Source organism: Sus scrofa, chromosome 14 (genome assembly GCF_054392235.1).
Source record: "Sus scrofa isolate SSC_HxYL_T2T_F1_AM1 chromosome 14, Sscrofa_HxYL_maternal_Yorkshire_Landrace_v2.0, whole genome shotgun sequence".
Taxonomy (NCBI): Eukaryota; Metazoa; Chordata; class Mammalia; order Artiodactyla; family Suidae; genus Sus; species Sus scrofa.
The window spans coordinates 112,182,501-112,289,562 of NC_139396.1; the positions used below are offsets into that span (position 1 = coordinate 112,182,501).

Genomic DNA, 107,062 nt, shown 5'->3' on the forward strand with positions numbered 1-107,062 from the left:
TTGCTCACCTGCTATTTTACTTTCACTTGTTTCTATAAACAGTGAGGATTAAAAGCTAGGGAGGGGAGAGGAAAGAAGTCCCCAAGAGCTTTTCACAGCACTTTTCTCCTAGAACTTCAGGACACGAGGAGGTAAGAAATTTATAAATGAATATTAATTACCATTGGTCACAGCTCATCAGCACCATCGTGGATCTGTTATATAGATGTCAATTAACAAGAAATCTGCCCCAATAGCGACCATCCTGAATTCCAAGCTGATTTTAAAAGGACCCTTCTCAAAGGACACCCCACCCTCTGGCCAGGCTCATAAAAGACCCACTGCTCGCGCTTCCCTTTCCACAGCCTCCAAAGCTCGTATTAAGCCAGAACAGAGTTTGGCCCCAAATGTGCATTCAGATCATTTTCCAAATGTGCGCCATTTACTTGACAGTCCACAATGGCTTCTTAGGAAAATAAACGAGCAAGTTCCCATTAGCCTATGAATGCTGTACCTGCCATGGGCTTTGGTCTCAGAATCACTGCATCTTGGGCATTAGGAGCTGGCAAGTCACAGTGCCCAGGCATCATCCCTCAGAAGGATCTCTGTCCCAAAGAAGCAAGATCATTTGGGCTCTTTAAAATTCTATCGACTAAAGGGAGTCCCTTCTACTTATTACTCTGTTCCCCGGTGCCGCATCCTTTGCCACCAGATCTCTACTCCCTGGCGAAGTCTTCCCCCTCCGCTGTCCTGACCAAACTGCTTTCATCCTCAAAACCCTCGTTACAAATATTTCTCTCCAGCTCATTGGAAAGTTCCAAGGGACAGCCTCAAATCAGTCTTATTTCCATTATTTTGTGGGAAACCAAATTTTCTCTTTTGAAACAAAGCACTTGACTGGTGAGGATGAAATGCAGTCTCAGAAGCTCTCCAATCACAATCAGCCTCACAAACATACCTGCTTGTTCCAAATCATTTCACAAAGTGTACCTATAACATCTTTAAGTGAAATACCACGTGTCAAACTTAATCCTAAACAAAGGCTGACAGTTCATCAAATTAATAAGAACAAAGATTGACATCCTAATAGAAAAAAGGAAAACATGAAAGAGGGCTTTTTACTTCAAAACAAATTGAGTGGTTACTCATGTTATGAAAATGTTAAGCCTTGTAATAATTAAACAAAACATTTTTGCAAAAAAAAAGATGCATAATTATACCCAGTATAGATAAGAGTGTAGTGAATTAGCATTTGCAGGAGCAGGAATTGGTGCAGCCTTATTAGAGGGTAATTTGACAATATCCATCAAAACTTTAAGTGCACACACAGGCATGGAATCTAACAATGTACTTACAAAGTGTGCCAAAATAGAATACTGTTCCTGGTAACATGATAACAGAAAAAAAAAATTGGAAACAACCACAGTGCCCAACTGCAGGCACTCTTAGCACAACTTAAAATGGAATACCACACAGCTGTTTAAAAGAAGCCAGTAAATCTACATACACTGACATGGAAAAATTGCCAGAATCTTTTATTATGAAGTGAAAAAAGCAAAGCCCTGAATGATGGGGGCAGTATGATCACAGCACAAATAAGGCAAAACATATAGAGGAAAAAACTACATAAATGAGGGTAAATGCAGGTAAAACTGTGTTTTTCTTGAGGGAACCACAAGAAACCACAACAGAGAATATCTTCAGAAAAAGAGATAGTGAAGGAGGATCTCACTTTTCAACGTATAAGTTTCTGTTCTATTTAAATTTCCTAAGCTGGTAGATGTAGTACTATTAAACTTAATATCAGCAAAATCGTCTGAGAAGTGAGATTATGAACTATGCTTTGCTTTCTCCTGTATGCCTCCCTAGATTAATAAAAAATAAACATAAAAATTGAAAAACTGAAAGACAATGACAAGATATCAAATTCCGAAGGTCTGTCCTCAGCCTTTCCACCTGCAGCAGATCAGCTTCTCCCCGCTGACACTAAATTAAAATAAACATCCCTTTCTGCAAAACTGGCTTAGAAACGTATCTGCAAAGGAGTAGAAAAGTTCTTAAACACTCATCTCTTTTCTTCTGGTCACAGCAATAGATTCAGTGTCAATGTGGGAGATGTGCCCCAGGTGCAGAAAGGAGAGGTGAGCCAACTTATAGGAGCTGGGGGCAGCAAGCAGCTTGGGGTGCTGGGGCTGTGAGAGGCTGGCCAGGACTCTCCTCAAGCGACTTCTGCAACCCATCCTGAAGACAAGGCTTTTCCCTTCAGTCACCTAGGCAGCCCACCACCTGCTAAATGCCTAAACCTCAGCCTTCCCACTTTAACCAAAAGGGTGATCTGCCTGCGGGCATCAATCAGTCCAAACCTGAGGTTCAGAGATGCAGAAAAAGTGTGCCACTGCACGAGCAAAAGATGTCCCTCCAGTCTTAGGGTACGATATCAGGGGATAGACCTATCAGACCTTTATGTAAAGCCCATTGGAAGGGGTCTTTGGAGGTAAAAGGAGGTGAAATGCAACCAAGTTTGTGGCCTTCTCTTCTCAGAAACGCTGATCGAGCTTTCATGGCTGAAACACTGGTCCTCATTAGCCTCCTTTAGAAAATCCTATTGGACTTTTAAAAGCTTCCATGGGAAAAACAAGACAAACTTTCTGAAATCCCTGTGCACACTGGCCAGCTGCGGCCAGCTACGGTTCAAGGTGACTGGGGCAAGCAGAAGGAGCATGCTCTGATATCTCAGGGCCCCCAGCAACTCACAACTTTTTATTCTGCCCCATACCTTCCTGAATTTCTCCAAAATTTCACTTACCCCACCCCAAATAAATCAAAGGAGTATGCAGCCAAAGCCAGGTCCTGGTATTGCTCCCAGTTATGTAAATCCTAATAGCATATGGCTGAGACTACTGGCCTGAGGAAGGCGCTGTTAAAGGGTCAGAATGTGTGGCTCTGCACTTATCTGATGCATAGTAATCTCCTCCTTGTGTGAAAGGCCCACCCCTGGGGATCCTCCAAGACCAGAGATCCAAGCTGTCCCCTTCTCACCAACCTATCCCCCCCACCCCCCAACAAGCCAGTACAGAGACCATACCAAGGATCCTGAAGCGAAATTTTTTCAAAGAGCTGGAGACCCTTAAAGACCCAAACCCTGCCCATGGGTTGCCCCCGGAAGGGGGAAGTGGTTAGCAATTGGGGTCAGAAACCCAGTAAGTCACAGAGGAGGAGCCATGCCAGGGCAGTTCTGGCAGTGGCGGGCATGGTCATCCAGCTCCTGAGGGCCATATGGGCCTGGAACAGACCTTGAGGACCTGGAGTAAGATTGTCTTGGGCAGGAATTGAGAGCAAGCTTGGCCTTGGGTCCTTCCTGCTCATGTCCAGCCCAGGACCATGCCGGCCACCGAGTTTACCTCCGATTATCAGGTTGTTTGCAAAACACCATGAAAGATTGATGTGGCCCCCCAGGCAGGGGAGCCCCGATTAAAGGCGTGACACCAGCATCTGTGCTGGGAGGACCCACTGGTCCCTGCAGCACTCAGAGCCCCTGGGGCGGTGGACTGGCCCAGGCAGGGAGGGAGGTGGGAGGCAGGTGGCAAGGGGAGGGAAGGCTGGAGCAGGATGTGGGGAGGGGGCCAAGGGCACTCCTACCCACCACCCCGAAGCATAGCCCCCCTCAGAGCAGGGACCCAACCAAACACCAGCCCCAACTGCGGCTTTGGTGCTTTCTGGCCGGCGCCAGCTTTTGGAGCAGCTCGTGACTCCGCGCTTACTCACCCTCTAGCTGTGGCGGACAGTGGAAATAAAACATCGCGGTCGGCCGGATGGGCTGGACTGCCAGGACTCCGGAGAGTAACCACGGGATAACAAGATGCGCGTAGATCTGGCCTCGCTGCAAAGTAAACAGCGACAGACCCTAGGTCTCCCTTTGCCTTCGCCCTAGTCTAGCCCCAGAGCGCCCCGGGGCACTCCCTTCCTGGAAAACCCCCTCCCAACACCCTCAGCCCACTGTGGAGGCTGGGGGGGGGGGGTGTTAGGTGATAGTACTGTTCCTAGCCGGGCCCGGTGGGACAGCCCTTCGGTGGGGTCCACCACCTGGACAGAAGTCCCCCCACCTCGGCTTCAACACCAAAACCACTCAGTCTGGTTCCCGGCTCTCAGAGGTCCCTGCTGCAATCCCTGCACCCAGGCCACCGCAGCCAAGTCCGCCAAGCACTCCAGGCTATCTGCACGAAAGGCAGCCCTGGCCAGGCAGGCAGCGAGCCCCAAGGCCAGCCTCCAGCGGCGGCTGGGTGTGTGAGTCCGGAGCCCGAGCGTACCTCGGTGGGCGCCGGGCGGCAGGCGAGGAAGGCCGGAGCGTGACCGCCTCTGGTCCGCTCGCCCGGCTCGGCTGGAAGCGGGAGGGGCTCCGCGCGGCTGGCGCCCGCAGGACTAAAAAAGTGACTCGGGAAGTGGCCAGATGTCTTGCTGTCTGTCTACAGCGCGCGCCGCGGCTCAGCACTCGCCTTTATAATCTCACGCATAATTGGCCTTAATCTGATTATTTCCAGCGCTGTCTACAGCGAGTAACTTGGATAGGTCTATTGGGCCTTACAAATAGCCCACGTGGTGTAAGAAAAAAAAAATCCGTCATTTTTCAGCAAACATCAGGAATGTTTTTCCTCTTTTCTTTTAAAAGAGGGTTGAAACAACCACTACTACCGCCACCCTCCCAAAAGCATTATTTTCTGAACACTTTACCCTACCTGCACTCTGAGCCCCCTCTGATTCAAACCTTCTTCCTCCCGGAGAGCTCGGCTTTGGACTCCCCTTGTCAGAGGCCTGGCGACTCCCGGGCTGCGAATTGACAAAACGCTGCTAATTGTCGCTGCCGGATGGGTTTTGGGGGGACTCTGCACACGGCTTCCCTTTCCAAGCAACCGTACAAAAGGAAAGTTTGATTTTGTTCTCAGCAAGGGGTCCCTGAATTTATGTTCGCTTCTCCATGCAAATGATATGCGGTGGGACCCTTCGCAATTACTTTTAAAATGCATCCGAGGCAGACACTCAGCGGAGAGAGACCGCCCTTCCCTCTGCCTGGGTGAAAATTAAACTCTAAAGTACCGGACTGAAATTTTCAAGTCAGGGGCGCGGGATTGGATCAAATCACATAAACTGCAAAAAAAGCAAGTCTAATGGCGCATAATTGGTTCTGTAATAGCATTACACCAGGATAATAGCCCGTTACGGCCCCCTGCACTATTAAGTGCTTCCCTGGCGGAAAGCCTTTATGATATTAAAGGGGGAATATAATGATATTTTGGTTATTAAATGCGTGTAATTAATTTATGCACCACTGAAAATAAAGTTGGTATTATGACCCACTCAAGATGCATCAGAAGATGCAAGTCAGACAACTGTTGATAAGTTCTGGTGTCTGTGTTCCGTCTAGACTCTGATTTTATTTTGGGACGATGGCTTCTTGGACAGACTACATAAATTGAATAGTTTATAAACATTTTAATGCTTCGTTCGGGAGCCCTGGCGAGGTGGTGGGCCGGGTCCCTGCACTGACTGGGATCCAGCCTTGATCTTAAAGACACAGTGAGTTGGAAACAATAGGCCTGGCGGGCCCACACGTGGACAACCGCCCCGGTCCAGGGGCATCGAGCTGGAGGGCAGATGGCCCGGGCGGATACCCCTCCGAAAACCACCACGAAGAAGTTGCACCACCGCTACGGCAGAGGCAAGTCGGGGCCCGGTGCATTTTAGCGGCCCCTCCGGGGCTCAGCCCGCCCAGGCGCGTAAAGTCGACCCGGTCACGCGGAAGAAACCACTGGAAACGCCGACTGGGTTCAGAGCGGAGAGAGCCTACAGCGCCAGCTCCGCCAGGGCCACTGACTCCGCAAGTCCAGGCGACCCGCCAGCGGGGAGTAAGCCTGCAAGTCTGGGAGGCTGCAAGAAAGCAGGCAGGGCCGGCGGGGCAGCTTTTAGCGCCGTTTTCACTTTATCCAGAGGTCTGGAGCCCTGAGAACCGACCCTATTTCAGCCTAGGCCAGGAAGCTCGGTTTGTTCTGTGTGTGTGTGTGTGTATGTGTGTGTGTGCGTGCGTGTGTCTCCTCCTCAGAGCACCCCTGCTCTGGGGAGCCCTTTTCGAGGGCCCGAGTCTCCCCTTGCGCGTCTGGGGCTGTCAAAACTCCCCCAAACTCCCACCTGCCCTAGGCAGCAGATCCCCGCCTGCGCGCTCTGCGCGCTCCAGACCTAAATGCCTGTGAGGCGAGGTGTGGAAGACATCCAGTCGGGCTCCGCCAAGACGCTCCAAGGAGCACCCCTCAGCACCAGGCACCCAGCACTGCGTTGGCCCCAGAAACCAACGAGGTCCAAGCCCCAGTCTCGGCTCCCTATTCCTTACATCCGCCGAAGCTGTTTCCTGTCTAAGCCCAGAGATGTTAGGTGGGCTTGGATAGTCTTGTCCTGGGTCTGTGGGCAGCGCACTCCCCAGCCCAGACTCGCCGGTCGGTCAGAACCCTGGACAGAGGCACCGGTTCCTCCAGGGCTGCAGAGGCAAAAGAAGCCAGTTAAAAGGCCCTGCGCTGCGCTCCCCACCGGTTTCCGATGTTGAGGAACCGAGCTCAATCCTCTCTCGGCCCAAGCCTGCGAAAGTTACTTGGGGACGCGCGCTCAGTACTCGAAGCAGGGGATGGAACTCTTAACTCCGCAGCCCCAACCGCGGTTCTTGTCCAGGGGCTTCAGCCGAGAAGCGCCCTGCGGCCGGTCGCCTCCTGTTCCCGGCCTTCCCAGCGTCCCCGACTCGAGGCTGGCTGTCTCCCTGGTGGGACACTTAGCCGGCTCCCGCAAAACATACGCACCTCGCGCGGGGCTGGGAGCCAGCTCGGACCCTCCGCCTCGTCTCGCCCAAAGTCCCTTCCTGGGAGCCGCGAGGCCAGGCTGGTTCCTGTTGGCAAACAGTGAATAAACAACCAACTAAGCAATCGTAGGAAGGAAAGGCTACAGCAAACTTTGATGACGCGGGCCCCTTTTTTTCCTCCGATTGTCTCCGACACCAGGGTCGGAAAGAGGTGACTAAGATGCATTCGCTACCGTCCCCCCGACCCCACTAAAAAAAGGCGTTAGTAACGAAAAGGTTATTTCTCCTTATTTCTTGTACGGTAAAATGTATTTTCCAATTAACCAAATTCACCGATCTGTCCCGCTTGGACAGTGATAATTTACAACCTAAAAGTGTACTTTCTTTATCTAAAGACCAAGGTGACTGCTTTTAATTTTCTCTAACCTCTTTACACTTGATGTTCACCAGACTCATAATGTTAATTGGCTTCATATACGGATCATCAGTTTAATGAAGAAATAAATCCTGTGTTGCTTTATGTTTTAACAGTGATTGCTTTAATGAGGAATGTGACGTGTTCCAAAATCAAAGCTGCAGGAAACATTAAAGGGGGCTTCCATGAGGACAGAAATGCTTATTTAAAGTTAAAACCATGGGTCATACTTCAACAGATTCTCACACCGCATGCCCTCCCCACCCCCACCTGGGTTGCTTCCAGCCTCTGAAAGGAGACAATTCTGTGGTTGGTCCTCAAAGCTCCATTTCTCCGTATTTAATACACAGCAGCCACAGTCTCCATTCCCTCTAAGAATCATTTTCTGGTTACTAAACAGGCATGCTACTTTACCTCCTGTCCAGCAGAGCAGAGAGAAGCCCGGAACAGAGTGGGGAGTTCAACTTTCAAGGTTGTTTACTTTTTAAAAAACACAATCAAGTGGGAAGAGAGGAACACACACCCTAAGATTTGGGTGCCAGGGTTGCAGAGCGTCTCCCCAGGGCAGTGCATCCCTAACACTGAAAATCAAAGACTCTGCTCTTAAAGACAGACCGCTCTGGCTTGGGCCGGCGGGCTCCTGCTGAACCAGGCTCTGGCCCCTGAGCTTATCTGCAGGGAATGTACTGGACTCCGTCTGGGTGATGGGAGCTTTCCATCTCTGTATCAATTAATAGGAGAGTAAGTCCGCTTTCTCTAATGGGTGTTTGATTTTTCTAATTTTAAGCTTGTTCTATGAAGGGAGAACTGCCATCTCAAAAACAGTGAGAGCAGCAATAAAATGCTGGAAATTGGAGCAGATATACCTGGAAACCTAAATTGTCTTTCAGTGGAATAATGAGTTATTTTAAATTGATTCCTGAAAAGAATCCCCAATCCTTAGAAAATGTAGGGAGATGGGGCTCCAGGTCAGTGTCTCAAACACCACACACGGTATTTATTTCTTGCCATTTGCTCTGTTTTAGGAAAACGGAGAAATATTTGGATACTCCACTGTTAACATCTTTTGAGCCCAAATGAATGAACATGTGTTGAATATGTGCTCAGAAGTGATTTTTTTCCTACCTCCTTTTACAACTTTCTTTAGCAGAAACATTTTCAGTAAGCACAATTTTAAAACCATAACAATGGGGTAAAGTAGATAAAACACTTCAATTTTCAGGAGAAAAAAAAATCACACTGAATTCCTAATTATGTGTTTTGAAAGGGTCAAGGTGATTTTTAGCATTGCTTTGTAATTAAATTTTTTCAAACCTCGCTGGTGTAATCCCCAGTAGCCATAGAGCTCTCCCAGGACAGAAGTTGCAACATATGCATGCTCAGTGTGGACCCCACACATCCTCTATTTGTCAGAAACCCTATTGTCATTTTGCAGTTTGGAAAATTACCAAGAAAGTTTGGATTAGCTAAACACAATGGAATAAGTGGGAAAAAAGAGCAGCTTAATTGAAATTCCAGATGAACAAAGGGCTATGAACAGGGGAAAAAAAAAAAAAAAAACATGTATATGAGGGATAGATATGTATTTTATTATCTTCGAAATTTCCTATCTTCATTAGTTTTACTGTTATACAGAAGTAATAACAGCTACTTAAATACAAGCCAACTTCTGATAACTTTACCTGCTGTGGCACAGGGCAAAATATATTCCCATGTGGTTCCTGGGGAATCTCATATCTGGCGCTAGTCTGCCTAATCCTCCCAAGGTAAGAAAGCATTGCACCTGAGGCAGGCCCTCTGCCTGGAGTCTGTGCATACTGGTCTTCACTCAAGCAGGCTCCAGCCCTCATGAGCAAAGTGAGCTTGAGCAGGTCACATACTCTTTCAAAACCCCTCATGACTTTCTCTGTGAAGGGGGAATTTAAAAAAAAAAATGCTTATATTAAGTGCTGGTTGGAGGAATAAAAAACAGTGTTAGAGGGTTTAGGGCAGTGAAGATATTCTGTATGATACTACAGTGGTGGATACTTTTGTTAAAACCCATAGAATACACAACTCCAAGAATGAACCCTCTGGATGATTATGATGTGTCAGTGTAGATTCATTGATTATAACATCTGATGGGGGATGTTGATACTGGGGAGGCTGTGCATGGAAAACTATGCTAAAAAATAAAGTATTTTTTTTTTAATTAAGAGGTGCTGAAAAAACAATGCCTGGCATGTGACAACCACTCATTAGCTACAACTATTCTACTGTCTTTGTTATTATGACTTGCCTCTACTATGGCCCACCAGGGGGCCACATTCCTGGAGAGATGCTACCCTGAGCTGCTTGGGTAGTTACAGATGGCACCTGCTTCCTCTGGATGTCTCCAACCTGAGCCCACTTGGGACCAAAGCAACATCACCATGGGGAGAGGTCCTCTGCAGCTCATCCTCCTACCCATCTGCCAGTCTGCCATGATTGTTTCCTTACATTTCCCCTTCTTCATGCTTTCTTACTTGGTTTGTTGAGTTTTACTCAGCATACACATATTTGACTAGAAAACCTAAACCAAAGGCCCAGCTTCACCAAAGGGTTTTTTGGGGGGATTTTTGGCTTTAAAGGCCACACCCATGGCATATGCAAGTTCCAAGGCTAGGGGTCATATCAGAGCTACAGCTGCCGCCCTACACCACAGCCACACCAATGCAGGATCCAAGTGTCGTCTGCAACCTACACCACAGCTCATGGCCATGTCAGCTCCCTGACCCACTGAACGAGCCCAGGGATAGAAACCACATTCTCATGGATAATAGTTGGACTCATTTCCACTGTGCCACAACGGGAACTCCTATCAGAGGTATTTGATTTGGCCAACAGAAATTTTTTGGAAATGCATATTAAGTGCTTTTAGACTGGGCATGTCATCCCTTCTTGGCCACAGGCCCCACTATTTCACACTACTTTCCTCCAGGTCACCTCTCAGATCCGTGTGATCCACATGGTTCCAGCAAGCATCCGAGTTTCCTACCCCTGACATTAATTCTGTGTGAATCTATCATAATTTCCAGACAGATAACACCTTCTTTATCAAATGTTGGGTTATAACGGTAAGGGTGTATTAAGGGAAACTAAGCCCATCGCCTCTGGAGTTTCAGTGTCTAGTTCAATCCACTTCAATAACTATTTATCTAGCACCCACTCATTACTGGGTGCAAGAGACACAGACCTGATTTTTTTGCCTCAGGAGCCAGCCCCTGGAGATTCTGGCTATGGAAGAGTTGGGATAACCAGGAGATGGGAAACTGGCACCATCCAGTACCACACCAAAAGGCACTGGATTCCCTGAGTCTTCCCTGCTTTGCCCTGTAGAGCTTTCTGGAAGGGCAGATCTCAGAATACAGCCCACTCCCAGCTGGAGGAGGAGCTCCCATACTCATGCCATCCTTATGCAGCTTCAGAATGAGAAGCACCCTCCCTCCCCACAGCCCATGGACCCAGCCTCCTCTCAGTCCCCAGTGTTCAGACCATCACACCAGAGTCCAAGGGTCTTTGCAGGCTCAGCAGCAGCCCTGAGCCTTCTGCTTCCCAATTCCAGCTGTAGCGAAAATCTCAAGGGGCTGGACCACAATCTGGAATACATCTTACCAGTGCACCTCCAGGATTCAGTTTCTAAGATCCCAACATCCAAGACTACGCTGATGGATCTCCTGGAGTCACTGATTTGGAGTAAAATCATTTTAGAAACATTTAGTTGGTAACTCTAGCCAGCTATTACTAAAGACATAATCATGAGTTGCTAATAAGAAAATTAAATCAATTTAAAGAAATCTCAAATAGGATCCAGCCAAAAATAGAAGAAAGAGCTGTCTTCACATTAAATTATCTCACCAATAAACCTCTGGGATAAATAACTTAAGGGAAGCTCTTTGGATTAAAACACTTCTCTGTGGGGTTCCCTGATAGCCTAGCTATTTAAGGATCTGGCATTGCTACTGCTGTGGCTTAGGGCACTGGTGTGGTGCAGGCTCAATTCCTGGCCCATGAACTCCTGCATGTTGCAGGCACAGCCAAAAACAAAACAAAACAAAAAACAAAAAACAAAAAACAGTTCTCTGTAAGAATGAAATAAGAGAGTTGCAGAATATTAAGAGGAGGAGGGAGATAAAAATTGGAGAAGCTGGTTAATGACAGAAGCAGGACTGGAATCTATCTCCTAGCCCTAAGCCCAGTGCTCTTAGCTGCACCCTCTTTAATAAGGCATGTTCCTCCTGAAATAAAATGCACAGTCCATTGCCCATGCTAAGTGCTCGATAAATGTGCAGAATTTAATTGAAATGACTATTAAAGAAATGTTTGCTACTTATTAGCAAATGATTAGTAAGGACAATGAAAGTCTTCTAATTTCTGATAGGCTTGAGTTATGTAAACACCTACAGTGGGAGGGAAGTACGTTTTCAATCAGGCAGACTTGGGATCAACTTTGGCTTCTTAAGACCCCCTTTCCTTGTCTGCAAAGTAGGACTGACAACACCTGCCTTTCAGTATCTGGCCGGCCATCAGCACATTGGAACATCAGTATCTTCCTCTCTTCCTCTCTGTCTGTCTCTTTCTTTCTTTCTTTCTTTCTTTCTTTCTTTCTTTCTTTCTTTCTTTCCTTCCTTCCTTCCTTCCTTCCTTTCTTTCTTTCTTTCTTTCTTTCTTTCTTTCTTTCTTTCTTTCTTTCTTTCTTTCTTTCTTTGTCTCTCTCTCTCTCTGTCTCTCTCTCTCTGTCTCTCTCTCTCTGTCTCTCTCTCTCTCTCTCTCACACACACACACACACACACACACACACACACACACAGTAGGTGCTTCATAACTGACTTCTCCATGACATCTTTGCAAACCTGGATTTCTAGGAATGTCCCCTTTCTCTTCTGATCATGCCATTCCTGTCCATGGTTATCCCCCATGGCTAAGGGTGCTACCCCCATCCACCATGCCCAGTCCACAGCACTGCTCATACAGTCTGGTTCTCCCTTTGTGACTTGGTTGGCTATGGCCTTGCCCAGCATGGATAGGCCATGTGTGTGCATAGCAAGACTGCTCAACACACTCCAGTGGTAGGGTCCTCACTGACTCCCTTCCCTCCTGCTGGCCTCAGCCTCACTCAACAGCAGGCTCTCAGAGCACATTTAAATCCAAACATAAATATCTATTGAAGGTAATTGACTGATGTCTGAGCAAGGCTGATGCAGGTAACTCCCACCCCTCAGCCCTGTCGCCCATCAGTGAAGGACAAGGCTCAGCTTGACATATTGATGCACACTGGGGCACTCACCATTTGTCTGTCTATCCACACACTTCTTCATTCATTTTGCAAATAGCTGTGGAGCACCGGTTTTGTGACAGGTGCATTCAAGGGATGCACATGTAAATAAGACCAAGGGAGGGAGGAGGTTGGTTTATCAGGAAAACCTCTCATGACCATTGCAGCAGCACTTGCCAAAGCCCAAGCTCCAGTGACAAGCTGCAACCCTGGAGAGGACCCCCGATGCCCAAGGCTATCCCCTCAACCCCCCAGCCTCGTGGCCCAGAGTCCTAGCCAGAGAGACTGAGTCCAGCTTCTGCAGGAGGGCAATGAAGCAGGGGTGGACAAGAGAGGTGAAGGTCCACCCCGTAGCTCAAAAATTCCTCTTCCCCTTCATCCCTCCTTCCTCCAACAGATGCTCACTGAGAACGATGTTTGTGCCAGCCTTATGCCGCAGGCAAGAGAAAAGAGATGTCTTTTACTGTGCTTAAAACCTTTTAATATAGTATATTTGTGTGATTTTTTAAACTAATATTATCTCCCCAAGTAGACAAAATGACGTGAAGGTAGAGAACAGGTCAGCATGGTTCATCATGATATTCTCAGCCCCTGAGCTCAATGCCTGGCATGCACCAGACATGCAATAAAGAACACATGAGAATAAGACAAGTGCTATGGGCTCCAGTTCAAGAGGCCATGGACATGAACGGAGCGTATGGCAGTCAGTCCCTCTCACTTCAGTGCTGGCCTGTGTCCTTCGATGTTCTCTGGGACAAGTCAGGGCATAAATAAGTACATGAATCAAGGGCTGATCAATCATCTGCTTTCCCCTGTATCTTAATATTGCTGAGGGCTTTCGAATAGTCACAGTCACCTCCAAGACGGTCATGAGCGAAGTGGACACACTGCCCAGGCTTCCAGGAAAGCAATGGATGAAAGCACATCTGGGCTGTTTTGCCCAATTCTACTCACAAACCATTCTGGCGCCTTCTCTCTCCCCACTCTGCAGCCCACAGTAGAAGACTGCACATGCTGTTTCATAGCCAAATCCCCGGTGCTACTTTCCAGCTCCCGAGTTCTCTTAGCTTTTGAACATCATCTTCCCATCTGCAACAGAGAAACGATTCCCATCTCAGAAGTACTTTATGAGATGGTAAAAGGCTCTGTAGATGTGGTGGTGGTTAGCATGTGTGAGCTCCCTTTCATAAAACTAAAGAGGGCGGGGGAGGGTCACAGCCCTTCCACTTTCACATTCTCTGTCTCTCTCTGTCTCTCTGTCTCTCTCTGTGTGCCTCTGCTTCTCTCTCTCTTCCTTCCCCATTTCCCTCTCCTCCAATGCCCCCTCTGAAGTTCAGCCTCTCACTGGTGATACCTGTGGGTTAAGAACCCGACTAGGATCCATGAGGACACGGGTTCGATCCCTGGCCTCGCTCAGTGGGTTAAGGATCCAGCATTGCCGTGAGCTAAGGCATAGTTCGCAGACACAGCTCAACTCTGGTATTGCCGTGGCTGTAGCGTAAGCCAGCAGCTGCAGCTCCAATTCGATCTCTAGCCTGGGAACTTCCATATGCCACTGGTGCAGCCCTAAAAAGAAAAAAGAAAAAACTCTGCCCTACATGAGGGATGCCCATCTCCTTCCTTCTCAACTGTTGCTCTCCCAAGTATGTCTGTGTTGGCTCTAACCTCTCACTACCTTCACCCCTTTAACCAAGAAATAGTGTTTGGATGCGGGGGAGGGAGGAGTGAAGACTGGGGTGGGGGGAAGGAGACCTTTGTTTCTTGCTTTATGAGGGTGTGGCCTCCTGGCTATTGCAGTGGAAGTTTTTTTTGTTTGACCAAGATCGATATTGGCTTTGTTTTATGGTGTTTGAAACCTGAAAATACTTGTACGGAGCACACCTGACCACGGTCCCTACTCTGCCCCTTTATAACACTGGTCCCTTAGCACAATGATGATCTCTATCTGATTTCTGAAAGCATCTGAACTTACAGTCTCTGGATAGATTTTTTTAAATTGATGGGTTTATGGCTGACTTTCCTTTTCTCCTGCTCCCCAGAAAATGTTGTCTACAGGAAAAATAAATCAATCAATGAATGAAATGTTAAGATGTTTTTTAAAAGCACATTAAGACGATGAAATTAAAAACATCCACAAACTCACAACCTAAGAGAACTGTGATTCACATTTCATTATCTAGCTTAACTGATATTTTATGTGAATTTAATTTGTGCATACTCTTTAAATTAAAAAAAAATGGGATCTAGCACTACCTGGTTTAGTAGTTTCTTACTCACTTAACAATATATTGTGAATGTCTTTCTGTGTCATTAAATATTCTTCCATAGTATTCTTAGCAGTTCAACTCATAGTAAGGGTATATGTCCAGTTGCCATAATGGAGACCTATAACAGTGGCTCAAACAAGACCATTCATTTCCCTCGTATGCGGACGTCCAGTCTGGCCTGTTGGCTTTGCTCCATGAGGTGGCAGAGCTCTCTTTAATCTGCTTTCTCCGCCATCCCCAGAAGTAGTCCTTGTCCACACAGCCCCAGAGGACTCCTCTCTCTCCATGTCTGCCACCAGGGAGGATAGAGAAGGGGGTAACACACCTTTCATCAGAGGGCACAGTCCTCCCAGTGTCTGGAGCTGCACATGTTGCCTCTGTTCTCATCCCCTCGGCCAGGACTGTGGCTACACCCAGCTGTTAGGGAGACACCTATGTACCCAGATAAACATCACAGGTCTCTTACCATGGGAGAAAGGAGAGTGGATCTTGGGGGACAACTGTCAGTATCTGCCATGGTGTTATTTCACCTGGGGGACAGTTGTGTACACCCATTGTCATTCTCTTAAAACAACTTTTCAGTAGACAAACTGCTTGATCCAACAATAAGCATGTTGAAAAGTCCTGAGAGTCATTTGTGCTTCTTCCCAATTCTGGGCAAGCCCATTCCCACGTAAATATTTTGCTTTGTGGCTTCCCTTCCACCTTGAGCACCTTGCAGCTCTCCATCCTTCAACAAGGGGACCAGCCTGCCTGGGTAGTGGGCATCAGTGAGCCTAACCCCGAACTGAAAACCCAGTCCCACAGGCGGCACTCCCTAGTTGCCGGTGGTAACCCTCTAGCTGCTGGTAGCAACGTTGGAGACAGACAGGGTCTCAGGGACAGCAAGAAAGTCAGATACTGCTGGTGACCCGTTGAGGCTGAAGGTCTGAATGGAAGCTACTGACCATCCCCTCGCAAGCTGACCTTTGGGAGGCTAGTTGAGGACAAAGATCACAATCGGGAAACACAAATTAGGAGTTCCTGTTGTGGCTCAGAGGGTTAAGGACCTGACATTGTCTCTGGGAGGATACAGGTTCAATCCCTGGCCTCAATCAGTGGGTTAAGGATCTGGCATTGCCTCAAGCTGAGGCACAGGTCGCAGATGCAGCTCAGATCTGGTGTTGCTGTGGCTGTAGCATAGACCGCAACTGTGGCTCCAATTCAACCCTAGCCCAGGAATTTCCATATGTTATGGGTGTGGCCATAAAAAGAAAAAAAAAAAGGAAACCTAAAGTAAAAGGACACTGGGGTGGGGGCTGGAAGGCTGCAGATGCAGGTCCTGGGACAGGAGTGAGGTCAGGGCTTTCTTTCCCAGGCTGAAGAGGAAGATATTCACAAGGTCAAAGACCAGGGAAGTCAAGACGCTGGGACACTGGCTGATTTCTCCCTGAGGCAGGGCACCTGGCAGTGGCCCTCGGGACTTCCAAAGTCACTCAGCTTCTCCACCACCAGCTTACAACCTACAGAGTGACCGCACTTCCTGGGTCACAGGTCAGTATGGTAAACGCCATGAAAATGTAAGTTCAGGTGAAAAGGAGAGCAGGGCTAAGTGGGGGAAGGAAGGAAGGGAAAACACTAGGCCACCCCATCTTGGGGAGCCGAAAAGTGGACGGGGGAGGGCTCTCTGTGTCCCCACTTCTCCCAGCCCAGTTTCCTTAGACGGGGCCGACTAAGTGTTACCAACAAACTAGGCAACTTCTGCTGTTATCCTGATGTCCCATGAAGCACCCCAACCCAGAGTCGCCCCCATGGATTAAAGCCAGAGCCAACAATTGCCACCAGGTGGCACCAAACTGCAAAGACAGCAGCTCCTCCTCCAGAAGAATTGCTGTACAGACAGCTTCGCGTCCAGGACTGGAGCCCCCACTGATTTATCTGGGTGTTGCCTGCTCCCACCAAGGCCCTGGCCCAGAGTGGGGGCTCAGAAGTTGTGCAAATATCTCCTGCTTGCAGGATGGGTGGAGGAGTTGAGGCCCCCAGCAGGGCTAGGCACATTTTCTTTTTCAAGTGGGCACTACTGAGGAAGTTGTGGGTGCACTCCGGGCCTCTCAAGTAGCTCCAACACAAGGACAGGCCTCCTCAGGAGTTCCTGTTGTGGCTCAGCAGTAACAAACTCTACTAGTATCCATGAGGACGTGGGTTCAATCCCTGATCTCGCTCAGTGGGTCAGGGATCCGCTGTTGCCATGAGCTGTGGTGTAGATCACAGATCCAGCTCAGATGCCGCCTTGCTGTGGCTGTGGCATAGGCTGGCGGCCACAGCTCCAATTCAATCCCTAACCTGGGAACGAGCTTCCATGTGCCACGCATGCGGCCCTAAAAAGCAAAAAAAAAAAAAAAAAAAAAAAAAAAAAGAGAGAGAGAGAGAATAGGAAGAAAAGAAAACAAAAGGCCTTCCCAGGTGCCTCTGCCTCTGACTCCATCTAGGTCCACAGCCTGGTGAGAGGGTCTTTATTATACAAATTGATGGTCTACCTCTATGTCCCCCAGGGTGAAGGGCAAGAGGTCACTGGGGTGTCCTAATGCTGCATCTCCTCTGGGGAGATCAGAGCCACCCCAGCCTGGCCAGCTGTCTTCCCACCCTAGTTCTGGCTCTTCTCTCCATCCGGGAAGCCTTCAAGGCTCTGATCCTCACATCATCCATTCCCAGCTCAAAGTCATCTCTTTAAGAGAAGACCTCCTATCCTCCGCACTTCCCCCAACTCTCTGCTCTTCCCCTGCTTTCATTTCCTTTTCAGCTGTCGACACTTTTCACATGTTCTGTTGGTCCATCTCCCTACTGGGGTGCAAGCTCAGTGGTGCATCCCTGTGTCTAGAATGGTACTTGACACACAGTATTCCACTGACTGAACAAACCCCAGCTCCTCCCCTGGCTGAACCTGCTACCGGCAGCCCCTGGTCCCCTGGGCCACCACAGCCAGGACTCCCACCACCAGGGCTCATTCACTACCCCTGAGAAGTGCACCTTCACATGACAAAGGCGCCTTCTCCTTAATTACCCTGCTGAGGCTAAGTCCTGCCATCCTGGCTCTGCACCCCCACCATGGCAAACCTTATTCCCTTACAAAGTCCACGGTAAAAAAAATCCAATATATTTTGTTTTAATTATTGCTGTTTAATGAGCCATAAGGAAACTACAGTGAGGGTGCAGGAAAGGAGACCATTTAGGGGAGGTGCCAGTGCAGAAGCTGCTGGTGAGTGAGAAGCTCGCCTGCTGTGGGGGCTTCATTTACTCTCACCCGCTGCCTCCCTGAGCCCAGAAGCCCATCACCTACTCACCCCTGTCTGCCTTTGGCTCGAGCCCACCACCCTGGCAGGATGCGTGCCCTCACAGAGAACAGTCAGTGACCCAGGGACCAGGGGAATAATGGAAGCTCCCACAGGCTGAGTGCCTAGATTGCTCCCCCAGACTCAAGGAGGCAGCAACTTTTTTTTAGGTCTTCTGTCTTTTTAGAGCCGTACCCATGGCATATGGAGGTTCCCAGGCTAGGGGTCTAATCGGAGCTACAGCTGCCAGCCTATGCCAGAGGCACACCAATGCCAGATCTGATCTGCGTCTGTAAGCTACACCACAACTCATGGCAACGCTAGATCCTTTACCCACTGAGTGAGGCCAGGGATCGAACCCACAACCTCATGGTTCCTAGTCAGATTTGTTTTTGCTGTGCCACGATGGGAACTCCAGAGGCAGCAACTTTTTAAATCATCTCAGACAGTCTGATAAACCACACTTAAAAAGGCATCTTTTTTTTTTCCATTTGTATGGGATTAAACAGTTTACATGTATTGCCTATACCATATTTTATTTCTTTGGGGTGTTTTTTTTTTTTTTTTTTTGAGGGAGGTTGAGGGCCTTCTTCTTTCATGCTTATTTTTTTGTTGGAGACTTCCTCATTCTTGCTGTTGGGTGCACGATTTCTATTTGTAAGAGCTCTAGATGCAATCATATTTTACTCTTCTGATGGATAAGCAATGAGGCCCTATTTTATACACAGAGAGCTATATCCAATCACTTGGGAGAGAACATGATGGAAGGAAACAACATAAGGCAAAGAATGTATATATGTGTGTGACTGTGTCCCTTTGCTGCACAGTAGAAATTAATAAAGCATTGTAAATCAACTATAATTCTTTTTAAATGTTAAAAAGACTTACTCTTCTGTTTGTCACCTGTGTTGCACATGTTTTTCTTGGTTTATATGTGACAGTGGCTGTGTGTCCACTGAGGGTGATCCCAACTGCTTTGGGCTTTCTCCTTGGTGAACTAGGGGTTGTCCCCCAACAGCTCTCGTGACAAGTCAGTGGGAGGCAGAGTCCTCCTTCGTCACTCAGGCACTGGTTCGCTGGCTGCCCAGGAAGGGACACCCCTCCTCCCCAGCCCCCAGGAGGACACAATCTTGCCATGTCACCCCCATCACTTCCCCTCCATCCTGTAGGCTCGCATCCCTGCTTTTCCAGCACTCACTATATTCTAGTCCTACATTTAGGGTCCTGGATCCTTTGAATCCTTTTGTCTGCTTAGGAAGGGACTGGAAAAGGAAGACCTAGCCCTGGGGCACCAGTGGCAGAATTCAGGGGAAAGGAACTATCCGGAAAAACCACACAGAGGAGACTCAGATCCCCCTGCATGACAATTTCTCTTATGTGTGTTCATAGAAAAGCTTCTAAACTCATGACCAGTCTCTGAGCGGGAAGAGAGCGCCTTTCAAGCATCTGCCATCCTTCAAAGGAGTGTTTGATGATGGAATCTGGGGAGGCTGTGTCAGCTGCAGAGAAGGTGGGGGGGACCTTGGAAACGGCCAAGAGCTCAGGTGATGCTCTGCTCTGTAGAGCCACATCAAATCACTCACCAACTGCCCCTGACCATCGAGAGCTGGAGCGCGGGGAGAAAGGGGCAGATACACACTTGCATGGGATTTCCTGGCTCAGCCTGACCCAGGTCCTGGACACACAATAACTTGGTGGGGAGCAGAGGCACAAGGGGGGCTTGTCTGGCCCCTAATTACAGCCAGGAGATTATCTGAAGAATGTGGATATTGCCTGTGCTTTCATCTATTCAGTCAACAAAGCCGTTGCCAGTCTAGAGGGGCCAAGACAGTCAGAGGCGTCCTGCTGTGGGGGCACCTCCACAGTGAAGCGGCAGCAGGATCTGCAAAGCTAAATCATTGATACCCATCTCGCTCTGCAGACAGCCAGTGCTCCCATAGACTCGTGCCTGTGCAGTTGGGTTTTTACTGCAAAATGATAAGCTTCTGTCCAGGGTGGGGGATCAGGGACACTGATGGTTCAGAGTTGGGGGACCCATGGGCCACAGTCTCTGAATGCCAAGCCGCTCTGCAGACTCCAACCCCACAGAAGGTAAGAATGGAAGGTAAAACCACAGATCTGCGGAGGGACTGTGCTAGAGCAGGATGAGACACTGCCTGTACAACCCCAACTCCATCACGATGGGCTGATGGAAAAACAGTCAGGACTGGAACCAGGTCTTCAAGCTCTGAAGTTGTGCCATGGATGGAGCCTGAGAAGCTTCTTGCTGGGCCAACAGGCAGGACCCTGCAGGGGGTGGTGGGGAGTGATTAGGAGAGAGGGGAGGGCTGAGCAAGGACTCTGAATGCAGCTTCTGCTCCATCAGCACCAGTGGCCAGCACCCTCAAGCTCTGGGCCTGCTCACTTGGCACTTTGTATTCTCAGTGCACAAAGGGCTGGAACTTGAGCGCTTTCATCTCTGATGTCTCCCCTGCCTGTCAGAGGGGCCCAGCACACCCCGCACATATCAACAGAGCCCTTCACCACTCAAGCTGAGTGTGAGAAGCTGTCCTCCCCATTGGGCAGGGCTGGGTAGTCTTCCAGGGGGCTCCTTGCCCCTGTTGTTGGTGTAGACGACAAGCAGGGAGCCCCTGTTCCTTTTCCTGTCCACTTCCAGTCTATCTTGCCACAGCCGTCCTTCTGTGACCCACCCATGTTCTTCGTGGTCAGGACCAGAACTCCTGGCCAAGGCCTTTCTCTAGACCAAGACAACACTTGGGAAAGACATCTAAGTGCCAGGGTCCAAACAAGTAGGAATCAAACAGATGGTCCTGTAGCCACATCACCTGGGTCCAAATTCTGGCTCTTATTAGCTGAGGTTTGTTTTTTGTTTGTTTGTTTGTTTTGGGTTTTTTTTTAATAGTTAGCATTTACTGGGAACTTTCTGTATGCCAGTTATTTGATATTTTATGTGCATTATCTGAAACCAGTCTTCACAATAGTCTCATGAAGTAGGTGCTATATTTATACCCATTTCACATATAAAGGATCTGAGATTTACAAAGATGTGTAAATCTTTGTAAATCTCAGTGATAAGTACATTGCTTTAATATGTACCAGTTTCCCTTAAGACAAACCAAATGAGCAAGCCATGGTTTTCTGCCTAAACAGACCCAAGCCAGTGCATGTTTTTAATAGAAAGACAATACCCAATAAACACTTTATCTTTGCATATTAGCCGTGGAAGATACATTAGATTCCATGCAGCTCCACCTGCCAGACACCAAATTAAGAAAACAGAGATCAGCATCCCTGAGCACCATCATCAACTTGAGTTACTGCAGCACCAAAGAGCCCTGCCGCACTGAATGGTCTTCTGTGCCTCAGTTTCCCTGTCTGTACAATGGCGGTAAGAATGGTATAAACCTCATAGGCTTGCTGAGAACATTAAATTCCTATGATTTGCTATGGATGAGCTATTTTTTTCAGCCCAAGGCAACTTTCCCATAGGCTGGGCATTCCCAGCCTTTACCGTGCTGAGGGGATGCCCAAGTGCCCCTTAATGTTCAAACCCAATCCAGCGCAACACAGTTTGGGGCTTCCTGATTTCATTCATTCATTTCCTACCTTCACGATGTGAAACAACAGATCCAGGGCCTACTATCGACTTTATATTTTTATACAAATCACTTCACATTGGTAAACCCAAATTTATTTTAAGGGAACATTTCGAAGCACTATCATAACCCCAGTATCCTTTTGCTCCAGACTGAAAATAAATACAGAATACAAACGATACTCCAACAGCAATGAGCATATATAGCACTTGGTTTCCTAATATCATTCCCCTTTAAAACAGAAGCTAGGCTTGCAAATGCTATGTAATTTTGAAAGTGTATGAGAATAAAAAGTAAAAAAAATAAATAAAATCATTAAAATTTTAAATTCAGAGGTTCTCGCAGCAAAGTGGAAATGAATCCAACTAGTATTCAAGACGATTCAGGTTTGATCCCTGGCCTTACTCAGTGGATCAGGGATCTGGGGTTGCCGTGAGCTGTGGTGTAGGTTGCAGACACGGCTTGGATCTTGCATTGCTTTGGCCGTGGTGTAGGCTGGCAGCTGTAGCTCCGATTTGACCCCTAGCCTGGAAACTTCCATATGTCATGGGTTTGGCCTTAAAAAAGCAAAAAACAAAACAAACGAACAAACAAAAAAGAGGTCAAGGGAACACAATTCCTCAGAGAAATGGCTGATTCAGCTGGGGCAGGGAAATTACGCTGTGAGCCTGCACCATTGCACCATTGTGCGTTGCCAGGAGGTAAGGAGGTAGTCAAAAAGGCTACAAGTAGATTTTATCCTACTGAACAAAAGAAAATTCCATGAGTCTATCCTGCTGTAAATAAAAAAATAAGCAGAGACAGCTCTTCCTTCCAGTAAATGCCAATAATAAAGGTGGATAGAATGATGGAGTCAGAAAATCCTCTGGCACTCACCAGAGTAATCATGGATTCAGGCAAGTCTCATCAATGATGCCTAAAAGCAGTGGCAAAAGTTTAATGGGGAACAGGATAGCCACATCATCTGAAAAGCAGCTCCTCACAAATTGTGTACTGAGCTCAAAGAGTTACATAGAGGGGAGGAGCCTGGGGGAACTCACCTTCCCCAGGTGGTCAAGGTCAGTCTGACCAATAAGGGGACATGGCTGCTAAGGCCATGCCCTAAGGGAACACTGTACCACCTTTGCTAATGATGCTTCACCAAATCCTCATTGTGAACCAACACCCCAACGGACCTAAACCAAGAGAGAACTTGGAATGTCCCAAATTGTGAAGGTCAATTTGGAAAGGCCAAAGAAAGGTAGGATACTCCCACTTAAAGGAGACTAAAAGGATGGATGACCAAAGGCGGTGTGTGGTCTTGGGCAGGGTGGTAGGAGCTACAAAGGACAGAGTGGGACAGCTGATAAAATCTGACTGTGTACTTTGTGTAAGACCATGGCATTGCATCAATGTTAAATTTCTTGCCTTTGATAACTATACGGGTATCTAAGAGATTGTCCTTGTTCTTAGGAAAAGCCCACTGAAATATTTAGGGGTAAAGGGCATGTCCACAACTTACTCTCAAATGGTCAGGAGCAAAAATGTGTTAGTGTGCGTGTGCGGGTGCGTGTGTGTGCACATGCACACAAGTAAGTGGGGCAAAAAAGTGTAAACAGTTGGCGAATCTGGGTCAAGGGAGTTCTCTGCCATTCTCGAAACTTTTCTACAAATTTGAAATTATTTCAAAAAAGAAACATTTTAAAACTAAGGGTATTGGTGTGCTGACCTAGATCCTCTGCTTTCGGCATCATCATAAAGAGAGAAAGGATAAGGTGGCCAACAGCCAGCCTGCAGCTCAGCAACTGTGTGTGGTGCCGAGGGTCCCTGAGCGTGACCTCACCTCCTGGGAATCAGAGCCAGAGCAGCCTTGGTTTCAGGTTGGGGAGGACTGGACAAGACTCCTCTGAGACAGAGTACAAACAGCAGCAGCAGCAGTGCCCAGTCCAGAGCAGGCGCTCAGCAACGCTGCTTCCCTGAAGTCCCAGCCCCTCCAGCCCAAAGGGTTGAAGCCCTTCCTTCTTACATCTGGGTGACACCAAGTAACTGCCAGCCGGGGGAGGTCAGGACAGGTGCCGGGCTGAGAGGAACCTTCCTCACTCCGACTCCAGGGTGATCCCAGGACCTGAGGGACTTCCATCTGGGAACATGGCAAGCCTGTCATGCGCTGAGCCCACATTCCCAACAGAGGAGGAGAAAAGAAAGCTCCACAAAGCGCCAGGACCAAATTCGACCCAGATGCTGAGAAACACCAGGCCAGCCAGGGAACTGGCCTCCCCCTTTTTGATGAAGGGAAAGGACTCTGACCTGGGAATCCTTCCAGGAAACTGATGCAGAATGAAAAAGGAGAGAAAAACTTCATGCTCAGAAATGTCCACCAGTATTACAACAAGAGAAAATGGGAAACTGATGTTAAATTATGATAAATTAATAAGAACATGATAAACCTCACAGCCTTATTGGTTTGATTAATTAATTATATCTGCATGTGACCATGTTATGTCACTGAAAGAATTCTTTTTTTTTTTTTTTTTTTTTTGGTCTTTTTGCTATTTCTTTGGGCCGCTCCTGCGGCATATGGAGGTTCCCAGGCTAGGGGTCGAATCGGACCTGTAACCACCGGCCTACGCCAGAGCCACAGCAACGCGGGATCCGAGCCGCGTCTGCAACCTACACCACAGCTCAGGGCAACGCCGGATCATTAACCCACTGAGCAAGGGCAGGGACCGAACCCGCAACCTCATGGTTCCTAGTCGGATTCGTTAACCACTGCGCCACGACGGGAACTCCTGAAAGAATTCTTAACACGGAAAAGTGAATGAAGGAAGACACCAAATGAAAAAATATATATAATATATTCTATTATTAAAAGTATTCCGAAGAAAAAAAGGCTGGAAGGAAATACATCTAGAAGTCAATTCCTGTTGCTCATGAATAGTATATGATTATGGATATTTTATTAGTTCCTTGCTTTATATAATATCCAGATTTCCTCCAGTGAGCATGTTGTATCCCCTAGTTATCTTAAAAAATAAAAGTCCAGCTCCTTCCTTGTTATTCCAGGCCTTCTAGGATTACCTCCAACCACACACTATGCATGTCCCAGCAGACTGGACTCCCTGGTCTCGCTCCTGGGACATCCTTCCTTCTCTGCCTACCAACGTCCATGCATTTCTCAGGGCAGTCCAGAGAGCGGTACTTTTCTGCAGATGCTGCCTGGCCCAGAGCGGGTGCCCAATGTGTGGCTGAGAGATGAGTGAGTGCAATGCCACCTTCAATATCAGCTTTCCTTGGAATTCCTGTCTCTTGGGCATGGGTTCATCCTATTTCTCAATAGTTCATTGAGAGCCTGTCACCTCCAGGATTGGGTCTCTTTGCAAATAGAAACATTACCTTCTTAACCCTTAGAGAATGGATTAATGGGCATACAGTTGGCGCTCAATAAACATGACCAAATGAAAGAGAAAGGGAGGACTGAGAATAAGGGGAAGGGAGAATAAGGGGAGGAAGCTGCATTTGGAGACCTGATGAATTCACTCCAGAAACACAGAGCCCTTGCCCACAAGGCCCCCTGCTGAGGACATCCACTTGGTTTCCCTCAGAAGGAAGTCCCTGTGGCCAGAGGTCTAGTATCCATGAGGATGTGGGTTCAATCCCTGGCCTCGCTCCATGGGTTAAGCAAACTGTGATGTAGGTTGCAGATGTGGCTTGGATCTGGTGCTGCCCTGGCTGTGACATAGGGCTGCAGCTGCAGCTCCGATTCGACCCCCAGCCAGGGAACCCATATGTCACGGGTATGACCCTAAATAAACAAAATAAAAATAAAAATCCATTTGGGAAATTTGCAGGCTTTACTTCTCAAAATATTTTTTCTTTTCTTTCTCTCCTTCCAGGACTCCCATTAAGCATACATTGATGCACATTTCTCTTTGGCTTTATGCATTTTCCTTCACTTCATTTTTGTTGTTGCTGTTATTTTTTGGGTAGCATAAATATCCATTCATCCGCAAATTGGCTGAATCTTTTTTCTTCCAGCTCAAATCTACTGCTGAGCCTGTCTAGTGAATTTTTCATTTGTTATTATACTTTTAGCCCCTGCGATTTGGGGCTGGAGGGGGTGAGAAATGCTGGCAGCACATCCCTCCCAGTTACTATATCCCTTGACTGGGAATTAAAGGAAGGAGCCCAGTTTTCTTGGCTAAACCTACCTGGGTTACAGAATCTGTCACCACACTGAGATAGGGAGAAAGCAGGAAGGAATACACTGTGGTTCAAGAACCACAGCCTTTGGCTGTTCTTACAAGACTCAGTAGATCCTTTTGACTGCCTGTTCATCAACAGTAGGCCCTTAGGACTATTTCCAGAAACATTACATTTTCTGGGGGAGGGAAGGGGGTGTTTGACCTCTGGTATTTTGTCCGGTTATAGCTGTTTTCCGCGTTGCACATCTGGCCCTTCACACTGCCATTCTGGAAGCAGGAGTCTAAAAGATGTTTTAATGTTGGAAAACGTAACTGTGAACTTTACAACACTAAGAGAGATATTTAAAGGAGAGATCGCACAATTAAATCAATAGATGCAGAAAACGCATTTAATAAAATTCAGCACTGGATTTGCGGCTGGAAAGAGCATTTCCTTAACTTGATAAAGACCATCTGCCAGAAACAACAGCAACTGCATATTTAATGGCAAAATTTTACAAGTTTATCTTCAACGTCAGGAATAAAGCAAGGAGGTGAAGCGTTGACATTTATATTTACTATCATATTGGAGACATATAAAGTGTTAAGTATTGGAATGGAAGAAATTCAACTGTTATTATTTGCAGCTGACATGATTGTTACAAATAGGACAATTTATAGACTTACCACAATTAATGAAAGAATTCAGCAAGGTTGCTAAATACAAGACCAATATGTAAAACCCAACGATACTCTTATCAACTAGGAAATGTGATTTTTAAAATGTCACTTATGGGAGTGCCTGTTGTGGCTCAGCAGTTAAGAACCTGACTAGTATCCATGAGGACGTGGGTTCAATCCCTGGCCTCGCTCAGTGGGTTAAGGATCTGGTCTTGCCATGAGCTGTGGTATAGATTGCAGACGGGGCTCAGATCCCTCAGATCCTGTGGCTGTGGTGTAGGCCAGCAGCTGTAGCTCCAATTCCACTCCTAGCCTGGAAACTTCCGTATGTCACAGATACGGCCCTAAAAAAGCAAAAAAAAAAAAAAAAAAAAACTCCAAAAGGCAGTGGTTTAAGCAAGTCAGGAGTTTATTTTGCTCTCAAGTAATAGGTGAAAGGAAAGCGCTCAAGACTGGCATCCTCAGGACATGACTTCTGCCCACTTCACGTCACCGCTTAAGCTCCCACATGCATCTCAGCCAGCATAAGGGGAGAAGAGGGGACGCCCGATCCCTTATTTATGGGTCCCATCTGAACATTCTCTTCACAGCCCATTGCCTGGTCACATGGCTACAATGAACTATAAGGTAGGCTGGGAAGCAGGGTTTGAGCTGAGCAACCACATGTCCAGGTAAAAATCAAGACTTATCAGTAAAGGAGAAGGGAAAACGACATTATAGCAGCAGCCTCTGCCACATGTGCCTGTAAAGGCAAGGAAAATAGCCTGGAAGAATACATGCCAAATATAGCACTTATCTCCTGAATAGGAACAAGAGTAGTGGGGAGGCAGAGTATTGCTTAAAACGTCTTAAACAGTGATAGTGCATTCATGTATTAACTAAAGAATTATAAAAATTTCACAGAAGTTTAAAATCTTTTACTATAGCTTATTACCAATATAGCATGTTAAATATATTAAATCTACATTGTACAAAGCTTTTAAAATTCCAAAAGTTAATTTTCTCTAAATGAATAAGTTACTCTATTAAAACCATCACACCAGAGCATCTGCCTCTGAGTCTGTCCACCCAGAGGCATGATGACAATGGTCACAGATACCAACAGGCAAGCCAGTGACTACCCAAGGCCATAGCCTTGCTGGTGGCAGAGCTAAGACACGGCCTGGAGTGAGGACCACCTTGCCGTGACGGCATCCTTTTTTTTTTTTTTTTTGCCTCATAACATTTGATGGCATCTTCTGCCTGATGAGAAGGCTACAACTTCCCTCGCTCAGTACAGTTTAGATTTCTGACAACAGAGCTATGATGCCCAAGTGCTTCACACTCGTGAACTGCATCAGTACCTCAACTCAAGAACAAGAGGGATGCAATTTTCCCATAGGCTAATTACTGATCACAAAACAAAAGCAAAAAACTTGGAGTTCCTGTTGTGACTCAGTAGTAACAAACCTGACTAGTATCCATGAGGACATGGGTTCGATCCCTGGCCTCACTCAGTGGGTTAAGGATCTGGTGCTGCTGTGAGCTGCGGTGTAGGTCACAGACCCAGCTCAGATGCTACCTTGCTGTGGCTGTGGTGCAGGCCAGCAGCTGCAGCTCTGATTCATCCCCTAGCCTGGGAACTTCCATATGATGTGGGTGCAGCCCTAAAAACAAAAACACAAAAAAACTTCCCAGGAACAAAAGTCATGAGTTTTGACTCCCTTCTGAGCCAAGCTGTCAAGTTTAGGATGTACTGATGACCTGTTTAGAAGTCTCTTCTATTATTTCTAGATAATGACAGCAGGATGAAGAAAACAATAGAAATCTTCCTCCTCTAATAATGAATTGTTCTAAAAACTGAATAAAATGAACAAGCCAGAATCCAAAAAAAAAAAAAAAGGTAGAAAATCCCAGTAAGAATTATGACTGATTATGACATCTCCTGTCAAAGGGGAGGGATTCACAGCCCAAGCTATTGAACAAAATCTCAGAATAGAAAAGTAAAACCCAAGTCCTCCAACCACAAGCTGCCCAGCAGCAGCTCTCCCCGACCCCTTCTCTCTGGATGGCAGGGAAGAGCATACAGGAGACCTGGACCCAGCTGCCCACTCTCAGCTGAGTAAGATACGAAGAAATGGCATGGGAGGAAGGCAAGCATGATACAGAAAAACCTGGGAAACAGCACGCCTGAGGAAACAAATCCAAGAAACAAACTGCACTGTGATAGCTCTAGAAGACATTTAAGGAATCCAAAGAATTTAAGAAATCCAATGAATTTAAGAAAACAAGGCTTCAGAGCTGACATGATAAAATAACAATGAGAAGGAAAGGAAAACAAGGCTAAGAAAACAAACTGTGGACCAAGACAACACCAGCACCAAACTCTAAACATGTTAACAACAGCCAGAAACAGAACAGGTGCAGCTGAAAACCAAACCTCTAAAACAGGAGAGTCAATGGTGAATGCAAAGGGGAAAGAGAGATGAAAACGACTGGACAGAAGGAAAACAATGATGCCTGATTCTAAGTTACTAGAATCCTGAGAAAGGCAGGTAATGAGTAACATTTAGTATGTTCAAGGTTCCCTCCCAGCATGTAAGCAGAGCGGTCTGGAAGGTGGAGGGTAGAATGAGGGGATGACAGTAGATCCTGGTGTGGTCTGGAGTGATGTTTGTGAGCATGTGCCTGTGTTGGTAGTTTTATTTATACTTACTTTTGGTTCTGCTTGGGTTTTTTGTTTTTTTTTTTTTAATAAGACAATACATTTCATTTTCCTAAAACAAACAGTCACCCAAGGGGGTGGGAGGTGTGAGGAGAAGTACCCTTTGTTTAAAGCCACTGAGGAAACTATAACTTTCTGCAAAGACATGTCTCACCATTTATTACCAAGCTATTCCATGCTTTACCAATATAAATACCTGTCAATTTACGAGCACCTTAAACGGAAGGTCGTTTAAAGGCAACTAATATGATTCAAAAGGTAACAAATCTGGTCTCTTCTTGAGTGATCAATGATCAATTTAAACATTTAAAAGCTAGGTACTAAAAACAGAGCTGTAATCACATACTGATGAACTGACTTACTAGACAGGTCTAACTGAATATAAGACATGTTTTTAGCACCAAAAAGAATTCTTGGGAGTTCCCACTGTGGCACCACAGGTTGAGCAACTGATGTTGCCGTGGCTACAACGTATGTCGCAGCTGCAGCTCAGATTTGATCCGTGGCCTGGGAACTTCCAAATGCCATGGATGCAGGCAAAAATTAAAAGGAGGAATTCTTGAGGAGTTCTGCTCTATAAACTTCTAAATGAGTAATAATGTGTTCCCTGAAGCAACTTCTGGGTAAAAGAATAAATATATATTCCAAGGATTAATGGTTAGGTCCCTGTTATAACATAATTCATTTTGGGGAAAAAAAAAAAACCCAGGTATTTTTTTAAAACATAAGTTTCAGAGAAGAATTTCTTCGTCCTTAAGGTTTAAAGTATGAGGTAGTTATCATTCAAAGTAAACATCAAATGCAGTCCACTTTCATTGACAAAACATATGATTATTAATTGTTAGATTAATAACCAGAAATCTCTGCTAGAAAAAGTCAACTAAAAGCTCAGGAAGTCATGCTGATCAGCAATATTCTGGCTTGAGTTTCCAAATTCCCTCCCCACCAGAAGTTCTATGAAAAGTGCACAGATTTCTCAACAGTTCTCGAAAGACACAAGACTGTGATGCCGATAACCTGGGTTCGAACTCCTGCAGTATCTCCCGAGTGCCGGCCTGGCCGTCGACTTGGGCCTGAAAGGCAATGAAGTTCCTCATTTCTACCAGGAGCTCATCGTGTTCCGTGCTGGAGGGCAGCGGGGCAGAGGCCTCTGGAACGTGCCCACTCTCACTTTCTAAGCGCGCTGGCAAAATCAGGTGGTTTCTTGCTCTCATTTTTGCCAACAGTGAGGAGGAAGTGAGGGCCCCGGATGAAAGTTCTGCATCTTCCACTTTTCCACTAAAATGCTCAGAAACACTGTCTTTTCCATCCTTTTTCAGAATGCCGTCCTGGAGACAGATGATCAGCACATTAATATATTCAACATCCAGTTCATGCTTCCACTTACTTCCCCAAAGGCTCTGAGGGGCCATAAAATAACACACACACCCAGGGTGGTGAGGCTGTCGGGGAAAGACTGGGACACCGTCTAACGCAAAGGGAAAGGGAGACCCAGGAGTCTAAATCCACTCAATCTTACAAAACATTTCCTAAAAAACAAAAAACTACACTATTTGCTTCATCACCACCCTGAGTGGTGACTGCAGGGAGGGAGGGCTGGGCTTCCAGAAGGCTCGGCTCTGTGGGCCTTTCCTGTTCTTCCTCCCCAATTTCCCCTGATCTGGGCACAGTGGGATAGGGAACAGAATCAGAGCTGTACTTTTATTCCTTCACTTTCAAATCTCTTTCCTCCTTTACACCTCGTATGAATTTCCTTAGAACAACTCAAACCTAGCTTTTCTTCACATCACTACTGGTAAAATAATATAACATGGGAGTCAAAAAGGTTCTCTATTCCTAAATGTGTTCATATTAATCTAAAATAGGAATCTGAACCTGGGGGTTTTCAAATTTCATAAGTAACATGACCCTTACGTAGAGAAAACTAAAGAAGAGTATGACATCACAAGAGGAGGGTGAAGCACTCCAGGCGTCTGGGGCGGGGCAGGGCGGGGGGAGAGACTGGCATGATGCTCTGGCAGCTAGTAAGTTACAAACAACATTCAAGGTGGTTTTCTAGACCTTTATTGGAGCCAGTACTACACCTCCAGATGGGGCAGGCTATACAGGCATCTACTCACACATCAGCCATCCTTGTATTAATTTTCGGAGGACAAAACAGAGATTCCACTATAGATCTTGGGATTAAGACTTTGTCTCTTCTAGGAAGTTAGCCGGCTCTTTTATACATATATATGTGTATGTACGTATGTATTTATTTTAGGGCTGCACCTACAGCATATTTGGCCCCAGGTCAGGGGTCAAATCAGAGCTGCAGCCGCTGGCCTACGCCACAGCCACAGCAAGGTAGGATCCGAGCCACGTCTGTGACCTACACCACAGCTCACGGCAAAGCCAGATCCTTAACCCACTGGATGAGGCCAGGGATAGAACCCGCATCCTCATGGTTACTACTCAGGTTTGTTACCACTGAGCTACAACAGGAACTCCTGGCCAGCCCTTTTACATTCACATGAAAGTGCTTCATAAATGAGAACATAAAATACAAACATCAGACGCCATTATGCATGTGATTTTCTTCACATGCAGAATCAGGGGAAATTTTCACAGCAATTCAATCAAGCAAGTTTCACGAATGAAAAATAGTCTCTCATGTTACCTGGCTTTTCTCCTTTGGAGATGCTGAAGAAGGATGCTGCACAGCGAAGTTGGAGTTCCTTTTCTGACCAAATCTACTCCTAAACAAGGAAAAGAGTCACAGGAGGTAAAATGTTACTTTGTGACTTAGAGATGAGGATGTCCTTCCAACAATTAAACTGTTTCAGGAGAAATTTCCTCCTGCATGGTTATTCCTTCATGGCCATGACGCTTCTGCTCTATGCCCTTAGATTCCTAAACTCTACTCTCCTGGGAAATTACCACTGCATCTCGAGTAAGAACCACTCAATATCCTTGTTCAACTTACAAAGTACCCTTGAAATCTAGGAAAACTAAAAGAGCACACTGGGAGTTTCCGTCGTGGCACAGTAGAAACGAATCTGACTAGGAACTATGTGGTTGCTTGTTCGATCCCTGGCCTCACTCAGCGGGTTAAGGATCCGGCACTGCCATGAGTTATGGTGTAGGCTGCAGACATGGCTCAGATCTGGCATTGTTATGGCTGCAGTGTAGGCTGGTAGCTATAGCTTCGATTAGACCCCGAGCCCGTGGACCTCCATACACCATGGGTGCAGCCCTAAAAAGCAAAATAAAATAAATAAAAGACCACATTGGTTAGCATTGTGACTACTGACTGTTGAAACCTGGCTAATCATCTTACTAAAGTTTAATCATTATTCTGTATCTCTTACTATTTTTTATGGCAGCACCTCCTAAGTTCTCCTTTCCTTGAAAAATCAACTTTGGAAAGGAGGAAATGAAAGCCAAGAAGAAGGTAAGATGAAAAATGCACTGCCCCAAACCACGAACCTTTGGCTGACCCAAACCCTGAGTGATTTCTACTTCTGCAGAGAAACAGGAGGAGGTACCCGGCCTGCCCTGATTTACCCCCGGCCTAGCTGGCTTGGCCTCCTCACAAGCAGGGTGGGGTGGCAGCCTCTTACTTTCTTCCTGCTGGGGCACCAGCAAGCCCCCTGTGACCGGTCCAGGTGGGAACACCAGACGCCGCTCCCAGACACCGCTGCCTCGAGAGTCTCAGTGCTTTAAGGGCATCCTGGGCCACGCGGTTGGCCTCCGCCTCCACCAGCATGTAGTCTGGACTGGCTCCGTCCATGATGGCATCATGCTTCATGACGCTGTGCACGCCCACTGGCAAGAAGAGGGGAAACCGGGGGTGTGTTATTTCAGCTCATACACAATCACCTGTTCTCAGCACAGGCTAGCGGGCTTTGGGTGGAGAAAAAAATCATGAACATTTTTGGCAGCTATTCACCCATGACCAACAGGACCCAGGAACTTTACAAATGCTGCTGCTCTTCATCTGCGTCTCTACCAATGAGGGAGGGACTATCAACTGTCCCCGCTTTGTATGATCACAGCATAATGCTTTAAATACCACACTTCAGCATAACCTCTTCCCTGCTTTCTGGAAATTTTAAAACCTATTAATGTATTTATTGAGGGGAGAAAACATAAAAATATAAACCAAAATTGCAGAATTTCTAAAAAGTAACAATCACAAAAACAACACACATGAGAACTCTGTGCAGAGCCTTAAATACTTACACCAACGAAAATGAAAAAATAATTCAGAGCCTTAATTACTTCTAGCAATAAAATTCAGAGCCTTAACTACTTCTATCAATAAAAATGAAAGAATAAAAATAAATGAACTAAATTCCTAGTCAAACAGTTTTACAAAAATTAAGACCAAAAAATTCACCAAAAACAAAAGCAGTAAGGAAAATGTAATGAAGATTAAAGCATAAATTAAGGAGGTAGAGAAAAACCATGGATCTAACTAATAAATCAAAATCCTGGTTTACTAAAAAATCATAAACTAGACAATCTACTAGCTAAACCTACTCAAGAAAAAAGGGAGAAATTCGCAAAATTAGAAATGACAAGGGGGAAATTATCATGAAACAGAAGCCGATTTAAAAAAAAATTATTCTAAGAGTATTTTCTACGCCACCATGCAAATAAACTTGAAAACTAGACAAAATAAATAATTGCTTAGGAAAACAGACCAGGAACTACAGAAAAAGTAGAGAAAGTTGACAATGAGCTACCATACGAGAAAGCATCAGGCTCAGATAGTTTCTTTCTGAGATGCCATGTCTCGGCCTGCCCACCTGCACCCATTCAGTGATCTCTGGTAACTCAAGTGCGTCACATCAGGACACAATGACTGGCGAGGCCTGGGCCAGGTGACGGTCCCAGGTATGACTAAGCCCGTCCTCCAGGGTCCCGAGCAAATGTTGAGTCTGCTTTCCTAATTTTTCTCCCTTGATATTGGCTGCCAGCCATTCTACTTCCACAGTGCCTGTCTTGGCCAAGCCCCTGCCTTTCTCCTCCACAATCTGTCACTTTACACTCCTGTGGCTGGAAAAATCAGATAAATATAGCATGCAGAGAAATTTTCTACAATGCTCAGGTAGTGCAAATCTGTTTTAAGCACTACATCCCTCCTGTGTGTGCCTAGAAGTCAAGGACTACTGTTCTCCCGAGGTTCAAACTCTTCTAGGTCTCCAGGAAACAGAAGCGAATGTGATTTTCAAAAATGTCAACACATTTCAAATCTGAGTTTTAGAGGGAAAAATATTTCCAGGGGAGTACCCACTCCGCACTGTCACGAAAGGCTACTACTGCTAGAGATAGCCCCTCATTTTCTATTTCTAGCGCATCTGCAGTAACTCAGCAGGAGGAATACCTGACTTTTTGAAAAGCTTTTCCAGAACGTAGTCGTCATTGCTGCGTTCCTTGACCTCGCTCTCATTTTCATTGTCTTGCCTCTGGTACTGCCTCTTCTTCACTAGGTGTGGAATTCGGGTTCCCTCAAACTTGGCGTCTCTGCGGTGCTTGGAGTTCTTAGGCTTTTGCTTTGGCCTCAGGTGTTTCTCCAGGGTCTCTTCTTCCGTCACACGGTGTTTTGTTTTTGACTTGTGTTTCTGAAAACTAGTGTCCGTTTGTCCATTCTCCCAAAGGGGTTCTGTTTGAACCTGGCAGCTTTCTCTTTTATCAGAAAGACCCTCCTCTTCTTCGATGCTGTCCTCACCAGGAGTCCTGCACATTTTGCCGACTCCTGTAGAGTCTGAACACTCCCCATTTCCTCGAATCCCTGAGGACTCCTGTAGTCTGGACTCCGCATCTGTCTCTCCTCCAAGTCTGTCACTGCTGGTTAGACTACGAGGTGTCTGAGGGGCATCTTTCAAAGGATCCTCTTGATTAGAAGTTGCTGCATTTATTTCAGCTCCCATAGCTATAGATTTCTCTTCAGATGGCGTGGCATCATTTGCAGATGCGTTCAAATCAGGGAGCTTTTTGCCCATTGCAACGTTCTGGTCTGTTCCAAGGACGGGGTGAAATTTTCTTTTTAAATGGCGTTTGGGTGTCTGAACATCTGACCCAGTCCCTGTGAAGAGGGAAAATCATGCTAATGTTACATTGCATATTTCTTATGTAATTCTTTAAGTTAAATTATTTTATGGAATACCTGCAAAAATAGCACTTGTTTCAGTGCTCTGGGATGTATCAGGACTGGTCAGAGTAAACAGCTCATAAAGATCATTGGACTTGAAAAATCGCCTTTGTTTTGGATCTTTTAGCACTCTATTTGTCAAAAACTGCTTGAAGATTTGTCTATAAAGATAAAAATTAAACTGGTATGAGACAATGGTTTAGCTCTACCTCAAAATCCCAAACATACTGTAATTATTTACTATTAGGGTAGAAAAATAATTAGGTTTAAAGATTTTTAATTTTTTATAATGATTTTTATTTTTTCCATTTAGCTGGTTTACAATGTTCTGTACAGCAAGGTGACCCAGTTACACATAAAAACAGAGAATAAGCCATCTGAGCTTATTTTAATGAGAAAACAAAACAAAAATTTAAAAAAAACCCTACACATATCTCTGAAGTCACAGCAACTACTGCTGTTAAGTTGGAAAGACTTCATAAAAGCAGTATTTCTAAAAAAATTCTCTACTCCAAACCCTGATGACGTGCTTGGTATGCTTCCACAGCTTGCGGCCAGGAGAGCAGGCCCCAGTCAAGAAGCGGCAGCTGCGGGTACTGACCGGTGGTAAATCTTTTCTTCAATGGTGCCCGCAGTGAGAAGCCTGTACACCGTCACCTGCTTCTTCTGGCCTATCCTCCATGCTCGCTCCCGGGCCTACGGCAGAGAGACGCACCTCAACAAGGGCCCTTCTCAGTGACCAGCGCTAAGAGCTGATTGCTCCCTTCCACTCCTGAAGTAGAATCTGGGCTAATGAGGCTAAATACACCTAAGACCTATTAAGGAAGATAAACAGACAGGTGACAAAGACAGACCGAGCCAGCTCTATCTGAAAAACAACCCATGTTCATCCCCTCCCACGTTCTCTTTGTACCCAAGTCTAGTGTGGATGCTTCAGATAAACTGTAAAGACCCTTCCCACCTGTGCTGCTGGAGGGTGCCTTCCTCTAGGAGAAGACAAGACCTGACTGAGAGGTGAGCCACACGCTGAGACTGACGTGGCACCTGAGGATGCTCCTGGGTGCCAGCCATCAGACAGCCCATCACAACGCACTCCTTTAAAAAATAAACAGACCTGTGTGTCTGTGCTTGGGTTCCAGTCGGGGTCATAGATGATGACTCTGTTTGCCCCCGTCAGGTTGACTCCTAGGCCACCCACCCGAGTGGTCAGAAGAAACACAAATATGGATGCGTCCTGGAGGTAAGACACACAACACTCAGTATGCACGTGGAAGGCAGCTCTCACCTCTGCCTTCACATGCTCCGCACCTCTTGGGAAACCTCTTCCCAGTGTAAGCCAGGGGATTATTATGCCCTAGAGACCTTTGGTCAGGCAGGACCCAATGTCACAGCTCCTACTTTTAATATCAATTATATTAGCAATATTTAAGAGTTGGGTTTTCAAGAAGGAATTCTCTTCCTGACATTCTCTGTTTAAACACACACACATCCCAATAATCCAGAAATGCACTGAGCTAAAAGCATCTCCCACTCAATCCCAGACGCAGGCACTGTGGGTGTGGACCTCTCTCCCCCTCCCCTCTGCACACAGCAGCACCATGGGACTTCACTGCTATGGTCACATGTTACCTCATTGTATCTTGTGATCAGAGGTTGTCGTGAAGCTATTGTAGTGGTACCATCCATCTTGAGATAGGAATACTTTTGGGCTCTAAGGAATACTTCAAGTATGTCCAACATCTGTTTGGAAGAGGAGGTGGGGGGTAAGAGTTTAAAATTCAAATGTACACCTTCAGTGAACATTTAACATTTGTGTAAATAGTCACGCCTTCCCCAGCAGGCAGGAATTAAAAGGGGTTTCTTGAATTGAGGTAGATAAATATAACTATTGCAAGAGTATTTTTGGCATCTCCACACTGCTAATTCTTCCAAGTTTTGTAAAGAGCAGGGCATTTATTTGTGTTCAGACCCAAACATGCCTGTAATAAGCAAGCCTTTCTGAAAAAGCCAACCTCTGGGCACAACTCTAGAGAAAGATCCAAGCTCCCAAAGAGCTTTGCAGGCTGTCACCTCCATAGCAGTGGGTATAGCTGCCCTTGGAATCATTTTCTTAGAGTATGTCCTTTTTTTGAATTAATTCAAAAAATGGGACATAATCTAAAAACCGACTTGTTTCTTCTATGACGTTTACATACTCACCTGTCTGGACTGAGAAAATAGCAATACTCGTTGGCCCTGCTTGTGCCATATTTTCAACAAGGACTCAACAACTATCATTTTCCCAGAACGTTTCCAGTATCCAAACTGATCTTCCTCTAGTTCCTCGCCTGGAATACCTTTAAAGTTCTTGGGGCCTCCAGAAAAGAGATCAGGGTGGTTGCAGATTTTTCTTAGGGCTACAAGTCCAGAGAAAATCTATGGGATAAAAGAATTACACACACTCAGATTATCCCATGTAAAATAATATTCACCCAAGAAGGAAAGGAAGGAAGTTGTTTGATACGGAGCACAGATGAAAAAGTAATTCTTCACCAGCTTCTTAGTTTCCTCCCTGATCACGGCCTATTAGGAGCTGGAAGAAATCTACCTCTGCACATCTTCTTTTCCTGATAGGGCAACTTCTCTAAAAACAAAAACACTTGGGTGGACCAAACTGGAGTCATGATTTATGTTCCCTCTAGAAAAAAAGGTATGTGGTTCATAGCACATAAAAATCTGACCATCTTTTAAATATAAATGAGAAAGTCATGCCCATGCTTCTCGGCTGTACCTTCAAGGAGGACAAACCAAGGACTAAGGAAGTCTTACATGTCAAATGAATAAAGTACAACTCACACGTTAAGATAATGAAGCACGAAGAAGTTGAGGAGCTGACATGAAGCTTTTAAGTAAAGCTGAGAATAAACTTCTATGTGTGCTTAATGAAGAGACATTTACCCACATACATTGCTGACTCTGGCCAATAACTAACATGTTATTACTTACATAAAAATGTATAATAGACGGAGTTCTCGTCATGGCTCAGTGGTTAATGAATCCAAATAGGAACCATGAGGTTGTGGGTTTGATCCCTGGCATCGCTCAATGGGTTGAGGATCTGGTGTTGCCATGAGCTGTGGTGTAGGTTGCAGACAAGGCTAGGATCCGGTGTTGCTGTGGCTCTGGCGTCAGCTGGTGGCTACAGCTCTGATTAGACCCCTAGCCTGGGAACCTCCATATGCCACGGATGCGGCCCTAGAAAAGACTTAAAAAAAACCCAAAACGTATAATAGTAATTCTTCCTCCATGCACCTGCTAACCCCAGCAGTCTGGGGCTGCTCCCCACATTCTGCATGGGATCAACAATCCCTACAGGACCCACCTTACAGACCCCATTGCCTAGTGCATTCTTCCACTAGACCACACGGCGCTGGGTTCAATGGTTAACAGTGCTGCAGTACAGGTGAAAGGGAACATGCTCAAATCATGGGTTCTCTTACTTCTGGAAGGGCTTCAAATTAAGTGAACACCCAAATGTTTTCAAGAGGGTAACAATCCCTGACTAGCAGGAGTTTCCTTTCCTCCTCCACTTCCCTTGGTCCACAATTCATTTCTCCAGCTTCTATTATTTAGCTGACCTGCATCTCTCCATTGAGAATTCTGTAAACTTCTTTGGAATCAATGAAATTTTGGTAGACTTTATGTTGCTCATCTGTAAGACGGCAAAATAAGACCTAGGAGGAGAAGAAGAACAGAATTGAAAAAAAAAAAAATTAACAGAATAAAAGAATTAAAATATCAACAAAAGTTTCTAATCAAAAAAGCAAAATGTATACAATTTTAACAATGCAATCTTATCAAAAACAAAACAAAAATAACGATGCCACATCTCAGAGCTAAACAAGGAACAGTTCCCTCCTCTCACCAGCCCCCTCCATTATCCACTTTTTGGTCCCCATGTCACTTGGTTCCCACCTACTATCCCGGAAGCCTCTGAAGACTGGCTTCCTGTTCACGGGAAAGCCCAGGACTCCAGGCACAGCCCCCCTTCCATCCTGGCCTCCAAGTGCTCACACCGTCTCAACTCCCGTGTTCCTCCCTAACACTTCACCTGGGCAAACCTGAACAGGGACCTTATCCTTGCCTGGCACCCGCCCCTTCCTGGAGTTCTGAGCCATCCTCAAGTGTCTCTGACAACAATGCCTACCCTGCCAGCCCAAGTGCGCCGACTACTCCATGCCTTCACGTTTCCTTTCTGCCTCTCAGCTCTCCTGTTTTCTCCAAGATGCCCGCCACCACCTCACTGACTTTGTCCCTTGACTAGTCACAAATCCACAGTATTTTCCTTTAGCTACCCCTCTGCTGCCCACTGCATCTGCCCTATAAACTTCCAAATGAACTGCCTGCCTCTCCACTCCTCTCTGCTAAGTGCTGAGCGCTGCTGGAGACCATCCCACCCATGTGGTGTCCTCCACTGCCAGCCACTGGCCTCCTGGGAAGGCCAAAAGGATCCGCTGCTCAGCACCTGCTCACACCAAGACAGCCCACCATCTCTGTCTCAAGCTCTACTTAAAAATATCAAACAAAAACAAAACAACCAAAATTGAAACAATCTATCAAATATTCATTTGCCTAGCGCCTGCAAATCGTTGTTGGTGTTACACAGCATTATTTTAAGATGGGTAAGACAAAGCCCTGACCTCAAGGAGTCCCAGTCTAGCAGAGAACGCCAATGGAAAGCCTGCTGAGATCTTATAACCTCTCCATATGCTTGCTGGGGGGATGGAAACCTCCAGGTGGGGGGATATCATATGCAAATACAAAGACAAGTAGCATGTGTTTACAAAGTGGAAAAAGATTTGTCCTGGCTACTTCGTGGACTACAAGGAGACACGCTGGGATTCCATAGTGAATATAAGTTGGTGCAAATCAGCTAAATCAGTATTCTTGGTGGGGAGAGAGACATCAAAGGTATGTTGGTGGAAGGAAGACAAGCCTTGGAAAAATTAATCCAGGCCACAGCAACTGGTTGATCTGGAATTGGAGACAGCTCAGAGCATAGTGGCCTGAGAAACTGGCAGGACAGGGAGCCCTGTAAGGGGGATGGTAAGATCAAGGGCTAAATATAGAGATGAGTTTTGGGGAGGGAAGAGGCAGGGATGAAAGTAGTCTTGATAACAGACCTCCAAGATCCTTTATAATTTCGACAATTAAAATCTACAATGCACTTTCTTTCAGATGCTGAATAGAAAGTGCAGCCGTCTATTAAGATAACAGAACACCAGGACGGAATTTAAAAGGATCATCCTTTTAAAACCTGAGTCAGATGGCAGCACTGCTTTGCTGGGCATCTGCTTTGCTGAACTGCCTCCTTAGAGTAAAACCCCAAGCCTTCACCACGACTAGTAGACTCTTACAATCTGGCCCCCAGCAGGCAATCTGGCTTTTTCCCTTAACCTCTCTCCTCCTGGCTCCTGCCCTCCAGCCAGGCTGGCCTCCTTGCTGGTCCCTGAATGTCCCAATGCCCTCCTCACATTCCAACTACCCATAATGCTCTTTCTCATATGACTCGCTCCTTCACCTTCTTTAGGCCTCTTTCAAATGTCAGTTTATCAGTCTTCTCTGACCATCCCTTATGAAAAGCCCACTGCCCCAAATCCTGGCCCTGGGCACTCCTTATCTCCCTGCTCATTTCACCTCCATGCCGCCATCTGATATACTTCTGTTTCCTCAAGAATAGATGTGAGTTCCATGGGAACAAATGTTTGCTTGTTCACCGCTATCTCCCAGGTATGTGGTCAGCACTTACTACAACCTGTAGCATGAATAAACTGGGGACTTGAGGGAAATGAAGAATTTTAAAAAGTGTGGCCATAGGAATCTGTGTGATAATAAAAGAGATCAAAGCCTGTGGACTACAGGTAGAGTCCTGCCTAGGTCAGAGGCCACAGCACGCTCACCTGGCATATGCAGGTGTATACAAATGGAAACCAATCTGCCTACAGGACCAGAGACCACACCTGTTAGCCTCACCAACACTGCATGTAAAAAGCAGAGTGAATGACAGGTACTCCTGTGCTTTAGGAATGTTTTAGTAACTCGTGGATTTACAGACCTGTTCATTTTTATCTGGCAAAGAAAGGCTCATTTTGACATCTGACTTCATTCTCCGCAGAAGGTATGGATTTATGGTGTCTCGTAGGACACATGCACACTTATAAGCAGTTTTAACCTTTAATAAGAGAAAAGGGAAAACAATTACTGCATGTCTAAGGAATGCATTTGTCCTTACCTCTCAATTGAGCCCAATGTTTAAAAAAAATTTTTTTAAAGAATGATCAGTGGTTGTACAAAATTGCTGGAAATGGCTGGAAAATGGTCTGACAAAATTAGCATAAGTTCTATATACTCCAGGAGGTGGCAGCTTTCATAATAATATCATCAGCTAAAGTAAATACACAAATAAAACTTCTCACTAACCAAAATGGACCAAAAAAACCCCCCTTGTAATCCTGTGCCCTATTCCACCTCTATTTAATTATTATCACATAGTTAAGCCCTAAAGTAGAGATTTATTCGGTTCTCGACCACCCTCTAGGGAAAAAACTGCTTTCAAACAAATCTCAGTTTATAATCTTGTACTCTCCAACGGCTACAAAGGAACAGCTACCCTGCAAGACTGAAGATCAAACGCTAACTTGGGGAAACACCGCAGCAATGGGAAGAGCAGATAATAAGCAGAGATTACTGGCCACTGGAGACTAGGAGGGTAAGTTCAAGTAAAGCCCTATGATCCCAGAAATGAAAGGTCACTCTAGCCTACAATGGAGCATATGGTTCTGTAATGGAGCACAGCCACATGAGATGGGTATTAACTGTACAGAGAAAAACAAAGACCCACAGTGCAGGAAACCACTCCCTCTGCAATTCACTTAAAGGCAAACAAAGAATTCAATAAATTATTGATACTTAAAAAAAAAAATCTAAATAGGCTTAACAACCTAGTAAATTACTATTTAATGCAACGAGAAAACTTCCAACTAAAGCATAAACTTAAGAAAGTTATCAGCAAAATGAATAATAACAACAGCTTGACCATAATAAACACAGACAAATTCATGTTAAAAAGATTAACATGGTAAAAAAGAAAACATTTCAAAAGACCTTAAGAACACCCTCCTCAAGTTTGCATACATGTATGTGTGTATATCTTGCATGTATAAATATAAAAACAATTTTACTTGGACCAGCAGACAACAACAAAGAAGCCTCATTAAATTAACAACTTTTAATGACAGGAAGCCCTATAAATGTATGGTTCAGACATTGATAAAAATTGCCTTTAAAATGATGATCAGGTACATTTCATGGTTTGTAATACACAGATGATTACATTTCAGAATTAAACAAGACATTGCATTCCCATCAAGAAAGCAAATACATTGTTTAAAATCTTCCTAAAAAAAAAAAAAAAAATATATATATATATATATATACACACAGAGTGTGTTAAGGAAACTCTGCCCATATGCTAACTCCCATCCCCCATTTCTCTCGTCGGGAAGAATGAGTGAGCTGGCTGATGATGGTGGAAAACGAGGGCTGGGCTGGTGAGGGGCCTGGCAGCTCGCTCCTGCTCTCTCTTGCCTGTCCACCCTTCTGGGAGTTCTTTCCCCCTTCCCCTGCTCCTGGCCCACTTGTGGTGAACTCATAAGGGTGGGGGCTCAGAGTGGTTGGGGATGGGTCTGTTTTTTTTTTGGACTCTCCCCAGTGGAAGATCTTAAGCATCTGCCAGGGGTGGAGATGTGAGAGCAGGGAAGACCAAGAAACTGTTTTAGTCTTGATGTCAAACCACATTCTCCAGCCCATCCTTCCTAGAGAATCCTGAGCTTCAAGCAATAGAGCCAGTTCTATACTGAATTCTCATCTGTTTCTTGTGACTGTCTCTCTGGGAGTAAAAACACATGATGGGAATCCACTGTACTTCCCCATCCCTCCCACCTCCCCCATGCCTTGGGAAATGTTGACCTTGTTGAGCTTTCTATTCCTATTCCTTCCTTCCTATTCCTGACAAGGCAGAGTGATACTACTCCCCAGGTCTGCCTCTTCCAGAGCTGAGCAACCTTAGGCAAGCTGCCAAAATGCTGAGTCTCCATAACCTTGAGTGTGAAATGAGGAGACTCAAGCAGATGACTCCTCGGGTTCTTTTCAGCTCTGAATCCCCTGAGCAAACTCAACGCACAAATGCAAGACACAGTCCGTGTTTCTGGAAGTTAATGCTCTTCCCCCTCAGCCTCCCCAGCCTTTGGGGTCCAAATCATCCCTGGTTCAGGAAACCTGTCTGGACTCCCACACGTGCTGACACTGGATAGCGCCCCTGACCACAGTGCTCATCGCCCTGTACTGGGGTCATCTGTTCATTTACCGCTTCCCCCTGCACTCTCTCCACCGGACCAGGAATACTATTCAAGGGAAGGTTCTGACTGTCAACTGTTTCCCATCCTTTTAGCCCCAGCCTGATACACAAAATATCTGACAGACTGCCTTCTTCAGATTCAATAATTACAACTACAAACTTAAACAAAAAAGGAGCAAATAAAAACAACACCTCTGCTCCAGAGGACTTGACAATCTAGAAAGGGAAAGGAGATAAGTGCACAAACTTCTGAAACAAGGACTTCAAGAAAGAAACGGACTATATTTACATTGTCTCAAAGTATCTCCCCATAAATGACTTATGAACTATAAAGGAGAAGGGGTCCCGTCAAAGAGTTTAGAAATCTGGCAAAACCACCTCACCCAAGTCATGAGACCACCACCAATGAAGGGACAGCACGTGCCTCCAGGTATGAAGCACCGAGAAAGGTCACTTCTGCACTATTCTTGCCAAAAAGGCATAACCTGAATCTAATCATGAAGAACGGAAGACAAGCCCAAAGTGAGGCATATTCTACAGACTATCAGGCCTGTATCTTCAAAAACATTAAGGGCATGAAAGCAAAAGAAAGACCAGAGGAACTGGTACAGATTAAAGGAGACTGAAGAGACATGGAAATTACTGGAACAGCTGGAACAACGTGAATGACATATAGATTAATAACAGAACTACATCAATGTTAAATTTCCTCCTGATTTTGATGTTTATACTGTGGTTATGGAAGACAGTGTTCCTGTTCTTAGGAAATACACACTGAAGGACTTGTAGGAAAGGAGCATCATGTCTGTAACTTGCCTTCAGATGTGTGTGTGCGTGTGTGTGTGTGTGTGTGTGTACACTCATGGAGAGAGAGCGAGCGAGGGAGACAGGGAAGGGAGAGGGAAGGAAGGAATGATAAAATTAATATGGCAAAAATGTTAGCAAAATGCTAACAATTAATTAGTAAATCTGGATGAAGAGTATATAAGGAGTTCTTTTTACAATTCTTACAACCTTCTGTTAAGTTTGAAATTATTTCAAAATAAAAAGTTAAAAAAAGAAAAAAACCAGGATAAATGAAGGACAATAGGGATTCAACAGAGGAAGAAAGCACTTACAAAAGTTAATTAAAAAGCAAAAATCATTCAATCTCAAAATTCAAAAGGTTTTATAAATGCTTTTTAGGGCACTTCTCTAATTTTAAAGGACTAAAATCTTTTTCTAGTTAAATACAGCAAAACATGTGAACGTCTCTATCTCTCTCTCTCTTTTTTTTTTTTTTTTTTTTTTTTTGGTCTTTTCTTGTCCTTTTAGGGCTGCACCCACAGCATATGGAGGTTCCCAAGCTAGGGGTCGAATCAGAGCTATAGCCACCTACCTACACCACAGTCAGAGCAACGCCAGGTACAAGCTGAGTCTGCGACCTACATCATGGCAACACCGGATCCTTAACCCACTGAGCAAGGCCAGGGATCAAACACACAACGTCATGGTTCCTAGTCGGATTCATTTCCGCTGCGCCACGACGGGAGCTCCGAATGTCTCTTTTGGTGGCAGACTTTATTTCTAGCTCAGTCATAACCTGGCAGGTACAGGCCTCCATCTAAGGGCTATGCAGAGACTCTGCCTCTTGCCAAGGCTGAAGCTTGCCCCCCCAAATGCCACAAACTGCCCTCCGGTCAGCTTTACCTCCTGACAGCCCTGTCTGTGACAATCCCACTCTACCAGTCACCCAGGCTGAAACCTCAGGGTCAGCTGCAGCAAGCTCGCCCCTCAACACCCAATTTGCTTTATCTTAACAACCTCCACGTCTTGTTTGTTCTGCCTTTAAAAAAAATGCTACTTAAGGCTGGTGCTCTCATCTTCTTTCTCAGGACCACCACCCACACCCAGGTCCAGGTCCTAATCACATTCCTGACCACAATTCCTACCAGTCCCTCAATGCTGGCCTCTCTCCCGTAACTACCTGCAGCCCGAGAAACCCTCCGAGAACAGCCGGCTCCCAGCCGCAGACACCTTCAGTGGCACCTCCCAGCATAAGCGCTTATGCCTTCCCCCTCAAAACCCCCACTGCCAGCATCCACATTTCCTGCAATCAAGCATGTCTCTTCAAGGCTGACAGCCACATAACATGGTTGCCGTCACACTACTGCTCTAATATAGAATGCCCCACTCCTCCCAACCTGTTTTCCAAAAATCAGGTTAAAAGACACATTTCTCAAGAAGTCTTCCCTGGTTTCCTCTTTTCTAAGCTTTTACGCTACTTTATAAGATGTACTACCCCAATTGGCACTATTATATGCTGTCTAGAACTGATTCACTTTGGTGTCATAATTCCTGACTGTTCTTGAATACTCCACATGATTTTTTTGTAAAAAAAATCATCAGGAAAATTATGAGCTATCAAGCTAACCACTTTATCAGATACCACTTTAAAAGCCTGGCCATTTCCCTTACACTCTGAATGATTTGGCTACAAAGCATGGTATTTAAGGAACATTTTAATATATGGCACAAATGAATGTTTCCACAGAAAAGAAAATCATGGACTTGGAGAATAGACTTGTGGTTGCCCGAGGGGAGGGGTAGAGAGTGGGAGGGTTTGGGAGCTTGGGGTCAACGGATGCAAACTATTGCTCATGAAAGGATTGACAATGAGATCCTGCTGTGTAGCACTGAAAACTATGTCTAGATACTTACAATGCAGCACGACAATGGGAGAAAAAATTATGTATACATGTATGTGTAACTGGGTCCCCATGCTGTACAGTGGGGGAAAAAAAATGTGTTGGGGGAAATAACAATAAAAAATCAATTAAAAAAATATGTTGAAATTGCCCCAAATGTTACCTGTCTGATTCGTTACCTGTACCGGGGAAGCGTTGGAATAGCCTCCCATGGTGATGGGGACTGAGAATTGCTCCATGAACACGGGCAACGTGCCCAGCTTTCCTGGGAAGATGAAGTCAAAGAGCGACCACAGCTCGCGGAGGTTATTCTGCATCGGTGAGCCAGACAAGATGATGCGATGAGGGGTGCGGAACTGTTTGGGGAAAGAAAGGACTTTTCTATTAAATTCACCTTTCAACAGATGGCCAATCTTACCCCAAAACACTTGCGTGCACTCTTGTTATTTAACATAACTCCGTATCATATTAGTCTACTCTAAAAGGTAGACATTTTATGCAACTTTAATTATTCAATTACACATAGATGAAAAAAAAAAAGCATGTATGGAAGCATTCTGCTCATTGTTCAAGCTGAAGACTATGGACTAGAGCTAGATTTGGTTACACTCTAACAACTGATCCCCACAAGAGACACACACTAAATAATGTGAATAATTAGAATTTTAGAAAACATGGTTAAAGGCAAGAATAAAAAATTTTCTGCATTAAGGCAAAATGTGTATTTCAAATTCCTACGCAAAAGCACAAGAGTCAATAAGTGTGTTACTAAATGCAGAGAGTTTATTAAATATGATCCACCTGGAAATGCCCTTTGTTACAAGAGGTCACACCTGTTTGCAAGCAAGGGTGATGGCAGCATTTGGATTTCGGATTTTGTGTCCTTCATCCAGGATCACGTAGTGCCAGTCATGCCTGCTAATATCATCTTGCATCAGTCGAATGTAGGAGTAAGAAGTGATCAAAATGCCATGGCAATGAGCAATATCTCGAACTAGTTTCTCCTAAAACAATGACAAAATGGTAAAGGAAGTTTTAAATAAGAAATTAAATGAGCATGACTCTTAAAAATCAACCTTTCAATCATGAAGCAATCTACAACACTTTATAAGTATGTACACACACATAATACACACAATGTAATTACACATTATCAGCAAGTTTATGTTTCATTAATCTGTAAGTAGTAAACACTGACTACTGTATCCACTATTGTTGGGGAGGAGGGCGCAAAAGAAAGCCAGAAAAATTATAATATGTAAACACCCAATTTTTACTTTTCTAAAACATCCTTTATGTTAATCCTTGTTAAACTTAAAACAAGGTAGATGGAAAGTGATTTACTATTTTAAAACAAAAGCAAGAAAAGACAGAAAAGCCAAAGAGACAAGATAAATCCAGGAGCTCTAATAAGGTATAACATGAATTCAAGGAGGATAAAATAAAAAGGATATAAAAGAAGCGATTTTTTTTTTTTTTAATGACAGAAAACACCCTAGAGAGCCAGGCAGAAACATCACAAAAGCCATCCACCTGGGTATATACCTTCTAGATAGCTGAATTCCAAAAATAAAGAAAAAAGAGAGAAAACACATTTTTAGTCAGAACAAAACAGATTTTCAAAAAGATTCCCTTTAGAAGAAAAAGACTCTATGTGCATTGGATATCTTTTCCACAACACTAAAAATGTCAGAAAGCAAAGAGAAAGGCTTCCCATAATTCTAGGGGGAAAGCGAAGACCCTGGAATTCTGCATTGATCCAAATTACCAGTCATGCTTGACGGAAAATAAATACATAACTCCCACCTTCAGACATGCAAGCACAGAAGACAGACCAGCTGGAGATGGGTTACGAACAGCACACCCTATCCAGCCAGTGCAGGGGCACAGTCACTAAAAGAATATGGTCCCTCCCTTCCCAGAGGAGGAGGCTGCTCAGGATGCCGCAAGGGAGCAGACACCAGAGCTCCCCACTAGGACGCTCATCCCAGACAAGCACTCACAGCAACTGTCTGAGAAGACAGTTGGCCTATTAACCCCCAATCTACAGATGAGAAAACTGTGGCTTGGAGAGACAATAAACAATATTATGAGGTCACACAGCTGGAAAGTGGTACAGTCAGGCTCTGAGTGTAGAAAAGCAGCCAACTCCAGAGCTAGTATTAGCTGACTATGAGGCAACACTGCTTCTTTCTTTACTATATTAAAAGAAAACATTTTAAAGAAACAACTACATGTACCATACATACCAGTTCTTAAAATAAATTATTAAAACAACAATTAAGTAAATATTAAAATACTGTTTTCTTTTTTTAAAAAAAAACGTATTGGACTCTAGCTGACTTACCACCTTGTGTTGGTTCCAGGTGTACAGCAAAGTGAATCAGTTATACATATGCATAGAGCCATTCTTTTTCAGATTCTTTTCCCATACAGGTTATTACAGAGAACTTGAGCAGACCTCCCTGTGCTATACAGTAGGCCCTTGTTACTTATCTATTTTATATATAGTAGTGTGTTTACAACACATTGTTTTAAATACTAATGAAACTGTTAAGAAGGGATCTAAAATATAAAAAGGAACATATTTTTCTGCTACTATAATTCCAGTTTAACTTAACAAAACCTAAAATGAGAACAGGAGAAAAGAACGGTGTACTAAAAATCCCACTTTATCTAAGAGTAGAATAAGGCACAGGTGATGGATACTGCTGAATTCTTTATCAAGAGATAAAAACAGGAGTTCCCATCGTGCAGCGGAAATGAATCCAACTAGGAACCATGAGGCTGCGGGTTTGATCCCTGGCCCCGCTCAGTGGGTTAAGGATCTGGTGTTACCATGAGCTGTGGTGTAGGTTGCAGATGTGGCTCGGATCCCCCATTGCTGTGGCTATGGCGTAGGCCAGCGGCTACAGCTCCGATTCAACCCCCAGCCTGGGAACCTCCATATGCAGCAGGTGCAGCCCTAAAAGGACAAAAGACAAAAAAAAAAAAAAAAAAAAAGAGAGAGAGAGAGAGAGAGAGATAAAAATAGGTTGAAATACATTTGAAAAAAATCTAAGCCCATTTACTGAAATAGCGGCTACTTCAGCATAAATGTCAAAAAAGAAAAAAGATTGTAGAACTATTAAACCACTGTCAGGAAAAAAACTAATAGGAAATAGAAAAGAATTAGAGAAATATAAAAGGTAGCAAATACAATAAACAGGAAGTGAGGTAGTTGGTTTCAGACTACACATTTATGTCAGGGTCTCCAGTGGGTTGTCAGCAGTGAGACTCTCTATTGGGAAAGTACAGCCAAAACCTAGCCTTGCGTTTAGGAGATCCAAACCAGAATGGCATTGAAAGTTAAGAGTAGGGGAACAATCAAAGGTATACCAAAGAAATGCAAACAAAAACAGGGCAGGATCAGAAATATAAATATCAGAAAAAAATAAAATGAACAGGAAAGGGAGGGATATTTTGTATTTTTAAGGAGCCAACACACGAGAAAGAAGAGCCATGCCTGCCTGCCCAGTGCACTGCACCGGAACTGAAGGCCCAGCCCTCAGAGCTGCATGGGCCAAGTGGCACATCCACAGCCAGCAGGGACACAGCCACAGCTTCTGAGTTCAGCAATCAGAAAGAGAAGATGACGAAAGACAACTAAAAGGTTAAAAATTAGGGGCATTCCCATTGTGGCTCAGCAAGTTAAGAACAAGACTAGTATCTGTGAGGTTGTGGGTTCGATCCCTGGCCTCGCTCAGTGGATTAAGGATCCAGCACTGCTATGAGCTGCAGATACAGGTCACAGTGCAGCTCACATCTGGCACTGCTGTGGCTGTGGCACAGGCCAGCAGCTGCAGCTCTGATTCGACCCCTGGCCTGGGACTTCCATATGCCACAGGTGCGACACTAAAAAGACAAATAAATAAATAAATAAATATTTATTTATTCAAGGGATCTGTGTATCGCCGTCAGCGAATGTCTTTTAACAGCTCTCAGCAGACCTCAGACCACATGAAGAATCTAAGGCTGAAATCAAACTGAGCAGCCAATGCAATCGGGTAAAGAAGGAAAGTGGCACAGTAGGACAAAAACATTAGTGAAGCCTAAGGAAAAAACCTGGCAGACCTGATAAAGCAAAAAAACCTTTTGAAAAGACCAAAAAAACAGACAAACCTCTGAAAAGTTAGCCTGAAGGACAGAATGAGAAACGTTAGAGGAGTCACCACAGATGCAGAGAACTCAAAATGTTAGCCAATGCCGTATGCAGTCTAATGCCAAAAATCTGAACACTGACAGAGGACAGTTGCTAGAAAAATAAATTACCAAACAGACCCCCTAAAGATGAGACAAACCAATCAGACCAATACTGAAGAACTTGAAAAGAATGCTCTGCTTTTCCCACCAGAAGTCTACCAGACCCAAAGGGTTTTATGACTGAAGCAGGAATCGACCTTGTTATTTAAATGGTTCTAAAACACAGAAAAAGGATGTATTCCAAATCGTTATCTTAAGGCTAGCAAAACCCTGTTTTTAAAACTCACAGATGCAACACACACTTGTGCATACCCCTCCCCACTAGAGATGTATTACTTTGTAAATAAAATCTAGCACCATACTAAGCTAATAAGACATCACTGGAATAGAAGAATAGCTAAATATCAGGATAACTGATAAAGTAATTCATATAATCATAATTATACAAATTCTATAAAATTCAGTATCTTCAAAAATGATATTATCTTAATAAATAAGAATCAGAATAGTTTCTAATTCAACAGAATATAAAAGAGTGTAACAGGCACCAAGAAAATTTTGAAAGAGGAGAAGAGAAACTGTATTCTCACGTCATAATACAAAACTTCAGCGTTTAGAGCTCTAATACCTGGTACTATTACAGGTTCGACAGGTGAAAGCTATACTGATATCATGAATACTGTTCTGCCACCTTCCCATTCGCAGTCTTTAATGCCAGCATTAATACTATCTCCGGGGCCACAGTCATCACTTCCTGACTTTTTAATCTTATGATGAATGCAGCAGTAAACACCTGAGGGCTCACAGCCTCACAAACACAAGCACAAGTTCTCTCAGGCGTCACCTCCATCCACTTCTCCCCGATGACTGGCTCCACGCCTGCCAGCGGCCCCGCCATGGTGGCTAGTGTTCAGTGAAAAAGCAGCCGGCTGTCCCAAGATGCAATGCTCCACCCTGAGCTCATCCCACCAGTCCTGAGCCTTTAGAAACCAGAGCTGATTTCAACAGCTCCTCCACATCTAAATTTCCCACTGAGATTCTGGGCAGGCAGCTATCCCAACTCTCTCCCCCATTTCCACCTCTTCTAGGAGGGCAAGGCAGCCAGAAGTCAGGAAGCAGAAAGGGCATGGGGTGACAGCAAACTCACAGAATGCCCCGTGCCCCGATCTACTCCAGGCACGGAGCTGCATGTGCATGAAAGAATCAGGAGAGGAAAACAACAACGGTTTGGGGCTTGAGGTAGAGCAGAAGTGAAATTACCACTCATACATATAGAATGTCCATGGGTCACAGCCAAACCCTGGCCATGTGGGTCCACTTGCTCATGACCCTGGAACTCCTAACTGCTGGCTGCATAGACTAGCCACAGTCATTCCACATACCCTCCAAGGAACATCACCCTAAACTGGATTCTGGACATCATGGTACCACAGTTAAACAAGATGCCAAGCCTCTCAAATACATTCCACCAGAGCGATGTTTAGCTTCTTTGGAGCATTTAAGAAGTGAAGTTTATTTGGAACATTCTGTAATGTTAGCTCTAGAAATACAGAATTTCTACCATATGCAGAAAGATGTATGATGATGAATAAGAATCAAGAAGATGCTTTTATAAAAAGAGTAAGAAAATAAATCTGTAATGTCATTGCAAATATAACCTCCACTTAACAGACACTGGGTAAAAACACATCTATTTGTTTTCACCTGATTCCATCTCAGAATTCTATAACTGCCTAGACCAGAGTTTCAATAACTGTGAATTGTTGAATATTATGGACGTCTCTATCCAAACACTTAAGACAAATCATCTCGGGCGGTTTCAAATTAAAAGCTTGTAAAATATGTAACCTCTCCTAGTTTTTGCAATTAATAGGGTACATCTGCAATTAGCCTGACTTACTGAATGCAGTGCTGTTGTCATTAAAAGATGTCTGTGAGAGTGCTGCTGTTATTATGGAGGCTCAGGAGACCAATCCCTCCTAGAGGGCAAACAGTGGACTGGTGGAAAACAACAGCCATAAATCACACTGTCAGGCAGCGGGGAGAGCGGAGTGGAGCACAGGCACATGAAGGCCATTCACGGTAAACACAGCACGGCAGCTTCCCAGGCAGGATTTACTGCACCTGTAATTAATTAAAATTTCCTTCAAGCTAAATCTTTAATAAACAAGGATTTGTGCTGACAATGAAGAAAAAAAAAAGGGCTCCAACAACATAATTTTACAATATCCCTCAAAGAACAAGCAGAGCATCTATTATTTCTCGTACCAGGTGTATATAGGAACTACATCTTGAAAGTTAATAGGAACTACATCACTTTGTGTTATAATCTGTGTACTTGAAGTGGGTCTGAAATATTTAGGAAACTTGAGGGACCGTGTGGCCCTTTTCTGCTTTTATTCATTATGTTTTTACGGACTCCCAGCTTTTCACAAAGCCAGGTCTTTTTATACTAGTGTTTCAGAAAACGGGCCTTTTTAAAGGACACGTGATGGTAGCTGCATCAGATGGCCATGTTTCTGTGTGGTCTGTTCTTTAACCACGCTTTGCATTTCCCAAAAAGAATCATAACATTGTATTTCACTGCTTCTATTTGGGGCTAATGTATCTAGACATGAGGAAAAAAGGTCTAGATGTGAATGACCGTGAATATTTTTGATAAAGCAGGTATGAACCTTCTATCTTGAATGTATTTATGCTGAATCAATCAGAAAAGTCATAGCATCTTTTCTCAAGTACAGAGATGAAGAGATCTACTATTTCCTTCATTTCTAATAGTGGGAATTACCTGAGTAAATGTTACATGCCAGGGACCCCACTAAGCCTATCAGGCACACATATTGACCCAACGAGTCCTCACAAAATTACCCCAAACTGCCCATTTTCAAGAGATCCAACTAGGCTCAGAGAAGCTAAGTGACTTGCCTCAGATCACAAAGATATACAATGGCAAATCCAAGATTCAAACCTTGTTCTGGTAATTATAAAATCTAGGCTTTTAAATCTTTACGCTATTGCTTCGTTTCCTAATCCTATGCCTCTAAGTGCCATGAACGGACCAAAATGATACATCTCCTTGAATTATCAAAGATATTCCACAGAATTACTCTATCTTACAGAGCAGGGTAAGGTGGGAGAGCTCCAAAGTGACAACTGTTTCAGAATATAAGCAAGAAATCTCTCACTACACATCTTCCAACACACTGAAAAAAAAAGGGTCCTTAATAATTAAATAAACTTTACAACGCAGTGCTAAAGATGCCACTACCTACTGTGAGTGATGGGATAAGTATCACAAAACTGCCTTCTTTTATTATCGTTCCATATATTTTCTTTCCTCAAGAAAATGATTAGCTTTTCAAGGTCATATCCATTTTTTGGAGCCCTAACAGCATCAAATACATGCAATATTGTGTTTATAGTTATTCAACAAATAAACATTAATCAACTTACATATCAAGTTTCTCTCCGTTAGAAAACAGGGACCATAAAACATAATGAGAAAAGGAAAATCGTAGATTCCTATTAAATGAAATTTCAACTGACCATTAAAGTAGATTCAGAGCCAGAAAATGTCTTTATCTGATTTGATCATTTGGTTGAAAATATTAGCCACATATTTTTTTGCCCAGTTCCTGGGTGTGTTTTTGATAATTCTAAATTATGCTGTCAACCAAAGAGAACATTAACAAAGATAATATAGGATCACATGGTGACAGAGGTGGGAAGCTAAAAGGCAATTTAAGGAAGAAGAATGATAAACACACTCCCTTTAGAAGTTGTTTGATCATTTGCTATCTGTTCTCTAAATGAAAACCTTTCAAAATTTTCAAAATTTTACATCTTACCAGCTACAACAAATCATTAGAAAAATAAAAATAATCTATATAAGCAGAATAATTCTGGCATTATTACCCATTTAAGTTATCTAAAGAGAAATTCCCCACCCTCTTTCCTCTAGCACTGAATGTCCTATGCCAGAGCACAACTATTACATTTAGACAGGACAGCCAGTGGGCACAGAAAGCTCCCCTATGGAAAAAAGGAATCTCAACCTATAAGGATGGAAAGGAAGCCAGACATTAGACGCTGGGTTAGAGGACAGACCAGCACTGACTGAATATTTGAATTGTGATTTTCTTTCTATAGTGTTTACTTTTTCCATTACAGTCGCTTTACAGTGTTCTGTCCATTTTCTACTGCACAGCAAGGTGACACATACATGTATACATTCTTTTTTCTCACATTATCATGCTTCATCACAAGTGACCAGACCAAAACAGACAGACAGACCAATGGAACAGAACAGAGAACCCAGAAATAAACCCAGACACCTATGGTCAATTAATCTTCAATATAGGAGGCAAGAATATAAAATGGGAAAAAGTCTCTTCAGCAAGTGATGCTGGAAAAATGGGATGGTTGCATGTGAATCAATGAAACTGGAACACACCCTCACACCATGCACAAAAATAAACTCAAAATGGCTTAAAGACTTAAATGTAAGATAAGTACCACCAAACTCCTAGAAGAGAACACAGGCAAAACATTCTGATATCAACTTTACAAATGTTTTCTCAGGTCAGTCTCCCAAAGCAACAGAAATAAAAGCAAAAATAAACCAATGGGACCTAATCAAACTGACAAGCTTTTGCACAGCAAAGGAAACCATAAAAAAAAAAAAAAAGACAATTTACAGAATGGGAGAAAATAGTTTCAAGCAATGCAGCTGACAGGGGTTTAATCTCTAAAATATGCAAACAACTTATAAAACTCAACAGCAAAAAAGCCAACAACCCAATTGAAAAGTGGACAAAAGACCTGAACAGACATTTCTCCAAAGAAGACATACAGATGGCCAACAAGCACATGAAAAAATGCTCAACATCACTGATTATTAGAGAAATGCAAATCAAAACTACTATGAGGTACCACCTCACACCAGTCAGAATGGCCATCATTAATAAATCCACAAATAACAAGTGCTGGAGGGGGTGTGGAGAAAAGGGAACCCTCCTGCACTGTTGGTGGGAATGAATTGTGATTAATGTAAACTCGGAGTTCCTGTTGTGGCTCAGTAGGTTAAAAACCGACCAGTTATCATGAGGATGAAGGTTTGATCCCTGGCCTTGCTCAGTAGGTTAAGGATCCAGCGTTGCCACAAACTGTGGTGTAGATTGCAGATGCAGCTTGGACCTGACTGGCGTTGCTATGGCTGGCAGCTGCAGCTCGGATTTGACCCCTAGCCCGGGAACTTCAATGTGCCAAAGGAGTGGCCCTAAAAAGAGAAAAGAAAAAGAAATGTAAACTCTTACAATCTGACACACACCTGTAAGCTAACAGAGTGCATAGGGTGGGGACAAAGATCTATACACGCAAATATAAAAGGAAGGAGAAAAGGAATCAAATGCCACTTGGTGTTTTAATCCAGAAGCCAGAGTTCTGACCTGGGAGGTGTTACTAACAAGGTTTGTGCAGAGGAATTAACACATTTTCAACACATCGGCATCACAAATGATAAACTGATATTAACATTAATACATTAATAATAAATTGCTTTTTTTTTTTTTTTTTTTGGCTGCACCCATGGCATATAGAAAGTTCCCGGGCCAGAGATCCAACCTGCACCACACACAGCAGTAACCAGAGCCAGAGTCACAACAGTGATGCCAGGTCCTTAACCTGCTGAGCCACCAAGGAATTCCTGATTGTGTTTCTAAATGGAGAGTCTGGTTTGAAAGATACAAAAGAACATCTTTTCAATCTTTTGCATTACAGCTCACCTCTTTAGCGATCTGGGGTACTTTATAATGGAAAAGGAACTATCCAAAGAGTTAAGGGTCAAACGTAAAAACACAAGTCTACTGCTTTTCCTCAAAAGTTAAGAAACTTCAAGTTAAGTCCTTGGTAAACTGTTAAGCACTAAAAAAATTATGAGCAAGCATATGTATGCACATGTCTGTATGTGCAAAACCACCTCAGAAGGTGCATAACTATAAACAAAGGTGAAATAATTTATTCTCCAAGCAAGTTAAGGAAGCAAGTCTCACCAAAAGAGACAGTGACCAGTGTCAATTCTACTTCCATTAATTAGTCAATATATTTCATTTACATGAAGGTTGTTCTTCAGGCTATAATAACAGCAGAAATGCAAGTAAGCCATGATATGGTATAGGTATGAAATGTATTAATTCACCAGTGCAAAGTAAAGATAAACATGAAAAATATGCCTTTTAAAGCCATTCACCAACTGATGAATCCTAGTACAGAATTCTGTAATACAAAACATTAGAGATGTCAATAGACAAGAGAAGTGAAAAAAGAAATAAAAAATGTTTTATGAGGGTGATGACAGAACAGTGATAACAATTTAGTTTGACTGGAAAAACAATCTAAACTTATTTTCATGCTGCTAAACACAAAATAACTTGTCTTTTTTTGTTTTTGATTGTGGCAGCTACCCCACTTCATTAAATTATTTCAACTCATTTGCTTTTTCATTTATCATTTAAAATTCCTTTGGGAGTTCCCGTTGTGGCGCAGTGGTTAACGAATCTGACTAGGAACCATGAGGTTGCGGGTTCGGTCCCTGCCCTTGCTCAGTGGGTCAAGGTTCCGGCGTTGCCGTGAGCTGTGGTGTAGGTCGCAGACGCGGCTCGGATCCTGTGTTGCTATGGCTCTGGCGTAGGCTGGCAGCTACAGCTCCCGATTCGACCCCTAGCCTGGGAACCTCCATATGCCGCAGGAGTGGCTCAAGAAATGGCAAAAAGACAAAAAAAAAAAAAAAAAAAGAAAAAAATTCCTTTGATTTTAGCAATAGCTAATAAAAGCAAGACTCCGTCTCATCAAAACTGAGCCACCAAATTAGAGATAGTCGTGATTCACTTCTATTGCGATCATGAACAAAATGGGGATTTGGGGGAAAGGGGGTGCTGGCAGAATTGCAGACACTGGACTTTGGTGGCTGACATGTGTGTAACTGAGCAAGGCAAACGCTGGACAGCTCTTTTAGCTGACGCTGCTCAAGTGCTCTGAAACTCAGAACAGAGAGAACTCACAACAAACTGCCACTTCTTGTCTACAGAGTAACCTGCAAACCCACAGTGAAAATGTGTAACTGTTGTCTATTCAGCTACAGAGCACTTGGGATACAAAAATGATAAGGGTTGGTGTTCCCCCTGGGGTGCAGTAGGTTAGGAATCTGACCACGGCGGCTCAGGGTGATGTGGCGGCAGGGTTCAATCCCCAGCCTGGTATAGTGGGTTAAAGGTTCGGGTGATGCCATAGCTGTGGGGTAGGTCACAGCTGTGGCTCCAATTCAATCTCTAGCCTGGGAATTTCCATATGCCTTGGAAAATAAAATAAAATAAAAAATGAGGCCACCCTACAGAGCTTACAGTCTAGATTTTAAGTCACAGATAAGAATTTCAAAAGCTTAATATAAACTATCTATTGCTACCCATATAAGAATAGGTCAAAACTTCCTTCTTGATGATGTGGCTAAAACTACGATAAGTGAGGAAATGCAAATTTCAAAAAACAGTGATTCCACTTACATGGTGAACAAGGATTCAAAGAACAAAAACCAACTAAAAGGCAACACTACAAACTATAAAATTCTCAAAATGGCAGGCTGGTTTTTTGCTCATTAAAAACACACTTTAAAAGCATGTTAACAAATGGATTTACCAATTAAGAGCTATTACATTACATTTTGAACCCACTTTCCTAAAATTGTGTAAAGCTAATAATGCCCCAAATCCAGCCAGTTAAATGCTACATAAGCCCCCTGATTTCTAGTCCTACTCAAGCTACCAAGTTTGTGGCACCCTGTATGTGCTCAGTTGTGTTATACTGGACAACAAGCATGTCTCATCACCACTATGGACTGTTAGAATGATAAAGCCTAGTTGTTCTGAAAATACAGAGTTCTAAATTAACTCAATAAGTTTAAATGCATGAAACAAACATAGGAACAAACATTTGAGAGATACATGGATCAAAGCAAAAACAAATAAAGCAGAGAGTTAAAACAAAACAAACAAAAAGGTACCATAATACTGTAGTGTTACCTTTTTGTGGGTAAAGGAACCAGTTTCGTGCAGAATTGCCACTCTGAATGGAGGCCACCACGTGTGAAATTCCTTCACCCACTGATGCATCACTGTCGTTGGACAAACGATTATAGTTGGGCCCAATCCCTCGAACCTGCAACCAAAATGTCCAAGAAGAAAAGACAACCATGAATGACAGAATATGGACAATCAACTGACAAAAAAACACATAACAGTCCAAAAAGAAAATCCTAGTTACTGAACTTTACTGACATTTTCTTGAAAGAAAAAGCTATTGGAGGATAAAACCCACTATGTGAAATCCTACAATCCCATCAATTAGTGGGGCAGGTGTTGAGAGGAAACACCAGCTAGTACATGAAAAGACAATGTCTATAACAAAGTAAAAGACAAACAAAAATCATGTAACAAAGGAGTTCCCTTGTGGCTGCAGAGGATTAAGTATCCAGCATTGTCACTGCAGCAGCCCAGGTCACTGCTGTAGTGCAGGTTCAATCCCTGGCCCGGGAATGTCCATATGCCACAGGAAAAGCCAAAAAAAAAAAAAAAAAAAATCCATAACAAAAACACTTCTCTCTCTTCTATTACAGATTACTGCAAGTATTATACAGTGTATTGTAGCCTAAGTGAACACAAGACTATTTTCAATTGGCCCCAAGCTTTAGAGTATACTAAGAGTCTTCACCCCTAGGATTTCATCCTCACAGCCCCAGGAAGTGAGCAGAACTGAAATCCTGCAGTGTTTGGGGCTGCTGAGGGCTGGTGTGCCCAAGGCCCTATGGTCACCAGAAGATGGATCAAAGCCTCAAGTCAGTCTTCCAACCACTGCAGCCCACTCTTGCTATATCATGCCGCTCACCTCTCAGTGGGTGAGCATCGGAGTGACCGTTCCACCCAGAAAGCCTAAAGGAGTGCAGCCTACTCAGTTCCCATGGAAAGCAGCTGAGCACTGCGTAGCAAGAGTCCTAACAAGAGGCATGTGTTGACCCAGCAATCTCAGGACAAATATCTGTGTACCAGGATACTTTCAGTAGCATTATTTGTATTATGGGGAAAGTAGGCGCTTCCTGAACGTCTATAAATAAGAGAAGGCTTGAATAAACCATCCCATTTCCTCACGACAGCACAGGCTAGTGGTGAGGAGCACTGCCTGGGTCTGAATCCCAGCTCTGCACGCACTAACTGAACCTCAGCATCTCATCTTAAAATGGGGACAAAAATAATACTGCTCTTACAGGGTTATATGAAGGTTAAATCAATATCAAAAGTTCTTAGAACAGTATACAGTAAATATTATTAAGTTTTGTTAAATAAGATGGAATATCACATAACCATTAAAATCATCTTTGAAGAATATCTAAAGCCTAGAAAATGCTCATAAGTCTTTTAAAAAACAAAATTATTTAGGAATCACTCCTATTCACTTACACACACCAGGAGCCAGTAAACTGGTCATAGTCACTGTCTTAACATCCATCTCTCCCCTCTCTCCTTCCAAAAAGAACCACAATCGTGTGCAGGTACCCCCTCTTCCTTCCTAGACATGTACTGGAGGAGACTGACCACTCTCTGGCTGTGGCGAGGAGGGGAGAAGCCAGAATCTCAGTTCACCTGTGACCTGTCAGCACACAGCACTCCTCCAGCAACACTCAGTCCACTGAGGGGCCCAGGAAGAAGAGCTGGCTCAGGTAAGGTCTGGGTTGGTCTCGCCTGCTGCACAGGAACAAGGAAACAGCCTGACAGCCACTGGCACTTGTGAGGTGATATGACCACTAGAATCGGCTTTAGAAGCCCCTGATGACATCACTGAGCTGCTCTGATCATGCTGTATCTACAACCTACCTCCCCTCTGTAGGTTTTTAAGTGTACCACACATTTTGTGAACATTTAACCCAATTTGAGGCCAGGGTTTTTTTTTACTTACAGTGAAAATATCCTGATATATGGTGTACCCTCCATATAGGCAGCACCTGACTGAATCTGACCCACCCTGCCCTCCTTCTCTCCTGTTACCATGGAACAGGTGCCCTTTCTTTTTCTTTTCTTTTTTTTTTTTTTTTGTCTTTTTAGGGTGACACCTGCAGCATATGGAGGTTCCCAGACTAGGGGTTGAATCAGAGCTACAGCCACTGGCCTACACCACAGCTCACAGCAACACCAGATCCTTAATCCACTAAGCAAGGCCAGGGATCGAACCTGCGTCCTCATGGATACTAGTCAGATTAGCTTCCGCTGAGCCATGATGGAAACTCCCAGGTGCCCTTTCTCGTCTGAGCCCATAGCCCCACTACATCAATGCTCCTACATGGACGAAGCTGCTGTACTTGGGTCTTGCTGGGAGATGGGTGCTAGTCAGGGCATGAAATGAAAATCAAGCAAAAGTCAAGCTAACTATGGGACTCTCCTCAGCACTGGACTCACACTCAGCTGGTACTACCTGAGGCAACAGGGAGCCAAGACTGACAGATGACACTGAGACCCACATGGCCTACCTCTCACTCATTCTGCAGCAGAGTCACCGGCACTTTTTAAACTTTGACTCTCTGCAGCCTACCTTTTTCTGCCCGACAAGGATGTCAAATATCTGAAGCTGGATGCACATATCCACTGCACACACCTTCCCCATGCTATCTCATTAACCCCCACAGTTTCAATTACTCTTTCTACACTGACGATGCAAATCTCAGCCTCTAGCCCCAATCTTTTTTCTGATGTCAAATACCATACGCCTGGACGTCCAACTGCTGGCTGATCTCTCGGCTTAGATGTCCCCACAGCACCATACGTCATCCTCCTTGCACCTGGCCCTCCTTCATGTTTCGTAATCCAATGGGAAGAACTGTCACCTATCTCCAGGCACCTCAACTGGAAATCCAGGCCTCCTTCTTGGTCTGCCTCTCTTGATCACCTTATAGAAGCTGTACCAAGTTCATGTCACATCTACCTTCTAAATCCATCTCAAAGTCACCCAGTCTTCCCGTCTATACTGTTAACACTGCACTTCTGGACACTATCATCTCTTACCTGGGTGACTGCACTTTCTAGCAGGATCGTTTTAAGAGTGCAAAATCTGAATGCCTCATTCTTTTGCTTAAAAGCCTTTCCGTGTTTGTCAGGACAGTTTGAATGCCTTAACCTGGCATCTGAGAACACGAGGAGGATCTGACCCCTGCCTACCTCTTCAGCCTCACCTCTCAGGGCCCCCACCCCAACACTGGGCCCCCACCCAGTTGAGCACTCCCCAGCCAGTGCCATCTTCAGCTCCTCCAAAGTGCATACTCCTCTGACCTCTTGGCCTTTGCTGTGTCCCGTCTTGCTCTCTTCACTTACCTGTCTTTCAGCCCTCAGCTTCTTCTATAGAGCCTTCCCTGTCCCTTTTTCTCCAGATAGGTTAAGGACCCTTCCTTGAAGCACCCACACCAGTTAGGACCTGTCAGAACATGTATCACCCTTATTGTAGTTGCGTGTTAGATCCTTCCTAAGCTCCTTGAGGGTATAGGGACAGCCTCTCTTCTAATGATCTCCATGCCTAGACCACAAGAGGTAATGAATGTATATTGGCTTTACTAAAGGAAAACATTTTAAAGGCTGGAAGGAATTATACTGCAACGTTAAAAGAGATCATTATCTCCGAGCTGGGAAATCAAGGGTGGTCTTGCTACAGTTCAATAAATGATACCTGAACTTAAATTTTTTTTTGTCAATTAGAGTAAATCACACAGTACTCGAAATATTAAAAATAATCTTCTGTACAACTGAAGTACCTTGCAGTTCTAGTAGAATAACAAGCCATGACTTAAATGGAGTTTACCCTTATGCTCCAATGTAACTAAATGCCTCCATCCACTTCTAAATCCTCTTAACCTCCAGCTACAGTCACTGTCCCTGCCCCTCTGCTCTGCAGAATGGGCTCAGATTGCAAGAAGCCAGGGGCTGACCCTTCCCACAGAACTAAACCCTGCTTTGCTCCTCCCCAAGGGCAGGTCTCCCTCCAATTTGCAGGCACTCCTTCAAATTCCCTGAAGGAATATGACTCTGCTGGCCCCTTCCAAGACCATATTCCTTTCTAAAAAGGATTAAATGCCCCATTCTTTCTATCCTCCAAGGGGAATTAAAGAGTTATCACCAATATGCACTTAGCAGGGATTAGGAAACAACCAATCAAAATCTATCTAAAATATTTAAAAACAAACTCAGTTTCAAAGAGACATGAATACATACATATGCTTTTACAGGTTACATAGCATTTTTGCTCATTTAAAACACACTTTCTACCAACTGCTAACTGATGACTCACACTCTGCCATTGGAGGCCAATATTTTATTCTGGCTGAACATCCATCTGGCTTTATTATGCCCTTTAATTTCTGCCATTCTGTCTATTAGAAGAGTGTGGAGGTTTTCACACTGAGTGGAAATCTAGGAGCATACCTAGATGGCCCTGAACCACAGAAGGAGCAATCAAATCCATTAACAGTCACATCAACTGCACCACCTTTCCCAACCCTCAATACCGGTGAGAAAAGCATAACAAACGGCTAAATGTATGAGGATGATTAGCATCAATTACCAAACTGGCTACAATTCCTTTCATCTTTGATTATCATTGATTACCTAATGAGTTTACAACAAGCCTATAGCTCTATGGTCAAATATTTCAACCTGCAGGATGGAAATCTACTCAGAGCCTTGAATTTACTAGGAAATACAAAGTAAAAATATTTCACCTTTGAAATCTTATGAACTTTTTCTTGTCATTTACTTGTAATTAGGAATTCACTAAATGATATCAAAGTATTTAACTGAAATTTGAAAAGTAAATAATTCACTTCCCCTTTATCATAAAATTCAGGGGGCCTATTATTATAATATGAATGGCAAAGTGAAAAGAAGATAGTGTACACATTATGAACTGGAGACACAACAACCAGTACAGATTTTTATAATAACCACATGTAAATATGCTTCTCCCTCACCTTTTTTTTCTTTTTAGGGCTACACCTGTGGCATATGTAAAATCCCAGGCTAGGGGTTGAACTGGAGCTGCAGTGGGTTAAACTGTTCTTAACCCACTGAGCCACAACAGGAACTTCACTTTCCCCTTTTTAAAAACATACACAATAAAACATATTAAAGAAACAAAAACAGGGATTCCCACTATGGCGCAGTGGAAATGAATCCGACTAGAATCCATGAGGATGTGGGTTCGATCCCTGGCCTCGCTCAGTGGGTTAAGGATCCAGTGTTGCCACAGGCTGCTGTGTAGGTCACAGATGCAGCTGGCATCCTGTGTTGCTGTGGCTGTGGCATAGGCTGGCAGCTGTAGCTCTGATCCAACCCCTAGCTTGGGAACCTCCATATGCTGCAAGTGTGGTCCTAAAAAGCAAAACAAAACAAACAAACAAACAAAAAAACAGGAGCTTCCTGATAGCTGAGCAGGATAAAGATCTGGCATTGTCACTTTTGGGCTTGGGTTGCTGCTGTGGCATGGGTTAAATCCCTGGCTGGGGCATTCCCATCGTGGCTCAGTGGTTAAGGAATGTGACTAGCATCCATGAGGACACAGGTTCAATTCCTGGTCTTGCTTAGAGGGTTAAGGATCCAGCATTGCTGTGAGCTGTGGTGTAGGTCACAGACGTGGCTCAGATCCTGTGTGGCTGTGGCTGTGGCTGGCAGCTATAGCTCTGATTTGAGCCCTAGCCTGGGAACCTCCATATGCCCCTGGTGCAGCCCTAAAAAAAAAAAAAAAGAGAAAAAAAAAAATCCCTGGCTGGAAACTTCTGCATGCTATGGATGGCCAAAATAAAAAGAAACAAAAGGAGTTCCAGTCGTGGCACAGTGGTTAACGAATCTGACTAAGAACCATGAGGTTGCAGGTTCGATCCCTGGCCTCGTTCAGTGGGTTGAGGATCCGGCGTTGCCATGAGCTGTGATGCAGGTCATAGACACGGCTTGGATCCGTGTTGCTATGGCTCTCGTGTAGGCAGGCAGCTACAGCTCCGATTGTACCCCTAGCCTGGGAACCTCCATATGCGAGTGCGGCCCTAGAAAAGATGAAAAGACAAAAAATAAAAATTAAAATTAAAAAAAAATTAAAAAAAAAAGAAACAAAAATTTTAAAAAGTCTTTTACCATGAAGTTCCTTCTTGACATCCCAGAGACGTACACAATTTCAATGACTTGGTGACCTTGAAATTAGAACCACTAAGACCATCTCAAATTAGGGCCCCAAAATCTACAGCCTGCAAGCGTTCAATGGAAATGTACATAGCCAATGAAACAATGCTGGCTCATGCAGAACTTAGGTTTGACTATTCATCTATTTTTCTTTACGACATAAACACAGAGTAGAACTCCAAATTCACCTAGTTTCAGAGGAGGACATACTATAAAATCATGAGGAAAATGTTACACATTTTGTTCTGGCACATGCACGTGGAAGGGACCAAGCTCCTCAGTACATCTCTATTCATAAAGATCCCAGTTGTTTGGATGATATATATCTGCATTCTGGGAAGCCACTTCTACCAATACTATTTTAATAAAGAAGATCTGGGCTATAGTCCAACATGCCACACTATTTCATTATGGAAAAGAGGAGATGTGCATTGATAGTTAATTGATTACAGCTGCTACTCATTATTAGCCCTGACTTCACTCCTAGTAGGACTGTCACCACTTGAGAGAGCATGTTTTAATTTTTCGATCAAAACTACACTGCAGGGATGACTTTAGGTTTCCCAGACCCAGCGTATTATACTCCACACAAGTTTCATGGTAATAGGAAGGGAAAGGAAGCAAAGAGATGGGAAATAAGAAAATCCCAGAAATCATTTAAAGGAAGAAAGACAGTCTTAGAAACTACCAGGGGTAGCTTGGGGCATTCTAGTTATCGAAACAAAAAAACAAAAACAAAAAAACCCAAGAAGAGGTATAGAGAGCCAAGCTAACCAAAGAGCTTATTCAGAACAGAGAAAGCATTTTTTAAATGGTAAACTAATGGCATTCATAGATAAGAAAATGCTAATGCCCATTTTCAACTGTGAATTTTCCGTTCAGATGGTTCGGATGGAATGTATTCATGCACAATGTAACAGAATTCTAATATCTGAAGAAAAAGCTCCACTTCAACACAGCTTCCTTGTAATAATAGAACATTCAGTATTTAGAACTCTGCAAATCTATTTTTCCCTTCCTATAGTTATATAAAAATGTCTAAAATATTCTAAAACTTTAAGTAACTGCTCACGGGAAGTGCTGATCTGCTTAATTAATGAAAGGAGAAAGGAATAAAAACAAAGCAATAAACTCTGAAGATTAAAAAAAAAAAGGTCTTTATTCAGTGGCTTATGGTTTGTATTTGGCTCTCTACTAAACATCTCTCTACTGATGAACCAGACTGCAGGACAGCAACTTTCTGCTGTTGCTGCCTTCAGGCACATGGACACTCTTTTAAAGGGGTCACCAAACCACAGCTAGTGAGTGCCTGAGGTTTCTTGGACATAACTATCCGGTCAATCTCTTGCTGTTACTCATTAGCTAAGCCTATTGGAATCCAAGGAGCTCTTGGATTAACTGGGTTCAAGATCAAACATCCCACACAATTTACCCAGCATTGTTTTTCCCAATACTGATTTACGTAAAGCCAATTTACAGCTTAAATACGGAAATGCTCCCAGGATTTCAAGATAAAGTATTTCAATCCTACCACAGAGAACTAACACAGTTTAAATGCTTATTCTTTCAGACTATTAAAGCATTAATAGTTCATTTAAATTCCTAACGAGAATAAAGATTACAACCTGAAATTAGTTTTCTAGCATTTTAGATGGTCACTTAGACTTTGGCTTTAAAATTTCTATAAAATTCTCAAAGATTGGGAGAGGGAGTAGAAAGCACAGTCAGCAGACAAGTAGGTAACTTCATTAGAAAGGAAAAAAAAAAGCACTATCTCTAAATGCTATCATGTATAATGATTATAGAAGAAATTCACGAGAATGGCTTCTCCAAAGCTTCAACTTTCCCCATGAACAGACTTTGTACTTACTGTAATGCTCACCTGGTCTCCTGCCAGAACAAATATTTTAATGTAAAATTTAATAAATGGAACTAAAGGTATTATGTCTAATTTAAAATTCCATATTGTGTAAACTATTGATATTAACATAATTGAGTTTGTAAACAATCCATTTGTAGATGCTAACCTTAGACACTGTATTGACCCAAAATATCTAGTGGGGCTCATCTGCAAAATGAAGCATCAATGCCTGGAATTCATTAAAAGTGTTACATGTTTAATTTCTCCTGCCCTACAGCTCCATTGTCTCGTAAAAATTTTCCTTTGATGTCCCCCACTAAAAGAATTAAAGGAATATTGTAATTGAAATGTCATCAATAATTCACAAGACCTCCTCCACAGCAATACATCTGATGAAATATTAATTGAGCTCCACAGACTGACAGTCTGCAGAGGAGCACTTGCCTGTAATTTGAACCACGAGTCCTGATCTTGCTGTAGCTCAGACCTGCCAAGAAGGCAATTATCTGGATGGTCTTGCCCAATCCCATTTCGTCTCCCAGAATTCCTCCTGCCTGCTGGCAGTGCAATTCCCACAGCCACCTAACACCTGTCTGCTGGTACCTACAACAACAAACACCAACAAGAAAAAGAAAATGGCAAATGGTGGATAATACACATCATAACAGAAAGTACTCATGAATTAATCATTTGGCGAGGTTCTAGTACCAGTCAGAGAAACATGCCGGATGTGTGTTTTACATGAGTATTATATTTATAAGGTCATACATTTTTGATTACCTAGGCATAAAATCACAAATTTTTCTTTACAGAACATTAACACATTTCTAATTAAACTGATAGATGGGGTAGTTAGGGACTATTTCATTTCTTTTTCAAGCATAGCTTAGTAAACAAGCATAAACTTATTATCTTTTATTCAATATCTTTCTAGAAAAAAACCTCAAATATTTTTAGTTATATAAAGGTCCAACAATTTTTCTATGAAAGGACACATAAACATTTACTTTTTCAATCTGAACAGCATCCAAAAGCAGGACAGAGAACACCATGATTTACCTCATATACCGTTGAAAAGTCACTTGCAATCATAGTATTTTTTATAGGAAAAATTAAATTAAATTTTAAGGCCATTAACAAGTCTGAATAATAGGGCTGCTCACAAAATTAGCACATAACAGATGATTCTGTCACATTACCAGCAGATTAAAAAAAAATAGTTTAAAGACTCAACAACACAAAGGTCTTTTTATATTTTAAAGAACTTGATTCAGGAACTTTGCATAGATACAAAAAGGTCAGAGCTATTAAAATTTTAAATAAGGAGTACAGGTCCAAGAGGAATAATACATTCCCCTCTAAAAAGAAAAAAGAGTTGGGATTTGCCTTTCTCTATCAATGGTATTTTAATTCAATAATCTAAAAATTAAGTTAAAAAAGGAATAAGGCAAAAGGCATTTTTGAGAGTAAAAGAAAGATTCAACATCATGGAATGCTATAAAGATTATATACCAAGTTAAAAAAAAATGTAAAGCAAAACACACTTAAAAGACAATGAAATCTGAAGGTTTTTTTTTTTGTTTTTTGTTTTCCAAAAAAAACCCCAAAGCTAATGAGCTGCTCACCTTAAAAGAAGGTGGTTTTGTTGTTGTTTTACTGCCCCAATGTCTACTCTTTAGTACATGGTACATCTACCTATAATCTCATCATGGATTTCAGTTCTTGTTAAAATTAGTTTTTATACTCCTCTTAGTAAACATGTTATAATTAACTTTCCCCAGTATTTTGCAAATCTATTCCACAAGTATGAATCTAGCTATTGCCATGATTATCTATCTTATAAGGAAAACTTTGAGAATTTTGTTGCTTAAGTTTGCTAGTTATAATATATACACTGAATATGCACCCTGGAGGAGAGGATTTAAAAGCCAAACACAGTGAAGTCTAGTATGGATAAAAGATCATTTAATTTGGGATGAAGGAAAAATTCTATTAACACATGGTATATAATCAGAAAATAAAGGCTACCAACCACCAAGGAGGCCTATTGCTAGGGAGGCACCAGACCAGGTGGTTTGGATACAGCCTCACAACCACCCATTTTATGGTTAGGAGATGAAGGCACAGAGGTGAAGTAACTCGCCAAGGGTCACACTGCTAGGAAAAAAAAAAAAAAAGAACAAGCCAGAACTGAAATCTGGAAAGAACCCCAAAATTCCAAAGTGATTCCACTTTGGAGACAATACTGACCAGCAGTTCTCAACCAGGGGTAAGGGGTGGGGAGCCTATTTTGCCCCCTAGGGGACAATGGGCAATACCTAGAGACATTTTTGGTTGTTACAATTGGCAAAGTGCAAATGTTATCCTGTGGGTAGAAGCAAGAGATGCTATTCAACATCCTACAATGCACAGAATAGTTCCTACAACAATAAATTATTCAACCCAAAATGTCAGCTGTGCTGAGGATGAAAAACCTTGTGAACGAGTTACACTGGACTAATCTCAGCTATGGAAAAAGATGTAGTCCAAAAAGCAAAAAGCTCTCCAAAAAACTGATGTACGTTCAGAATCACTAAATTCTAGTCAATCAGCCTCCTTCTACTGAGGTATAGAACAACCATGGGACCAGCTCCTCTGGGAGAAGAGGGGCCAAAATCTCCCAGTGGTCAGTCCAGCGTCTTACCACTATACCACACTGCCTCCACCCAACAGGGATCCAACACCTCTCTCTGTTTGGGGCCAATCACCTTAAAGTGGGAAGAATCTAGAGAGGAAAAATCAAGAAATCATAAAAGGAATAAGAAATGGTGACCAGCATGGTATCTCAGAGGGAGTTAGGACCTCTGGATTCTTGGGACCCATTCTCTGTGATTCTAGGCAGAGACAGTGTGCTGGATGCTTCCTCATCCACAAATGTAATTTCCAAGAGTATCCAAACAGATATGACTGTGTGTTTAAGAAGATGATAAACATTGAAGAAATGACTTAAGGAAAAATATCTATTAGGCAGCCCTGTAAGTCATATCACTACGTGGAAATCCCCAACCATGATTGGGACGTTGTACAAAGATGGCGAAGAGTGGTTCTCTCTTTCCGCAGAGGCCCTCAAGGCTGCACCAGCACACTGACTGGCAGGCAGGTATCACCAGGTGAGGACCTGGGTGGCCTAGGTTCTGGCTCCAGCAGTGCCACTAACTGACTCAGGTTCTGTTGCTTTAATTTCCTAATAATAAACACTGTAAAACAATTATATACTTTAAATGAAATCCAAGCAATGGAATTCAGTTTTCAGAACCTCTGGAAAAAAAAATTACTCTTGAGGGAACGTTAAAGACTTCTACACACTACTGTACAGTAGTAAAAAAAAAAAAAAAAAAAAATTACTACACTCTGCATCTCCCATGACCCTAAAGTATCACAAAATAACCACAGATAACTGGTATATCTGGGTATTGTCACATTCACCCAAGACTGCATTTACTAGTATTGGCTAAAAGTAAGGGCCAAGGATTAAATTTTGTCATTTGATGGCCAAATCACACAGTCAAATACATCTGCTGGGCAAATTTGCAAAAAAGAATTTTAAAAGTTAACCATGATCTTGCAGAAAATAGCACTTAAATAGATAAGTGTACCTGCTGACTCCCTTGTGTACAAATATACCCTGTTAATTTCATTCCACAGAGTGAGGTAAATACAGTAAAAATACATCTACAGCTTAAAATTAAATTGGCCTGGCTAAAACTTAATCATGAAAGAAAAATAGAGATTCTACCAATCCTATTATTTTTTTTCATATGGCAGAAGAAAAGGAAGAGTAGTTTCATAACATTTATGAAATGTTTAAAATCTTATTTTTGAGAGATGAAAAATGAAAACAAAATACTTTCCAGGAATGTGCAATTAAGGCAATTAAAAAAAATAACAACCTGTATTTACACCAATTATAGTAGGGTTAATAATCAATACACTGAATCATACATGCTTGTGGTAGGCAAAGTATGGTTCTTTTAACTGTGAAATTCATTTGCTAGAAAATTCCAAATGTACAGAAAAAATACACATTCAACCTGATTCTTGGGGATATTTGCCAAATCACTTAATACACATGTAGAAGTATCCTGACTTTGTTAAATCAATTTGATCTATAAGTTGGGTATTCCTTTTGCTAGCACAACACTGATACTATTTCATAATAAGCAATCACTTTAGAGAAGATGAAGAGTTGCCAATAAATATTGTCTTTATTTACTTTTTCATAGTTAATTTTCATTTGGGAGAAGCAATAAACAGAGTAGCCATCTCTCCAGGCTATAAAATGTCTACAAAAATTACTAGAGAGATTCACATTTGAACTACGCTCTAGTTCTGTCCAGTTTGGCAACCCAACCAAAACACCTCACACCTTTAGGATTCAGCTTTCCTAGGTTTAGTGGGATAAAATAACTGCTACCTTTGTCCCCTCCACCCCAAGAGAAAAATGAATTAAAACTATAATAAAAGCTCTCCGAGAGGAAATATAAAAAGCCTGGTAGTGGTAGACATCTAGGACACATCTTGCACAAGGTTAGGGTATGGCTGACAGCTGAATCTACAGAGGAGACTAAACATAACCGTCTCGAGAAAAGAAGTTCGAATCATGCACCCAACTACAAGTGATAATGCAAGAGACAGAAAGAAGCTATTTAATGGTTTAACTTCCTATATGCATTGAAGAAGCCTTCCTAAAGTACTGTGTTAAGTAAATCCCAGGAAGAATAAGACTGCATTCGTGGGGCTCAGTATTTACATTATCATGGAGACGCACCCAGGCCTTGTAGGCTCCAGGCATGCCTTGATCACGCAGCATCCGGTTATCTGCAGCCCTAGGCCACTTCACATAGGAAACACAGTCAGTTTCCAATAGCAACTCAATCCTGAAGGTGTTTGCTTATATCTTCTCTTTTGATATCAGAATGACATCTACAGAAAATACTTAGACGTACCTTCGGCCAGCTCAAAAGTATCATACCCTTAGGCATAATATAAGACACTAAGAAAATCATCTCTACACAGTTTTCTACTTCAACATAGAAGTAACCCCCCCCATAGTGATTTTAATAGGCAACTCTTCTTAATGAATCTGCCTTAAGAAATTAGAGGTTTGGCTCCTTAAAACTGCTAAGAACAAAAAAAAAAAAAAAAACAACAACGATGTAAATGGCTTTTAAATGTATTGCTTTCAGTCTGCTGAGATAGGTCCACATAGATTCATCAGTTTACAAACATACCCAATGCACACTTTAGTCAATTTATTATCATCTAATTTTAATGAACAGCATGTGGCTAAAATTTCATTTGACAGTATCTGTACTTGCAATAAATTGCTGCAAGTACCTTAAGGGCCCACAGGTAACTACCATGTAATTCCTAAAATATTAATTTGTACACAATGGCTTGACGACAATATAAAGGGAAGAACACATGGCACATACTTAAAAAGCTTTTTGAACAGAAAACCCGGCATTTTAAAACCTTCATCAAATTCAGCATCGCTTTCCTCAGAATCGTCTTCAAGCTTCAAACATTTCTCTTTGTCCTGCAGCCTCAGTTTATTCCATCTCCTACCATGAAAACAAAAATCATATTTTCATTATTTTAGTTCCCAACCAGATTAAAATAGATAATTCTAAGTAATGCATAGGAAAAAACAAAGTAGGATGGCCTTTCAAGCTTTCTACTGACATCATTACCCAAAATACTGATATTTAAAAAAAAAAAAAAAAGACAATTGATTCTCTTTTCCTTCCTCCTCAAATTCAATTCTTATTTGAATTATTATAGCTGCTCTAGAAATATTTCTGTAAGGTCTCATTTCATTATCAAAACTACTCGCTCCTCTCCTGGCATACCCTAAGGGAAAATTTCTCTGCTAGTTCCTAAGATATATGAACTTAATTCTAGAAAAGATTCAGTGAAAATTTCAATATAACTAAATTTATAGATACTAACTGATCTATAGATACTACCTCCAAAATGACAATGTAAGAAAAAATCGATTTTATTTATAATTACTATTTCTGTGCTAAAGATATGATGGTCGTGGAATAAAACAGCACAATATCTTAAACATAAAGCCAATTTTTCATCAAAATTACTATATGTTAGATTCATATATTGATTACTTAATTGGAGGGAGGCATCCGCAATATAAAAGTACTGATAGTTATACCACTGAGAAAAAAAATGCGTTCACTAAATAAAATCCAAGTTACAAATTTCATAATATGATGCTTTTCAAACACGAAATAAGATAAACATTTATATTTCAGAAGACTGACGCCATATATGTATAACAGAAGAAATATCTAAAGATGTGAAAGTGTTAGCAACATGCCAAGATTGTTGGAAAGGTGCAGCCATCTAACTAGATTAATTTTGCACCCACATAACTGTAAGGAACATTGACATCAAGAGTGGTGGTGGGGGGGTGTCAATAGCTTCACATTTCTAGTCACTTCCAAACTAAAAGGATGGCTTTTTTAGTATGCATGATGCAACTGACACTGAATTTCACAAAATGGTGGAAATGAAATAACGCTGATAAATGCTTTCAAAGTAAAAAACTCACAGGAAGGGAAGGAGAACAGTAACACGAATAAGAAGGTATTTATCTTCCACTGACTATGCAGGAATAATAGGGAAAGTGTGAGGGAAGATCGAGGAGAAAATGGAAGCATAACACTGCACAGGCTGCCTGGTTGTAGGAATGGTACGTTTTCTAGCACCAATTACCAAACCAGCACAGAGGCCAAACACCAGGGCGACAGGCGACCCCGTGCAGGAGCTACTAGAGGACCTTAAAGCACATCCTCTGATAAATTCTTGCCTTGTTGAAAATTTCAACCCTTCAACATAACAAAAGAAAAAGCTAGTTGAGGTTTAATTGTGATCAGTAAGAAAGAACTAGTTGGTGATCTGAAACTGCTTTAGGGAATTAAGAGAACCTATAAATAAGCAATGTTGGTGATTTCCAAAAAACATCCAAGAGAAGAGGTACGATATGGCCAGGTCTAAGGAAACAGCTGTCATATATACCCATAAGGTTTAATATGCGACAATCTTTTTATGTAAAAAAATTAATGACCTTTTTGTGCTTAACCTCTGAAGGCAATCTCTTCCTCTTTTTTTTTTTTTTTTTGGTCTTTTTGCCATTTCTTGGGCTGCTCCTGCAGCACAAGGAAGTTCCCAGGCTAGGGGTCTAATCAGAGCTATAGCCACCGGCCTACGCCAGAGCCACAGCAACGCAGGATCCGAGCCGCATCTGTGACCTATACCACAGCTCACGGCAACCCACTGAGCAAGGCCAGGGATCAAACCCACAACTTCGTGGTTCTTAGTCGGATTCGTTAACCACTGAGCCACGACAGGAACTCCTATTTGTATTTTTCTTTCTTAAAAATCATCACCATGCAATTAATGAAATGAAGTACCTCCAAGTGGCTGTAACAGTCTTTGCTACTCTTCTAAGTTTCTCATTGCCTACAAATTTAATATAATAGTATACAGTAGTGGTTCTCGACCAAGGGCAATCTGGCCATCCTCCTTGGGCAACCCCTGCCCACCCCCTCACACCTACCCCAGGGTAATGTGACAATGTCTGGAGATGTATCTGGTTATTACAACTGCTGCGAGGGTGGGGGGACACACTACTACTACTTAGCAGGTGGAGGCCAGGATGCTGCTAAACATCATACAATGTCCAAGACAGTCCTCCACAACAAAATGTTACATGGTCTCAAATGCCAATAATGCCAAAGCTTTCTCTCCTTGTGGAAAAATCACAAAAACTACCCCAGCCACTTAAAAATACTTCAATATTTTGACAGGAAGAAAAAGAAAAACACCAGAAGATGCTGACTTCATTAAGTGTGGCACAACAAAGTCAAATAGTTTACATAAAGAGTATCATACATTAAAATTCATTGATAAATGACAGCTATTTCCTTAGACTTAGCCAGTTAGTCTTTGTGGCTATTAAATCTACCACCACATCACTCTGCTTCATCAGGGTTTCACCTTCCCCCATCTCCCTTCCTCCCTCCTAAAATATACAGGCACCATGTTGCCACAGAACACACAGCACCTAGGAAACCACAGAAGCCACTACAGAAATGATTGCATTCCAGTGCCTTCCGATTCATAAAGAAAGATGAAAAGAGACGAATGTTTATTTCACTTGGCTAAAAGATGACTGAAGGTGGTGGGGAAAAATCATTATTGCCTACAAGTATTTGTATCACTGTGAAGACAAATCGCCCCAGTAGAATCATATACGCATATTAAAGACAGAGAATACCAGGGTTAGAAAACCACAGCATGTGTAGTACAGGCTGAGAGATCCTTCTGTTATATACAGCAGTAATTCTATCCCATCCCAGATGCCACCAGGGTCTTCAAGTTGATTTCTTTACTGTGCTTACTTGCTGGTCCTATAGCCTGGCGGGCTGAGTGATATGTCCGGCCAGCAGGTGTAAAAGGGGACTCTGTGCTATGAATAAAGTGGGTCTGACACATGCAATGAGCACAGGCCCAAACTCACAGACACAGACAGCTCTGGAATCAAATCCCACCTGTTATGTATTAGCATTTTAGCCCTCAGCGAGTAACTTAACCTCTTTGGCCTCTAAGTTTCCTCAGCTCTGGAAGGAAGAAGAAGGATGAAGAAGGAGATGGGAAGACAAAGAGCATCTACTTCGCTGGATTTGGGGGAGGATTAAACAGATGCCACAGGTAAAGCACTTAGCCAAGAACATAAAAGTGTTCAATGAATTAATATTCTGTTATATACTACGGTACTTACTGACTGAAAACCTCACACAACCCTGAGTGAACTATTACTATGTTCACTTAGAAAGAAAGAGGCATTATATAGTCCCATACAAGCTGCCTGTGATAACGCAACGCACCACAAACGTTTGACAGAATTCCTGAACATGTACATTTGAACAAACTGTGACAGTCTGTCAAATGGATGCTCAGTAAATTATAATGAGTAATATCATCACTCAATATCATAAGTAAAGACACCTAGGCATTAGATGGTATCTGCTGGAAGAGCTCCATTCGAAAGTTCTATAACATATTTGTAAACAGTAAATTGTCATGAAGTATGGCCAACCTTTATACAATAGTAACAAAAAGATAGCCACAGAATGACATAAAATTAGTTGGGGGTGGGCCAAAATTAAGATTTGGGCCCAAGGGATCTGAAATCTTAAAAACTAGAACTAGCAATGACTTCAAGATGTCTAAATTCTGTTATTTCTTTTTTTTTTTTTTTTTTTTTTGTCTTTTTGCTATTTTTTGGGCCGCTCCTGCGGCATATGGAGGTTCCCAGGCTAGGGGTTGAATTGGAGCTGTAGCCACCGGCCTACGCCAGGGCCATAGCAATGCGGGATCCGAGCCACGTCTGCAACCTACACCACAGCTCACAGCAATGCCGGATTGTTAACCCACTGAGCAAGGGCAGGGACCGAACCCGCAACCTCATGGTTCCTAGTCGGATTCGTTAACCACTGCGCCACGACGGGAACTCCTAAATTCTGTTATTTCAATAAAGAAGCTTGGAGTTCCCTTCATGGCTCAGCAGTTAATGAACCCAACTAGGATCCATGAGGTTGCAGGTTCGATTCCCGGCCTCGCTCAGTGTGTTAAGGATGTGGCGTTGCTGTGAGCTGTGGTATAGGTTGCATAGGCGGCTTGGGTCCTGTGTTGCTGTGGCTATGGCGTAGGCTGGCAGCTGTAGCTACAATTCAGCCCCTAACCTGGGAACTTCCATATGCCTCAAGTGCAGCCCTAAAAAGCGAAAGCAAGCAAGCAAGCAAGCAAGCAAGCAAGCTAGATAACTGACCTTAAAAGTGGGAGAGGGCAGTAAGAAATCCAATATTTACATTTTTTGGAAAAGAAATAACTTCTTCATGTTTTCTATCCTCTCATTTTAAAAGAGCCACACACGTAAGAGTCACAGCTGCAGCCACATAAAACCAAGCGGGCCTGGTGTGCACTGGCAGGGCTGCCAACTCCCCACACGACTGCCACACTCAGCCCGCTGCTGACTCTGCTGGCAGCGAGTCAGAGGAGAACCCAGCAATAACATAAACTTACAATTCCAATCAGATGCAGGCAGGGAAAATGCTCCTTGGCTTTGCCACATTCACGCAGGAATGAGGACCTGGCCCAGGCTGTGGGGCCTGGGGCTGATATTGCAATAATGATCTATCAGGAGTACTCGGACCCAGGGCCAGACTGCAAGCAACACGGTGCAGCACATGCAGCTGAACGGCACCAGGCACAATACTTCCTTCAGGTGTAACAGTATTTCCTTCTGATGTAACCTACCGGCATGCCCTGTCCATGGAACCCTGAGAATACACCTCAGAAGTTAGTTTATTGTCAAAGGGGAATTTCCAGCATTCCAAAGATGTTCAAAAGCCTAAGCAGGAAAGCCCAGCTGGCTGCCATGATGCCATACCTCACAGCCTCCTCATCTATGTGCGTCTGCAAGCCCTATAGTGGCCCAAACCTCCCCCACCACCCACCTAACACCCCCCACATACCTGTGGACCCTTCAGACCTCTGCCCAAGTAGCACCTGTGGAAGAAGAAGCCTTCCCTGACCTCCATCCAGTCCTCCAGGTGCCTGCCCAACCCACAGCACCTTGGGCACATGTGGTGTCTCCACAAGAATGTTAGCATCTACTCGAGTGTGAGCATCATCTGAAATCCATATCTGTCTCCCTTTTAGACTGGGGGCCACTTGAGGTCAGAGACTGTCTTGGTCATTTTCATTTCTCTGGAGACTAGTATAATGCCTGCCTTCCCAGAGGCTTGATAAATGCTGATGGAATGAATGAATGAGGTTCAGAATTTAGGGATAAGGATGACACCAGGGATAGAGAAGCACTGCCTAAAAACGGTTCCTCAGAAATGGGTCCAGGAAATGTTCTAGTCTATATTCTCCACAGCCGACCTCCTGCTGCCTTTCCTACCCCTTCTGCATGCCTGACTTTAAAGTACCACTCCAAGCTATAGTCACTGCATAAACATAGCTAGGGGCCGCTACCAAGAATGAGGCATGGCAAAGGGGGACTGCAAACTCAGAGATTTTTAATTTAGAATTTTATAAAGAGGGGGGAAAGGAAAGGACGGTAAGCTCATTGCAGAGAATGACAAAATTTTGCAAGTTACTTCCAAGTCCTGACTTCTGTTTTTCAGGTTTCTCAGCAGATTCGCTTTGCAACAAGACTGGGTTTTGCACACCAGCTGAGGGGAAGAAATCAGGAATCCTGAGTTTGGGTCCAAGCCTCCCTAGGACCAGGTGGGAAAAGCTGGGCAAAAGATTCAACTTTTTATGAAAGAATTCATCTTCTAGCAGAGGAAAAAAAAGAAGTTTTACTAGCCCTAAACTAGATTCACATTACTAGAAAGGAAATGTTTCTAGTGTTCCCACTTTCATCTTTTTCTTTAATCCATACATGTAATAGTCACAGCTGCAACCAAATAAAATGAAGTGACTGTTATTTGCTGGGAGGTTTTCTATCTCCTACAGTCCCTCAGACTCCGGTGGCAGCCGTTAGAGGAGAACTCAGGGGAAAAAAGGCGCACATGTAAGATACCCGCTGAGAAAGGAAACTGGATGCAGGCAGAGAGCTACATGACAGGTCTATAACAAATAAGAGGAGGTCCAAACTTCAGAAACAGCAGGTGACACCACTGCATTTGTCTCTGTGACCACAAAATGAGCCAAATAATAGGTTCTTATAGGACTAAAGGAGACAACACATGTACTATATACCCTTTGGAAACTTTTTAATACTACACATGTCAGTTACCACCTTGTAATTATTGGCAGGAGATTATACCAAAAAGTAAAGTTGAGAAATTTTAGTTAACTGTAGGTTAAATACAAATGAAAAGTAACAAATGTCAAAACACCTATTATAATCTTGGGTAGGCAGGAGGTTAAGTGCAGCCCCAAGTCTAGAAGGCTGCCAGGCCTGTACTATTAGCCAAGATCGAGGTTATCACAGTTGCTCTGAGCAACACGTCCCACAAACAGTGCAGGAAGGAGTGTGGAAATCAAGCCTTATAAGGCACAAGAGAAGGATCCACAGCACTGACCTCAGAACAGAAAGAACTGTAAGAAGGCAAAGTTCTTGACCTACCCACACTCAGAGCCAATGAGCAGACTGTGAGGCTGGAAGAATGCCCCCCTGGGTAGATGTCTAGTGCCCCCTAGTGCATTCGAAGGAGAAATAATTTTTTATTTCTCCCCAATTAGTGATAATGTACTTAGAGTCACATAGAAATTTAGTCAGTAAGTGGACCTTAATCATATTTTTTAAAAAGTACGAAAGGTTAAGAAAAAGCTAGCATCAACCAAACTACGTTTATAAGAGCTAATGAGTTGGAGGTGGATATTAACACCAATTGTAAAAGTGCTTTTTACCTTGGAAAAGAGGTCACCTCTTCGTATTTATCAATATTTATACAGGCTCTTCTTCATGGTTCTCAGAGACCCTCTTACTGGCTTGATGGAATCTTTATAGTAAATGTTTTACCTAGTGGGCATTGAAATAGTAAGACCAGTGAATATGTATTGAATGTCTGATGTTTGCCCAATATCTTAGGTGTTTACCTTTCACCCTTGAAGAAGGTAATGGTAAGATCCCCGTTTTACAGGTGCAAAGATAGACAAGATCTCATAGCTACTAGGTGGGACTTGGGCATCCTGATTCCCTGGCCTGTGACTTCTAACCCCTATGTCTCCTTAGGTATCAATGGCTAGCTCTGGACATGCTGCGTTTTGAAATTATTTATACATACGTATTATGTATGTGGTTTTTTTTTTAATTTAGAGTCGAAGTAATAACAAGGAATAGTTACTGATGAGCCCTGTGTGCTGGGCACTGTTTTAAGTATTTATATGAGTTGAATAAGTTCATCCTTACAACCCTGAGACACATACTATTCCTAGTCCCAGTTAAAGAAAGGCAGGCAGGGAGAGGCAGAGTAGCCTACCAGAGATCACCAATGTGAGGCTTCAAACCCAGGGTCTGTGCTCCTCACTGTTGCATAATCTTGCCTCTCAAAAAGCATTTTCAAACTTCCTAAAACCACCCCCATCCTCATAGTACCAGCCAAAAGGTCAATAATCACCTCTTTAAATGCTATACAATGAAAACAACTGTACCAGAGCAAATCAAATGCTAAAGTGTCAATTCAAATTTGTCTCAGAAAATATCAGTGCTAAGGCCTGAGGGGGGAGATGGCCTCCATGTCTGTACAAGAGCATGGTCCTTCCCCACCCTGATTCCAGGCATGGCGAGTCAAAACTCACTTGCCGCCGGACACCTGCCGACTTTTCCAAGTTAACAGTAAGCTCAGCATGGCAGTTCTTGTGACTACACATAATCTGGGCTGCACAAAAACATAAGATACACTTAATACCAGACAAACCAATATACAGGCAGACCTCAGAGCTACTACAGGTTCTGTTCCAGACCACTGCCACAAAGTGAATATTGCAAGAGAACTAGTCACGTGAAGTTTGTGGTTTCCCAGTGCATGTAAAAGTTATGTTTACACAGTACTGTAATCTATTAAGTGTGCAATGTTATGTCTTTAAAAAGCAATGTACATACCTTAATTAAAAAATACTTTATGGCTAAAAAAAATGCTAACCATTACCTAAGGCTTCGGAGAGTCATAATCTTTCTGCAAGAGTAACATCAAAGATCACCAATCACAGATCACCACAACAATTATAGTAATAACGAAAATGTTTGAAATATTGTGAGAATTACAAATAGGATCGAGATACAAAGTGAGCATCTGCTATGGGAAAAATGGCAAAGACAGACTTGCTTGAGGCAGTGTTGCCAGAAAGCTTCAATTTTTAAAAATCACAGTATCTGTGAAATGTGATTAAACAAAACGATAAAAGGAGGTGTGCCTATACTCAAATGCCTACACCAATCCACACAAAAGGCAAAGTATACCTATTAATAGGAATTGCAATAGGATCTTAGTAGCCTGAGATCATGTATTGATAAAATGAACACACCCTCCTGAAAATTTCAAGGAAGTCACATATTTTGCTGCTTGAAATTCACAACTGACCTTACAGCTCTGTTTTCATTTTTACATCACAAGGGCCACCGAGATCTATGGCGACTATGAGGGGAAAAGTCACACATCATACAGTTAAATCATTCTTAATACAGGGTGAAATTCAAATCTTGGGATCATGCTCCACTTACTGCAATATCCATGCAAGAAATTCTACAACAGAAGCACAGTGAGTACAATCTGATTTTTAAAAATACATTCAAGGCACCAAGCTGGGTATTTAATATAGTTTGCATTTCTGTAGTGCAATAGGTTTTCTATTTCAGACAGCCAAGAATCCCTTACAGATTAGTCTAATTTGCTAAATTGAGATACTCGGTGTTTTACTTTTCTTATCTGCCTTTTTATGGTCTATCTGGGCAGACTTAATTGGCACATCTGAGCAGATGAAATACCCTCAGTTAGGAGTCCAGATCTCACTGAGTAAATTAAGACTGATGCAAACAATTATGCACTGGAGCTGAGGATGAGAGGTGTGTGCAGAGCATGAAGCAGAATTAGTCTCCATTTGTGTCTCAGCTTCATCATTTAAAAGAAGCCAAGATGCTCTCTAAGAAAACTCCTTAAGGGAGTTAACTTTTTCTTCTCTCTTTAAAATACAGATTCCTAGAAGAGAAAAAAAAAAAAAAAAAAAAGAACACAGGTTTATTTTTTGAGAAAGAAATTAACTCCCAGAAACTGATAACAAGAACAATCTTTAAATAATTTAGGTTTCTGGATCAAATCTAGACTAAACTTTAATTAAATTTTTTTTAGAGATACCTGGGTCTTTTTAAAAAAATGTATAAACAAATCAAGGTCTACAGAGTAATCTGGCCTTTGCCTAAGTGTGACCTCAATCCATGCAAAGATCCAATTGCAGGATAAACATGGGACAAGAGCAGTGCAAAGGGAAGGGCTCTAGGCAAAGGATGAAAAGAGGCTCCATGAGAACAGCAGAATGGAGACAGAGCAGCTGGTGTGTGGTTCGAGGACACAGGGCCTGTAGCAGCATTTCAAGCAAGGCATGGGACCACAGGAAAGTGGCACTGGTGCCCATCAAGTGACAGGAGGAATCAGTCACTGAGGCCATGGTCTTCTGAGTCCACTGCATCTGTCCATGCTGACAGACCACCCTGTCTTGACTCAAACCATCAGCAGACCTCTTGCCCTTCCTCAGGCCTCTCCACTTACTGCTATCCTGGGCAGCTGACTTCAGCTTTCTCGCTTTAGTTTCTATCTCCTATGGTGTGTGAAGCCTGAACCAATGACCCACACAAAGTGAAGCACTGCCAGGTGGTGAGCACTCGGTGTCAGCTCTCTTTGTTCTCATACAACCTTCTCCCATCCCCCATGGATGCCACCCCTGGTTGGGACCAAATTTCCAAATTCAAGAGACTTTTTTCAATGTTTATCCCCCTTGGCTTGACCCCTCTCAGCATATGAAAATACTGACGATGCATATATACAGCCAGACCCTCCAAATTAGGATCCAACTCTCCCCTGGCCACAGAAGCCTCAATGCTCAAGGGAGAGGGCAAGGAAAATACTGTTTTCCCAGATGATCAAGCCTTGCAGAGGCTTAAAAGATATTTTGTACGATTTACACAATACATGGACCCATCCAATCTTTTTAACTCGGAGTTATTCACATTAAATAAAGTAAAATATGAGACAGACAGAAAAGCTTCTAAGGTCAAAAATGTGCTAAAAACGAGTTGCATCAACAGGCCTCATGACTAAGATTCAAGTTACACCACACCATGAGGCAAATTCTATTCCCATCCACACCAGACTTGTCAGGTTTTCCAGACTCACCCCCAATCTCTCTAAATTATCCAGTTGGCTTCAGTTGGGATTTAGTTTTCCAGTCCAGGGAGGTAGCAGCAGCTATGTCCTGATTTTTGGCACCACCTTGTGGCCATATCTACATATTGCCCATTCTACCCAATTCTATAAATGAGAGGAAACTGACATTTACACAACCCTGTCCTGACTTCAAATCCCAGCTCTTACACAGGGAGATGATGGGCCAGCTGATCAACTGGAAAGGACCAAGATAAACCGTCTGTACAGCCTACTATAATTATAACAATGGAAAGATACATACACAGGGGATCAAAGACTGGAATGAAATGTAGAAAAATAACCAAAAAAATAACCCCAGAGGTGTGAGTAATTGTTTAATCTTAATATGATCTTAATATTATCATAGTTTCGCTATTTTAACCCAAGGAATTCTCAGAAATGAAAGGTGGGGGTTACAGTGTGGAATGCCTTCAAACTATTTGGAAGTACCAACTCAAGTCAATGTCAAGCTGTGATCTCAGGGGCTTGGCCCGAAGTGCCAGATAATCTGAGGCACCACCTACTGAAGAGCCTGTTTCTGAAGTCTACTGTGTTTCACTGACTGAGGACTGGAGTGGGGCGGTGGGGGGGGGGGCACTGATTTATTCCAGCAGCAATACCAAGCTAACTTTGGGCTACAGCTGAGCTTACATTCTCAAACCTGAACACCCCTACCAACAATTCTAACCTCCTCCATTTCCTAAATGGGAACAAGGTTTCCTAGGATGATGAAGAATGCCACCAACCTCATCTCAGAATTAGTGGGAGCTCAGTCAAAGCACAAGTGTGGTGCCTTCCCTTCTAGGCGGAGCCTCAGAGATGCCCCCCAGGTGATTCTGAAGCACACACTCTCATAAGAACCAGATGGTGTATTACATACAGCACTGAGCTGAATAAACTGATCCCTAAGTTCCTTCTCAGGCCCTCTCTTATGTAAACACACTTGTGCAGGGTACACAAAAGAGGATTTTAGGGAAAATCATATACAAACTGAATCTGCTAAAAGCTATAGCCTCATAAAGGAAAAGGGTATATAAAAATCAACTTCTATACAAGTAGTTCCCAAATTTGACAGTACATCAGAATCATCTGGGAAAGCCTTTTTAAATTACCGCCTGGCAGCCCCATGTACACTTCTTGTAGCAGTACCCCCATGGTGGGACTCCCAGTGATTCGGCAGAATGAGCCTATGGCCTGGGGGGTCTTTGCTTTATAAAAGTCTATGCTCATTGCCAAGGAAATACAGCTGTTAGGTTAGCACTTAAACACCAATGGCTGGCAAATGGAAATAGAAGGACGAGCTTCAGGGTATGGGTTTAAGTCAAATTATAAACACTCACCCTGGTCATACCAGCAGGAGACAGCACTTATTTGGATTGCATCCTCTCACTTAGGGTGTCACTGACCTATCCTCCAAGTCTGACCCAAGCAGTGCTCACCGCTGCTGGGGAAATAGGCAAGAGTTGGTGACATTTTTTTGTGTTGTATCTCAAGGTCGGCAAACAGCTGGCATGAATGCTGCCGCTTCCCCCTGCTGACCCCGTGCCATGGTAGACATCACCAAGGAACTGGCACTCCTTCCCAGGGCAGGCAAAGGCCGCAGTATCCCCTGAAGAGATTACCACTGCCCAAGGTGGGAGGTGGCTGGCAAGGCGAGGGCTCGTGCCCTCCCTGTCCTAAAGTGGACAGCTCAGAAACCAGACCTCTCTGCAGACCACAGACACCACACCAATAGCCAAGGGAATCCAAATGAGACCCCTGAGGAAACAAAGTGCCTCCAAAGTAGGTATTTCCCTGTTCAATGATGCACTTGAAGTTTGGGAGTTTTTAACCTGCATCCTAAGTCCACCTCAACATATCTGAACTACATACCAGACCCTGTGCTGGGATGAACCTCCTCCACAAAATCTTCCCCATATACTTCAGTTCAATTTCATTCTTCCCTTCACACTGGTTAGGTCCTATTTATGCCCACATCCCCTAAAAGAGAGCCAATTCCTTGCAGGAAGCCCTAGAGGCCAGTCCTAGAATGGAGATGCACATTCATGCAGTGAGAGCAGAGACAAGCAATGAGGTTGACCTCATATCTGAACTAGGAAATGAATCAATGACACTGAGGGAACCAGGACTGTCTACCTCTGATGACCTGGCAGGGAAAGGTGCACAAATGAAACATTTGGTCTTCTAGGCCACTCTGGGCTGCCCAGGCTGTCTGGACTGGATGAGCTAAGTATGTACTCACCATGGACACATGTCACTCAACACTGTGTTATTTCTATTAAGTGTTTGGCTCCTGGAGCTCCCAGACCCTCACTTTCTAAAGCAGCAATGGATTTTAAGGAAGACCTTGCAACTAAGAGCCATACTCTAGTGGAAATTTAAGCACCACAAAACTAAGATAAAAAACAATGGATGCTTTGTAAGATCTGTTAGCACTGACATGAATAAGAACCGACAGAATATTTGCTTCTAAGAAGTGGCTCATCCATCATGGTACATTATCAGAGGTATGAAAATCAGGGAACACCACTAAGGAGACAGCCTCCAAATGTAATCGGATGGAGAAGAAAGCAGGATAAAAATGTGGGAAAGGCAAAATACACAGGCAGTTTAAAAGATGGTTAAAATTTCCAAGACTGATCTGAAGCCTTGAGCTAAGTCAAAGAAAACAGGACCACAGATGCTATTACCCAGATCCAAAAAACATTAGGCTGTAGAAAAGTCTTGACAAGAAATTCCCACTGAGCTAAAACCAAAGATACCTAGTTAGAACTAATCTAGAGATAATGAAAGGCCTAAGACTCCCTAGTTGAGAGAATAAAGAGGATGAGATGTCTAGGAGTCACCCACTTTTACTTCTAAGAGTTCAAAACAGCGTTATAATTAAAAGGGTTATAACCAACACATATTTAAGTTCAAAAGGTACCTAACCTGTATATATTCCTAAATTTTAACCATTAGGAAAAACTCATTTTCTATGTTGTAATATATATGCATATGGGGCTTTATTCTGATCATCCATCATCAAACCACTGTGAAGATAAGAAATCCTTAAGCCTTTTTCCTCACTGAAGGGAATACCACTGCAATTTCAATCTGTCTACCAAGATCAAAAACAAGATATAACAAAATATAGAGTGACTGGCAGTTTTAAAATATTAACATACTTCTCAATCCTGATCATTTTATTTTCTTTTAACATCCCCCAACCCAAAGAGTACCGAAGGAGATGTAGTATAAACACTTTGATGTGGCTATCTGCAGTTAACAACTGCCCTAATAACTGCAGATATAAAATTTTAAGAGCTAGTATTTTGGTAGTAATTAGAGTTATTGATATTTCCAAAATTCATTTGAGATTTTACTATAACTTTAGCAAAAAAAAAAAAAAACTAGCTTCTATTATGGCTTTGGAAATAACAGTTTTACAATCTTAACATTATTAAGAAAAACTTATTGCCATGAATTTAAACTTAACCCATATTTAAAAATCAATCAAAATAAATTGCTCTTGATCAAAGTACTGATATACTTAAAATATATTTAACATTGACTCAATTTAATGGGAAGAATATTCACTCCATTTATGATCAATATGTTGAAATTAACACTTTATTAATTCTCTACACTGGTTAAGAAAAAGACTAATGCCACTCACTGTTCAACAGTATTGAGCAATACCCCTCAGACAACCTTACAGATATTAAATGTGCAAAATAACTTTTAAATTGCAACGAGAGATGACAAACATTAAGCCACTCCTCAACTCTGTCTTGCTACTACTTCAGTGAGAGTGTGATAGCTCTATTTAGGTTGCAGGTTCTCAAATAATTTATGAAAAGAACTATGCTGCATCTACTTCTGAAAGGTTAGGGAACATACATGGCAGTCTGGATGTAGGGTGTCAGCAGTTCTAAATAACACAAGAAAAGGATAGCAGGTCAATCGTCTTTCATGAAGGCCAGTGGAAAGCTACAAGAATTACAATAGACTAGGTCTCCTAACACTGGAGAACAAGAAAAAACTGTTGAGGACTGGGGAAAAAGCCATCCTGGGAGCATGTATTTAAAAAGTAACCTGTTAAGGGGAGTTCCCGTCGTGGCGCAGTGGTTAACGAATCCGACTAGGAACCATGAGGTTGAGGGTTCGGTCCCTGCCCTTGCTCAGTGGATTAACGATCCGACGTTGCCATGAGCTGTGGTGTGGGTCGCAGATGTGGCTAGGATCCCGTGTTGCTGTGGCTGTGGTGTAGGCTGGCAGCTGTAACTCCAATTAGACCCCTAGCCTGGGAACCTCCATATGCCGTGGGAGCGGCCCAAGAAATGGCAAAAAGACCAAAAAAAAAAAAAAAAAAAAAAAAAAAAAAAAGTAACCTGTTAAGCAGATGCCCACATCCCTCTGAGTTTCTCGGTGCTCTCAGTAGGCCAAAGTTTGAGACCTGAACAGTGCCACATCCAGGTGTACGAGACACGGTGGAGACACAGCTGGTTTTCTGGGCTCACAGAAAACGTGTAGCAACAGGAAATGCTGACTCCATGAACAAACATGTTCACTTTCCTTCTATCTTACTTATATCACATACTGACAAAGTCACGGAAATAAGCCAAATCTAGTCTCTGGCATAAAAACAAAGGCAGTGAGAAGGAAGCCCATTTTGGGCACGATATGGTTTAACCTCTGTAGAGAACTACCTTTTCAAGACAAGGAAGGAGGGATTTAGGAGAGCATGCTTATTCCTCCATACACTACAGCCTACATCTTGGCTCCTTTGAAATTACTTTCACCCAGCATACACGACATAGGCCAACCTCCTCCTTCTGCTGAACGTGATGGCAGGGACTCCCTCTCCTGGTGAAGGCCCACAGCTTCTGCTTTAGTCCTCTGCATACCTCCTGCCCCAGTCCTACCTCTGAGCTCTTCTTCTTAGACTTGCCCCCAAATCTGAATGACAACCTAGAAGAAGAAACACCTGATGGATCTAGCAGGCTAAGGCTGTAGGAAGTCCAGCTTTGGGGGTCTAATATATTAAGCTGGACTAGAATGCTTATTCATTAATGAACGTGTGCCTAAAGCAAGCAGTGCAATGCCCGCAGACTGACCTTAACCGCTGTTTATAATAATCTTCATCTCCATCGTCTCGGCATCTTGCTACTTTCCGACCTCCTCCACCCCCTCCTGTGCCTTCAGCTTCTTCCCCAGAACTTGGAAAAAAGTCATCATCAATGTCCTGCACTGTGACTTTCTTCTGCCGTTTCCGGTGACTGAGCACCCGCCTCCGTTCATCCTCGGAGAGGTCGGCCCCCGCCGCCTCCTGTGGCTCCTCCTCCGAGGGCAAGTACTCCGACTCTTCACCCTCAGAGGCTCCCTCTGCCTCGGGCCGCATGTCATACTCCAAGTGTCTCTTTCCCTTTGGCAGTCCCACTTGCCCCTGGAACTGAAGGGCCTTCTTCTGGAGTTTCCTTATGCGCTTCTCCAAGCGCTTATCTTTTTTCAAGAGAACTGTGCCTTTCTTGTCCGGTTTGTTTTCACTGCGTGTTGAGCTGGGCTCAGAAGTGACTGAGGCCAGAGCTTTTCTAGCTGCTCTTTTATTACAGGCTTGCTTCTTTCTTTCAAAAGACAGTTTTGCTTGATCTGCCAAATACTTTTCAAAGCCTGATGCTTCATTGAGCATCAGTTTTCTGGGCTTTTTCTCCTGCTTCTGAGGGATCTGGGTACCAAAAGGTGTCATCTGGCCAGTGCGGACGAGCTCTTCCCAAGCGGCCTCCTGCACAGGCATGAGCATGCTGCCAAGGCAGGACGGCCCTGCTTCTGAAAGAAGGATGACAACATGTTGGGCAGAAGCACATACTTTCCAGGAGAACAATGGATATATGCATTTATTCAATATATTTTGTTAAAATCACTGATGTACTAAAGTATATTATATATGAAGAATAGAGGAGTTCCCATCGTGGCTCAGTGGTTAACGAATCTGACTAGGAACCATGAGGTTGAAGGTTCGATCCCTGGCCTTGCTCAGTGGGTTAAGGATCCGGTGTTGCCATGAGCTGTGGTGTAGGTCACAGACATGGCTTGGATCCCACATTGCTGTGGCTCTGGTGAAGGCCGGCAGCTACAGCTCCAATTAGACCCCTAGCCTGGGAACCTCCATATGCCACAGGTGCGGCCCCAAAAAAGACAAAAAAAAAAAAAAAAAAAAAAAAGACAAAAGAAAAGAAGAATAAAATTTACTATAGCAGTCATGCCACATTTAATATACTCCTATTGAAAAAGATAACATCTCACTAACTTTTCCCAAAATACTGCATTATAAATTCACTCTCCATGCATCCAGGAGATGGAATTAAGATGGAGGAATAGAAGGACTGGAGCTCAACTTCTCTCCTAAAAACAACAAAATTCACAACCAAAGGCTGAGCAATCTTCAACCAAGTGGACCGGAAACCTTAAAAAAGATATCCTACTCCAGAAGACAAAGAGGAGGCCACATCAAGAGGTAGGAGGGGAGTTATGTGATATAAACAACCCCATACCTCCTGGGTGGGAACCCCACAGACTGGAAACTAACTGGTTCACAGAGACTCACCTACACGAGTGAGAGTTCTGAACTCCACATCAAACTCCCATGCGTGGGGATCTGGCACTGGGAGAAAAAGCCCCTGGAGCATCTGGCATTGAAGGCCAGTGGGGCTTGTGCGCAGGAGCTCCATGGGACTGGGGGAAACAGAGACCCCATTCTTAAAAGGTGCACACAGACTTTCACGTGCACTGGGTCCCAGGGCAAAGCAAAGTCTCCATGGGAATCTGGGTCAAACTGGACTGTAGTTCTTGGAGGACATCCTAGGAAAACAGGAGTGAATGCAGCTTGTTGTGAGGGAAGGTCATTGGAAGCAAAACTCTCGAGAATATTCAGCAGCATGCCTTTCTCTGGAGGTGGGCATTTTGGGAAAATCTGGCCCCACCCATCAGTGCTGAGAAGCCCCAGGGCAAACAACAATCCAGGTGGGATCACAGCCCCACCCCTCAGTAAACCTGCTGCCTAAAGACCCCCCAGGCACACAGCTGCCTCTAATCCCATCCAGAGACAAAGCCCCACCCACCAGAAGGATTAGAACCAGCTCCACCTACCAGTGGGCAGGCATCAGTCCCTCTCATCAGAAAGCCTACAGCAAGCCCCCATACCAACTTCAGCCACAAGGGGGGCAGACACCAGAAGTCAGAGCGGCTACAACTCTATTATCTGTATAAAGGTCACCACACCAAAAACCTATAAAAATGAAAAGACAGAGAACTATAACTCAGATGAGGGAGAAAGGAAAAACCCCAGAAAATCAGCTAAGCAATGCGGAGATTCTCAGCCTCCAGGAAAAAAAAGACTTCAGACTGTTGATGCTGAAGATGATGCAAGACATTGGAAATAAACTGGAGGCAAAGATGGATAACTTACAGGAAACACTGACCAAAGAGATACAAGATATAAAACTTAAACAAGAAGAGATGCAAAATACAATAACTGAAATAAAAAATTCACTAGAAGCAGCTAACAGCAGAATACAGGAGGCAGAAGAACCAATAAGCGAGGTTGAGGACAGATTAGTAGAAATTACGAATGTGGAATAGAAAAGAGAAAAAAGATTGACAACAAATGAAGAGAGTCTCAGAGAACTCTGGGACAATGTTAAACGCATCAACATCAGTATTATAGGGGTGCCAGAAGGGCAAGAGAGAGAGAAGGGGAAGGGAAAAATATTCCAAGAGATAATAGCCAAAAACTTCCCTAACATGGGAAAGGAACCACTCATTCAAATCCAGGAAGCACAATGAGTACCATATAAAATAAACCCAAGGAGGAATACACCAAGACACACATTAATCAAACTGACCAAAATTAAAGACAAAGAGAAAATCTTGAAAGCAGCTAGGGAAAAGAAACAAACAACATACAAGGGAACCCCAATAAGGTTATCGGCAGATTTTTCAGCAGAAACTCTGCAGGCCAGAAGGGAGTAGCATGATATACTTAACGTGATGAAAGGGAAAAAACCTCCAACCAAGATGACTTTACCCAGCAAGGCTCCCATTCTGATTTGAAGGAGAAATCAAAACCTTCACAGAGAAGCAAAAGCTAAGAGAATTCAGCACCACTAAACCAGCCTTACAACAAATACTAAAGGAACTTCTCTAGGCAGAACAGAAAAGACAGCAACAGGAAACAAAAATACCACAAATGACAAGGCTCACCAGTAACGGCATATATACGGTAAAGACACAAGATCATCCATGCACAATCATGCCACCAAAATCAGAAATCCTGAGAAGAGGTGGGTACAAATGCAGGAGATGCACTTGCAATTAAGAGAATGACAACTTAAAACAATCTCATATACATATAGACTCATATCAAAACTTCAGAATAACTGCAAATCTACGCATCCAAAAACCAACCTATTTGTATGTGATGTAGAGAGAAATTTTGCCATGTTTCCTTATTAAAGGGTAGCACTTAAGGAAGCAATCTCAGGTTTCCATGTCACTGCAAATACCGGCATTCAGAGGGACTTAAATTCAGAAGACAGCAGAACTGAAAACAGACACCTGAATAATCAGCATGCACCTACACAGGTAAAACATAAATGTTAACTCTGCACTGTCCAATAGGGCAGTCACCACGTGGCTATTTAAATTAATGCTGAGAATTCATTTTCTGTTCTACTTGCCATATTTTAGGTGCTCAACAGCCAAACGTGGGTAAAGGCTACCATAATGGACAACACGGACAGTATTTCCATTATTGCAAAAAAGTTCTACCGGGCAGCATCGTGTCCAATGTATGAAGGTAACTAACTGAAAGGATGAGCTAAAATTGGAAGTTATGCCATAATAATAGAAAACTACTCAGGGAGTTTCTGTCGTAGCACAGCAGAAAAGAGTCCGACTAGGAACCATGAGGTTCGGGTTCTTGTTCAGCAGGTTAAGGATCGGGGTTGCCGTAAGCTGTGGTGTAGGTCGCAGATGCAGCTCAGATCTGATGTTGCTCAGATCTGATGTTGCTTAGGCCGGCAGCTGTAGCTCCAATTGGACCCCTAGCCTGGGAACCTCCACATGCCATGGGTTCGGCCCTAAAAAAAAAAAAAAAAAGAAAAGAAAAAAAAGAAAACTATCCAGAATCATTCCTCTTTCAATAGCTGAAATTAATCTCTGGCAAAATTAATTTATCCTTAACCAACATCCTAAAAAAATAAGGCTTAACAGGAAGAAATCCATTTTCTAAAACCTACATTCTTGTAGGCCAGTAATACCATAGCGCACAACTTATCTTAAATGTGCACTGAAGAAAAATACACATCAGAAAGTACAAAAATCCTAAGTGTACAGCTCAATGAATTTTCAGGAAAAATATACCCAGACACCAGCATCCAGATCAAGTAGTACGAATTACTAGGAACCTCCAGATGGGTCCTTCGTGGTGCTTTTGAATTTGAGGAAGTAACAATCCTGGGCCAAATTTTACCAAAGAACGTGGTAGGAAGTAAAAGACAGCACCAAGTTTTAGACAGCCAGAGAGGAATGAAAGTTTTTTTATCAATGAGAAATACGGCATTTCCGCAGCAGAAAGCACTGGTCATAGGCCCAGTGGATTCTGAGACTGAACTTTAATGGCATATTTCTCCAATATTTATTTTATCACCTCAATTAATTCTTCACAATTCTCTTATCTTACTAAATAGACTTCTGGGGCTAGTAGAAAATACTTGCTTGAAAGGCTTAAATGCTAAGAAATCTTAATCTGTATTTCAGGTAGTAAATAACTGAACAGCTACCAGTAACTTCTAAATACACACACACACTTGGATTACAAAGACACTTCGTTTCAGAGCTTATGCGTCTTCCCAAAAGGTTTTCCAAAAGCTGTCCATCCAGGGCAGTGATACATACAAAACTATGGCCATGGTATATAACCTGAATTAAGGTGCCTTTTCTTAACAGAGCTGATGCTTGGAAAGCCTGCCAAATATGTCCCCCAAAAAACATATACGAAAGCAATCTGTGAATGTTGATTGATGATACTGAGTCAACAAAATGAAATTCAATCAAAATGTTAGGCAGCTTTACGAAATTAATTACACAAGAATGTTAAGATTTCGGAAGTTCCCTCCTGGTGCAGAGGGTTAAGGATCTGGCATTGCTGCAGCTGGAGGGCAGGCCACAACTGAGGCGCAGGCTTGATCCCTGGCCCAGGAACTTCTACATGCCCCAGGCTTAGCCCGCTCCAAAACAAGAATGTTAAAAATTCCAATTTATTGGAGTTCCCATCGTGGCTCAGTGGTTAATGAATCAGACTAGGAACCATGAGGTTGTGGGTTCAATCCCTGGCCTTGCTCAGTGGGTAAACGATCCGGTGTTGCTGTGAGCTGTGGTGTAGGTCACAGACGCGGCTCGGATCCCATGTTGCTGTGGCTCTGGCGTAGGCTGGCTGCTACAGCTCCGATTAGACCCCTAGCCTGGGAACCTCCATATGCCACAGGAGCAGCCCCAGAAATGGCAAAAAGAACCCCCCCAAAAAATTCCAATTTATTAAACATATGCTAAACGTGCACCAGGAGCCTGTATCGGACCGAGTTAAAAATTTACTATCATTTTCTGAAACCCCATAAGACTTAAAAGAGATTTGGTTCTACCAGCACAGAGAATAAAATTTTCCTATATCTGTTTTGACACTAAGTAAACAAATGTATTTTTCCCAACACTCAGGCTGAGACTGGAGATACACCCTCCACTGACTAGCGGCACCAGGTATCAACTCTAGAACAAAGACGCTGTTCCCAGTATCCTCACCTGCATCCTCCTCCTCCTCCAGACTGGCATGATCTATTTCAACTTGTACCTCTGCTCCTCCAAGGATGGCCTGGAGACGTTTCCGTTTTGCTGTGATCTTCTTGAGCTGTTGTTCCTTGAGGGATAAATATTGAATACAGAAAACAGCAATGTGGTGACCGAATGCTAAATACAAAAGACAACTATCACAAAATTTTAAAACTTTAACCAACAGCAAAATAAAATCAAAATAAAACCGAACTTCCATATGCTACTATTACTATAGAGAATCTTATTGGAGCAGCTGCCACTTTTCCCTCAGGCAGCATCCCTGTCCCCAGCCACTCTCCTGACCTGGCAGCACAGCCCTCCACACGCCTGAGCACTTAAGCCCACCTGCACTGACGCTCCACTGGCTTGGGAGGTGAGACTGCTCTACTTGGTTTCCCCATTACACACTGAGCAAATCACTAAATGTGTCTGCTTCTGACCTCAGCAGGCTTGGGCTATGAGGTCAATAGGCTGTGGGGATAAGAAACATAAACATAAATGTTCAAGCCGTTGAAAATGTCAGTCCCCTTTGGTAACTTACTATATTTACGGCTATCCTCTATAGTATCCTACCCAAGCACAAAGCTTTAAAAGGAAAATCTATTCTGATACACCCATTCACTCTGCCCACCCCAGATCCCTCTTTGTCTTGCCTCCCTCTACAACACCAGAGCCCAGATACCGGGCCATCCTTAGGACCTCCCCAGTTAACTAGGCCTATGGTAGCTGGTACTTCTTCCCAAGGCCAAGAATACTTAAACACTAGACATGAATGTGGGGCAAGGAGACATCTCAATTATAAATATCATGCTGTAAGACCTATAATTCACAGTCTCTTGCAGGTTTTCTCTTAGCAAACTCTCACTGAAAACAGTCTCTTTCTCGGAATAATCTACTCTCATTGAAAACCGCCTCTTTCTCGGAATAATCTATCTCAAAACATCAAAGAGCTGCTAAAGAAAAAAAGAAATATATAACTGAGTTAGCCTAGTACCTAAAAAGGCCTAAAGTTTGGTCCTCTCCACTCCTTGAAATCCCAGGCCACCAGGAGCCCAAAGTCACAGAAGGTGCACATTAATTCACATGCTCCCATCAGAGGCCAAACAGTCCCCTCTCTGCTTTGGAGAGACTGGCTGCCTCAAGCCACCGTGAGCTCTGATTTTTGGGCTGTACTGTGGGGTCAAGTGAAAGAAGACGGTATGGTGAAGATAATGAACCAGTGAGTGGAAAGCAAAAGGAGGAACTGATTCTAAACACTTCCCCACAAGCAGAGCTTGAATAAGATTTGTGAAGACTGTACTTACTGCAGGCACAAGGCTGTCAGTCGTTTTGGAGAGCAGCAGCAACAAAATGATCAAAACTCACCATTTCTACCTACTGCAATATATTTTCACCAAGTGTACACAAATTACAAAAATGTTTCAAACCTCATAAAAACAATGTCCTAAGAGCAAGTATTCCCTGCCCTCAGGTCCTACAACCCTAAGCACAGACCCACTCAGTGTGGGTGGGTGGGTGATGTAACACCCAAGTCCAGCCCCTCAGAACAAGTGGGTGAGGGGCAAAGGCTGGATCAACAGGAAACACAGTGTAGACAGTCTGCACAAGCAGGCGCTAAGCAGGAAAAAAGAGCATGTCCACCCGAGACATGGAGATTGCATGAGAGGCTGGCATGCCAAATAGGAACCTAGGCTGGGGGAAGGCAGTGGTGATGCAAGGGAGACTATGAAAGCATCGAGGAGGAGGCATGCAGAGGCGAAAAAAGAACTTTTCTCAATTACGTATCTACAGGTACATGCGTATATGTGTTTTTAAAAACACTCTTTAAACAGAGGATGTTAAATGGAGACAGCCAAGAAATACACTAAAGGAATTCAAATTTTTCTATTGTAAATTTGCTTTACATCTTACAAGTACTTTTCAGAATACCTGGTTCCTAAATATTACATGGGCCTAAAAAATGATTTTTTTCAAAAATGCAAGGCTCGGAGTTCCCGTCGTGGCGCAGTGGTTAACGAATCCGACTAGGAACCATGAGGTTGCGGGTTCGGTCCCTGCCCTTGCTCAGTGGGTTAACGATCCAGTGTTGCCATGAGCTGCGGTGTAGGTTGCAGACATGGCTCGGATCCCGCGTTGCTGTGGCTCCAGCGTAGGCCAGTGGCTACAGCTCCGATTCAACCCCTAGCCTGGGAACCTCCATATGCCGCGGGAGCGGCCCAAGAAAAAGCAAAAAGACAAAAAAAAAAAAAAGCAAGGCTCAATGTGTTATTTGGAGTCACCTTGTTGTATTTCTGTCGTTTTACAGAATCAAGTTTCCTGTTGATGTCTCTGTTGGTAGCAGCTTGAGGGCTAAGTTGTTCGATAATTTTATCGATTTGCCTTAAGGATGTTGTACATGACCTGAAAAACAAGAGAAAATGTCTATTTTCCACTCTGGTAAGATTTTTTTATAGGATAATATAAAGAGAGAAATGCTAAAAATATGTCCCTTTTATTTCTGATTAACTAAAAGACAAAAGAAACCAAACCAGAATGCATATTCTTTCCAGCCACAAAGAGAACCTGAAGGGTTGTTAGAAGTCTAGGATAACTGCTTGTGTTTTTCTTTAATCTGACTAATTTTAATCAGCTCATTCCAGTTGCAAGCGGATTCATTCATTCTACAAGCATTTTAAGGGTCTACTTTATTCAACAGACTCTAAAAACAATGTGCAATAAATTGTCCTTTTATATTAAAAAAATGCAAACTTTTAAGACTATTCTTTAGAGTAGTTTTAGGTTCACAGCAACACTGAGAGGAAGGTACAGAGATTTCCCATACACCCCCCCGCCCTCAAATTCGCACAGCCTACCCATTACCAACAACCCATATGTGGGTGTCTAAAGCCCATGAAGGAAGTCTCCTAAAGTTTGGAAAAGTATTAAAAATACTTTTTTTTTTTTGCTTTTTAGGGCCACACCTACTGCATGTGGAGGTTCCCAGGCTAGGGGTCGAATCAGAGCTACAGCTGCTGGCCTATGCTGCAGCCACAGCAACGCAGGATCCGAGCCAGGTCTGCAACCTACACCACAGCTCACAGCAACGCCCGATCCTTAACCCACTGAGCGAGGCCAGGGATTGAACCCACAACCTCATGGTTACTAGTCAGACTCGTTTCCACTGCGCCACAACAGGGACTCCTTAAAAACACTTAAACGCTTTCTTATATAGGTCAGATAATCTGTAACAATACTTGTCTTCTGCACGATTAGAAAACTTACTTGCTGTCATATTACACTTTGTAGTGCAAAGAAAAAAAAATCAATTTATAATACATTGCTCCTAAAATGGACATCACGAAATTATAACTCCCAATTTTCAAAACACAAATTCAACCTTTACTCCTGCGTAATTTGCATGGATTTCAGGAAAAAAGACGTCATCAATGCAAGTTACTGGCAGTCTAAGCACCCTGTGCCACCATCTGTCCAGTGTCAGCCTGCCTTGTGACTCTGCAGCGCCCTGCACTGTCATCTCTGCAAGCAGCAGACACATTTCTGAGGTCAAATGGAAAAGGTATATTCACCACAAGGAATCGAGGTCCTCACACCTGAAGGTCAGACTATAAATATCTGAGAACAGCTGTTACTCGAGGGGCCCAAAGAACACACCAGAAAACTGTTAGCAGAAAACATGTCCTTTAAGCTCCAACAGCCACCTGTACCACAGCTCTGCCAAGGGGCAGCCAAGTGCTCCACAGTCCTCCCTCCCCTCCCCCCCTGCCCTTCTCCCCAGCTACTCCTACCTGAGCCTGCACCATCCCTCCACCCAGTTCTCCCCTGCTCTTTGATGCTCACCTGACACTGCTGAGAACACTGGCCAAGGGAGGGCAGACTGGCCATGGAGAGCAGCGAGCTCAGTCCTCCGCCCTCTTTTCCAAACCAGGTCCAGGGGCTCCCCCACTTCCCCACCAATGTGTCATTCTCAACACGGCCCAGGTCTGTTTCTCATCTAAAACACAAATGACCTCTCCATGGGATTTCATCTCTCCTCATGGAGTCAAAAGTAGGATGGAAGAAAGGGAAAGCCGGTAGTCGGTTCGCATCATTTCTAGAACTGTAACCAACAAGACAGCCCTTGGCTTAGGGACAAGAAGAGGCAGGTGAAGGGGCAGGTATGTTCCCGGTATTTCAGGTAGCACCCACTGACACTTGAGGAACACTTCTCCTGAGAACCATTCTGTGCTCACGCTGTGAGATCTGGGGCACCGAGAATAGCACTTCTCTCCAGGGCCTCGTACTTAAACAGACTGCTGTGAACTGAACTGAGACCCTAACTCCTGTGTACAATGTTCCTGAGGGAAAGGGCCGGGGTTCAAACACAAGGTCAAGGACCATTCTGACTGACTCCATCCCCCAGTTGAAGGTTCTCTAAATCTCCAAACTTTCATAGCTATTGTCTGAGTCTCACCATCATACATACATACAAACCCTACAGAGAGAAAGTGGTTCACACTCACGTGAGGTCGTCCAGGACTGATCGATACTCCTTCTCCGCGTCAGCAAGCTGGGCTGTGCGGCTGGCCTCCTGGATGGCGCTGTCCACCTGCCGAAGCACACCTTGCTCCAGCACGTCCTGGTCGTAGACGTCCACACCCAATCCCTGCAGCTCCAGAGCCTGTGCGCTGGGCTCCACTGCCTGGATCTGATGTCTATCGATGTGCAGGAGGGCTGGCCCTCTCCTCGGAACTTCTGCAGGGCACCCCTCAGCGGAACAGGATGGTCCGTCAGCAGAAGAAGACAGGAGGCTCTCCCCCAGCTCCACACCGACACCATTTTCCTGCTTGATTGTCGCTTCTTCACTCTCACTGACATCCTGACTCTGTAAACAGTCTTGCTCCTGAGTTCGACTTGAGTGGGGGATTCCTTCATTTGGCATCTTCGGAAGGCTATCTAAAAAGAAAAAATGTTGCAGTAAGCTCTTCAGTTACATAGAATTGATAATTATTTGGTTTCTTAAATATTTTATAATTAAAGCAGATTGATGGCTCAAAAGATCAAGAAGTAATCTTCCAATTACCTAAATTCAAGTTTTCAATACTATTTTTCTTAAAAGGGCATAAGCTATATAACTTCTTGAGTTCTGATAAGTAAGAAAAATTAACCAAAAAGGGGAGGGGGGGCAGGAGAAAGAAGAGGAAGAAGAAATGCAGTACCATCAACAAAGGACACTGGGGTAGCCAAGCTAAGAAATCCTGAGTGATGCCCATGGAGTCTTCTCCGAATCAGCTGAAGTCACCTCCCTGATGCTTGCCAATCTAGCCTCTTCACTGCATTATGACACAAATGACCTACATTACAGTGACACGATCAACCGTAACACACAGATTCAGTGATGTGAGGAGAGAGATCCTGTACAAACCTGACTCTAGAAACTTTTAGGTTGAACATTTACTCTAATAAATAGAAACTCTGAACAAGAGATAAAGATAGCATCATTCAAATCAGAATCAGAGGAAGATAAAAATATTCTCAAAAATAACTCCATTTCAATGCATGATAATTTCCTCACCATCAGGCTGGCAAAAACATAATGGCTTATCCAGTACACAAGAAAGGCATCAGCTTCACACAATGCTCGGAATGTAAATTCATAAGATTCTTTTGGAAGGCAATTTAGCAGCGTCTAAATTACATCTAAGATGTAAAATGCATATTACTAGGTATTTATTCCAGAGAAATACTCACAGATACACAAGGATATTTACTGTAGCGTATTTTTAACAGTTTAAAAAGGGCATTAGGTATTTTCAGTGATATTCACATAGGAGCCAAGTAAAATGGAAAAAGGTCTATAGAATGAAAGCATTTCTATTGGGAAAAAAAAAATGTGTATCCAGTTCATGTGGTTAGAATGCACTCAAAATGATCTGGAGATACATTTTAAACCTGCAGCAACTGGGAAGGGGGAAGCAGAAGAACAGGGAGCAATAAGGGGGAATTTTCACGTTATTACTCCAACTAAGCAGAAACTCCCTGAATGTGTCTGCCACATTGCCCATATAGCTCCATCTAATAAACATATTTAAATACATTATTTAAAAAAAAAAGTGGCAGCCTTTCTTTTTATTTAACTGAATAATATAAGGTTTCTTTCAGCATGAAATGACTACAAGTTCCCCCAAGAAGCCCCACTCATTCCTCATTAAATAATATTATCCCAGAGGCCAAGCACTGGGAAATAAAGATGCCAGGAACTTAATGTCATTCTGCCCTGAGCGCCTCGGTCTCTAGGGAAGGCACAGCAGTAACAAAACAGCAGGGCAGGTCTGTAGAAGAGGCCCAGACAAGAGGCCAGGTGCACACAGAGGAAGGGACAGTGTTGGGACTGGCATTCAAAAACACATATGAGGAGGAGTTACTATCGTGGCTCAGTGGTTAATGACTCCCACTAGGAACCATGAGGTTGAGGGTTCGATCCCTGGCCTTGCTCAGTGGGTTGGGGATCCGGCGTTGCCATAAGCTGTGGTGTAGGTCACAGACGCAGCTCGGATCCCGTGTTGCTGTGGCTGTGGTGTAGGCTGACAGCTGTAACTCCAATTAGACCCCTAGCCTGGGAACCTCCATATGCCATGGGAGTGGCCCAAGAAATGTCAAAAAGACAAAACAAACAAACAAACAAACAAAAACACATATGAGGAGTTCCCAACATGGCTCAGCAGGTTACGAACCTGACAGTCTCTGTGAGGATGCGGCTTCTATGCCTGGCCTTGCTCAGCTGCTTAAGGATCCGGCATTGCCACTAGCTGCAGTTACAGATTCAGCATGTATTTCCACATGGCTGCAGGTGGAGGCCTGCAGCTGTAGCTCTGATTTGACCCCAGTCCAGGAACTTCCATATGCAGGTGCGGCCATTAAAATAATAATAATAATAATATATATATATATACATATATTTGAACTATATATATGAACTAAGAGTTGAACACGTGACCCAGGATCTGATATACAGGACATGTAGAATACATGCTAAAAGGAAGTAATAAGGTTCAGAGGAGTCTAAAATAACAAGTCTGGTCTAGACAACTGAATCACTGGTGAATTCAGGCATAAAAATATGAATCGGAAAGGAAGCAGATGGGAAGCAGGGAGAAGCTGGGGGAAAGCTGCCAGCAATGTGTCCAGCATGCAGGCAGATGAAATCTGGGCTCTGGAGAAAATCTGGACAAGATGTCGATGCCCCAGCAGAGTAAACAGCCCCAGGGATCTCAAGTTTCTATCAGGAAGCAGGGATCCTTTTAGAGGGTAAGAAAGGCTGACACTGAAAAGGTTAAGTGAATAGCAGAGTAAGAAAGTTCCTCCATTTGGGTCTTTTTGGTTATTTACAGAAGGATCTGCTTGGCATTCTATCATTTTCAACAGAAAGCAGGATTCTGGTTCAGAGCTTTCATAGTAGCTGGAACTTAACAACACTGTTTTCATTGTTCTTACCTGAGTGTATATATATATACACACCAGGATCTCTTTTTCAGTTTATCAAGACAAATCAACCAATAATGTTAAGTAATACAGAGTTCCCCCTGTGGCGCAGCAGAAACAAATCTGACCAGAATCCACGAGGATGAGTGTTCCATCCCTGGCCCCACTCAGTGGGTTAAGGATCGGATATTGCTGTGAGCTGTGGTGCAGGTCACAGAGGTGAGATTCCATGTTGCTGTGGCTGTGGCGTAGGCCAGCAGCTACAGCTCCAATTCAACCCCTAGCCTGGGAATTTCCATATGCAACAGAAGACCAAAAAAAAAAAAAAAAAAAAATTAAGTAATAATGCTGTAGTAAAATAGCAAGGTTGAAATAATGATGTTAAAACTTCCAATAATAGAAAGGAATAAGAGGGAATAATTAAAAAGGAAAATAATATGGCAAGTTTAGAAGGAAACTAGAAAAGGTCCAGCAGATTTGGAAATTAGTCACTGGTTATCTTAGTAAAAGAAGTTTTAGTGGCAGAAAGGGGACAAAGACCAGACTGTAGTGAGTTAAGAAGTGAGTAGATGAGGAAATCAAGGCCACAAGTGGGTGGCCTAACCCTTAAGGAGCTTGGCGATGGCAAGGAGATGGCTGGGATAAAATAATCATGGGTTGGTGGAGAAAACTAGGTCAAGAAAAACTACAGGATGCAATAGCTGGCAAGGAGGAGGGAAATAACCTACACAGCAGTGGTTTAAGGGACTGCAGCAGGGAAAGATCAAGTACAGAAGTAAACAGGAGGCACAACACATCTTTTTCCGACTCTGGCAAAAGGATGACTCCTAATGTAGCTAAATTTGTAAGTGCCGAGAACAGAAGGTGACATAGACCACAGAAAAAAATATCCTGTAAGGTAGGAGGTTTGGGCACTTCCTGAGTCAGGGGATCATGTTGGGATGGGGGTTGGAGAAGAGTAAGAATCCAGAATAAATAAACTGTAGAAGAAAAAAAAAAAGTGATGGGTGTGGAGGGCTTACCTGAGGTTGGTCCTCCCAAACCATAGACTGTCAACAACCCCCAAGGCCGTGCAGGCTCTTCCAGTAATTACAACCCCACGGGAAATGCCACTGTTGAGGGTCTTGAGCGCAGAAGTAGCAGAAGGACAAAAAGATATGGGGCATGGGGTAAAGATGCTGAAAGGAGAATAGTTCAAGTAACTGACCTTGAGGTCCAAGATGGGTATATTAAACAACAACAATAACACAAGAAGACAGAAGGGGCTGGAAGAGGGAGGGAAGGTGGGTGGGAGGATGATAAGATAGGAAGGAAGGTATCAAGAAACCCCCTGCAGAGTGACTGGAGACCAAAGAGCAAGTCTCCTGGGAATAGAAGTTGAAAACTAGGTTTTCATCAGAAGGTAAAGAGTTTCAGAAGTGAAACAAGTTATCCATTCAATGAGTATTTATTGAGAGTCAATTACACAGGGCAATGTACCAGGTTCACTAGTTTCTGTCCCCATAAGAGCTTAAAGTCTCTTGCGGAAGACATGAATTTTATGAAATCTATACATATATACACTTGCATATATAAATATGTATTCATATTTAAACTAAACACAGACACACACACAAATCTAATTATAATAACTGCTGTAAAAGGAAAGTACAGGATTCTGTATGACAAAATAACAGAGGAGGCTAAATGACAATGTGGAGTTAGGCATGAGGTGTAGAGGCCTCTTGATAAAGTGATATTTGACCCAGTATCTGAAGGATAAAGAGGAGTTAACAGGCCAAAAGTGAACATTTTGCAAAGAAACAGCATGTGTAATTTCTAAGGCTGGTAGGAGCTGGTGTGTTTGGAAAAATGGAAGAAGGCTGGAGCAGAAGTTTTGATTTTATTTTACATGAATATCAGAGTTAAAGGAGATAATAATGACTCCATTTATTGTGTAAATTCTACAGAATATCTTGTCACACTCTACAAGGCTTAATCATCTGAGAAAACAGCGTCTTCATTGTCCTCCTTTAAGCACTGGGGCCTCTGTGGCATGCGCTGGATTCTGGTTTGGAGGTCTGGTTGTATACGTGCATACCCGGGAGGGGAAGAGGCATAAGTGAAGATGGAGGGTAGACAAGGGCCAGATCACACATGGCCTGGAAAAACGAACTTAAATTTGTCTCCAAGTGTAATGGAGTGACTCTGAAGCGTTTTAAACAGGCAGAAGACGGGCATGGCTCAATTTATATTTGTAAAAGACACCTGGGCTGTGGTATGGATAAAGGATTGGAGGAAACAGTGCAACACGGACATGTTGGGACACGTACGGATGAAAAGTGACAGGAGCCTGGAACAGGGTGACAGCAGTGAAGATGGATGCTACATAGGAAATCTTTGTTACGGCATTTCAATGCAGACTGCTCAATTTCCTTCACATACTCCCACTTTATCATACCCATGCCTGCAGTAGCTGTGACATATATACCGATTCTCTCTTTCAAATAGCAACGCTACTGTTTTAATCGAGATCAAACAAGGCCGAGCTGATTCTGCGCGTGGGGGCAGAACGCAAAGCCGAAAAGTTGACACTCACTCGCCAGTTCGCCCGCCTCACGCACACCCAAAGGTTGGGTCCCCAGGTCCCCCCAGGTGAGCGCGCCGCAGCGTCATTTCCGGCGGCAGGTGGGCTGGCACGCAGGGCGCGCGCTCCGCCCGAGGGCCGGCTCCTGGCTGCCTGAGCGAATGGGCTCCTTCACCCCAGCCAGGAGTCAAGGAGGGGTCGGGGCCGCCTGGGGAGCCCCAGCGGGCCCCAGACGTGTCCCGACCGAGGATCAACCCGGCCGCCAGAACACTCACCCCAGGGCCGCGCGGCCACCCGTACCGACACGTAGATGCAGCGGCCGCCGCCAGCACGGTAGAACCAGACCGGAGCCGGCCGCGGCGCATGCGTCTTCCGTCCGCCTTAAGCACCGCCCCCAACAGGAGCCATTGGGCTGGAGCGGCTGGGGCCTGTGGCGCATGCGCCGGCCTCTAGGGTTTATTTTGAACTGCGAGCGAAGCCACATCGTTTCATGCAACCCAGCCCTTCTACGTTCTAGTAGGTTGTGAATGTTGTCTAGGCTGATGACCAGTGGTTTGTGGCCGGCGCCTTACTCGTGGTGAAAAATACCTCTCTGGGAAGACGGTTATAAGAATTAAAGGGCATGTTTCCAGAGAAAGAGAGAGGTATACGAGTGTGCGGTGCTTACGTAAGTGCTTACATTAAAACCGTGAACCCTAAAGAGAAGGTAAGCTTGGCGAAGAGAGCTGGAGAACGTTACAAGTTTTAATATCCACGCGAAGTAGACGTTGTGACCTCTCTTTGGTCATCTGGTACGGCTGTTAGCAAGTGAAGAATAGGAAGAGGACTGATTTACCTCTGTTCCCCCTCTCCATCCGCCCCGCCACACACACACAGTTGGTAGTGTGTGTGCAAGTGGGCCTACAGGAATGTCTTGATTGCGTTAGTGAGTCAGTCATTTAATATTTATCCTCAGGTCAAAGAGGTGAGGACGATTTTGAGCAAGGTGAGAGTTTAGCTTAGAGCATTTGAAGAAATGAAATGTTCACGCACAGGTTCAGAACAAAGGGAGGAAATTGAGCGCCACCTGAGCAAGGAGTAACCCAGAATGGGTGACAGTTGTGCCACACAGCAACTTCTTAGCCTGGGGATTCCTGCTCCAGGAGAGGGTGGATTTTCCAGGGGCAGAGCCTTTAAGTCCTTTGGGAGTGGCAGTGGTTGTGGGAAGGACGTTTGGGGACTAGGTAGGGAAATGTCTTCCTCATTTTGAAGCCTGAAGGTGGACAAGAAAGGAGAGTTGGGAAGTGTACTTGATTATGCTCAGTGTATCTCTCCCGTTAGCAGTGCCAACCTACATGTCTGGAGCCATTGCACAGGAAAATATAACTTGTTCTTTAAAAAGAAATAATTGTAGTGATCTCTTGAATAGAATAAAATACTGGAAACAGTAACACATTGGTAAGATATTAGTTCTAATGCTTGGCTATGAAATCAGATTCTCCCAGATATATAGTGGTTCCCAACCATTTTGAAAATGAAGTCCCCTTTTTAATGTGTACTATTTTGGTGAGCCCCTATGTATCATTCAAAATTTGGACAAGATGCAGGTGGTACACTGAGACTGGGTAGTTGAGGAAAATTTATAATGTTTACAAAGGTGTAGGCAGGGTTTAGGAAAACAACTAAGGATGGCATAGTAACCCTGGGGTTAGCAAGAGACCAGGAGCCTCTCTTCCCATCTGTTTTGTGCTAAATTGCATCCCCTTAAATTCATTTGAAATTCTGACCCCCTGTACCTCAGAATTTGTGTTTGGAGATAAAGTCTTTCAAAGACCCTAAAAACTGTTAAGTGAAAAATGAGGTTGGAGTTCCCGCTATGACTCAGTGGGTTAAGGACCCAGTGTTGTCTCCCTGAAGATGCAGGTTGGATCCCTAGCCTTGTTCAATGGGTTAAGAATATGGCACTCCAATTCTGCCCCTAGCCTGAGAACTTCCATATGCTGCAGGTGTGGCCATAAAAAAAAGAAGAAAAATGAAATCATTAGGGTGGCCCTAATCCAATGTAATTAGTGAAGAAGAGGAGTTTAGGACACAGACAAGCACAGAGGAAAAACCATGCAAACCCCCATGGAGAAGACAGCCGTCTGCAAACCAAGAAGAGAAGCCTCAGAAGAAACCAGCCTACCAACACCTTGATCTTAGACTTCTGTCCTCCAGAACTGTAAGAAAATTAATTTCTGTTTTTTAAGCCATCCAGTCTGTGGTACTTTAAGGGTAACCCTAACAAGCTAAATACACCATCCCTGGGCCTGAAGGGATGATGGAAGGACACAGATGCAGAAGAAAGTAGCTGAATGGAGAAGACCACTCAGCCAGAGAGATGCACCAACCCATGGTCACTTAGCAGGAGGGAGCAGGGAAAATAAACACTCTGACCTCACTATCCTCTGATATTTCATCTGCTGGTGCCTCCCATTGGTCAAAACCACTAAAAGCCAGAGGATAAGGAAGCTCTTAGATCATTCTCTAAGAGCACAGGGCAGGATAGAGAGAGATGGACAATGGGTCTGGAGCATCAAATAAAATATGCATCATACCCCACACGATTGTAACTGTCCTTTTAATATCCCTTTAATTTAGAAAATGCATAATGATTGAGTGTCACTATTAATTTAGTAAAACTTTGTACATGAATTTGTGTTTAGTTAAAGAATCTACATACTTTTTCTAAGCCAAGTTTCCCCTGGCCTCTCTAGACAGAGGGGAGCCATAAGGCTGTAGTAGCAGCAGATTTTGATGATCCCTGTGCCCATCTGAGTATTCAGGACCCTTCTTTTCACTCATGCCCTTACAAATAAAATTAATGCACTAGAAAAGAGAGATCCCTCAGCCCTTCCACCATGTGAGGACACAGCAAAAAGATGGTAGTCTAGGAAGTGGGCTTTCTCCAGACACCATACCTGCTGGCATCTTGATCTTGGACCTCCCAGCCTCCAGAACTGTGCGAAGTACATTTCTGTTGTTCATAAGCCGTCCAGTCGATGATATTTTGTTAGCAGCCCAAATGGACTAAGAAGATAAGAAATAATGGGATTTTGGAGTTCTCACTGTAGCACAATGGGATTGGCAGCATCTGGGAAGCGCTGGGACACAGATTCAATCCCCAGCCTGGCACAGTGGGTTAAGGACCCAGCATTACTGTAGCTGTGACTTAGGTTGCAACTGCAGCTTGGATCTGATCCCTGGCCTGGGAATTCCATGTGCCATGGGAGGCCAAAAATGAAAAGAAAAGGAAATAGTGGTATTTTTAGTAACTTATTTGTAATACTCATTTACAAACTTAGACATCTGGATGTCAACCAAGTCTTGTCTTTTCCTCCC

The 107,062-nt window shown here is 43.5% G+C and overlaps 2 protein-coding genes across 8 annotated transcripts in view; both read right to left on the reverse strand.

The window, feature by feature from the left end:
* The window catches only part of DRGX (dorsal root ganglia homeobox), a 34,333-nt gene extending 29,882 nt beyond the window's left edge, over nucleotides 1-4,451 (reverse strand). Inside the window, exons 1-3 of one of the 3 annotated variants that reach the window (XM_084995944.1) lie at nucleotides 4,287-4,446; nucleotides 3,745-3,859; nucleotides 494-584 (exon numbers count right to left, since the gene is read on the reverse strand). In XM_084995944.1, coding sequence (XP_084852070.1) covers nucleotides 494-569 — 76 coding nt within the window. In that variant the 5' untranslated portion in view covers nucleotides 570-584; nucleotides 3,745-3,859; nucleotides 4,287-4,446. Of the gene's footprint in view, nucleotides 1-161; nucleotides 337-493; nucleotides 585-3,744; nucleotides 3,860-4,286 lie in introns of those variants that run through there. The other 2 variants (XM_021073531.2, XM_084995945.1) reach the window with 2 other exon arrangements.
* A 22,474-nt stretch (nucleotides 4,452-26,925) lies between these two features.
* ERCC6 (ERCC excision repair 6, chromatin remodeling factor) lies at nucleotides 26,926-104,048 on the reverse strand. Of its 5 annotated transcripts, none has more exons than XM_084996495.1 (21): nucleotides 103,978-104,048; nucleotides 98,178-98,610; nucleotides 95,958-96,078; nucleotides 93,649-93,763; nucleotides 87,912-88,620; nucleotides 72,289-72,417; nucleotides 67,259-67,417; nucleotides 58,774-58,909; nucleotides 47,293-47,463; nucleotides 46,639-46,815; nucleotides 41,472-41,588; nucleotides 38,995-39,090; nucleotides 37,577-37,792; nucleotides 37,007-37,117; nucleotides 36,492-36,611; nucleotides 35,979-36,073; nucleotides 35,393-35,538; nucleotides 34,610-35,311; nucleotides 32,841-33,045; nucleotides 31,898-31,976; nucleotides 26,926-30,566 (listed from the first exon to the last, which is right to left on the reverse strand). In XM_084996495.1, the coding sequence occupies exons 2-21, from the start codon at nucleotides 98,594-98,596 to the stop codon at nucleotides 30,144-30,146; spliced, it is 4,446 nt and encodes a 1,481-aa protein (XP_084852621.1). In that variant the 5' UTR covers nucleotides 98,597-98,610; nucleotides 103,978-104,048; the 3' UTR covers nucleotides 26,926-30,143. The 5 variants fall into 5 exon arrangements, 4 of the variants coding, with proteins under 4 accessions (XP_084852621.1, XP_084852622.1, XP_084852623.1 ...); XM_084996496.1 differs by having other exon boundaries at nucleotides 103,715-104,048; XR_014827504.1 differs by having other exon boundaries at nucleotides 29,371-30,566; nucleotides 35,979-36,192.
* Nucleotides 104,049-107,062: the final 3,014 nt, after the last annotated feature.

Excerpts from the sequence above, each read along its gene's own strand:
- ERCC6 (XM_084996495.1), bottom strand. The coding sequence starts at position 98,596 with ATGCCAAATGAAGGAATCCCCCACTCAAGTCGAACTCAGGAGCAAGAC. Across the intron at positions 72,418-87,911 it reads TATTATAAACAGCGGTTAAG|GAGATGGAATAAACTGAGGC; the intron begins GTCAGTCTGCGG and ends TTTTCATGGTAG. Across the intron at positions 30,567-31,897 it reads CTCCAAAGGAGAAAAGCCAG|GACGGCATTCTGAAAAAGGA; the intron begins GTAACATGAGAG and ends ATCTGTCTCCAG.